Below are 103787 nucleotides of genomic sequence, written 5' to 3'. Positions count from 1 at the left end.
ATTTAAAACAAAATGTGTAGAATTGCAGGAAATTTGATTGAAAACGGCTCAATTTTCTCTCTGAAGCCAAGAGGCAGGACTTTTTAAATGTTCCTTCTCATGGCCCAAAGTCATAGTACAAAATAGCATACAAGGAGTTTCTCTCACTTCAGTTGTGTTCTGATTATGAGGGGGTTCCTGATGAAGATGCTATAACAAAAGGGGTCCCTGGCCCCAAACAGTTTGAGAACACCTGGCCTAGCCATTGGAGATAACAATTTGTTCAGAAGCTGTCTCATCATATTTTAATCTCAGACACCCTGGACACACTCCAATTTGCATACCGCCCCCAAAAGACCCACAGACGACGTAATCTCTATTGCACTCCTCACTGCCCTTTCTCACCTGGACAAAAGGAACAATTATAAAACCCATCTACACTGAACAAAAATATAAATGCAAAAAATAAAGTGTTGGTCCCATGTTTCATGAGCTGAAATAAAATATCCAATACATTTTCCATATGCACAAAAAGCTTATTGCTCTCAAATTTTGTGGACAAATTTGCAAACATCCCTGTTTGTGAGCATTTCTCATTTGCCAAGATAATCCATCCACCTGACAGGTGTGGGATATCAAGAAGCTGATTTAACAGCATGATCATTACCTTGTAGTGGGGACAATTAAGGCCTCTCAAAAAACATGCAGTTTTGTCACACAACGCAATGCCACAGATGTCTCAAGTTTTGTGAACAGAGTGCCCCATGGTGACCGTGGAGTTATGGTATGGGCAGGCATAAACTACAATTGCATTTTGTCTAAGGTAATTTGAATACACAAAAATACCGTGACGAGATCCTGAGGCCCATTATGAGGCCCATTTTTTTTAAAGGTATCTGTTACCAACATATCTGTATTCCCAGTCATGTAAAATCAATAGATTAGGGCCTAATAAAGGTATTTCAATTGATTGATTTCCTCATATGAATTGTAAAACTCAGTAAAATCAATGAAATTGTTGCATTTACATTTTTGTTCAGTTTAATAAATTAATGTGTATTCTTGAGAATAGTGCACACATCAGTCAAGGGATGGACTGACCATATAGCATTTCTGGCAAATGCCAGATGGGCTGGTCCAAGTGCCCCTGTCTAAATTGTGTGTGCGTGTTGTCCTTATTGTAACACACATTTTAAGCCATTATTTGACTTATTACACTGATTCCTTATTTAGTTATAGCCATACAAAATCAACGTAGTTCCTCATTAGAATGAATGTTGGCCATCTTGAAAATATGGTGCTTGTCTAGTCTCCTTCATCTCAAATCAAATCAATGTATTAGTCACATACACATAAACTCAGCAAAAAAAGAAACGTCCTCTCAATGTCAACTGCGTTTATTTTCAGCAAACGTAACGTGTAAATATTTGTATGAACATAAGATTCAACAACTGAGACATAAACTGAACAAGTTCCACAGACATGTGAATAACAGAAATGGAATAATGTGTCCCTGAACAAATGGGGGGGGGGGGGGTCAAAATCAAAAGTAACAGTCAGTATCGGGTGTGGCCCCCAGCTGCATTAAGTACTGCAGTGCATCTCCTCCTCATGGACTGCACCAGATTTGTCAGTTCTTGCTGTGAGATGTTACCCCACTCTTCCACCAAGGCACCTGCAAGTTCCCGGATATTTCTGGGGGGAATGGCCCTAGCCCTCACCCTCCGATCCAATAGGTCCCAGACGTGCTCAATGGGATTGAGATCCGGGCTCTTCGCTGGCCATGGCAGAACACTGACATTCCTGTCTTGCAGGAAATCACGCACAGAACGAGCGGTATGGCTGGTGGCATTGTCATGCTGGAGGGTCATGTCAGGATGAGCCTGCAGGAAGGGTACCATGAGGGAGGAGGATGTCTTCCCTGTAACGTACAGAGTTGAGATTGCCTGCAATGACAACAAGCTCAGTCCGATGATGCTGTGACACACCTGCCACAGACCATGACGGACCCTCCACCTCGATCCTGCTCCAGAGTACAGGCTTCGGTGTAACGCTCATTCCTTCGACGATAAACGCGAATCCGACCATCCCCCCGGTGAGACAAAACCGCGAATTGTCAGGGAAGAGCACTTTCTGCCGGTCCTGTCTGGTCCAGCGATGGTGGGTTTGTGCCCATAGGTGACGTTGTTGCCGGTGATGTCGGGTGAGGACCTGCCTTACAACAGGCCTACAAGCCCTCAGTCCAGCCTCTCTCAGTCTATTGCGGACAGTCTGAGCACTGATTGAGGGATTGTGCGTTCCTGGTGTAACTCGGGCAGTTGTTGTTGCCATCCTGTACCTGTCCCGCAGGTGTGATGTTCGGATGTACCGATCCTGTGCAGGTGTTGTTACACATGGTCTGCCACTGCGAGGACAATCAGCTGTCCGTCCTGTCTCCCTGAAGCGCTGTCTTAGGCATCTCATAGTACGGACATTGCAATTTATTGCCCTGGCCACATCTGCAGGCCTCATGCCTCCTTGCAGCATGCCTAAGGCACGTTCGCTCAGATGAGCAGGGTCTTTCTTTTGGTGTTTTTCAGAGTCAGTAGAAAGGCCTCTTTAGTGGTCTAAGTTTTCATAACTGTGACCTTAATTGCCTACTGTCTATAAGCTGTTAGTGTCTTAACGACGTTCCACAGGTGCATGTTCATTAATTGTTTATGGGTTATTGAATAAGAATGTGAAACAGTCTTTAAACACTTTACAATGAAGATCTATGAAGTTATTTGGATTTTTACGAATTATCTTTGAAAGACAGGTTCCTGAAAAAGGTCAGTTTCTTTTTTTTCTGAGTTTATTTAGATGTTATTGCGGGGGTAGCGAAATGCTTGTGTTCCTAGCTCCAGCAGTGCAGTAGTATGTAACAATTCACAACAATACACACAAATCTAAAAGTAAAAGAACGGAATTAAGAAATATATACTGTAAATATTAGGACGAGCAATGTCAGAGTGGAATGACTAGAATACAGTATATACATATGAAATTGCATATCTTATATTACTCATATCTATATACTGTATTTTATACCATCTATTGCATCTTGCCTATGCCACTCAGCCATCGCTCATCCATATATTTATATGTACATATTCCTATTACATCCCTTCACATTTGTGTGTATAAGGTAGTTGTTGTGGAACTGTTAGATTACTTGTTAGATATTAGTGCACTATCGGAACTAGAAGCACAAGCATTTCGCTACACTCGCATTAACATCTGCTAACCATGTGTATGTGACCAATAAAATTTGATTTGAAATGAGTAAAACGTCATCTAAAAATGATTACATTGACCAGTGTTCCATTACTAAAGTGACCAGTGATTCCATGTCTATGTACATAAGGCAGCAGCCTCCAAGGTGCAGGATTGAGTAACCGGGTGGTAGCCGGCTAGTGACAGTGACTAAGTTCAGGGCAGGGTACTGGGTGGAGGCTGGCTAGTGATGGCTATTTAACAGTCTGATGGCCTTGAAATAAAAGCTGTTTTTCAGTCTCTCGATCCCAGCTTTGATGCACCTGTACTGACCTCGCCTTCTGGATGAACGGGCCGTAGCTCGGGTGGTTGATGTCCTTGGTTATCTTTTTGGCCTTCCTGTGACATCGGGTGCTGTAGGCGTCCTGAATTGAAGTGGATTTAACAAGTGACATCAATAAGGGATCATATCTTTCACCTGCATTCACATGGTCAGTCTATGTCGGAAAGAGCAGGTGTCCTTAATGTTTTGAATATTCAGTGCATTCAGAAAGTATTCAGACCCCTTGACTTTTTCCACATTTTGTTACGTTGCAACCTTATTCTAAAATTGATTAAGTTGATTTGTTTCGTCAATCTACACACAATACCCCATAATGACAAATCAAAAACAGGTTTAGAATTTTTTGCTAATTAAAAAATAAAAAATAAAATTACATTTACATAAGTATTCAGACCCTTTACTCAAATGTACTTATTAAGCCCTTTTTACATCAGCAGATATCACAAAGTTCTACACTAAAACCCTGAACAGCAAGTACTCAGTACTTTGTTGAAGCACCTTTGGCAGCGATTACATCCTTGAGTCTTCTTGGTTATGGCGCTACAAGCTTGGCACACGTGTATTTGGGGAGTTTCTCCCATTCTTCTCTGCAGATCCTCTCAAGCTCTGTCAGGTTGGATGGGGACCGTCGCTGCACAGCTATTTTGAGGTCTCTCCTGACATATTTGAGGACATTCAGAGACTTGTCTCGAAGCCACTCCTGCTTTGTCTTGGCTGTGTACTTAGGGTCGTTGTCCTGTTGGCAGGTGAAACTTCGCCCCAGTCTGAGGACCTGAGCGCTCCGGAGCAGGTTTTCATCAAGGATCTCTCTGTACTTTGCTTCGTTCATCTTTTCCTCGATCCTGACTAGTCTCCCAGTCCCGGCAGCTGAAAAACATCCCCACAGCATGATGCTGCCACCAGGCTTCACTGTAGGGATGGTGCCAGGTTTCCTCCAGACGTGACGCCTGGCATTCAGGCCAAAAAGTTCAATCTTGGTTTCATTAGACCAGAGAACCTTGTTTCTCATCGTTTGAGAGTCCTTTAGGTGCCTTTTGGCAAACTCCAAGCGGGATGTCATGTGCCTTTTACTGATGAGTGGCTTCCATCTGGTCACTCTACCATAAAGGCCTGAATGGTGGGGTGCTGCAGAGATGATTGTCCTTCTGGAAGTTTCTCCCATCTCCACAAAGGAACTCTGGAGCTCTGTCAGAGTGACCATCGGGTTCTTGGTCACCTCCCTGACCAAGGCCCTTCTCCCCCGATTGCTCAGTTTGGCCGGGCGGCCAGCTCTAGGAAGAGTCTTGGTGGTTCCAAACTTCTTCCATTTAAGATCTGTGCCCCGACACAATCCTGTCTCAGAGCTCTACAGACAATTCCTTCGACCTCATGGCTTGATTTTTGCTCTGGCATGCAATGTCAACTGTGGGACCTTATATAGACAGGTGTGTGCCTTTCCAAATCATGTCCAATCAGTTGAATTTACCACAGGTGCTCCAATCAAGTTGTAAAAACAAAGGATAATCAATGGAAACAGGATGCACTGGAGCTCAATTTCAAGTCTCATAGCAAAGAGTCTGAATACTTAGGTAAATAAGTAAACATATGTAAACATTTGCATTAATGTCTAAACCTGTTTTCCCTTTGTTATTATGGGGTAGTGTGTGTAGATTGATGAAATAAAAAAAAGTTATACATTTTAGAGTAAGGCTGTAATGTGACAAAATGTGGAAAAAAGGGAAGGGGTCTGAATACTTTCCGAATGCAAAAATGTCTCAATGGGACTCCTTGTGTGATTTTTGGTGTCGATTATCTACGTACCATGTCATAATGGAGCACTTCCCTATACCGAACGTCCATTCTGGCTCGATGTATACCCCAAAATGCATACATGTATGACCTTAGACCCTCTACGTTGGGGCCATAGAGATGTCACTACCATTCAAATTGTTCCATGCCTTCTTTCATGTTGTATTATGAAGTTAATAACATATCAATACGTTGTTTTGAGAATATTGTTGTTTTATAATACATTTCATAAAGCCAGTTGTCCCAATTAACCGCATAAGGGTCATAACATTCATGCAGTGATTACCACAATTTATCTGTGTCTGATAGTGGTTATCATACCAAAATATAGCTCACAGATATTATCCTTGCCACCCCATAGTGGACTAATATGTGAAATCTGGCCCTCTGGCCCATGGACTACTGATCTAATTCATTATCAGATCATCATGCATGCCAGGAAGGCACCATATGCGAGAACAATGAATGCAAGGACAATATTTCAAGTATGAAAACATTTTTATTGGTAAAGCATTTCTATGACCAAAAAAATCTTAACATTTAAGAATAAAAAAATATAGCAAAATTACAATCTCAAGTCTTTTACAAGGCCATCTTTACGATTTCTCTAGCAACATATTGATTTTTTTTTTAAGGCATCTAGATGTTTACGATCCAAAATGTCATCCAAAAACACTGATTTGCAGACATTGTCTGTGGTTGTTTGGAACAAAAAATATACTCAAAATACTCAGTACCTTTCATTATTTGTTCCACAACTCTGTTTTGCTGTTCATCAATCTCATGAATATAACTGTGCTTTATTACTACACAACAGAATGATTACACGTTATAAAAACGACATTCCTGCCATATACCCTGCAACAATACAAGAGACTATGTAGATACAGTTCCGACATACCAGAATATGATTCACCCAGAACATAACGCAACACAAATGCAATTCCAAAAAGCATAGGCTACAACATTACTGCACAACGAATGACATAACTGTAGAGGCACATATACACGCATCTGTTAGGATTCACTGAAATGATTACCATATAATAATCTGCCTTATTAAAACTTGACATATTATCAGTCAATATATTCCTGACCTTGCTCATGTGGAATGGTTACTTTGGTATATCAAAGTGATTCTTTGGAAGTCTCAGTTGCCCAGTGATTTGACTGATGAATGTGCTGGCTGTATTGATTGCAAATATCATAATATAAAATCCATTCCACCAACTAGCACTGAGGCTTATACAAGTGATAGGTTCCTTCGAATTATATCAGTGAAATATAAAAATCATTTTACGTTCTCTTCCAAGTCTCACTGATAGCCCTGTAGAGAGAGGGTGAAAGGAAGCAACATTCAGTGTTAACAGACGCTTCAGTGTTTCATCATGGAATATAAAGTGCCATTGTAGAGTCATTGCTCTTTATTTGCACTTTCTCCTTTTGCCTCTGAGAAAGGATCTCTTTCCACACAGCAGTAAAGGTCAGCAGGTACGATACTCTCAATAGATCCACATCTTTGATGCGTCTTTTGGAACATTGTCATCATACTCATGACGTCATCATTGGTTTTTGAAATCAACAGACATCACTAGATTTAGCAGCGTTTGTAAGAACCTCTGTTAATGCCTTCTAAAATAACATCTTACTCGCTCCATGGCAGGATGGTAATCTTCAAAGTTTGTGCAAGTCATGTCCTCTGCTGTATTGCCTCGTTTTATAAGAGCTAATTTGTACCCATTCGACTCGGTTCACTGCTCTGTGTCACTGTGCTTGCCGTTAGATGCCTCGATCATGGCACGGAATCTGGAGTTGTCATCTGCCAGCAGGGCAGCAGGGGTGTCGAACTCCAAAATCTAGAATGAAGAAAATAAACAAGTTCTGACCAACAAGTATTTCGACCCACTAGAGAAATGTTTCCTTAGGTACACAGTATTATATCAAATATTTTGTTTAGTATATGCTGTTAACCCTTTACACTCGTACCAATATACAGGTTGAAAATGTCAGATTTGGACACTGATAAGTGCCTAAATTGGAACACAGTGGCTGTACAGTAACATACTATACATGAAGTCAGAGCTCAGGCTCTGTTCTTCACAGCGCTGTATGGGTTTTGACTGACAGCCGTTCTGAACTTGAGCACCCCGCGACAAGAAATTGACCCCATCCCTCCTGCTAACTGTGCAATTTTCACAATTTTCTTTTGTCTGAGTGAGGGAAAAGCTGTAAATTAAGAGGACTCAATGCATTTTGAAATATGAGACGTTGAGGATTACAATGAAAAATACCACTGATGTCAAACGCCTGTTTCCATATCATAAAACTCATGTAATATACAGTGTCAATGTTTATGATCACTATGTTTGATGTACAGTTACAAGATGACATGGCGTTATACCCTGGGTTGTTCTGAACAGAATGAGCCTGTTTGTTGTATTGTGATAAATTTACCACGGACCACGCATCAATGCACTTAAGACTCCATTCTAAGCCCACCAAAATGATGTTCTGCTTCTCTGAATTGCCTTGTGAAAGCCTAGCAGTGTAATATTGTATTTTATAATTTAGCTAGTCATGTTGGCAATAGAACAAGCTTTCAAATTGTGCCCACCTGTCCCAGATTGCAATATATAATGGACTGCGTAAACAACAGTAATTGTGTAAAGGCAGGAGTTTGCAGGGCTGTGTTCCAAACAAAACAACTACAAGTGTATTTGCTCTAGTTCCTCAACAGCACAGCTAGGAGAGCTCAAAAAAGCACCCTATAGTTGAATACTCTTCTGCATTGAAATTACTTAGGAACTGGGCACACTTTGGAGAAGTGTGACACCACTTGGAAACACCAGTTAGACCTCTCACTCAAATCCATGTCATTTCTTGCTCTTATGTTGCACCTGTCCCACATTTTCCAGGAATAATATCATCATGTTATTGAATGTATCCATAGTATCTTCAGATTTTGTTATTGTCAAATTAGGTGAAAAGTACAGTCAATGTAAAATGCACAAAAGCAACAGTGTAATGTTTGGGTTCATTATGTCAGGTGAACTGTTGTGTCCTCACCTTTAGTCTAATAATGTTCACACAATCTCCTAACTGTTCCTGTTTCATTGTTACCATGGTCATGCATGTGTTTTCCATATTTCTTCTGTAAGAAACATTTCAATTTAGTCCTATCCATATAGGCCAATTCCCACAAGTGTAAAGGTGTTAAATACAATGCCTTCAGGAAGTATTCATACTCCTTGTCTTATTCCACGTTTTGCTGTTTTACAGACGGAATTCAAATGTATTATTTTCTCACCTAGCTACACACAATACCCCATAATGACAAAGTGAAAACATGTTTTTAGAAATGTTGGCTAATTTATTGAAAATGAAATACAGAAATATCTAATTTACACAAGTATTCACACACCCATGAGTCAATACTTTGTACAAGCACCTTTGGCAGCAATTTCAGCTGTAAGAACTTTTCACATCTGGATTGTGCAACATTTGCCTATTATTCTTTTCAAAACTCTTCAAACTCTGTCAAATTAGTCGTTGATCATTCCTAGGCAACCATTTTCAGGTCTTGCCATAATTTAAGTCAAAATTGTAACTTGGCGATTCACGAACATTCACTGTCCTCTTGGTAAACAACTCCAGTGTAGCCTTGTGTTTTAGATTATTGTACTGCTGAAAGGTGAATTCATCTGTCTGGTGGAAAGCAGACTGAACCAGGTTTTCCTCTAGGATTTTGCCTGCGCTTAGCTCTATTCCATTTCTTTTTTATTCTGAAACTCCCCAGTCCTTAATGATTACAAGAATACCCATAACATGATCCAGCCACCATTATAATTGAAAATATGAAGAATGGTACTCAGTAATGTGTTGTATTGGATTTGCCCCAAACATAACACTTTGTATTAAGGACAAAAAGTTAATTTCTTTGCCACATGGTTCTGCAGTATTACTTTAGTGCCTTGTTGCAAACAGGATGCATGCTTTAGAATATTTTTATTCTGTCAAGGCTTCCTTTTTTTCCACTCTGTCAATTATGTTAGTATTGTGGAGTAAAGACAATGTTGTTGATCCATCCAGGTCTCTCATATCACAGCCATCTAACTGTTTTAAAGTGACCATTTGCCTCTTGGTGAAATCCCTGAGCGGTTTCCTTCTTCTCCGGCAACTGAGTTAAGAAGGACGCCTATATCTTTGTAGTGACTGGGTGTATTAATACACCATCCAAAGTGTAATGAATAACTTCACCATGGTCAAAGGGATATTCAATGTCTGGTTTTTACATTTTTACCCATCTACCAATAGATGCCCTTCTTTGTGAGGCATTGAAAAACCTTCCTTGTCTTTGTGGCTGAATCTGACTTTGAAATTCACTTCTCAACTGAGGGACCTTACAGATAGTTGTATGTGTGGGGTACAGATATAAAGTAGTCAATAAAAAAATCCTGTTAACCACTATTATTGCACACAGCGTGAGCCCATGCAACTTATTATGGGACTTGTTAAGCACATTTCTACTCCTGAACTTATTTAGGTTGGCCATAACAAAGGGGTTGAATACTTAGCCACTGGTATGATTCAATAGATACAAATGGTTACAAGTCCCTCTCAAATAAACACAGAGCTAAGAGCTGTAGAACATAGAAGAAATAGAATGATATGTCAGTCTCAAATGGCACCCTATTCCCTATAGGCCCCGGTCAAAAGCAGTGCACTACATAGGGAATAGGGTGCCATTTGAGACACATTCTATATGTCTATGGTGCAGAAGACCCACCTGTCCCTGGTCCAACACCATGACCCTGTTACAGCTCATCACAGTGTTGAGGCGATGGGCGATGATCAACGTGGTGCAGCTGCTGAATGACTCGCGGATGGTCTCCTGAATCAGCCGGTCTGTCTCTGTGTCGATGGCTGCAGTCGCCTCGTCCAACAGCAAGATCTGGCAACCAAACACATGTCACATTCAAGCACACTTTGCAGAGGTTCAATCACAAACGTTGGTAGAATAAGGAAGTAACCATATAGAAACAACATTGAATATGGATGTGTATATTACAATCTTAAGGAGTGCTATAACTATGTAGGACTAGTCCCTAAACGTCTTTTGTCGTCATCTTCAGTTGATTGAATTTCCAACTGCATTGTATAGAATCAGAGTGACATTACAACACAAGCCATGTGGTGGCAATGTTACGCCTTGGAGAAGCTGCTGCCTTCTGCCCGTCTTATGTGACTACCTCAATATTAGGATGTGAGGCACAAAAGCTTTCCTCTGTGGTAACAGAAAAGAGAAAATCAATCTAACTGCCCTTGTCTATTGTCCTGTGTGTGTGTGGTGTGGAGAGAAAGAGACGTGATGCAACGCTAGAGTGTGTGTGTGTGTGTGTGTGTGTGTGCGTGCGTATGTGTGATGTGTCTGTGTGTGTTTACCTTGCTGTGTCTCAGCAGTGCTCTTGCCACACACAGTAGTTGTCTCTCTCCCACTGAGAAGTTCTCTCCGTTCTCGGTCACCTCGGACTGGAGGGAGTGGGGCAGTTGGCTGATCTGAACATGACGCACAAAATGGAGTCAAAACACAAGCCACATATATCGTTTTCAACTGTTAAAAAATCTCTAGTGGGAAACTAATCTTGCACAGGTCTAGGATTTGTTATCAATTACTGTCAGCGCTAGTAACACTATCAGAAGGTGTACAAGGCAATGAATACATAGTATGATGTCAACACACGAGGACTACTTGACTTTTGTATACAGACATTATCAATATATTTGGGGTTAAACTGACATAGCAATGTATTGCTTACTCTATTTAAGTTAACATTTACCATCTATCCCTACTTACCATCTCCTTTATATGGGTCCTCTCAAGTGCATCCCAGATCTGGGGATCTGAGTATTGATTCCATGGGTCCAGATTGGACCTATTTGATAAGGAAAAATAAGAATAAAGAATCAATCTCCATCATTGTAAACAAGCCTAGATAACAGTACAACAAGAGTCAGGTGAAGTTACCCGTGGGGTCAGTTTGACATTTACCCCACTAATGGTTAAAGGGATACTTTGGAATTTGGGGAAATGTCCTACTTACCCAGAGTCAGACAAACTCATGTCATGGACACCATTTGTTGGTCTCTGTGTGTAGTTTGAAGGAAGTTGACAGTAGCATATTGTTAGCTTAGCGCAATTGTTGGAAGTCTATGAGTATCTACTACTCAGCTCCTCTCAAAAGCATGGAAATCAACCTAACTATTTAAAGGCTGGGTGGTTAGCACTTTGTACTCTAAGTATTCATTACAAGTATATATGAAATTATAATGTTTTTATTATAGTTATTTCTGGAACTATGTTCTCCGGACTACGCATTTCATTCATCGACGGTGGGCGCAAGCATAGGCTGTGCGCAAGTGTAAACACAGCAGGCCAGCTGAGACAGCGGCAGTTTGAACAAGTTTGCTAAATAGATATCAAGTAACCAAAGTGTGAGAAGATAAACCTCACAAAAGAAAAAGAGTAATTCAGACTGCCAATGCTCGTCCAGAGCAAATATTTTTACCTCGCAGCCGTGACTGTGAAGATTGTTGACACTGCTGGAAGTTGAGTGACAAAGTTAAAAGGCATAAAAAAAACTCCCTTGTTATTGTAATGGTGAGAGGTTAGCATGTCTTGGGGGTATGATATTTGTGCGTCTAACTTTCTCAGTCATCATTATTCACGATTTATTCTGGACTATCTGTAATCATGGTAGCATCCACATTAATGTAGAAGTGTTTAGAAACATTCTATTCTTATTTACAATAAAAGTGACTACAAAATGACAACACATTATTTACCATTAACTTCTATTGGGCACAAAATAATCAGAAACACAACCAAAACAAACAGCAAATGAAACCAACAAATTTAAAGGAATATGGGACCAAATACTAAACTATTAACTACTTTAATACAGATAAGTGAATTTGTCCCAATACTTTTGGTCCCCTAAAATGGGGGGACTATGTACAAAAAGTGCTGCAATTTCTAAAACGGTCCACCCGACATGGATGAAAATACACTCAAATTAAAGTTGACAGTGTATAATTTCAAATCCAAAGTGCTGGAGTACAGAGCCAAAACAACAAAAACATGGTCACCGTCCCAATACTTTGAGCTCACTGTATATTTTTGGAAAGTTGAAAGCTTCCAAAGTTTTGAATAGAAAAAGGTAATTCAAGACAGTTGATAGCCTTTTCAGCATCAACAGACATTATTGATAAAACTATATCTTGTTTTTTAGCGTATTGTATTGAAACATGTTATTGTATTTGTTTGTAAGGGTCGATTTTTTATAAACCTTGTTTGATTGAGTTGCCATGAATATAACGTTAGCAAGCTAGATAATACTCTGACCAAGGATGGCCGAAAGTTAATGGTTTGCTCTGATTTTTTATGACTAGGGGACTATTATGAGAAGATGGAACTGACAAGCCACAAGATGAGAAGTTTCCTGACGGATACAGCGGCCCCATCAGTGGTCATTCTACGCACGCCAGAACAAAGTGGAATGGGGTTAAGTGTGATGAGATCTTACATTATCTGATTGATTGAATAGTAGCTAGCTGCTCTCGTGATAAAATGCGATAGGCCCGTCACTTTTCTTGTGGATAGGCTGTCCATTACATCTGTGATGCCCTCCGCTCAAAGCCAAAGAAAAGCAGAGTAAAACAAAATGACTAAGAATGCTCAAAACTATGTGCTCTCCTTTTTTCATTATTCAACATTGAGTCTTTATTCAACTTGATTCAAGTACTTTCCAACTATTTATACATTTTCCACATGCTTGAGAAACAAATAGATTGACTTGACTTTATAGTGTTAGCTATGTAATGCATGACATCATGCCACTAAATCAGAACATCTATTATGTCCTTCTTCAAGTGTGTTCTCCTTTGTATATTTCAAATGATTTTCCCCATTTCCTGTTCCCTTTATTGCTCACTCTGGTTTAGATAGAAGACGTGCCTGCTGTGGACAGTCCACAAGGAACGGACTCCATGTTTGCTGGAGTAACATCACATTCAGAACCAGAATAGAGGACAAGCCTCAACTTTTGCTGGTAAGAACTCAAAATAGGCAATCAATGTTTACACTTCAGCACTTGTTTTGTCATATTAGGATGGTAATGCAATCATTGACGTGTCCAGACACATCTATTCTAACAAATGAACAGGTAGCCTAACTGCCCCTCCAGAATAGCTTTGTTGACTTGGGTAAATTGGAGGGTTTCTTTGGTGAATGGCGCTCCCTTTCAAGTGTGCTCAGAGGCACCCTTTTTGTAGTGTGGGACCTGACTATATCCACTACACTAATCTGATCAACTGCATCCAGAAGTGACCCATATGTTCTTTCTGTATGTATGGCAACATCCTTGTTTTTACATTGTATTCACTGGTTTATCAGCTCCTCTTTCCTCATTTCAGACACTCCAAGATTCAACTTGTCCACCCAAAACAATCAAAATAGTGGATTGCCTGGCCAATTATGTCAGCCTACCACACAAAGATTCTGGAATGACCTGATGGAGCGCGTCCTGAAGAGACACATGGACAAATCCAACATAGCCCCATCCCAAATACCCTTGACAACAGCGACATAGGAGTCACTCAGAGTGCAACACGTGGAAGGGAATCATTCACTGTAGACTACCACTGGACATAACAGCACCCCCATACCATTCACTGTAGACTACCACTGGATATAACAGCACCCCCATACCATTCACTGTAGACTACCACTGGATATAACAGCACCCCCATACCATTCACTGTAGACTACCACTGGACATAACAGCACCCCCATACCATTCACTGTAGACTACCACTGGATATAACAGCACCCCCATACCATTCACTGTAGACTACCACTGGATATAACAGCACCCCCATACTATTCACTGTAGACTACCACTGGACATAACAGCACCCCCATACCATTCACTGTAGACTACCACTGGACATAACAGCACCCCCATACCATTCACTGTAGACTACTACATAACAGCAGCCCCATACCATTCACTGTAGACTACCACTGGACATAACAGCACCCCCATACCATTCACTGTAGACTACCACTGGACATAACAGCACCCCCATACCATTCACTGTAGACTACCACTGGACATAACAGCACCCCCATACCATTCACTGTAGACTACCACTGGATATAACAGCACCCCCATACTATTCACTGTAGACTACTACATAACAGCACCCCCATACCATTCACTGTAGACTACCACTGGATATAACAGCACCCCCATACTATTCACTGTAGACTACTACATAACAGCACCCCCATACCATTCACTGTAGACTACCACTGGATATAACAGCACCCCCATACCATTCACTGTAGACTACTACATAACAGCACCCCCATACCATTCACTGTAGACTACCACTGGACATAACAGCACCCCCATACCATTCACTGTAGACTACCACTGGATATAACAGCACCCCCATACCATTCACTGTAGACTACCACTGGATATAACAGCACCCCCATACCATTCACTGTAGACTACCACTGGATATAACAGCACCCCCATACCATTCACTGTAGACTACCACTGGATATAACAGCACCCCCATACCATTCACTGTAGACTACCACTGGATATAACAGCACCCCCATACCATTCACTGTAGACTACCACTGGACATAACAGCACCCCCATACCATTCACTGTAGACTACCACTGGATATAACAGCACCCCCATACCATTCACTGTAGACTACCACTGGATATAACAGCACCCCCATACCATTCACTGTAGACTACCACTGGACATAACAGCACCCCCATACCATTCACTGTAGACTACCACTGGATATAACAGCACCCCCATACCATTCACTGTAGACTACCACTGGATATAACAGCACCCCCATACTATTCACTGTAGACTACCACTGGACATAACAGCACCCCCATACCATTCACTGTAGACTACCACTGGACATAACAGCACCCCCATACCATTCACTGTAGACTACTACATAACAGCAGCCCCATACCATTCACTGTAGACTACCACTGGACATAACAGCACCCCCATACCATTCACTGTAGACTACCACTGGACATAACAGCACCCCCATACCATTCACTGTAGACTACTACATAACAGCACCCCCATACCTACTTTGTACTGTCTATTTTATTGTACATTTGACCTTTTATTGATGTGCATTGTTTGAATGTCTATACTGTGTTGTAAAATACACAATGGTCTTTGCCTCTTCATTGATTGTCATTACATGGGTATACACTGTTTTGTTGGTTTCTACCAATTTACCTTAAGTATTCAAATGTTACTGACACATGGATTTGACTGCTATATTTCATAATACAAATAAGATGCTGTAGCATACTGTAATGAATCACTTCTAGCAGATAGAACCAGTACCACCCATTTTGTTCCTAAGGGCATTTATTTCAATGATTTGACAGAATTGGTTAGGCAATGTCTGGCTGTGAAGCTGAATGCAAAACTCTGTTCCCTCATCCCAGTCTCTCTCCCTTCAGTTCTCACTCAAACACCAGTCGATATGCAACCAGCCTGTATTGACTAAGAACAAATAAGTTATTATTCATGAGTCGTTAGATACAAATAATCTAATAATAAACTATTTGATTTGATCAGAGTGCAATTATGAAACAACAAATGTTACCGATAGATTATCTTCTTTATATTTTACATTTTAGTCTTTTTTTGTTGTTACTGTGTGGTGGGACAAGCAAGAATAATGTCACTTACTCGATAGACAGCTGTCCATTCAGTCCAGCAGGTATGGGCTGGTTCTTACAGTTTCATTTTGGGATATGGAAGAATGTCTCTAGAACTCCAGGATTGATAAGCGCAGAAAGTTCCTCAGGGTTTGATACAGTCTCTGGGTGCGTTGCTTTCTTCGCCGTAGATATCAAGCCCCCCAGTCCGTAAATTGGGAAGTTGATAGTAATCTATATTTTATGAAATGAGATTCTATGTATACCTTTGTTAGACTATAAATGACCAACCACATAGCTTTGTAGTAGTTAGGTCTATTTCCCTGCTTTTGAGAGGAGCTGGCTAGTAGGTACCCATAGACCTCCAACAATTGTGCTAAGCTAACGATATGCTACCTTCAACTTCCTTCAAACTGCACACAGAGACATAAAAATGGTACCCATGAGTTTGTCTGACTCTGGGTAAGGAGGAAATTACCCAATATCCAAAGGATCCCTTAAAGGTTAGGATTGGGGGAGGGGAAGCTGATCCTACATCTGTACCTAGGGGAATCTTAGGTAAATCATTAATACTGACCTGATAGTGCCAATGAAGAGAACGGGCTCCTGGGGAATGACTGACAGCTTGCTTCTCAGGTCTTCCAATCCGATCTGTGCAATGTTGATGTCGTCGATGGTGATGGAGCCCCCAGTCAGCTCCACCAGTCTGAAGAGAGCTACGCCCAGTGAGGACTTCCCTAGATAGATAGAAACAGGGGGTTGTGAGTGAACTACAATTAGTTCGGATAGATGATAACCACATCTACATGTGAAGATTACAGTTCACTGGTTAATGATTATTTTTATTTATGTGAATCTTTTTGAATGACAATCATTAAAAAACAAAAACAATTACCATCAACTAAACCCATTGTTATTACATTATTTCTGTGTAAATACCAGGTAAAGACCAGCGGAAACAAAGACAATAACATGAAACATTAACGATGTAAAACGATACATGGGAATAACAGAGGGAAGTACCTGAGCCAGTGCGACCCACAATGCCGATGGTCTCCTCTGGCAGGATGTTAAAGGAAAGTTTCTTGAGCACCAGCGGCAGGTCGTCCCGGTAACACATCTCCACGTCCTGGAAGGAGATCCGTCCCTTATCTGGCCAGCAGGGGGCAGGAGAGGAGGGTCCAGTGATCTGCCGCGGCGCCTCACCTTCCAAGGTCTGAGACAGAAAAAATTGATCCAATATGGAGTGTTAATCTCTGTATCCCCAATCCCATGAAGTAAAGACCTCTCAATAGAACTGTAATTTATAGATCTCTATAAGCTTGTTGGCACTTTGAGAGAAAACAAGTTGTTCCTCTGATATGGGGGTGTTTATGTTTTGATGGGTGTTGTGTTAAACATGTCCTGTCATGTGCTGTGATGTGTGACGGGCCACACACTGGGTTCCATCTGCTTCCTGCTGGGCCTCTCAGAGACTGGGTGTGTCCCAAACGGCACTCGACTCCCTATACTGTGGACTACTTTTAACCAAACCCTATGGGCCCCTGATCAAAAGTAGTGCACTGCATAGGGAATAGGGTTCCATTTGGGATGTACACTGTGTGTCTGGAGCCTACCATGACCAACAGCTTTGTGTTATTGGGATTGGGTTATGTGTGTGTGTGTGCATGGGTGTGCGTCATGCTTGTGGATGTGTGCGTATGTCAACCTTATCCAACAGCTTTGTGTTATTGGGATATGGACCTGTGTGTGGGTGCACCGCGCGCAGGAATGTGGATTTAGAGTGTGTGTCTGCATGTGAGTATATGTGTATGTTGCTTCATCTGTGCCTGTGTCCTGTGCCTGTGTCCTGCTGCGTTAAGTCTATAAGCCTGTGTTTGTTTGTGTCACACCATGTGTGCACTTTCGATTCAGCCACACATGGTTCAGCCAATCAGCAACCCTTCTCCCGACTGTTGGCAGCAGCCCCTGGTGTCATTAGGCCTACCTACCTTTATATAATGACTGATCCTCTCTACTGACGTGAAGCGAGCCTCAGTCTCTGACAGCAATCTCACGGTAAACTGAAACAGACCGGTCAGCTGGAGAAGAGAGAGAGAGCGAGAGAGACAGACACAGAGACATAGACAGACAGAGACAGACAGAGAGAAGTGATTAGTCAATGATTAACACCCTCACACCCTATTACAATCAACCCAGGCTCATGTCAACACTAGTGTTGGTCACTGTGTGCGGTGATACCATTTGGATGAATGAGCAGCACAAACCATAAACCTTTACGACCTATATAGACAGACATACAGTTGAAGTCGGAAGTTTACATACACTTAGATTGGAGTCATTAAAACTCGTTTTTCAACCACAAGTCTGGTTCATCCTTGGGAGCAATTTCCAAACGCCTGAAGGTACCACGTTCATCTGTACAAACAATAGTACGCAAGTATAAACACCATGGGACCACGCAGCCGTCATACCGCTCAGGAAGGAGATGAACGTAGAGATGAACGTACTTTGGTGCGAAAAGTGCAAATCAATCCCAGAACAACAGCAAAAGACCTTGTGAAGATGCTGGAGGAAACAGGTACAAAAGTATCTATATCCACAGTAAAACGAGTCCTATATCAACATAACCTGAAAGGCCGCTCAGCAAGGAAGAAGCCACTGCTCCAAAACCGCCATAAAAAAGCCAGACTACGGTTTGCAACTGCACATGGGGACAAAGATTGTACTTTTTGGAGAAATGTCCTCTGGTCTGATGAAACAAAAATAGAACTGTTTGGCCATAATGACCATCGTAATGTTTGGAGGAAAAAGGGGGATGCTTGCAAGCCGAAGAACACCATCCCAACCATGAAGCACGGGGGTGGCAGCATCATGTTGTGGGGGTGCTGTGCTGCAGGTGCACTGGTGCACTTCACAAAATAGATGGCATCATGAGTGAGGAAAAGTATGTGGATATATTGAAGCAAAATCTCAAGACATCAGTCAGGAAGTTAAAGCTTGGTGGCAAATAAATTAAAGCTGAAATAAATAATTCTCTCTACTATTATTCTGACATTTCACATTCTTAAAATAAAGTGGTGATCCTAACTGACCTAAGACAGGGAATGTTTACTAGGATTAAAATGTCAGGAATTGTGAAAAACTGAGTTTAAATATATTTGGCTAAGGTGTATGTAAACTTCCGACTTCAACTGTATACTTCTCCAATCGGCTCAATCAATTTCCATTCATAGTTCCCTGGCAGGAAGATCCTTCCCACGCCTGTAGTAATCCCACAGTGAAATTATATACAGTACCAGTCAGAAGTTCACTACTCATTCATGGGTTTCTTTATTTTAACTATTTTCTACATTGTAAAATAATATTGAAGACATCAAAACTATGACATAACACAAATGGAATCATGTAGTAACCAAAAAAGTGTTAAACAACTCAAAATATATTTAATATTTGAAATTCTTCAAAATTGCCACCCTTTGCCTTGATGACAGCTGTGCACACTCTTGGCATTCTCTCAACCAGCTTCACCTGGAATGCTTTTCCAATAGTCTTGAAGGAGTTCCCACATGTGCTGTGTACTTGTTGGCTGATTTTTCTTCAATCCGTGGTCCAACTCATCCCAAACCATCTCAGATGGGTTGAGGTCGGGTGATTGTGGAGGCCAGGTCATCTGATGCAGCACTCCATCACTCTCCTTGGTCAAATAGCCCTTACACAGCCTGGAGGTGTGTTGGGTCATTGTCCTGTTGAAAAACAAATGATAGTCCCACCAAGCGCAAACCAGATGGGATGGCGTATCACTGCAGAATGCTGTGGTAGCCATGCTGGTTAAGTGTGCCTTGACACTGACAGTGTCACCAGCAAAACACCACCACACCATCTCCTCCATGCTTCATGCTGAGAACCACACATGCAGAGATCATCTGTTCACCTACTCTGCATCTCACAAAGACACGGTGGTTGGAACCAAAAATCTCAAATTTGGACTCTGCAGACCAAAGGACAGATATCCACCAGTCCAATGTCCATTTCTCGTTTTTCTTGGCCCAGCAAGTCTCTTCTTCCTATTGGTGTTCTTTAGTAGTGGTTTCTTCGCAGCAATTCAACTACAAAGGCCTGATTCACGCAGTCTCCTCTGAACAGTTGATGTTGAGATGTGTCTGTTACTTGAACTCCGTGAAGCATTTATTTGGGCTGCAATTTCTGAGGCTGGTAACTCTAATGAACTAATCCTCTGCAGCAGATGTAACTCTGGGTCTTCCTTTCCTGTGGCGGTCCTCATGAGAGCCAGTTTCATCATAGCGTTAGATGTTTTTTGCGACTGCACTTGAAGAAACTTTCTTGAAATTTTATGAATTGACTGACCTTCATGTCTTTAAGTAATGATGGACTGTCGTTTCTCTTTGCTTATTTGAGCTGTTCTTGCCATAATATGGACTTGGTCTTTCTTCTGTATACCACCCCTTCCTTGTCACAACACAACTGATTGGCTCAAACGCATAAAGAAGGAAAGAAATTCCACAAATGAACTTTTAACAAGGCACACCTGTTAATTGAAATGCATTCCACCTCATGAAGCTGGTTGAGAGAATGCCAAGAGTGTGCAAAGCTGTCATCAAGGTAAAGGGTGGGTACTTTGAAGAATCTAAAATATAGAATATATTTTGATTTGTTTAACACTTTTTTGGTTACTACATGATTCATAGTGTTGATGTCTTTAATATTATTCTACATGGAGAAAAAAGTAAAAATAAAGAAAAACCCTGGAATGAATAGGTGTGTCAAAACTTTTGACTGGTACTGTATAGAACATAAAAAAGCCTTCATAAAAACATTCCCAGAAAGGGCAGTCAAAATAATTCACCGATAGCAAGGACACACTCTAGCAGTGCGTGTCTGTTTACATGCGTGTGTGCGTGTTTACATGCATGTGCATGAATGTGCTTTTGTGTGTGTGTACCTGCACGGCGTAGGATATAGCCAAGCCTGCGTAGGCTGGGGGGATCTGGTTGTGCATGAAAACAATGAGCAGGGCTACGGTGGTGATGAGAATGATGCTGATCAGGTCCAGTCGTACAGCCAGCCAGCGCATAGCACAGCTGAACAGATAGTGGGAAGCCTGGTTGGTGTCCAGTAAAGCCTGGTACCTGAGATACACAGAGATAAACCAATAGGAAGGGTTAGTGAAAGTTAACGGACCAATAACAGACTTTGTGGAAGGCTGCTCAGTGCCCACATTAGCTCAGCAGAAATCAAATGCTACTCAACTCAAAAGTCCAGGAAATGTTACTTAGGGAGGTTCTCTCATTATTAGTTGTGCAATTTGGGCGGCACCTAGCCTAGCGGTTAAGAGCGCTGGACCAGGAACCGAAAGGTTTCTGGTTCAAATCCCCGAGACAACTAGGTAAAAAAAAGAGTTGTACCCTTGAGCAAGGCACTTAACCCTAATTGCTCCAGTATGTCGCTCTGGATAAGAGCGTCTGCTAAATGACAAAAAAAAGTAATTTAAAATTGTAGACGTCTGGTGGGCGAAGCTGTCAAAACCAATGTCTTATCAGTGTTTGAACACACGTCCTGTGACAGATAAAGAAAGTGTCTTCCTATGAGCGCTATACAGTATATTAGTGTACTGTTCTCACCTGTGCAAGAAGTCGTCCCCTCTGCCATAAGCGTGAATGGTGGACAGCCCCTGGAGACTACTGGTGATGTGTGAGGTGAAAGGTGATTGGCTGATGTTCTCCAGACGCTTCAGCTCGCGAATCAGAACCCTAGTCAGACAAAGAGGAAGTGGAACGTCAAGTCTATTACTTAAAAACGTACCAGAGCACCACTTTAGGGATGCTAAAGAAGTCCACTCACCATTTCTCTAACCTCTATTCTGTGACCTCCAGCAAAACCTCTACTGTTCAACTCACAATGATGCCCCTGCAGTGGATAGCTGCCGTCTTACAGGCTCCTGAACAAATCTGCTATTTTTTTTTTTTTACACTCATCTTGTACATAATGTTTCCGCCATAATTTCCTATGACTGAAAAAAGCTTCTGGACATCAGAACAGCAATCACTAACATCGATTTGAATGAAGATTTCTGCTTCAACAAGTCGACAGCTCTAGACATTCTGCTTATCCCGGACCAGGCCCTGATCCCGGGACATGAAAGAGAAAGCGCCGGCGAAAAAGAGGCAAGTCACTAGTGTCGTGTCTTTGGCATCATTAAAACTGAAGACATATTTATCAAATAACTCTGTAATTATTATTACGCGATTAACCTGATTAATCATGTAACTGTAATTAACTAGGAAGTCGGGGCACCAAGGAAAATATTCAGATTACAAAGTTATAATTTTCCTAATATAACTTTCAGATATTTTAATATCTGATCAATTAGTCTTCGAATGAATGAATTATTATTTACCTCACGCCAGTCTCATTCCAAACGTTGTAAATGATTGGTTATCTGCACGAACCCAGTTTTCACTATGAGTCATCCATACATCAATTGTCTTAAAATCATTTATTTACTTACTAAGTAATTCACAGAAATGCATAACAAACAGTAGATATGGTTACAAAGAAATCATAGGGGAATGTGCCCTAGTGGGCTAAACCGGCATGGCGGCTTGTTAGACAAAAGGGGGGTCAACTGAGAAGGCACGACAGAGTTGATAATTATAACAATTGAAATGCTAAGCCTTTGCACATGAACGCTCACTCATTCGGGAACAATTGCAATCAATATATATATTTACGCTCAGTGTGTCGTTGGGATCTCAGTTGAAAAGTTTGTTTCTATTGGAGAGTCTGTCTGCCCTCTCTCTGTCTCTGTCGTGGTTAGAATGGATAGTTCAGAGTAACATTCATTCATATAGTTATAGAATAGATGTTTTCGGCGGTTGTCGGTCTTCACGTTCAATGATACCGAATTCCTAGCTGCAGACTAGTAATTAATATCAGAGACGTTCATATTCTGTCGGTATCGATAGTCTAAGAGTTTAACCACGTGGTATGGTTACAGTTCAGAAAGAGGAATGCATGGTCAAACCTTGGACCTCTCGTTATCGAGATAAGCTGGTCTCCAACCTTTAGCCATCTCGTAATTGAGGTAAGCTCGGTCTGGTGATAGAAAACCAAGGTGGGGGTAGAAAAAGGCTGTCTCATGACGCCAGGTCCTGTCTGTGTCTCTGGGGGCGTGCCAAGGACTTAGTTAAGACTCCAAAGGGAATTGGAGTTTCCTTCATTAAACAGTCCAAAATCACATTACACAATTTCACAAACAGTTCCATCCTTATTCATTCATTTTATACAACCATTTAGATGTAAGTCTCATAGCTGAGGCTATTGTATAAACATGATTATGGTAAATGTGGCGGTATTGTCTCATGAGTTTCACAAAATTGTACCAAACGGACCGGTTCGTAGCTGGATTCTGGACCGTATCTTTCATACCTTCTCCAGAACCTGAATATCGTTCGGTTCTCCAGTTCTGTGAGGTGGAAGAACTCCTTTGTTCTCTCTATACTGGGGCCATGAGGAGAGGGTCTCCTCGTAGGAATTTACAACCGGTCTTACAGAGCCTGGTGTCAGAAGTATAGAGGTCGAGGGATGGTGCTTGCAGTGTCCAAAGAGGACAATGTCATGACACTAGACTACGTTGGCGAGCAAGTAAACCGCCATTGCCGTCTGTTTTTTTTTTTGTGAACGTGCAGTCACTGGAGAACAAACTGTTCTGTTCGAGACTATCCTATTAACAGGAACTGAAAAACTGTAATATCATATGTTTCTTAGAGCCGTGGCTGAACGAGGACATGGATTTACTGTACAACTCGCTGTTTTTTTTATGCATCGTCAAGATCGGACGGCAGACTCGGTTAAGGCGAGAGGGGAAGGGGTGTGTCTCTTTGTTAACAACAGCTTGTGCGCGATCTCTAATGTTAAGGAAGTCTCAAGTTTTTGCTCGCCTGAGTTAGAATACCTCATGATAAGCTGCAGACCATACTATTTACCAAGATAGTTTTCTTGTAGCTGTCTATCACCACAAACCGATGCTGGCACTAAAACCTCACTCAACGAGCTGTATATGGCCATAAGAAAATGCACATTCAGAGGCGGTGTTTCTCGTGGTAGGTGATTTTAACAGGGAAACTGAAATCTGTTTTACCTCATTTTTACTAGCATGTCACCTGTGCAACTAGAGGCAACAAAACTCTAGATCACGTTTACTCCACACACAGAAACACATACAAGGCCCTCCCTCGCCCTCTCTTCGGCAAATAAGACTAACTCTATCCTCCTGATTCCTGCTTGCAAGCAAAAACTCAAACAGGAAGTGCCAGTGACACGCTCAATATGGAAGTGGTCCAATGAAGTGAATGCTAAGCTACAGGACTTTTTCACTAGCATACGTTCCAGCATTCATCCGATAACATTGAAGAGTTTACCACGTCAGTCACCGACTTCATTCAGAGGTGCATCGACGATGTTCCCACTCTGGGAGCATTCACTTCAATGGACCACTTTCGTATTGAGCGTGTCACTGGCACTTCCTGTTTGAGTTTTTGCTTGCAAGCAGGAATCAGGAGGATAGAGTTAGTCTTATTTGCCGAAGAGAGGGCGAGGGAGGGCCTTGTATGTGGAGTAAACGTGATCTAGAGTTTTGTTGCCTCTAGTACATACCCCAACCAGAAGCTATGGATTACAGGCAACATCCGCACTGAGCTAAAGCTGCCACTTTCAAGGACCGGGACACTAATCTGGATGCTTATAAGCAATCCTGCTACGAACTTCGACGACCCATCAAACAGCCAAAGCGTCAATACAGGACTAAGATCGAATCCTACTACGCCGGCTCGAACGTTGTCGAAACTCACACTTAGCTGATGTGAGTAAAACCTTTAAACAGGTCGAAATTCACAAGGCCGGGGGGCCAGATGGAATACCAGGACGCGTACTCAGAGCATGCCAACTTGTTTCAAGCAGACCACCATTTCTGTGCCTAAGAACTCCAAGGTAACCTGTCTAAATGACTATCACCCCGTAGCACTCACGTCTATAGTCATGAAATGCTTTGAAAGGCTGCTCATGTCTCACATCAACACCATCATCTCAGACACCCTGGACCCACTCCAATTCATATACCACCCCAACAGATTCACAAATGAAGCAATCTCTATTGTACTCCACACTGCCCTCACCACCTGGACAAAAGGAATACCGATGTGAGAATGCTATCGATGGGGCTGTAGTAGAGCGGGTCGAGAACTTTAAGTTCCTCCGTGTCTACATCACTAAGGAATTAACATGGTCCACACACACCAACAAAGTTGTGAAGAGGGCACGTCAGTGCCTCATCCGCCGCAGGAGGCTGAAAACATTTGTCAAAAAGTTCTACAGCTGCACCATTGAGAGCATCTTGACTGGCTGCATCCCCGTTTGGTACGGCAACTGCAAGGAACCCACCGCAAAGCGCTACAGAGAGTTGCGAGTACGGCACAGTACAACCCTGGGGCCGAGCTCCCTGCCATCCCGGACCACTATACCAGGCGGTGTCAGAGGAAGGCCCCAAAAACTGGCAAAGACTCCAGCCACAGAGTGTCGTCACTGCTACTGCATGGCAAGCGGCACCAAGACTGGAACCAACAGGACCCTGAATAGCTTGTACCCCCAAGCCATAAGACTGCTGAACCAGACTGCTAAATAGCTAATCAAATAGTTATCCGGACTACCTGCATTGACCCTTTTTTGCAACTCTTGCACGGACTCTACCCACACACTTGCAAGTACTTCCACTAACATCCTCACACACCCACACGCATACTGAGGCCGCACACACACACACACACACACACTGCTGCTACTGTCCATTATCTATCCTGTTGCCTAGTCACTTTACCCCTACCTACAGTATATGTACATAGCTATCTCAATTACCCCGTACCCCTGCACATTGACTCAGTACTGGTACTCCCTGTATATAGCCATGTTATTACCTGGTACTCCCTGTATATAGCCATGTTATTACCTGGTACTCCCTGTATATAGCCATGTTATTACCTGGTACTCCCTGTATATAGGCATGTTATTACCAGGTACTCCCTGTAAATATAGCCATGTTTTACCTGGTACTCCCTGTATATATAGCCATGTTATTACCTGGTACTCCCTGTATATATAGCCATGTTATTACCTGGTACTCCCTGTATATAGCCATGTTATTACCTGGTACTCCCTGTAAATATAGCCATGTTATTACCTGGTACTCCCTGTAAATATAGCCATGTTTTACCTGGTACTCCCTGTAAATATAGCCATGTTTTACCTGGTACTCCCTGTAAATATAGCCATGTTATTACCTGGTACTCCCTGTATATATAGCCATGTTATTACCTGGTACTCCCTGTATATATAGCCATGTTATTACCTGGTACTCCCTGTATATATAGCCATGTTATTACCTGGTACTCCCTGTAAATATAGCCATGTTTTACCTGGTACTCCCTGTATATAGCCATGTTATTACCTGGTACTCCCTGTATATATAGCCATGTTATTACCTGGTACTCCCTGTAAATATAGCCATGTTTTACCTGGTACTCCCTGTAAATATAGCCATGTTTTACCTGGTACTCCCTGTAAATATAGCCATGTTATTACCTGGTACTCCCTGTATATATAGCCATGTTATTACCTGGTACTCCCTGTATATATAGCCATGTTATTACCTGGTACTCCCTGTAAATATAGCCATGTTATTACCTGGTACTCCCTGTAAATATAGCCATGTTATTACCTGGTACTCCCTGTAAATATAGCCATGTTATTACCTGGTACTCCCTGTATATATAGCCATGTTATTACCTGGTACTCCCTGTATATATAGCCATGTTATTTCCTGGTACTGTGTGTATATAGCCTTGTTATTACCTGGTACTGCCTGTATATATACACATGTTATTACCTGTATATAGATGTTATTTTTACACGTTATCTTCACTTTGCATCGTTAGAAAAGGACAGGAAAGTAATCATTTCACTGTTAGTTTAAACCGGTTGTTTACGAAGCATGTGACAAATAAAATATGATGTGATTTACTCTGTGACCCCCCCAGCCAAACCTCTACTCTGTGATCCCCCCAGCCAAACCTCTACTCTGTGATCCCCCCAGCCAAACCTCCACTCTGTGATCCCCCCAGCCAAACCTCCACTCTGTGACCCCCCCCAGCCAAACCTCTACTCTGTGATCCCCCCAGCCAAACCTCTACTCTGTGATCCCCCCAGCCAAACCTCCACTCTGCAACCCCCCCCCCCCCAGCCAAACCTCCACTCTGTGATCCCCCCAGCCAAACCTCCACTCTGTGATCCCCCAGCCAAACCTCCACTCTGTGATCCCCCAGCCAAACCTCCACTCTGCGACCCCCCCCCCCCCCCGCCAAACCTCCACTCTGCGACCCCCCCCCCAGCCAAACCTCCACTCTGCGACCCCCCCCCCCAGCCAAACCTCCACTCTGCGACCCCCCCCCCCCGCCAAACCTCCACTCTGCGACCCCCCCCCCGCCAAACCTCCACTCTGCGACCCCCCCCCCAGCCAAACCTCCACTCTGCGACCCCCCCCAGCCAAACCTCCACTCTGCGACCCCCCCCAGCCAAACCTCCACTCTGCGACCCCCCCCAGCCAAACCTCCACTCTGCGACCCCCCCAGCCAAACCTCCACTCTGCGATCCTCCCAGCCAAACCTCCACTCTGTGACCCCCCCAGCCAAACCTCTACTCTGTGACCCCCCCAGCCAAACCTCCACTCTGTGACCCCCCCAGCCAAACCTCCACTCTGTGACCCCCCCAGCCAAACCTCTACTCTGTGACCCCCCCAGCCAAACCTCTACTCTGTGTCCCCCCCCCCCCCCCCCCCAGCCAAACCTCCACTCTGTGATCCCCCCAGCCAAACCTCCACTCTGTGACCCCCCCAGCCAAACCTCCACTCTGTGATCCCCCCAGCCAAACCTCTACTCTGTGATCCCCCCAGCCAAACCTCTACTCTGTGACCCCCCCAGCCAAACCTCCACTCTGTGACCCCCCCAGCCAAACCTCCACTCTGTGACCCCCCCAGCCAAACCTCCACTCTGTGTCCCCCCCCCCAGCCAAACCTCCACTCTGTGATCCCCCAGCCAAACCTCCACTCTGTGACACCCCCAGCCAAATCTCCACTCTGTGACACCCCCAGCCAAATCTCTACTCTGTGATCCCCCCAGCCAAACCTCCACTCTGTGACCCCCCCAGCCAAACCTCCACTCTGTGACCCCCCCAGCCAAACCTCCACTCTGTGACCCCCCCAGCCAAACCTCCACTCTGTGACCCCCCCAGCCAAACCTCCACTCTGTGACCCCCCCAGCCAAACCTTAGGGAGGGTTAATCATTTTAATTTCCCGTTGCAAAAATGATTTCCATTGCGTGTTCTAAGGAACCCGATTCAACTTGTGAACTCGTCACCAAACCAGACAAACTAGATCAGGACAACAACAACATGGTGAAATATCTAGGGATGGTGGTCGAGGAGAGGGTTGACAAACACTGCATTATAACTCCAATGACAGTGCAGTTATCTGACAGGTTAGTGAACTATGATATGATAAGAGGACACAGGGCAATCAGAGTGTAATTCTGCCCAGGACAGGACAACCATTTCCTGGCACAGCTCAGGCCATTCCTTGGCTCAGCTAGAATCATTTCAGATTTTTGTGTGACTTTATGAGCCACAGACCCACACTACAACGACTCTCGACTGAGTCAGCAGGGAAGTGTGAGAGAGAGGGTTTTATTGACAAAGGTGGGGTGGAGTTCTACTTTTAGGTCCATAGATAGGATAGGCTGCACATGTGAATAACAAGTATGCTCATGAATCATCCCTGGCGGGAGGGAGGGGGGGTTGGAGGGAGGGGGGGTTGGAGGGGGGGGTTGGAGGGGAAGAGGATAGGGCATTAAAGAACATGACACTCCTTGTTCTGACACTACCTACACAAACATGTTTACGCAGTTGGAACTTTCATTTCACGATGCCAACAAATGGTACCCGTCCCAAAAAGCACTTCATTCCCTATATTGTGCGGGCCCTGGTCAAAAGTAGTGCACTATAATGGGGAATGGGGTGCCTTATGAGCTTGCTTTTAATGAGGAAACTGGTTAGATGCGTCACGCTGAATAATAAATTACCCAAAGACCTAGGGAACCCTAATCCATCTCTACACTTATCTTTAAATCAAAGCACGCACGAGCACACACACACACACACACACACACACACACACACACACACACACACACACACACACACACACACACACGTATAAATCGATTGGTTGCAGCCTGACCTGGAGACACGGTTGACAATGAGGAGGAAGGCTCCCAGGGGCAGGAGGGAGATCAGGAACCAGGGGAATACGATGCCCACCATGACCAGGCAGAAGAGCACCAGGGTCATGTTCTGGAGCAGCATCTCAGCCTGCATGGCCAGACGGACGTCCACTGTGGATGGTTAGATGGATAGATAGAGAGAAAAGGACACAGAGGGAGAGAGAAAACCAAAAAATGTCAGATCACACTGTGTTGTCTGGGTGGTATGGGGACCTCAAGGCTCGGAGTATGAAGTCAAGGCAAGACACCTCACCCTCGTCCATGTCTCGGGAGAAGCGGGTGAGGATGCGTCCCAGAGGTGTCGTGTCAAAAAAGCGCATGGGGCTCAGGAGGAGGCGGTGGAACAGCTTGTCGTGGAGCACCGAGGCAGCCCGAACAGTGCACTGTCAGACAAACACAGTGGTGTTTCAACACGGAGCCAGACACAACACTGGTAAACAGATGGGTCGTCGGGACTCGGGAAAGCTCAACACCCAGGCGCAACAAATGCAAACATACAGTAGGAGTAGACAGACAATTGTTGCCAGCATTCACAGCTATGTACACATACTAGCTAACGCTCATATGACATTTTGCTAATGCTAGTTGGCCATGTTGTTGTTGATGTTGTTGTTGATGATGTGTCCCTATTAGAACTCACTGTGCTGTTAAGAGCAAGAGGAAAGTTTTGTGTCAGGCAAACTGTCAAATCCTCAGACATTAATGAATGTCTGGCAGGCTGACACAAAGGTTATGAACCCATGTCTAGGTTAACGCAGTGAGAAACATCTGGCAGAAATGACTTTTGGCAGGAGAGAACACATTCTATCTATTAATAGAATATGCAACACTCCCACATTCACGTTACAGCTAAGGGTAAAAAAAATAAAAGATTAGCCATCTTCGGGAAAAGTTTGTCACACACAATTACGTGAGGACATAAACTTTCCTGACAGCCCATTACAGAGGTTAACAAACACAGGGGACATATCCAAAGGGACAGGGACACACAGCGGCACACGCACACACACGCACAGCCATTAAAGCAGCGTGTCACAGCACTGGACAGATAAATGGATTTAGCCTGCAGGCACTTTCAATTATAGTAGTGCAACTCATGAAAACGTCTTAAAGACAAATAGAGTCAAGGTTGTACCACAACAACTTTGCACTTCTTTCTTTTGAAAAGGGCCTGAGCGTAAATCAATGAAAACCTGACTTATGGAGACTATGGTTACGTCCAGAATGGTATCCTATGGACCCTTGTTAAAAGTAGTACCCTGGAGTGAATCGGTCAGTGATGCACTCTCCTTTGACAGGCCACAGAGTGCATCAATGAATGGTCCTGACATTTCAAGACGAGAGAACAATCCACAAGAACCACTCTAAAAGACATCTGAGCAAGATGCTTACCTTGACGAACACTAGCCCCCTCATTGTCTTCAGGAAGAGAGCGGCCCCCATGGACAGCACATAAACTCTTGAGTAGTATTGAACGTGAGGGTTGAGCCTCATGCTGTCGCTTGCCAACCCCGTTTCGTTCTCCAGGATTAATGATGTATTCTGAGGGCAGATGGAGGGATACACACAAGGCATTTCTATCCAATGAAGGAAATAAATTAAACAAAGCCAGCTGAGACAGAAGACATGAAAGAAGCAGCCATTTGGGTAATGTCGCTATTCCAAACACATCCTTCAATCAGACACGGACGACAGCTTCGCAGCACATCTGCTTTTTTCCGGCTCGTCTCTTGTTTTAATTACGTTTAGAGACACCGGTACTTTTTTAATTACACGTGCTGAGATTAATGCTCTCACTTTCCCCACTACAACTCAGTGGTGCACAGAAGTGGTTTTACTTGTGGGAGACAGCCTGCTACAGTATAGACATCCCTCAGAGTAAGCAGAAGTTGTCCTATCCCACTAACACGGCATCAGACATTTCTTTAAATTCTAATAATTCTAATAAGTATTGTAGGTAGGGTAATCTGATCCTAGTTATGTGTCTGTGTGTAACTCACCCCACTGCCCTGGCGGATCCAGTAGCTCAGCCACCAGTTACTGAAGGCGATGCTGCCAGTGGTGGAGAGGAAGAGGATGACGTTGATGATGAAGGCACAAGGGCCTCCAGCCGCATTGATGTAGGCCTTGTACACATCCCAGGCCACGGCACCAGAGCCCTTCTCCTCCGCTTTCATCAGCTGGTCTGGAGAGTGAAGAAAGGGAAGGAAAGAAGGAAGGAAATAAGGAAGGAAAATAGGAAGTAAAGAAGAGAGTTAGAAAGGGAAGGAAGGAAGAAAGGAATGAAGGAAGGAAGAGAGGAAGGAAGAAACCTGTGAGTAATTTCCTCATTTCAAGCCAACTGTTTTAAATGGAACACATTAACACATTCTATTTGGCGCGATAGAGTTTCACCTCCTTTCCCTTTCTCCACCGGCGGTCTGGCAACTTTGGCAACATTCCCGGTGGTCTCAACCTTTTCATCTCCCTCTTTCTTCTCCTTATTCTTCAGGTTTGTTTTCACCAGGTTCTAGGAGAGCAAGCCAAAGAGACCTACAGCATAAGACAATCGGCCAAGTCACAACATTGCCAGTAAGTCATTTAAACAGGGATATTGGTGACAGGGTCTTTAGCAGTGTGACACCGATAAATCAAAGCCCACCTAAATAATGAAAGGCCCTGTATGCATTAACATTTCCCAGCCACCCACTTGGCTTCTCCTGCCTCATGAATTACGCAGGATGTGACGTATGATAGTGTTGTGTAAAGAGGGATGAAAAAGGTGTTTTTACATAGAGAGCTGGGCTAGCCTGGTCCCAGATCAGTTTATGCTGTCTTGCCAATGCATGACAATGACCATAGGAGTTGGAAAGGCTAGCCTGGTCCTAGATCTGTTCGCAAACAGATCTGTGATCAGGCTAGAGCTGGACATGCGCTCCGTGGTTGGCATTACCTCCTGCTGTACGCTGTTGAAGAGAGTGGCGTAGTCACGGTCTCTGCCCATAAGCTGGGAGTGGGTGCCATGCTCGGCAATCTGCCCGTCCTTCATCAGAATCACGTGGTCACACTCTGCCAGGTACTGAGAGAGGGTCAACACCAGTGAGATCTGGGATTCTCCTGATGAAGAATCCTGGGCTATAGTATGCTCCTCTATATGGCTCCCTTTCCTCAGCCTTCTCTTTTCGGGACTAATTCTTGAGTCACTCTTAACTTAGCTTTTATGCATTAATGTGAATGGAGACTTGTGTGAAAACTCAAGTTGCACTATAATCATCGACCTAGGAGGTCTACATGGGGTCTCTCTCATTTCCTTTCAGATTAGGCGTCCCAAAGATATACACGAGAGTAGTTAAGAAAGCCATTTCCCATCATTTGGCCATAGTACACAAGTCACTTATTTGCTGCAAATTCTTCTGTTTCTCACATAAATACAATTTGATCATTCAGATGATCAGAAGCTCCTCTTACCTGCAGCTGGTGTGTGACAAAGATGATGGTCTTGCCCTTGGACGCCGTGCGGATGGCATTGTGGAAGAGGTGAGAGCCCACGTGGGCGTCCACGGCACTGAGAGGGTCGTCCAGGAGCAGGATGGGCTGCTCGCTATACAAGGCACGTGCCAGGCTCACCCGCTGGCGCTGCCCGCCACTCAGGTTGGCACCCCTCTCACCTATCTGGAGTGAAAACATTGGGACAATGTTGACAAAATGTATCAAGGATCATTTCTGATTGATAGGCTTCACACAGAGGCAGCAACAGACCAGACCAGATATGTACTTACATAACACTATCATGTTCTCTCATAAAACACCACAATGCACCCCAAAGCATTCCATCTATAAATGCATGTACTACTTACTAGCTTGTTACATGGTAATTCCACTTTCTGCTATTTTGGTATAGTGTAAGGCAATTGTATTGTACAGAATGACCAGAGTTCATATTGAGAGCATCTCCAGCAGAGAGATGGAATAGCGGTCTGATACATACCTCAGTCATATCCCCATAGGGCAGCTCCGTCAGATCAGGGATTAGGCAGCAGGCAGAGACCACAGCATTATACCTAATAAGGAAACAGAGCCAAGGACATGACTTAACATGAGAGGGAAACAGTCACGGTCCAGAGAAACAAGTAAACCATGAGTTAGAAACTATGACATCCAAACGTGACTGGTCATGGACTACAGATGAAAATGAGCCGTCTACCTAAATCCAGCACTATGACACCTCTAAATGGTCTGCGTTGTTGCTTTCATTGTGTACTGTTCCATAATAATAAACACAAATCAATCAATCTTACTTGTCTTCGTCGTATTCTTTTCCGAACAGGATGTTCTCTCTCAGTGAGTCATTGAGGATCCAGGCCTGTTGAGCCACATAGGCAAAGCCGCCACTGGCCGCCACATTGCCCTCCAGCAGGGTCATCTGTTGAGCACCAGAGATAAGACTCATGTTAAAACATACTAGAGGTAAAGCTGACCTGGGCTTTCACAAGAGGGAAAACACTTGAACTGCGTTTGATTGCCCGGTACAACGGAACAGTCCCAAAAGCGCAAAAGTCAAGCTTAGTCAAACGCACCTCAAATGCTTTCCAGTCTGGTTTGTAGGGGACTCCCCCAGTAAGCTGGTTTGAAGGCCAATGATATAGAACCTCACCTGTCCCAGCAGAGCAGACAGAAGAGAGCTCTTTCCGCTCCCCACAGCTCCACAGATTCCTACCAACGCCCCCTGCAGATCAGAAGGATACCAGTGGAGTATTGGTATGGATTTGTAACTAAAACGCACTCAGTCCATTTCAAAAGGAAAGAAGTGCAAAGTTGCTGACTCCCTCAATTTGTCTACTATTTCAGTCGTTCTCTTTTTAAAGAGTTGTGCTACTATAATCAAATGTGCCTGCATGCTAAATCCATTTATCTGTCCAGTGCCTCAATGCTTTAGAACAGTGGTATTCAAACTTTCTCAGCAGGGACAATTCTTTCCACCAGAAATTTCTAGCAACCCCAAACCAAATATAAATGACAACCTTAAAATCTGTACATTTTGTGGACCCCAGGAAGAGTAGCTGCTGCCGCAAAAGCAAAAAATGTAATTCTCAGATGGAATAAAAAATATATACAGTACCAGTCAAAAGTTGACACACCTACTCATTCAATGGTTTTTCTTTTTTACTATTTTCTACATTGTAGAATAATAGTAAAGACATCAAAACTATGAAATAACACATATGGAATCATGTAGTAAGCAAAAAAGTGTTAAACTAATACATTTCAGCTTCTTCAAAGTAGCCACCCTTTGCCTTGATGACAGCTTTGCACACTCTTGGCATTCTCTCAACCAGCTTCATGAGGTTAAAAGTAAATTGTGGAATTTCTTTCCTTCTTAATGCATTTCAGGGTTGGTATACAGAAGATGGCCCTATTTGGTAAAAGACCAAGTCAATATTATGGCATGAACAGCTCAAATAAGCAAAGAGAAATGACAGTCCACTATTACTTTAAAACATGAAGGTCAGTCAATCCGGAAAATGTCAACAACTTTGAAAGTTTCTTCAAGTGCATTCGGTAAATCCATCAAGCATTATGATGAAACTGGCTCTCATGAGGACCGCCTCAGAGAAGGAAGACCCAGAGTTACCTCTGCTGCCTTCATGGCTGAATTGCTTTAAAGAAACCACTACTAAAAGGACACCAACAAGAAGAAGAGACTTGCTTGGGCCAAGAAACACAAGCAATGGACATTAGACCGGTGGAAATATGTTCTTTGGTTTGATGAGTCCAAATTGGAGATTTTTGGTTCCCACCGCCGTGACTTTGTGAAACGCAGAGAAGGTGAACGGATGATCTCCACATGTGTGGTTCCCACCGGGAAGCATGGAGGAGGAGGTGTGATGGTGTGGGGGTGCTTTGCTGGTGACACTGTCTGTGATTTATTTAGAATTCAAGGCAAACTTAACCAGCATGAATACCACAGCATTCTGCAGTGATACGCCATCCCATCTGGTTCGCGCTTAGTGGGACTATCATTTGTTTTTCAACAGGACAATGATCCAACACACCTCCAGGCTGTGTAAGGGCTATTTGACCAAGAAGGAGAGTGATGGAGTGCTGCATCAGATGACCTGGCCTCCACAATCACCCGACCTCAACCCAATTGAGATGGTTTGGGATGAGTTGGACCGCCGAGTGAAAGAAAAGCAGCCAACAAGTGCTCAGCATTTGTGAGAACTCCTTCAAGACTGTTGGAAAAGCATTCCAGGCGAAGCTGGTTGAGAGAATGCCAAGAGTGTGCAAAGCTGTCTCCAAGGCAAAGGGTGGCTACTTTGAAGAAGATAAAAAAATATATATTTAATCACTTTTCTGGTTACTACATGATTCCATGTGTGTTATTTCATAGTTTTGATGTCTTCATTGTTACTCTACAATGTAGAAAATAGTCAAATTAATAAAAAAATGTAAATAAAAAAAATAACTCTTGAATGAGTAGGTGTCCAAACTTTTGACTGGTGCTGTATACAGTTGAAGTCGGAAGTCTACATACACCTTAGCCAAATACATTTAAACTCAGTTTCACAATTCCTGACATTTAATCCTAGTAAAAATTCCCTGTCTTAGGTCAGTTAGGATCACCACTTTATTTTAAGAATGCCATCTATTATGTGAAGTGAACCAGTCCCTCCTGCAGCAAAGCACCCCCACAACATGATGCTACCACCCCCATGCTTCACGGTTGGGATGGTGTTCTTCGGCTTGCAAGCCTCCCCCTTTTTCCTCCAAACATAACGATGGTCATTATGACCAAACACTTCTATTTTTTGTTTTATCAGACCAGAGGACATTTCTCCAAAAAGTACGATCTTTGTCCCCATGTGCAGTTGCAAACCGTAGTCGGGGTTGTTTATGGCGGTTTTGGAGCAGTGGCTTCTTCCTTGCTGAGCGGCCTTTCAGGTTATGTTGATATAGGACTCGTTTTACTGTGGATATAGATACTTTTGTACCTGTTTCCTCCAGCATCTTCACAAGGTCTTTTGCTGTTGTTCTGGGACTGATTTGCACTTTTCGCATCAAAGTACGTTCATCTCTAGGAGACAGAACGCGTCTCCTTCCTGAGCGGTATGACGGCTGCATGGTCCCATGGTGTTTATACTTGCGTACTATTGTTTGTACAGATGAACGTGGTACCTTCAGGCGTTTGGAAATTGCTCCCAAGGATGAACCAGACTTGTGGAGGTCTACAATTATTTTTCTGAGGTCTTGGCTGATTTCTTTTGATTTTCCCATGATGTTAAGCAAAGAGGCACTGAGTTTGAAGGTAGGCCTTGAAATACATCCACAGGTACACCTCCAATTGACTCAAATGATGTCAATTAGCCTATCAGAAGCTTCTAAAGCCATGACATCATTTTCTGGAATTTTCCAAGCTGTGTAAAGGCACAGTCAACTTAGTGTATGATAACTTCTGACCCACTGGAATTGTGATACAGTGAATTATAAGTGAAATAATCCGTCTGCAAACAATTGTTGGAAAAATTACTTGTCATGCACTAAGTAGATTTCCTAACCGACTTGCCAAAACTATAGTTTGTTAACAAGAAATTTGTGGAGTGGTTGAAAAACTAGCTAAGTGTATGTAAACTTCCGACTTCAACTGTATATATTTTACATCAACAAATAACATTCAAGTCATTACATTTTCATATCTTATCAATATGAAAGAAACCAATAAACACATTTACTAAATACATTGACTAAATACAATTTTCAAAAAATGTTTGAATACAATAACCTGTCCTCTGACTTCTTTGTTCCAATTGTATTCATAAAAAAACAAAAATTGCCAACCCCACTGCGTTCCCCCCCAGACCATGAACACCATGGCTTTAGTGTGTGTGTGTGTATGCGGGTTTGCATGTGTGCGTGCATGCATATATTTGTCAATGTGCACAAGCATTTGTGTAGGCTTGTATGAATGTAAATCAGGGTTGTTTTGTGCATGAGTGAGTACACCTGTCTGATTGATGGTGCTTGTTTGAGCAGTTTACCTTCTTGACGCGCAGGTCGATGCGATGTAGGGTTTTGTGCAGCGGTGGGCGGATGATGGAGCTCTGGGTAGAGGAGATGGTGCTCTGGGGGCTCTCCTGTTCCATGTGGGTAAGGAGACTCTGTCCGTTGGGACCCTCGTTGTGTCCCTTACCCTCTTCTGCTGTGATATACAAGCTCAGTTTCTCCTTGCGCAGTACTCGATGCATTCCACCTCTCTTGCACTGCTTCTTGGGGACGGGGGTGGCTTTGGCGGGAGCTTTGGCCTTCTCCCAGGCCAACGTGGCGTACCGGAGCTCCACGGCGTTCATCGGGTCATCCGTTTTGGCCAACACTACCTCTCGGTCCTCCATCAAGAAGAGTCTCTGTTGACATGACATACTGTATGTGATATACTGTATGATATATGATATACTGTATGATATATGATATACTGTATGATATACTGTATGATATACTGTATGATATACTGTATGATATATGATATACTGTATGATATATGGAGAAGATGAATTAATGAACATGTCTATTTTGAAGTGTTACGCTGACAACAGTCCATCCTGACTGAACACTACAATCATTCCCAATTCTGTACAACAATCTCGTCTGTCATTAATTTACCTGAAATCGGTTGACTGCCACAGAACCCTCTGATAATGCTCGTACAGCCAAGGGCGTGACTTTGAGGGCAAAGGTCATAGAGTTGAAGACTGCAACAACGGTGAAGGCCTGAAGGGAGCAACATAGGGGGGAGTGGTCAAGTAACTTCACATTTAGTGAAATTCCACATATTTAAAAGCTACTGGGGAGCTTTCTATTGAAACAAACAACAAAAGCTACTGGTAGATATTGAAGTCACTTGACTCATGAAAAGCTAGTGACAGCTGAGGGGAGGGGTTTACCTGGGCAGCAGTGAGGTCATAACCCAGGGCCATGTGTAGAGTGAATGTGCAGACACTGGCGATCACCACGACGATGGGGGCCACGCCCACTGTGAGGCTCTGGACACAACCAGCCCTCTCCAGTATCCTCCTCTCCTCAGATCGCACCGCTGGGGGGGACAGAAAGAGAAAATGACAGAGAGCGAGAGCGAGCGACAGAGAGAGAGAGAGAGAGAGCGAGAGCGAGCGACAGAGGAGGAGGCGAGAGCGAGCGACAGAGAGAGAGCGAGCGACAGAGAGAGAGCGAGCGACAGAGAGAGAGCGAGCGACAGAGAGAGAGCGAGCGACAGAGAGAGAGCGAGAGCGAGCGACAGAGAGAGAGCGAGAGACAGAGAGAGAGCGAGAGACAGAGAGAGAGCGAGAGACAGAGAGAGAGCGAGAGACAGAGAGAGAGCGAGAGACAGAGAGAGAGCGAGAGACAGAGAGCGAGAGACAGAGAGCGAGCGACAGAGAGCGAGCGACAGAGAGAGAGCGAGCGACAGAGAGAGAGCGAGCGACAGAGAGAGAGCGAGCGACAGAGAGAGAGCGAGCGACAGAGAGAGAGCGAGAGACAGAGAGAGAGCGAGAGCGAGCGACAGAGAGAGAGCGAGAGCGAGCGACAGAGAAAGAGCGAGAGCGAGCGACAGAGAAAGAGCGAGAGCGAGCGACAGAGAAAGAGCGAGAGCGAGCGACAGAGAAAGAGCGAGAGCGAGCGACAGAGAAAGAGCGAGAGCGAGCGACAGAGAAAGAGCGAGAGCGAGCGACAGAGAAAGAGCGAGCGACAGAGAAAGAGCGAGAGCGAGCGACAGAGAAAGAGCGAGCGACAGAGAAAGAGCGAGAAAGAGCGAGAGCGAGCGACAGAGAAAGAGCGAGAAAGAGCGAGAGCGAGCGACAGAGAAAGAGCGAGAAAGAGCGAGAGCGAGCGACAGAGAAAGAGCGAGAAAGAGCGAGAGCGAGCGACAGAGAAAGAGCGAGAAAGAGCGAGAGCGAGAGAAGAGAGAGAAAGAGAGAGAGAAGAGCGAGCGACAGAGAGAAAGAGCGAGCGACAGAGAGAAAGAGCGAGAAAGAGCGAGAAAGAGCGAGCGACAGAGAGAAAGAGCGAGAAAGAGCGAGAAAGAGCGAGCGACAGAGAGAAAGAGCGAGAAAGAGCGAGCGACAGAGAGAAAGAGCGAGAAAGAGCGAGAGACAGAGAGAAAGAGCGAGAAAGAGCGAGAGCGAGCGACAGAGAGAAAGAGCGAGAAAGAGCGAGAGCGAGCGACAGAGAGAAAGAGCGAGAGCGAGCGACAGAGAGAAAGAGCGAGAGCGAGCGACAGAGAGAAAGAGTGAGCGACAGAGAGAAAGAGCGAGAGCGAGAAAGAGCGAGAAAGAGAAAGAGCGAGAAAGAGCGAGAAAGAGCGAGCGACAGAGAGAAAGAGCGAGAAAGAGCGAGAAAGAGCGAGCGACAGAGAGAAAGAGCGAGAAAGAGCGAGAAAGAGCGAGAAAGAGCGAGCGACAGAGAGAAAGAGCGAGAAAGAGCGAGCGACAGAGAGAAAGAGCGAGAAAGAGCGAGAAAGAGCGAGCGACAGAGAGAAAGAGCGAGAAAGAGCGAGAAAGAGCGAGAAAGAGCGAGAAAGAGCGAGCGACAGAGAGAAAGAGCGAGAGCGAGCGACAGAGAGAAAGAGCGAGAGCGAGCGACAGAGAGAAAGAGCGAGAGCGAGCGACAGAGAGAAAGAGCGAGAGCGAGCGACAGAGAGAAAGAGAAAGAGCGAGAGCGAGCGACAGAGAGAAAGAGAAAGAGCGAGCGACAGAGAGAAAGAGCGAGAGCGAGCGACAGAGAGAAAGAGCGAGAGCGAGCGACAGAGAGAAAGAGCGAGAGCGAGCGACAGAGAGAAAGAGCGAGAGCGAGCGACAGAGAGAAAGAGCGAGAGCGAGCGACAGAGAGAAAGAGCGAGAGCGAGCGACAGAGAGAAAGAGCGAGAGCGAGCGACAGAGAGAAAGAGAAAGAGAGAGAGCGAGCGACAGAGAGAAAGAGAAAGAGAGAGAGCGAGCGACAGAGAGAAAGAGCGAGAGCGAGCGACAGAGAGAAAGAGCGAGAGCGAGCGACAGAGAGAGCGACAGAGAGAGAGCGCGAGCGACAGAGAGAGCGCGCGAGCGACAGAGAGAGAAAGAGCGAGCGACAGAGAGAGAAAGAGCGAGCGACAGAGAGAGAAAGAGCGAGCGACAGAGAGAGAAAGAGCGAGCGACAGAGAGAGAAAGAGAGCGAGCGACAGAGAGAGAAAGAGAGCGAGCGACAGAGAGAGAAAGAGAGCGAGCGACAGAGAGAGAAAGAGAGCGAGCGACAGAGAGAGAAAGAGAGCGAGCGACAGAGAGAGAAAGAGCGAGCGACAGAGAGAGAAAGAGCGAGCGACAGAGAGAGAAAGAGCGAGCGACAGAGAGAGAAAGAGCGAGCGACAGAGAGAGAAAGAGCGAGCGACAGAGAGAGCGACAGAGAGAGCGACAGAGAGAGAGCGCGAGCGACAGAGAGAGGCGCGCGAGCGACAGAGAGAGAAAGAGCGAGCGACAGAGAGAAAGAGAAAGAGCGAGAGCGAGCGACAGAGAGAAAGAGAAAGAGCGAGCGACAGAGAGAAAGAGCGAGAGCGAGCGACAGAGAGAAAGAGCGAGAGCGAGCGACAGAGAGAAAGAGCGAGAGCGAGCGACAGAGAGAAAGAGCGAGAGCGAGCGACAGAGAGAAAGAGAAAGAGAGAGAGCGAGCGACAGAGAGAAAGAGAAAGAGAGAGAGCGAGCGACAGAGAGAAAGAGCGAGAGCGAGCGACAGAGAGAAAGAGCGAGAGCGAGCGACAGAGAGAGCGACAGAGAGAGAGCGCGAGCGACAGAGAGAGCGCGCGAGCGACAGAGAGAGAAAGAGCGAGCGACAGAGAGAGAAAGAGCGAGCGACAGAGAGAGAAAGAGCGAGCGACAGAGAGAGAAAGAGCGAGCGACAGAGAGAGAAAGAGAGCGAGCGACAGAGAGAGAAAGAGAGCGAGCGACAGAGAGAGAAAGAGAGCGAGCGACAGAGAGAGAAAGAGAGCGAGCGACAGAGAGAGAAAGAGAGCGAGCGACAGAGAGAGAAAGAGCGAGCGACAGAGAGAGAAAGAGCGAGCGACAGAGAGAGAAAGAGCGAGCGACAGAGAGAGAAAGAGCGAGCGACAGAGAGAGAAAGAGCGAGCGACAGAGAGAGCGACAGAGAGAGCGACAGAGAGAGAGCGCGAGCGACAGAGAGAGCGCGCGAGCGACAGAGAGAGAAAGAGCGAGCGACAGAGAGAGAAAGAGCGAGCGACAGAGAGAGAAAGAGCGAGCGACAGAGAGAGAAAGAGAGCGAGCGACAGAGAGAGAAAGAGAGCGAGCGACAGAGAGAGAAAGAGAGCGAGCGACAGAGAGAGAAAGAGAGCGAGCGACAGAGAGAGAAAGAGAGCGAGCGACAGAGAGAGAAAGAGAGCGAGCGACAGAGAGAGAAAGAGAGCGAGCGACAGAGAGAGAAAGAGAGCGAGCGACAGAGAGAGAAAGAGAGCGAGCGACAGAGAGAGAAAGAGAGCGAGCGACAGAGAGAGAAAGAGAGCGAGCGACAGAGAGAGAAAGAGCGAGCGACAGAGAGAGAAAGAGCGAGCGACAGAGAGAGAAAGAGCGAGGGACAGAGAGAGAAAGAGCGAGCGACAGAGAGAGAAAGAGCGAGCGACAGAGAGAGAAAGAGCGAGCGACAGAGAGAGAAAGAGCGAGCGACAGAGAGAGAAAGAGAGCGAGCGACAGAGAAAGAGAGCGAGCGACAGAGAGAGAAAGAGAGCGAGCGACAGAGAGAGAAAGAGCGAGCGACAGAGAGAGAAAGAGAGCGAGCGACAGAGAGAAAGAGAGCGAGCGACAGAGAGAAAGAGCGAGCGACAGAGAAAGAGAGCGACAGAGAAAGAGAGCGACAGAGAAAGAGAGCGAGAGAGAGCGAGAGAGAAAGAGCGAGAGTGAGAGAAAGAAAGAGCGAGAGCGAGCGACAGAGAAAGAGAGCGAGAGAGAGCGAGAGAGAGCGAGAGAGAGCGAGAGAGAGCGAGAGAGAGAGCGAGAGAAAGAGCGCGAGAGAGAGAGCGCGAGAGAGAGAAAGAGCGCGAGAGAGAGAAAGAGCGCGAGAGAGAGAAAGAGCGCGAGAGAGAGAAAGAGCGCGAGAGAGAGAGAAAGAGCGCGAGAGAGAGAGAAAGAGCGAGAGAGAGCGAGCGACAGAGAGACAGCGAGAGAGAGCGAACGAGAGAGAGCGAGCGAGCGACAGACAGCGAGAGAGACAGAGAGAGACAGAGAGAGAGAGACAGCACAGACAGAAAATAGACAATGAGCTCTTGTTGTATTACATCTGTCGAGTCTTTCAGGAAGTTAGGCCTGGCACTGTACAGTTATATTCAGCCCCAAACAACATTAGAGAGAGTCACTTACAGTCATGGCCAGAAATAAGAGAGACAAGTTGGGCCTCGCGGCCATAAATGGTATGAAATTGACTTTTAAAATTGTGGGCCATTGGCAGTTGTCCAAGTCAAGTGGCTTGTCATCCATGATTGTGTACATCTTCCAAATGCATGTGTTGGCTGCTTCACTCAACAGTCCATTCAGTGCACTCTGGCTCCAAGCCAAGGTTAATTTCTGTCTAACACAGCCAAGGTTACTACGTGCTCCAGGAAAGCTATAACATGACTGCTCTCCTCCTAAAACACATTAGATATTATTCTCCAGGGACTCACAGCAGTGTTGTTGGATTGCCTTTGTAGAAGCTGCTACATATGCCATGTAGATTCTTATCAGCAGGTAATCTAACAACACTAACTAACTCTTGATATGAAACACTCGATAGCCCTTAAGATGAATTTCCAATTAATGATCATAATAATGGGTATTATCACTATTATCCAAACAGACGACTGTTATGAGGATATGAGTCCAACCTGGCTAATTACAGTCACGGTTAAAAGCACCAAACGCTTCTTATCCACAATGTAAGGCAGAGCCTCGTGAGAAATGTCCCCCCTCCCTCTCTAATTCTTCAATCTCCTCTAAGTGGAACAACCCTCTGCAGGTCTTAGGTATCAAAGAGCATTAAACGCTTTTCAAATTAAACTTTGGGCGCAGTGATCCAATCAGGGCTTGTGTAATGTGGGAAGCCATGGAGGGAATCTGAGCCAATGGAACCTAACGGGAATGGAGTTGCCGGGTCAATTCCAGGGATGAATCTAATTTGAATTGATGATGATTGGAGGATTTGAACTAATGGATTTCAGGTAACGGGTTGAATTTCCTGGACTGACTGGAATTGAAATAGAATTGGCCTAACAGAGAAGAAAATGTAAATAAAGTCAAATAAAGGAAGTACGAATTCGAGAGGCGCATTCTCAGCTGGAAATAATCACTCTAACCCAGACGCAAAAACAGGAAGTGAGTATTATGATTTTTGCTGTGTCACTGGGCCAGTGCTGTAAAAATGATGACTGCTGAGTTACTGGCCCCCGTGCCATAAACGCGATGACTGCCGAGTCACTGGCCCCGTGCCACAAACGCGATGACTATCGAGTCACTGGCCCCGTGCCACAAACGCGATGACTGCCGAGTCACTGGCCCCGTGCCACAAACGCGATGACTGCCGAGTCACTGGCCCCGTGCCACAAACGCGATGACTGCCGAGTCACCGGCCCCGTGCCACAAACGCGATGACTGCCGAGTCACCGGCCCCGTGCCACAAACGCGATGACTGCCGAGTCACCGGCCCCGTGCCACAAACGCGATGACTGCCGAGTCACCGGCCCCGTGCCACAAACGCGATGACTGCCGAGTCACCGGCCCCGTGCCACAACCGCGATGACTGCCGAGTCACCGGCCCCGTGCCACAACCGCGATGACTGCCGAGTCACCGGCCCCGTGCCACAACCGCGATGACTGCCGAGTCACCGGCCCCGTGCCACAACCGCGATGACTGCCGAGTCACCGGCCCCGTGCCACAACCGCGATGACTGCCGAGTCACCGGCCCCGTGCCACAACCGCGATGACTGCCGAGTCACCGGCCCCGTGCCACAACCGCGATGACTGCCGAGTCACCGGCCCCGTGCCACAACCGCGATGACTGCCGAGTCACCGGCCCCGTGCCACAACCGCGATGACTGCCGAGTCACCGGCCCCGTGCCACAACCGCGATGACTGCCGAGTCACCGGCCCCGTGCCACAACCGCGATGACTGCCGAGTCACCGGCCCCGTGCCACAACATGATGACTGCCGAGTCACCGGCCCCGTGCCACAACATGATGACTGCCGAGTCACCGGCCCCGTGCCACAACCGCGATGACTGCCGAGTCACCGGCCCCGTGCCACAACCGCGATGACTGCCGAGTCACCGGCCCCGTGCCACAACCGCGATGACTGCCGAGTCACCGGCCCCGTGCCACAACATGATGACTGCCGAGTCACCGGCCCCGTGCCACAACATGATGACTGCCGAGTCACCGGCCCCGTGCCACAACATGATGACTGCCGAGTCACCGGCCCCGTGCCACAACATGATGACTGCCGAGTCACCGGCCCCGTGCCACAACATGATGACTGCCGAGTCACTGGCCCCGTGCCACAACATGATGACTGCCGAGTCACTGGCCCCGTGCCACAACATGATGACTGCCGAGTCACTGGCCCCGTGCCACAACATGATGACTGCCGAGTCACTGGCCCCGTGCCACAACATGATGACTGCCGAGTCACTGGCCCCGTGCCACAACATGATGACTGCCGAGTCACTGGCCCCGTGCCACAACATGATGACTGCCGAGTCACTGGCCCCGTGCCACAACATGATGACTGCCGAGTCACTGGCCCCGTGCCACAACATGATGACTGCCGAGTCACTGGCCCCGTGCCACAACATGATGACTGTCGAGTCACTGGCCCCGTGCAAAAAACAATGGCTGTGGCCTGGTGTTTATCCTCACCAAGTGACCTGACCAGAAAAAAAAAACAATACAAGCCCAGTGTGTGTGTGTGTGTGTGTGTGTGTGTGTGTGTGTGTGTGTTACCAAACACTCACTGTGGATGTTCTGAGCGAAAGCGTTTTCCAAGCAATACATCTTGATGAACTTGATACAGCCGAGGATCTCATTCATGAGCCTCACGCGCTGGTCAGTCACAAGCACACACTTCTTACGGAAATACGCTGTGAGACGTGAAGCCAGAATCTGTCCCGGATAGAGAGAAGCAAGAAAATAAGTAACAGAGGAGAAATGTGAGTGTCGTAACAGGGAAATGAAGGCAGACACAGTCTACATCCCTATGTTTCCCCTAGTGCACTACTTTAGAACAGAACCCCATGGGCCCTGGTTAAAAGTAGTGCACTGTATAGGGAATAAGGTACCATTTGGGACGCAGACACAGCCCTATTGCATCAGCTGTACGACAGGGTTACTGCAAGGAACAGGCTATAAACAGCTTCCACATCAAGGCAAAGGTCCCCAACAGGCAGGCTCAGACTGAAGCTAACTCAATTGAAAGACAAACAGCAGCAAAGTCGACAGGAGATTGGCAGGCTGGCAGGCGGAGAGTTTTGGGGAAGTTAAAGGGCAACTTCACCTCAATTTCATTATCTCCAGCACAATACCAGTGTCAACATGTGAAAACAGTGCATTTCTATGTTTTGTAGAAACAAATCAAGTTAAAAAAGTTTTACCCGATGACATCCTCAAAAGTTAAAACTTTATAAAAACAGTGATTTTCAAAACACAGATTTGTGGTGACCTGGGGAGCAAGAAAATACCCTCCCGAGAAATCCGTTGCAGGTTTTGAAAATCACTGTTTTTTAACCTACCCTGTGATGCCACAGAGAAGCCATTTTTAGGACCTTTTTTCTTGTCTTTTTAACCACAGATCATAGAAGCAAGCTGTTTTCACACATGTAGACACTGGTTTACTGTTGGAGATGAAGAATATGAGATTGAAAAATGGCAGAATTGCCCTTTAACTTCCCCAAAACCCTTTTAAGGGGAATTAACAGGCTGTGTTGTAAAGGATAACGGTCTGTGAAGTGAAGGACGTTCACTTTAGTTCTACAGTTATGGGGAAATATGATGCTGTTCATCACTAATACTATAAACAGGAAAGACAATTCATGAACGACTAAGTGCTGAGAATGAGATAAGTTCAAAGGAATCATACTCCAAGTAACACTGCTGTCAAAATAATGTTTACTTTCATAGTGTATTCTTTCTTCAGTAACTAAAGCTTTGTTCCTAAATAAATAAACTGTATGAAAAGGTAGCACTAAGATGCCTCTGAGTTAATGAAAGTGTAGTAACTTCCTTTAGACATCGGCTGACATTATTTCGTTAGTCGGCACTTTTTTTTTTATAAGGTGTGCATTCCTTTGTTAGGAGACATGTAGAGGACTTCCTACCATAGCAGGGTAGAAGAAGATGAAGATGGCTGATCCGACCAGTGCAGTGGGTCCCAGAAAGTAAGCAGTGTAGGACAGACCCAGAATGCCAACCAGCGGGCCCCCGGCCAGGAGACAGCCCACTGAGACTGCCTCGTATACCCGCTGGCCATCGCTAGAGCAGATGTTGATCAGCTGTAGGGAGGGACATTGACACAGAATGTTAGTGGACACAGTGAACAGACCATTTACTTCACAAGGACATAGTGAGTCAAAGAGAATGAAATTAACCCACAGAATCCTTAAATGCTGCAATGAGAATAAGCTACAATAGTAGCGCATGGACAAAGGGCTGAGACATTGGCACGACATTTTTTTTTTTTTATTGTTTCAATCAAACTAATACAATGCAGTTATTTGTTATTTGAGATACACCTACAATGTAACCACTAGAAGTGCATTTCACTTTCAGAACTGAAGGCAATGTCTGTGGGGTAGGGTTGCACATTTTGGGGAATATTCAGAGGTGGAAACTTTCCGTGGGAATTAACGGGAATATATGTGAATTAAAGTAAATATATGCAAATTAATATTAATACCATTTAAATGTAGATGTTTTTTGCATTGGATATATTTACCATATCATATAGAGACAGAAACATAAACCTTTTACCTTATCATAAGTAGACATAATTGCAAATGATTAAATCCTTCCAACAGAAATAAAAAAAACTATTTAGTAACGAATTTAACTTTAATTAAGTGAGTTGACTCTTCACATGGGATGATTTCACTGAACAACAAAAGAAAGGGAATATTGAATGATCCCCAATGATCCATTGCATCTTCCAAAAATGTTTTCAATATACATCTGTAAAATGATAGTCTAGAAACTAAAGCTTTGGTTGTCTTCCTCTCAGGCTTCCATGTCTTCTCCCTGGACCTCCTCAATGTCCCTCTCTTGAACATCACTCTGAGGCCTCATCTTCACTGTCACTTTCCAACCTTGTTGAGGATGGCTCATTGTCAGGCCCAAAAAGCCTCAAATTTGCCCGGATGGCCAACAATATTTTAACCCTTGTATTGGTCAGCCTGTTGTGTGCTTTGCTGTGTGTGTTCCCAAACAAGGACCAGTTGCGCTCTGAGGCAGCTGATGTTAGTGAGATTTGGAGGATGATGGAGGCAACAGGGGAAAGAGCCTCAGATCCACAAAGTCCCTTCCACCAGGTGGCTGATGAGATATGTTGGCATGACTGCCATATTGCATCTCCACCCCAAAGCTTCATTGTGGTGCTCTTATTCTTCTCACTTTGCTTGGTGAGGTAGATTACTGCTATAACTTGATGACCCTTCACATACCTAACCATTTCCTTGGCTCTCTTGCAGAGTGTATCCATTGTTTTCAATGTCATGATGTCCTTGAGGAGCAGATTCAATGCATGAGCAGCACACCCAATGGGTGTGATGTGAGGGTAGGACTCCTCCACTTTAGACCAAGCAGCCTTCATGTTGGCAGCATTGTCTGTCACCAGTGCAAATACCTTCTGTGGTCCAAGGTCATTGATGACTGCCTTCAGCTCATCTGCAATGTAGAGACTGGTGTGTCTGTTGACCCTTGTGTCTGTGCTCTTGTAGAATACTGGTTGAGGGGGGGAGATGATGTAGTTAATTATTCCTTGCCCACGAACATTTGACCACCCATCAGAGATGATTGCAATACAGTCTGCTTTCTCTATGATTTGCTTGAACTCTGTTGAACTCTGCATCCAGCAAATGAGTAGATAAAGCATGTCTGGTTGGAAGGGTGTATGCTGGGCGAAGAACATTCAGAAATCCCACAGGGGACCAGTACGGAGAAAAATGTATGAAATGTATGAAAAAATGTATGCATTCACTACTGTAAGTCGCTCTGGATAAGAGCGTCTGCTAAATGACTAAAAATGTAAATCTCTTCCAATACACATTGCCTGTGAGCATCAGAGGTGAACCAGTTGCATACACAGCTCGAGCAAGGCATTCATCAGCATTTCTCTGACTATGTTCCTCCACTGAGTCAAAGAACACTTCTGATTCCAGGAGGACCATGAGCTGTTGATATCGATAAGGTGTCTGATTCATCATTTTCAACTTGAATAGAAGTAGAGGGACCTTTGTCAGAGGTTGCTTGTTGTGAGGGAACTTTATGCACTTGGCCAGATGATTCTGCATCTTTGTAGCATTCTTCACATTGGATTTGGGACAGTATTTGCAAACGTACACCGCTTTTCCTTCTACATTAGCTGCAATGAAATGTCTCCACACGTGGCATTTTCCTGTAAAGATGAGAAAAATAAATTGTAAAAAATAAAATACAATTCCATCTACAGATAAATAGTTCAGCAGTTAAATTAAACACCTCCTTTGTAAGAAATGTTTTCAAATGAAACATGTATGGAAACAGGTGAATTAACACTCAGTTAGCAGGCTCAAGCAAGCTAAAACCCACATGGTAGCAAAAACTAACTAGCAGAAATTGTTAAGTCAGAAATGATTTAAATCACACTTTGCTGTAGGCTACCATTTACTAGTTAACAAAAAAATCATGTATGTCATATAAAATATATTCACCCCACCCAGTATTGTAATCAAAACTTACCAGAAAGCATGTAGTCCTTGGCTCAGACAGTGTAGTAGTGTGGGCTCAAAAGCATCTCAGTGTGCAAGATCTTGAGAATCAGCTGTACATGTGATGGAAGAGTGCACTGCACATGTGATGGAAGAATGCACTGCACATGTGATGGAAGAATGCACTGTGCATGCAGAGGGTTGCAATTCCATTGAATTGGATATATACTGCTCAAAAAAATAAAAGGGAACACTTAAACAACACAATGTAACTCCAAGTCAATCACACTTTTGTGAAATCAAACTGTCCACTTAGGAAGCAACACTGATTGACAATAAATTTCACATGCTGTTGTGCAAATGGAATAGACAACAGGTGGAAATTATAGGCAATTAGAAAGCAGGTTCACACTGAGCACATGTGACAGACGTGACAGAGTCTGGAGACGCCGTGGAGAACGTTCTGCTGCCTGCAACATCCTCCAGCATGACCAGTTTGGCGGTGGGTCAGTCATGGTGTGGGGTGGCATTTCTTTGGAGGGGCCGCACAGCCCTTGTGCACGCCAGAGGTAGCTCGCCAGAAGTGAGCACCCCATGTGCTCGCCAGAGGTAGCCTGACTGCCATTAGGTACCGAGATGAGATCCTCAGACCCCTTGTGAGACCATATGCTGGTGCGGTTGGCCCTGGGTTCCTCCTAATGCAAGACAATGCTAGACCTCATGTGGCTGGAGTGTGTCAGCAGTTCCTGCAAGAGGAAGGCATTGATGCTATGGACTGGCCCGCCCGTTCCCCAGACCTGAATCCAATTGAGCACATCTGGGACACCATGTCTCGCTCCATCCAACAACGCTACGCTGCACCACAGACTGTCCATGAGTTGGCGTATGCTTTAGTCCAGGTCTGGGAGGAGATCCCTCAGGAGACCATCCGCCACCTCATCAGGAGCATGCCCAGGCTTTGTAGGGAGGTCATACAGGCACGTGGAGGCCACACACACTACTGAACCTCATTTTGACTTGATTTAAGGACATTACATCAAAGTTGGATCAGCCTGTAGTGTGGTTTTCCACTTTAATTTTTTGAGTGTGACTCCAAATCCAGACCTCCATGGGTTGATAAATTGGATTTCCATTGATTATTTTTGTGTGATTTTGTTGTCAGCACATTCAACTATGTAAAGAAAAAAGTATTTAATAAGATTATTTCATTCATTCAGATCTAGGATGTGTTATTTTAGTGTTCCCTTTATTTTTAGGAGCAGTTTAACCAAAATGTAGTTTAACCAAAATATGCCACAAGATCTAGAATTGCCTTATGCGTATCACACAAAAAAAGGTTCACTGTTATAAGGTAACTTTTTTGATAAATTTAAGCAAAATTCCCCAAATTCCCAGGCTTAACTTCCCATGGAAAATTTCCGGAAATTTACCGAAAAGTTCTGACCCTTCGCAAACCTACTGTGGGGTAAGGGATTGATTTGGTCCACCATCACACAAACACCCTAGCCTGTTTGCAGATCTGTTTCGGACCAGGCATGACAATGACCATAGGAGTTGGCTATACTGCACAAACAGATCTGGGACCAGGCTAACAAACACTCACCTCTCCAGCACTAATGTCTTTGGTGCTGCGCAGGCGGAGGATCTTGTGGAAGGCGAATGTGAGCGCTGCACCCCGGAGGCGAGCGGCGGTGCGGTAGTTGACGGCCCACATGAGCGCCAGCGACCAGGAACGCATCAGCTCCATCAGGAAGATCCCTGCCACTAGGGAGAGGCCGTAGGGCAGCCAGGCCTCCGCACTCTGAGAATACTCCAGCAGGGCACGCACCAGGAGAGCCTGGGAATGGGAATGAGGTGGGAAAGGGAGAGGTAAGAAAGGAAGCGTAGAAGAGCGAGAGGCAGGAGGAGAGGAATGAAGTGTATGCAGAAAGAGGAACATTCCGATCCAGAGTAGAGATATACAATAAGGTAATTGAGGAAGACAGAGTGAACTGGAGACTTTGGAAGGACAATGGGAAAGATAGGCACCATATAATGTCATCATTTAAGACTGTGCCTATCTTTCCCTTTCATTTGGGATTGAGGCATACGGATCTACACTGGATCTACAGTGCATTCGGAAAGTAATCAGACCTCGATGACTTTATCGACATTTTGTTACAACCTTATTCTAAAATGGATTAAATAAAAATAATTAAAAATCAATCTACACACAATACCCCATAATGACAAAGCGAATAATGTTATTTTGAAAGTGTATTAAAATGTATTAAAAAATAAAAACAGAAATACCTTATTTGCATAAGTATTCAGACCCTTTGCTCTGAGACTCGAAATTAAGCTCAGGTGCATCCTGTTCCCATTGATCATCTTTGAGATGTTTCGACAACTTGATTGGAGTCCACCTATTGTAAATTCAATTGATTGGACATGATTTGGAAAGGCACACACCTGTCTATATAAGGTCCCACAGTTGAAATTGCATTTCAGAGCAAAAACGAAGTCGTGAGGTCAAAGAGCTCTGAGACAGGATTGTGTCAAGGAACAGATCTGGGAAAGGGTACCAAAGAATGTCTGCAGCATTGAAGGACCCCAACAACACAGCGACCTCCATGAGAAACAAGATTCTCTGGTCTGATGCAACCAAGATTGAACCATTTGGCCTGAATGCCAAGCGTCACGTCTGGAGGAAACATGGCACCGTCCCAACTGTGAAGCATGGTGGTGGCAGCATCATGCTGTGGGGATGTTTTTCAGCGGCAGGGAGACTAGTCAGGTTTGAAGGAAAGATGAACAGAGCAAAGCACAGAGATCCTTCATGAAAACCTGCTTCAGAGTGCTCAGGACCTCAGACTGGGGAGGAAGTTCACCTTCCAACAGGACAACGACCCTAAGCACACATCCAAGACAGCGCAGAAGTGTCCGAATGTCCTTGAGTGACCCAGCCAGAGATGGACTAGAACCCGATCTAACATCTCTGGAGAAACCTGAAAATAGCTGTGCAGCGACGTTTCCTATCCAACCTGACAGAGTTTGAGAGGATCTGCAGAGAAGAATGGGAGAAATAATGGTGTGCCAAGCTTGTAGCATCATACCCAAGAAGACTCGAGGCTGTAATCCCTGCCAAAGGTGCTTCAACAAAGTACTGAGTAAAGGGTCTAAATAAATTTGAATACAAAATAAGGGTCTAAATAAATTTGAATAGAAAAATAAGTTTTATTTTAGAATAAGACTGTAACGTAAAAAATGTGGAAAAAGTCAAGGGGTCTGAATACTTTCGAATGCACCTTACATCATAACTGACTGGGGTCATGAACTCATCTCAACATTAGACCACTCAAGGTCTGAAAATGTGCAGGCGTCCAAAATCGTAATTACAGTAAGATTATCAGTGCTACTATAGTTCAATCTTTGCCAAATAAATCTGTACAGTAGGCCTACATAGCACCCAGGCAGGAATGTGAGACAAATGATGCATTGTGTAACTTGTAATTACAGTTAATAATTAGTAAAATGAGGAAAGCTGCTAGCATGTACAGTAGCATGCCACACATAGACCTAGCATGACATCCATATAAACAGCCAGAGGTGTTGGAAATAATACAGCCACTCAATATCTCATTTGAGGAACTCCGAATTTAATTGCCTTTCATCTTAAATTGTGTTTAATATGGCTGCAATAAGCGCCCGCATTGTGGTGCAATATCAGCACAAATGTGTACTAATTTGGGGTATTTTAGGTAGGAGGGGGAAATGAAGTCCGAAGTGTGGCAGTTGGAAAAGAACAGCCTATTTCTGGGACAAAGTGTAACCGTGGTACCAATGGCTAATCTGGAGGATTAATATGGGTTTCACCATCTAAAGCCTTCTAATCTTCTGGTATGTTTTCATTTCAATTTTCGGACCAGCGTGAAATTGGATGAAGTGCTTTTTTAAGCAGTTAGAGCTAGGGTGCGTCCCGAATGGCAATCTATTCCCTGTAGAGCAGCGGTCCCCACCACCGGGCCGCACGGAAAGGATAAATCATTATTTTTTTTTAATCGGTAATATAAAATAATAATTATATACAATGATGGGCTATTTGTGCAGTAATTACGTTGAACTTGGTGCAGTCTGTTGGTCCTTTTCTCACCACTCTAATATCTCTGTCACGCCCACAACAGTTTACAGATTTTGAATGAGTAATGCGCACGCTGCGAGTTCATCACGGTCTGCGTGAGCTGGGTTGCCCGCCAACTTTCTACTAGCTAGCTACATTAGCTGACATGAATATAAACAAATAAACGTCGCTGGAGAGTGTTTGAGTTACGAGAGCTGCTGCAGAGATTTCTTTCAGAAAAAAAGTCACCACTGGCAGCACATTTCATAGACGAGGAATGGGTCGCGAAACTCGCTTACCTGTGCGACATGTTCAACCTGCTCAACAAACTCAATCTGTCACTTCAGGGGAGAATGACAACTGTCATTAAGTTGGCAGATAAAGTGGCTGCATTCAAAGCCAAACTGGAACTGTGGGGATGGCGAGTGGACAGGGGCATATTTGACATGTTCCAAACATTAGCAGGGATTTTGGGAGACTTGAGACTGGGCCGTCTTTCTCCCAGCTGGTGCAAGGTCACCTAGCTTCGCTGTCAACGGAGCTCCAGCGTTACTTCCCAACCGCCAAAGACCCACGAAGTGTTAAGGAATGGATCCTCGACCCATTTGTGAATGTCCCAGGTGAATTGTCCATGTCCGTGCAGGAAGAAGATCAACTCCTTGAGGTTGCAAATGACGGTGGCCTAAGTATGTTTGAGAATTTCATCTCTGCCGACCTTCCGGATTAAAATCATGGCTGAATATCCTGAGATAGCCACAAAAGCACTGAAAGCGTTGCTTCCATTTCCAACATCCTAATCTCTGCGCAACGGGGTTTTCCGCAATGACGGCAACAAAAACGAAATTACGGAGTAGACTGGACATAAGGAACATGTCACTGTCTCCCATCACCCCCAGATGGGACTGTCTTGTTGCCGGGAAACAAGTTCAGGACTCCCATTGATTCAGCGTCATGGTGAGTTGCAATGTTTTTATTATATGGTTATTAGAGAAAAATATGCACTTTATGTTTTTATAATATCACAGACCTACTTAAACTAAAATGTTATGAAAAAGCAGCTATGCTAAACTTGTAGGCCTAATCGATATCCCACAGCCGGTCCTGGAAAATATTGTCTATATGAGAACGGTCCATGGTGTAATGGGGACCGCTGCTGTAACATGCACTACTTTTGACCAGAGTCCTACAGGCCCTGGTCAAAAGTAGAGCACTTCATAGGGAATGGGACTTTATGTGTGAACACATCCCCAGTCTCTGAGCCAGTATGCAGGCAGATTGAGGGCTGCAGCAGAAGACAAAGAAAGTAGGGGGGGTTTGGAGTGTACTTACAGGCCCAACAAAGCCAGTGACCATGGTGATGAGGAGAGAGAAGATAGCAACCAGCATGCGGGTCTGGCAGAACCTCCAGAAGACGCGAGACAGTGATGCCCCGTCTTTCCCCTTCTGTTTCAGCTCATCATGCCACAGGTTCTCCAGTCTGACCATGGGGGGGAAGAGAGAGAGCGAGAGAGAGAGAGAGAGCGAGAGGAGTTAAGATGGACAGATGAAACTTGAGACCATGGCAATAGGATCTGATTAGCCTTCACCTAGTTCTAACCTTTTCCTATTGAAGGGATGGCAAAAACACCTGGGCCTCATTTATAACTGTTGCCTAAATTTTACACTAAATAATTAGCCATTTCTGCAAAGATTGTGCACACACAAAAATATTGCAATTTATAAACTTGGCGCACGCCATACATTTTATTTAACTAGGCAAGACGGTCCCATCTAGGGGTGATGCATGCTTCTGATAGAAATCAGACATTGTAAAACTGCGTGCGCGTGAAAGAGCATCATAACGCCGCCTGAAAAACGCCCATCATTCACCTTTTATGGTGACAATAACACCCTTATTTGCTGTATACATTGGAAGTATTGGAATTAGGCCAAGACAGTATCTAAAGGAAATAGCAACGGCCATCTTGATCAAGTGTCTCTGGAGGTGCAGCATGTTCTTTTGCAGCAGTGACATTTGCCGTCTGACCATTTTTGAAAGAGAAAAACTATTGCAAATTGTTGTGGACCTGTAAACCGATCGTTTGAATTCAATACCATTGTGCATTTACCTTTTCCCAAACCTAAATACGCTGCACTGCCCGCGAATTCTGAAACATTCTGATGAAAACACTTTTTTGGGGGGTCGTTTTTTGTTGTTGTTGAATTGAACCTTCATTTTACTAGGCAAGTCAGTTAAGAACACATTCTTATTTACAATGACGGCCTACAGTAGGCCTACTTAGTGGTAGCCTAAACATGTCAATGCAGAAGATCAACTGTCTGTTCACCTGTATGTTATAAACAGCGCTTCATTTCAGATCTATAGAGCAATAACAGCCTTATAATTATAATCTAATAGGCCCAATTAAATGAGAGGTGCGCATGGTAATTTGTTGTATGGCTACTTCGGGAATCTAATTCATCATGGCCAGAATAGGTGAGGAACTTATTTTGCAATGGTTATGATTATTGTACTATGTTTAGAAATTAAATATTATAAATTAAATGCTCAGTAGCCCAATCTTTTGGCTACCATCGCTAAATGAGATCTCAGTGATGTTCAATGAAGGATCTCAAAGGAGCATAGGGTGTTTAAGGGGTGTGAATGTGTGTTGTGTGTGAACGTGTCTCAGTCACCAGATCTTAATCCAATTGAACACTCATGGGAGATTCCGGAGCAGCACCTGAGACAGGGTTTTCCACCACAATCAACAAAACACCAAATGATGGAATTTCTCGTGGAAGAATTGTCACGTCCTTCAAATAGAGTTCCAGATACATAGAATCTCTACCAAGGCACATTGAAACTGTTTTGGCGGCTTATGGTAGCCCAACGCCCTATGAAGAGACAAGGTTGGGGTTTCCTTTATTTTGGCAGTTACCGTGCATTCGGAAAGTATTTAGACCTCTTAACTTTTTCCACATTTTGTTACATTACAGCTTCTAAATCATTTTTCCCCCTCATCAATCTACATACAATACCCCATAATGACAAAGCAAAAATATGTTTTTAGAAACCCTAAAAAAAGTCTTCCCTGTGGCTCAGTTGGTAGAGCATGGTGTTTGCAACGCCAGGGTTGTGGGTTCGATTCCCACGGGGGGCCAGTAGGAAAAAAATTATAAAAAATGTATGAAATGTATGCATTCACTACTGTAAGAGCGTCTGCTAAATGACTAAAATGTCAAAAATGATTTACATAAGTATTCAGACCCTTTACTCAGTTGAAGCACCTTTGGTAGCGATTACATCCTTGGGTATGACATTACAAAAGCTTGGCACACCTGTATTTTTGGAGTTTCTCCCATTGTTCTCCGCAGATTCTGTCAGGTTGGATGGGGAGCGTCAGAGTGACCATCGGGTTCTTGGTCACCTCCCTGACCAAGGCCCTTCTTCCCCGATTGCTCAGTTTGGCCAAGCGGCTAGCTCTAGGAAAAGTATTGGTGGTTCCAAGCTTCTTCCATTTAAGAATGATGGCCACTGTGTTTTTGGGGACCTTCAATGCTGCAGACATTTTTTGGTACCCTTCCCCAGATCTGTACCTCAACACAATCCTGTCTCGGAGCTCTATGGACAATTCCTTCGACCTCATGGCTTGGTTTTTGCTCTGACATGCACTGCAATCAAGTTGTAGAAACATCAAGGATGATCAATGGAAACAGGATGCCCATGAGCTTAATTTCGAATCGCATAGCAAAGGGTCTGAATACGTATATAAAAAAAACATTTTTTTTATACAACTGCAAAAAAATTCTCGACCTGTTTTCACTTTGTCATTATGGGGTATTGTGTGTAGATTGATCAGGATATATATTTTTTTAAATCCATTTTAGAATAAGGCTGTAACGTAACAAAATGTGGAAAAAGTCAAGGGATCTGAACACTTTCCCAATGCACTATCTGTACATCTTTCCAAATTAGTATGCAATCTGCAGACAGATGAAGGTGATAGATCAGCTAATATTAAGTTGATGGTGATGGAAATTAGCATTTTGACGACCAAATTATTATCTTGGAAAAATGCATAATTCATACCAGTATTTTACACTAAATAGACTAATTTAACATTGTGGGTCAGATTAATCACAGCAACGGCCAACGAGCCCAATGGAGATGAGAATGGATGGCACGGAGCATTACGCACAAGCATGTTAAATATGTGGTAATGCACTCTTTTACCGGTGTGTAAATTCCCCATAAAGAGAGAAAAATGCCTTGTCTTAATGTATCATTCCTAATGGCTGGAAAAAGAGAAGGATAGAGCAGGTGCCACATCTAATTGATGTGTTAATGAGTTTATTAAAAACGTTACAGAGATACAAAGTGCACTAACCCATGCACATTCTCCCGTGGGCAGATAATTAAAACTTTAATTCACATTTACCTCCGAGCTGAGTGAGAAATTACAATTAACACTATAGCTACACTAAGCCGTCTATGCAGAGAGAGGTTTGCAGGAAATGAAACATTCAAAGCTTAGTGTAAATATATAATCATTGGAGTTTTTGGTTTGAATTGATATCAATGGTCAAAACACCAAGCAGTTTGACTTAGAGAGAAGCCTTTCAAGCCTGTAAAAGCCTGTATACAAGCAAAATAAATCCCGTCCAAATAAATCTATAAAACACCTTTCACTTGTCTTAATAAAACTGAAAGTAATAAAATAAAAAAAGTCGGTGCTGCAAAATGTAGGCCTAATAGCAACACTTTGTACTGGCTAGCCTTAGAAAAAAACGTGCCTAAGAAAACAAATGTGGTGACTGAATGCAGCTAGGGGCTAGTCTTTCATGAATAGCACCTTCTTTTGGCACTCAAGTGTCAAGTCTCCCAGGGGGCTCTCTGGCTCCTCTCCCATCCCTCTCTTTGGTAGTTGCGTTATGTAACTGTTCTAGCCATGTAAACACAAAGTTAAACCCTCCACTCTACCTCTTTTTCTCAGACGTGGCACAAGCATATCATTGTGTCTGTTTTCTGGGCCACGTTTGGACCCAGGCCAGGGACATACTGCGAGCTCTTCTCATGCCTCTCTCCCCTGTAGTCCCCTATAGCATGTTATAAGCCTAGCTGACAGGAATTTCTGCTTTTGATTCAAATGTGGAAGTCGTTTAAGATTTGAGTCACAAATGATCCACCATTTAATATGTCCTTCTTGTGTTCATTCATTCATTCATGAATGACAGATTCACCTCCATAAGGGTGAGGACACAAGACTCAAAGGATTGCTTGAGATGCTGTTTAGGCAGCCGCACTGAGGCGGGGACGAGGGATAATGACATAACTGTTCTCTCTGTAGGCAAGACTGAGCGAGGCTAGTCCTGGCTAACTCTCTAACACACTAATCTCTAATCCTAGGCTATTAATACCACCCTCCCTAACCGCCATCTCTCTCCTGGAAGTGACAAGGTGTTCATCAAATCTGGCAATCAACCTCTGTGGAGGGTGACTCTGGGAAATCCCACAAACGGCAAATGTGGAGGTCCACTGAGATAACCTTGAGAAACCTTGGCTGCACTACTGTTTTCTGGTTTAACTCGCACAGGGGCAGGAAAAGTGATTCATCAAATATTTGTTGAAGGGGAAAACATTGGGTTTCTGATAAGATACAAAATAAGAACCCTGTTGAACCTATGGAGACTCAATGGGCCATAGGGTGCTTGGGGACTGATGTTTGACAAGAGCCTCACCTCTGACAGTTGAATTCAGAGGCCTCGTGGCAGGATAGGCCCCATACGTCATCTATGGAGAGGCTGGATGTCTTGTGGGCCCTCCGTGCGAGTGGGGTGAGCCAGTGCAGAGTCATGAAGGAGAAGAGGCCAGCATTGTCGACTGGGTGCTGGTGCCTGCGAGAAAGACAGGAGCAGAAAAGAACAGACTGAATGAAAATCTAGGCATCATCTGGGTGCTTGGTGGAGAGATAGAGCGAGAGAGAGAACACGCTGGCCCCTGAGAGAAGAGAAAAGAGCCCCTGAGCCTTCACTTTGACCGGGGAAAGATGAATCATGAACCACCGTTGTTTGAACAGCAGTTTGCAGGCACTTCATAGAAATCTTGGGGAGCTGTGAAAAAAGTTCAGGGACAGTTTATCAGTCAGTGTGCGTTCAAACACAGAGCCCTCTGTTAGCGGGGGATAAGTCAATTCCCTTATCATGGCCTCCTGCTGCTCGCTTGAAACAGGAAGACTATAGTTGAGTCCCAAATGGCACCCTATTCCCTTCATAGTGCACTTATTTTGACCAGGGCCTATAGTACTGCACTATGAAGGGAATTGAGTGCCATTTGGGATGCAGCCATGTACCCTATACACTCACAACTCAGCAGGGCACACTGTCTCATGTTAACATTGCAGGATCTTTGACGATTAGTAAAGGCCCTAAAACAGCGGTTCCCAAACTAGGGGTCGCAACCCCATGTGGGGTTGCCTGATATGAAAATGGGGTCGCGGGAGAATTTCCAAAATCCTGAAAAATATATACAAAAATAAATATATTATAATATCGTCTTTGTATCTCAGAATCATTGTAAAAATCGAAATGAAAATTATTCAAATCTAAAAGATAAAATTCACCCAGAGAGCTCCCTTAGATCATGGGAAAAGGCCTCACTTGACTGTTGCACTTGAATCATTCCCACGGTGAATGGCTAGGCCTGTTACGCTATGAAACCACACACTATTGCAGAGAATGTGTGAATGTGTCTCCCTCTGCCATATGGACACATTGTATGACACACCGAAAGCAACTGGTGGCAAGAGAGCGGGGCACAGAACTCTGAGATACTGTATACTGCAGCAGGTAACTTCGATTGTAAACTACCACATCCACTGAGCGAACGCCTGTTTGCAAAGCTATGTGGAGATATGATATCAGAGCATGACAACGTTCTATTTCACACTGAGGCTTTGTGGTTATCAAGGGGGAGTGTTGGAAAGATTTTTTTGCTTTCAGAGAGGAACTGTTGTGTCTCCTTGCCTACGTAACAGACATATTTGGGAAACTGAACGCAAGCATGCAGGGGAAATACAAAAACATTCTACAGACAAGTGACCGAATCAGTGGAAATAATTCTTATTGGACAGAGATTTTCAAAAGTGAACCATGCCCCCTTCCCTTGGCTGTGCATGTTTCCTTTCAATAAACAGCATCAATAAGCGTCCCACACAAGGGACGACTGCTCACCTCCAATGCTTGGAAGAGCACTTTGATACCTACTTCCCAATCCGTTTGACTGTGATTCTGGCTCAGTTGCGATGCCGGTGAGTGAAATTTAAACGAATGCATTCATGGGTCACTACAGAGGAGTTTTGGTTACTGACTCAAAGGGAATAGCCTGCTGTCTCCCTCTGAGCATTAAGGTTGCGTTCAAAACAACTGGGAACTTGCCCGGGTTAGGGAGGGTTTGGCCGGCCGCAATGTCCTTGTCCCATCGCGCTCTGGCGACTCCTTGTGGCGGGCCGGGTGCGGCTGGCTTCCGGGTTAAGCGAGCAGTGTGTCAAGAAGCAGTGCGGCTTGGCGGGGTCGTGTTTCGGAGGACACATGGCTCTCGACCTTCGCCTCTCCCGGGTCCGTATGGGAGTTGCAGCGATGGGACAAGACTAACTACCAATTGGATATTACGAAATTGGGGGAGAAAAAGGGGTAAAAGTACCCAAAAAATATATCTATATTTTATGAGATGGTGAGTTAAGACAGTCAGACGCTAGAATGTTTTTCAATTGACTGTCATAGCCCCAAATAAAAAAAAAGAAACATTGTCTGTTACATAATTTTTTCACATGGTGGAGGTCGCAAGAATTTTCAGATATCAAAATGGGGTCGTGGGCCCAAAAAGTTTGGGAACCCCTGGCCTAAAAAGAGTGTGCTTACTTGTGCGTTATCCTGAAGGGCTTCAGTATCTGCAGGCTGTGACGATAGCGGCCAGCCCTCTGCCTGGGACTGGTCCACGGCACCACCTCCCTCTGGCCTTCCTCTTCATCGGGGTCGGGTAAGGTTGGGGTTGCGGGGGAGGTCAGGGGCAAGCCCTCCACCCGGCCAACTGCCTCCAGAGCATCAGGGAACATGGCTGACCTTCTGTAGAGGGGAAAATGCAAACACAAAAGTTAGTTGATATGTAAACCTGTTCGAACTGGCCCTTTCTGTGAGAATCCTGGGTTAGAGTTAGTTTGAGTGCAGTGATTTCAAGCACTTGAGTTGAAAAAAGTCATCATAGCAAATAATGGGCCATTTTCAATTCATTAATTTCAGTTCACTCTTTGAATTAAATCAAATCTTGGTGGGAACCCTTTCTATCCATCTATTGTCTAACCACCTCTCTTCTAAACCCCATTAGAGAAGTCTATTTGTTTTGCTGACTCACCTGTGGAGACCTGGTATGACTGAAAAGCACCTTGCTCATGTTACAATATTGCTTCCGGCCCACTCCATGTTGTAAACTAGGCTTGAACCAGAGACCCTCTGAACACATCAACAACAGGCTTCCGTGAATCATCGTTACCTATGGCTCCATAAAAGCTGCGGCCCTTGCAGGGCAAGAGAAACAACTACTTCAGGGTCTCAGGCGGAGTGACGTCACCGATTTGAACGCTATCTAGCGAGCCATTTCACACCAGTTACACTCAGGTTGTGTCCCCCACAGCCACCAATATGAAGTGCTTATCTATTTAAAGACGGCCCAAGGGCTTGGGAAACATTGAGAGGAGGGAGGATATTTGAGCCGCTTGTGTGTTCGAACAGCGTCAGTGATCCTTCTATGGCAAAGCTCCACGATAAGGTCACTCAGAGTACGTATGTTGCAGATCGACCTTGGCCAGGGAAAGGGCAGAAATGTGGACTGAGACGAAAGGTTTATTTAAGAACGTATTTATTGACACAGACATGCTGCCAATAAAGTTTAGCAAGGAAAAGCGGCCATAGGTCTACTACACCCAATGGGTCAGACACACACAGTAAAGTAGCATGTTGTAAGAGTCAGTTACAGTTCTATGTACGTCAGACAGATCGTATCGATATATGCGCTGAGAAGTAGCACTGGAAGAGTCAGTGTCTGTAGCATGAGAACTGCAGAGAAGTGAGGCGTTTAACTTGACATACGCGAGAAAGATCACACTGATTTTTTCCCCCTTCCAACCTTTATCACGTGGCCCCTTCATCATGTGAAGTTTGTCACCAGACTGATAACTTTGCAGAACCAGCAGCTGTAGGAGAGACCGGGCCTAAATAATTACTAAACAGGCACCGTCAAGGAAACAGCCCCTGGACTGCCCAAACGTGTTGATCAGGTTTATATCGGTTATACAATTCCCTAATGTCAAAGTCCTGACTCATTCTGCTGCCGAGCTAACTATAGGATGGGTTAGTGCATGAACCCAATAGTCCACTAAAAACATGAACTCAGCGAACGATAAAAGGACAACAAAACAAATATATAGAATGATGCCAAAGCAGGTTAATATTAACCCAAGTTCTATTGTAGACTGTACTTTTAATTGACCCACGTTAAAAGGATGTGACCAGAGCATAAGTAAACAAAACATTTTTGTTAACCCTACATTCGAACTGCCCTGTTTGCTGGCAATGTCAAGTCCAAATAAATGAGAGGTCATTCAGTACAAAATCAATTTTGTCTGGAAAACATTATGCATTGATGTAATTAGAAAATGGTATATCATTTGTAACAACCACAATCACCAACATCCTTCACAATCATCATCTCCAGTGAAACATTGTAAAAAGTTGTCAACATCTACATTATTCTGTGTAAGAAACTTACATGTGCAAGTCTGCCCCTCAGTTGTCCCCCAGCGGTGCAGCTCTCAAATCTAATGTTTATGAATATTGGTTGAGGTATGGTCATTGGGTTTGATACCACTTTCGAAGGTTGCATCTAATTTTCTCTTAATAAAATACATAGGCAACACTTCTATAACATCAACTTTAAAATAATTAAAAGCCATGTCCCACAGAATGTTTCTTGCTAGTTGTGTTACCACTTTTTCCGGACCTGTCTGATGAGTTCTCAACTCAGCTTTTCTTCCACTCTGTGCATACGGAATTCCCGAGATCCACTTGACGTCATCGCTGCTCAACCAACCGTAGCCTTGCTTGCATCGTCGCCGTAGCAACGTGAATGGTGACTACAAGAAAGCCACGTGGTGATCTCCAGCAGGGCGCGCGAACAGCTTACGTTTCTCTGTCTATATTTGGCTATGGAGAGAAGGTAAACAGCAGTCCAGCCAAGGAGCCGAGTTGTGTGCTCATTGACGGTTAGTTGTGTTGGGTGCATGTGATTTCCAAGGAAGAACATTGACAGAATAATCGTCTAGATAACATGGTGACTTTAAGCATGCCTGCATTGCGTCATGAATGGATGCAAGCTCCCTAAATAAAATAAGGAATATTGAGCTCTGTTGTTAAGATGCACTGATTCCTTATGAAAAACACGTGGTTGAGAGGCCTATGTAATTTCTTGTCGTCCGGCGTCGGTGTCAAAATCAATCTATTTTGCACAATGTATTTCAATAAACTATTGAAAGGAACTTTGAAAAATAATTTGGTGGGTGCTTATGTTTGTCCAATTTCACACATGTAAAAGTGTGTATTGCATGTGTAAATTGGAAATGTGTTTCTTTACATATTCCAACTCTCCCGAGGAATCACAGCTGGGGTCTGCAATTATTAATGGTGACCATGGAGCAATTAGGACAGATTTTTCACCTTGTCAGCTCGGGGATCCGCGCTAGCGACCATTCAGTTACTAGGTTCTAACCACTAGGCTACCTGCCACCCTGTGTTTGTGTGTATAGGAACTGGTGCCGAGGGTAGTCATTAGCATTCTTACAGCTGGTGTAATGGCCAGGCAGTAGCTCTTAGTAGGGATGTCTGCACAGGCTTTGTTTAGCCAGCTGACGGGGGAGTGGGTGGGGGAGACAAAGTTATATATTTTGCAACTGAATAGTCAGTCGGCCCCTGGCAAGATGGGATGAAAAAGATAATGTTTCCGGTAGATGTACGAATAGCAATAAATAATCAAGCTTTGAAGACTCAACTTGAGAGGTTGAGAAAGTTGAAATACCCATAGGGCCCACTGCACTAATTTATTATTAACACCTCAGATACAAAGATTGTCTAATCAAGTAATTATGGCCAACATCCTTTCTATTTAGGATCCACTGTTATCTAATAGAAAAATACTTGATGACATGGCTGCTTCTTGTAGAGATCCCCAGGGTGGCCAATGGACGAATCATCTCACCCCTGAATTAGTCAGTGACCCCTGTTGGCACGTCAAACTCTTCTGCATTGTAAGTGCTGCTTAACCTTGGCCAGTGACGTTATCCACTCCGAACTAACACGCTTGTAAAAGCCACTTGAGGACAAGAGAAACTGTGTTGTTACAGTATGAACATTTTAAAGAAACCATAACTCTTTACAGTGTCCTCTATGGGTTTTGAGAGGCAGCGCAGTTGTTTCTTTGTCCAACCCAGCCCATGCAGTGCAAACACTGAAGTTAAAGGTAGACTGCACTTCCTGATTTGGCCTCGTTTTGAAGATTTTAGATGTTTTTGCTGAGGTCTTAGTTGTGCAATTTTACATCTAGCTGAGGTGTTTGGTGCAGTATTTCTCAAGTAAAAAAAAAAATGTGCATGAAAAATATCAGTGCACTGCATACAGCCTATAAAGTCGGGAAAGTCTGTCTGCGTGCTCAGGACTGAATTCTGATTACAATAACATGTCTCTTTCACCCCAGGTGCCAAACTAACCCTGATTCAGATCACCATCCTTCCCATGCTAGATTACAGAGACATAATTTATAGATCGGCAGATAAGGGTGCTCTCAAGCGGCTAGATGTTCTTTACCATTCGGCCATCAGATTTGCCACGAATGCTCCTTATAGGACACATCACTGCACTCTATACTCCTCTGTACACTGGTCATCTCTGTATACCTGTTGCAAGACCCACTAGTTCATGCTTATTACATTTTATTAAACCCTCTTAGGCCTCACTCTCCCCTAGCTGAGATCTACTGCAGCCCTCATCCTCCACATGCAACACCCGTTCTGCCAGTCACATTTTGTTAAAGGTCCCCAAAGCACACACATCCCTGGGTCGCTCGTCTTTTCAATTCGCTGCAGCTAGCGACTGGAACGAGCTGCAACAAACACTCAATCTGGACAGTTTTATCTCAATCTCTTCATTCAAAGACTCAATCATGGACACTCTTACTGACAGTTGAGGCTGCTTTGCGTGATGTATTGTTGTCTCTACCTTCTTGCCCTTTGTGCCCAATAATGTTAGTACCATGTTTTGTGCTGCTACCATGTGTTGCTGCCACGCTGTGTTGTCATGTGTTGCTGCCTTAGGTCTCTATGTGGTGTTGTCTCTTGTCGTGATGTCCTGTATTTATATACACTACTGTTCAAAAGTTTAGGGTCACTTAGAAATGTCCTTGTTTTTTAAAGAAAAGCACATTTTTTGTCCATTTAAAGAAATACAGTGTAGACATTGTTAATGTTGTAAAATGACTATTGTAGCTGGAAACAGCGATTTTTAATGGAATATCTACATAGGCGTACAGAGGCCCATTATCAGCAACCATCACTCCTGTGTTCCAATGGCACGTCGTGTTAGCTAATCCTTTTAAAAGGCTAATTGATCATTAGAAAACCCTTTTGCAATTATGTTAGCACAGCTGAAAACTGTTGTTCTGATTAAAGAAGCAGTAAAACTGTCCTTCTTTAGACTAGAGCATCAGCATTTGTGGATTTCGATTGCAGGCTCAAAATGGCCAGAAACAAATCACTTTCTTCTGAAACTCGTCAGTCTATTCTTGTTCTTAGCTTCCACAACGTGCCATTGGAACACAGGAGTGATGGTTGCTGAAATTGGGCCTCTGTACGCCTATGTAGATATTCCATAAATTATTATTATTATTATTTATTTTTTAAATCAGCCACTTCCAGCTATAATAGTCATTTACAACATTAACAATGTCTACACTGTATTTCTGATCAATTTGCTGTTATTTTAATGAACAATTATTTTTCTAAGTGACTCCAAACTTTTGAACAGTAGTGTATATATTTTTGTATAATTTTTTTTTATCCCAGCCCACATCCCCGCAGGAGGCCTTTTGCCTTTTGGTGGGTTGTCATTGTAAATAAGGATTTGTTCTTAATGGACTTGCCTAGTTAAATAAAGGTTAAATAAAAAAAATACAACTTAATCATCTGTAAGCTGTTATCACTGCCCAAAATCACTTGCTAGCTAGCTAAGTTCCAACTCTGTGTTTGTCAATGACGCTAGCAAGTAGTAGCTAGCAGGCACATTGAGCCAGGCCACACAATCAGCTTATTAGGTCACTGGCGAGTGGCTGTGTGTGTGCTTCAATGCAATTTTTTTTTTTTTACAAATATTACCAGAGTGTTCATCTGTCCGGCAGTTTTTCATATGGAATCATGTTACAAAACAGGTCGCGGTGGACAAGATGCTTGTGAATGGGTTTTGGAATTTTGACAGGTTGCAGTTGGGATACAAGTGCGCCCTGATCATCTCAATCCTCACTTTACCCCAAAAAGTGGCAGACACAATAAAACACACTAGCAAGTGGCCACACCATAAAGGGCTTATGGCCAAGGGTCATTTCAACATTACATTGGCGACTTGTTATCTTACGTAAACAAGTCGTGAGGCGCTGTGTAATGGGCAGGTCTGTCTCACTGTCTGGAGATTCTGGCTGCTATGGTTGAAAACAGTGCACACAACTGATAGAGTGCAATCAGCACAGCAGGTTCTCTCATGTTAGTGGGCACTGGGCAAGATCGCCACACACAACCCTCCTGTAAGTCGTGACAAACTCATTTGCAAAACTCAGTTTGGAACGAGACTGACTTTTTGACCAAAATTATCCTATTTAGACACTATACATCTTTGACTCATATCGATGCCACAGAGGCCATTTTAAACCATACAAGTTGGTTCTAAGTGACAGTTGACCTTTAACACTGTTGGATAGGTGAAAATCAAGGGTTTACTATATAGGTTAACTTTCTATCTCCAATCCAGTCATGACCAATCATTGGATAGGTACCATTAAGGAAGTGAGAAAGGGCTGAAGGAAGGATTGTTATAGTATTGGAACAGGACCCAGAGTCTCGCTCTCCATTTCTTTGATAATTTGTATTCAGCCCAATGCCATCATCTTAATACAGTGATGCCATCTCATGGATTGGTTTCTCTGTACCACCGGCAGCCAGCAGAAAGCAATACATACACCGGCCCAGAAAATCATTGGAGTCGTCTCACTTTACTGAACTGGGAAATTTGCTGAATGCCTGAGATCAATGAACTGGATCCAGTGTCCTCTATCCATTTCCTGGGTGATTCCTGATCTGTGGCGACCGATGGCTGAGTTTGGAGAAAAAGTTCCATTGCACATATAGAACTTTGTTGCTATGGTGAAGAAACTGTGAGAAACTTTTTTGATTGAGGGAGCGCTGGGTCAAAGATGGAATAGTTAAAGAGATGATTCACTCAATAGTTTGGCAGATGATTCAATAAATCAGAAGTGGTCTAAAGTCAAATGAAGGCCATGCTGATCTTTAGTGTGAGTAATGCTCTATGCATTGGAAGAGATCTGCAGACTTCAGGCAAATTAATGGGAAATATAAAGCACCGACTGGATTTGGAGTGTATCCCTTTAAGACGAGCTTTGTCCGTCCACAGCTCAGGAGCAGTGTCAGGCTGGAGCAAATGAAGGCCTCATGCTGCTCTGGTGCACTTCACACGAGGAATAAATCATTTAATTCTCCTGCAAGACAGAGCAGGCGAGCTACACCAGCAATTTGACAGCATGCTCAGTGGTGGCCTTCAGAATGGTGTCGACTTCCAATCAGCAACTCTAAGCTGATTATCTCAATGCTAGAAATTCATAAAGTCAGAGATCCAAGCCTGGCAACCCATGTCATAATTGGGCCCTTACATGACCTGAATAATAACCAATGTAAATTTGACAACCCAAATAACAATGAATGTAAATGTTACGGCTGGATGAGTTACAATCCTATTAGCTTGCTATTGGGATTTTTCTTCTTTACCAGGAGGCGCTGAAATCCCTGGGCAATCTTTGGGGAGCATGGCTTACAACTTTATCAATCAGGCCTAATAATAATACATCTAATCTATACAGCACTTTCATTACTCTTCTCAAATGTCTGAGGATTTCTTTTTAATATTACATACAATAAAAACAACAAATATTTAGAATCAAGGCAGGTAAAATAGCAATAGTGGGTTTGGTGCAAATACGTATTCGATTGGGACTAGGAAAAACATAGAAGTGAGTTTTAATCCATTCATGGCCAGGATCGGGGTCATGTGGTTTGACTTCTTGGTCCTGGTCAGGACTCTGGGCAGCACTGTTAGTTGGATTAGTTGGAGCCTCTGTAGTGATTTGGCTGGGAGGCCCCCAAACAGCGCATTGCTGTAGTCAATCTGAGAGAAGATGAAGGCGTGGATTAGTTTCTCTGCATCTGGCTGGGAGAGTGATGGTATGACGCGGGCAATGCTTTTTCGATTGACTTTTTTTTTGTGGGGGGGGGGGGGGGGGGGGGCATTGAGGGACAGAGAAGGATCAAACTTGACTCCTAGGTTAGAGATGACAGGGATAGCCTGGCCACTGATTGTAGGGCAGTTTCCTGCATTGGTGACCAGTTTGGGTGTCCCAATAAGCCCCAATCTTGCTACTGTTCAAATGGAGAAAGTTCTCTTTCATCCATGTCCTCTAGGCAGTTGCTGAGATTTGCTAGGGCAGATGTGGTGTCCGGTTTGGTGTTAATGTAAACCTGGGGATCGTTAGCGGAGCAGTGCAAGTTGATGTTATAATCGGAGGATTTGGCCGAGAAGGAGCATGTCAATTCAAAACAGGATAGGCCCCAGCACTGACCCCTGTGGGACACTGCATGTGACTGCAGACTCCTCCATTCTGGACTCTCCAATAGTGATCTATTGCTTCCAATTGGAGAGGTAGGAGAACCAGTTCAGAGCTGTTCCAGATACAGCAGTGTGCTCTCTGTGATGCCACAGGAGACAATAAGGGGTCAGTCATGTGTTCAGTGGGAGCTCCCGGGCCTAAGGCTGTCACTGTTGATTTTGTCTTAGCTTATCTCTCAGACTCTACAGCAAAGGATAAAAACCCATTTGAAACGGACTGGGCCGATGCAGATTAAATAGGAATTACACGAAGAACACTTAAATGTATTTACCAGTTTTCATAGGGGTAGTCTTATAATGAAGGGTGATTGATATCCGACTCAATCATTTTGGTAATGACGACCATAGTAAACTCAGCATGATAACTGATACAGTATGTGTTTGTTTTTTTACTGTGGTTGTTTTTTACTGAAGTCATAGGAACAATATTAGAATGTTTTACACACCATATTCAAAACATCTAAGTGACTTTCAAATTATTTGGATATGTGCGAAAATTATAATATCGGTCCCGACTTGAATGGGATTTGTGCAACAAATGCTAAAATGTAAGCGTGTGGAATCAGTACCAGGGAAAATAAAACAAAGCATGGATTGCTGTCATACAGTACCTTGTCCATAGACCGAGAACAGGGTAAGTAACCCAATGTGTCAATTTTGTAATTTGGGTGAACTATCCCTTTAAACTTATTTCAATGCATTGACTGTCAATAGTCCCTGTGCCCAAGAACGCCAAGGTAACCTGTCTAAATGAATATTGCCACTTAGCACTCATCTGTAGCCATGAAATGCTTTGAAAGACAGGTCATGGCTCACATCAACACCATAATCCCAGACACCCTGGACTCACTCCAATTCCCATACTGCCCCAATAGAGCCACAGATGACGCAATCTCTATTGCACTCCACACTGCTCTTTCCCATCTGGACAAGAGGAACACCTATGTGAAAATGCTGTTAATTGACTACAGCTCAGTGTTCAACTCCATAGTGCCCTCCAAGTTCATCACTAAGCTAAGGACCCAGGTACTGAACACCTCCCTCTGAAACTGGATCCTGGACTTTTGACGTGCCGCCTCCAGGTGATGAGGATAGGTAACAGCACATCCGCCATGTTGAACCTCAACACGGGGGCCCCCCAGTACTCCCTGTTCACCAATGACTGCGTGGCCGTGCTGACGACATGACGGTGGTAGGCCTGATCACTGATGACAATGAGACAGGTCAATTTGGTAATGTGGTGTCAGGACAACAACCTCTCCATCAACGTCAGCAAGACAAAGGAGCTGATCATGGACTACAGGAAATGGAGGGCTGAGCATGCCCGCATTCACATCAACAGGGCTGTAGTGGAGCGGGTCGAGAGCTTCAAGTTCCTCGTGTCCACATCGCTAAGGATCTATCATGGTCCACACACACCAACACAGTCATGAAGTGGCACGACAACACCTCTTCCCCCTCAGGAGGCTGAAAAGATTTGGCATGGCCCCTCAGATCCTCAAAAGTTCTACAGCTGCATCATTGAGAGCATCTTGACTGATCAAGCTGCATCACCACTTGGTATGGCAAATGCTTGGCATCCTACCATAAGGCGCTACAGAGGGTAGGGCGTACGGCCCAGTACATCACTAGGGCCAAGCTCCCTGCCATCCAGGACCTCTATACCAGGTGGTGTCAGAGGAAGGCCCTAAAAATTGTCAAAGACTTCAGCCACCCAAATCATAGGCTACCACATGGCAAGCGGTAACGATGTACCAAGTCTGGAACCAACAGAACCCTGAACAGCTTCTATCCCCATGCCATAAGACTGCTATAGTTAGTTAAATGGTTAACAAATAGCTGCCCGCATAGACTTTTTGCTCATCACATGCACTATTGATACTGTTTTAACTCTCCTGTTGCCTAGTCACACTGTTCCTGGTTAAATGTACATATTTACCTCATACACCTACACATGGACTCGGTACTGGTACCCCGTGTATACAGCCAAGTTATCATTACTCATTGTATATTTATTATTACTTTTATTATTACGTGTTATTGCTTTCCTATTATTTCTGAATGATCTTTCTCTCTGCATTGTTGGGAAGGTCCCCGTAAGTAAGCATTACAACCTGTTGTTACGAAGCAAGTGACAAATAAAATTTGATTTTAGTCTCTCCGGATAAGAACGTCTGTAAATGACTAAAATGTATAATTAGCACAATCATGTTGTATGACCATATAAAGTAAACTAGGGGTGTTCTACAGTGTGGCTTTCTGCAGATCACTGTCTGAAAGTATGAGAAATGCAACACCCTCTTTATAATTTATTTCACCCTCAGAATCACTCAGGAAATCACAATTCACTCAGGCAATTCATTTTTTAGAAATGTCCATCTACAATTTTGGTTTGGAGCTTGTTTGTGAGAGAAAGACAATATGGCTCAGCTTTCAGAGAAAACCGTCTCCCGAAAAGGAGCATCTAAAATCTGATGGGGAAATAATTGTACAAACACAAATATGACAAATCCTTTCAAAGAAGAAAAATTACACCTGTACAAACAATCAGTTTCCTCTTCTTTCTGCAAAAGGTCATGCAATCGAATGGGCGTGAAGAGCAGGTATCGTTCATTAGGTGCAGTGCTACATTATGCCATCTCTCTGGCATCAGGGGCTCGAACCATCAGGCTGGCATTTCAACTCAAACATCTTAAAAGCAGATCAGGATGGCCATTACACTGTTTAATGGGCCAGAAAAAATAACACCTTTCTCCCTGGGAGTTAAATATGGACTACCCTGTCAGCACACACTGTGATAGGATTTCAGACAGATTCTCACTCCATGGGTACATCTCAATAGTCTAAGTAGCTTCCTCTACCAACTCCTTTCCTTCAATAGGACATTCTACCTATTCTATGTTTTCAGTTCAGTGCAGATTAAAAAAAAGCCACTTTAGACAATTCACCTGCACCCTTTCCCCAAGCTTGTAGCCTACACTCTATTCTGTGCCAGCTAAGCGGCCAAAAACCTGTCAGTCATTCAAAGTCTGGAGGTGTTAATGATTATTTAACTGAATATAAATAATTAAAGGAAATCTTTGTACAAAGCACAGCTTGGCTCCTCTCTCCCACTAATATCCTCAAAGAAAGAGAAATCTCTTTAGTTCAAGCTTTAATATTCAATAGTCTGCCATTTCTAAGATGCCATTCCAAGTGCCCACAGGGCAAGAGTTCCTGGAGCGGTGCTTCCTGTGCTGTCTCAGCACTGGCTCTTGGGGAACACTGAGTTTAAAGCCCCTTTCTACCCATACATAAATGAATGAGCTCAGTTCAGGGTTTATTGAGACATGAGTCCGCGTGAGCTGCTCCCTAATGCTGTGGCCAGCATCACATTAGCTGTGGAATCCATTATACCGTTATGTAGCTGCGTTTCTGGCCCATAGGGGGAGCTATTGACTCACCAACTCATATTAAGGAGGACTTGTGAGGGCTTTTCAATGGGTTATTGGAATTCAATATTGTATAGCACTTAACTTTGTGTTCAGTAGAGTCACTGGCAGCTTCCGTCTCCACGTTATGTTTAGTAGAGTCACTGGCAGCTTCCGTTTCCACTTTGTGTTTAGTAGAGTCACTGGCAGCTTCCGTTTCCACTTTGTCTTTAGTAGAGTCACTGGCAGCTTCCGTTTCCACTTTGTGTTCCAGTAGAGTCACTGGCAGCTTCCGTTTCCACTTTGTGTTTAGTAGTCACTGGCAGCTTCCGTTTCCATTTTGTGTTCAGTAGGGTCTAGGACTGTTACGGTGACCATATTACCGCCACACCGGCAGATGCACGAGTCATGACCGCAGTCAAATTCCACGTAACCGTTTAGTCACAGTAATTAGACTTCTCCAAGCTCTGATGCTGCTGATGGTCATTAGTAGCCTACCAGACTTGATAACTGCCTGGTACTCAGCACTCTATTGTCCCTCTAATCACTGACATCAATGCAAACCTAATCAGAAATCAATTCAAACACTAAATGAGAGCCCATTAGCTCATGTTGCGCAACAATTCTATAGGCTATAAAATCGCATGAGAAAACAGAGTTTTGATGGGCTCTTAAAAAGAGGAGCATCCCATCAGCTTTCTATAGACTATGCCTATTATATTTATTTCTCAACTTTCCTAATATTAAGCACATTGCTTGACTTTACAACAGGAGAATAGCCTACTGGGCTAGCATGAAAATTAACCACAGGGTTATTTAAGTGCATAGGTATTTAGAGACAGGTGCATGATAATGGCCCATTCTAAATCAAAACTCATTTCACATATATTATTGAGTATATGTAAAGACAAGATTAAATCAAGAAAAGGTTGATGGGTGACAATATAAACCTATCACTTGTGAATGATGCCCAGCTGGTCTGCAGTAAGGCAAGAAACGGCGTATGCCTTTTTTTGCAAATTTTTCAAATCATAGGCCCACACCTCATAGGCCTATATGTTTTGTTAAGGTTTGTATCACAACTAAAGTGGCCAAATAACTTCTTAAAATTAAGAACATTAATCCGCTTTACAACTGTGTAGAGCCTAACTGGCATACATAGGTGACGAGTGAGTTTCAAGTTTGGAGAAATAATTTTCACCCAAAAAAATGCACCTTTATAATAAAAGCATTACATGCATAATCACATTTGTGGTCACTTTTGAGAATGGTGTTTTCCTGCTAATTGTTTCATTTTGGAACATTTGCGCTTATATCCTACTGCCGCGTGCACATTGCTGTGCTTATAAAGTGAATTATTAGCCTAATAGTTTATCAACATTTTAAGCTAAACGTTCTCATCTGTTGCATCAGCCTCATTGCTTTTAAAAGGTTTTTTGATGCAGTGGTTGTATTCATTTGGAATCTATCACATCCCACAACTGTCCCAGACTATGTTTGGAATATTTATTTCTCACACAGAAGGACAAGTTGATCATAGAATAGGTCAACCTTTGTACTATGGGGGATAGTAGATTGATGGGGGATAGTAGATTCATATAGGCTAGTGCTTTTGCTGTTCGTTGTTCTTGTTGGCTGAGGAAAAGTAAATGTGGACAGTTCTTCTAACATCTTCAATATGTGCCTTGGAATTCAATAAGGACTGCGTCCCCTATCAATCAATTGTATTTATAAGGCCCTTTTTACATCAGCCGATGCAAAGTGCTATACAGAAACCCAGCCTCAAACCCCAAGCAATGTAGATGTACAGTGAAGGAAAAAAGTATTTGATCCCCTGCTGATTTTTTTGCCCACTGACAAAGAAATGATCAGTCTATAATTTTAATGGAAAGTTTATTTGAACAGTGAGAGACAGAATAACAAAAGAAATCCAGAAAAACGCATGTCAGAAATGTTATAAATTGATTTGCATTTTAATGAGGGAAATAAGTATTTAACCCCCTCTCAATCAGAAAGATTTCTGGCTCCCAGGTGTCTTTTATACAGGTAACGAGCTGCGATTAGGAGCACACTCTTAAAGGGAGTGCTCCTAATCTCAGTTTGTTACCTGTAAAAAAGACACCTGTCCACAGAAGCAATCAATCAATCAGATTCCAAACTCTCCACCATGGCCAAGACCAAAAAGCTCTCCAAGGATGTCAGGGACAAGATTGTAGACCTACAAAAGGCTGGAATGGGCTACAAGACCATTGCCAAGCAGCTTGGTGAGAAGGTGACACCAGTTGGTGTGATTATTCGCAAATGGAAGAAACACAAAAGAACTGTCAATCTCCCTCGGCCTGGGGCTCCATGCAAGATCTCACCTCGTGGAGTTGCAATGATCATGAGAACGGTGAGAAATCAGCCCAGAACTACACGGGAGGATCTTGTCAATGATCTCAAGGCAGCTGGGACCATAGTCACCAAGAAAACAATTGGTAACACACTACGCCGTGAAGGACTGAAATCCTGCAGCGCCCGCAAGGTCCCCCTGCTCAAGAAAGCACATATACATGCCCGTCTGAAGTTTGCCAATGAACATTGAATGATTCAGAGGACAACTGGGTGAAAGTGTTGTGGTCAGATGAGACCAAAATGGAGCTCTTTGGCGTCAACTCAACTCGCCGTGTTTGGAGGAGGAAGAATGCTGCCTATGACCCCAAGAACACCATCCCCACCGTCAAACATGGAGGTGGAAACATTATGCTTTGGGGGTGTTTTTCTGCTAAGGGGACAGGACAACTTCACCGCATCAAAGGGATGAGGGACGGGGCCATGTACCGTCAAATCTTGGGTGAGAACCTCCTTCCCTAAGCCAGGGCATTGAAAATGGGTCGTGGATGGGTATTCCAGCATGACAATGACCCAAAACACACGGCCAAGGCAACAAAGGAGTGGCTCAAGAAGAAGCACATTAAGGTCCTGGAGTGGCCTAGCCAGTCTCCAGACCTTAATCCCATAGAAAATCTGTGGAGGGAGCTGAAGGTTTGAGTTGCCAAACGTCAGCCTCAAAACCTTAATGACTTGGAGAAGATCTGCAAAGAGGAGTGGGACAAAATCCCTCCTGAGATGTGTGCAAACCTGGTGGCCAACTACAAGAAACGTCTGACCTCTGTGACAAAGTGCTATACAGAAACCCAGCCTCAAACCCCAAGCAATGTAGATGTACAGTGAAGGAAAAAAGTCTGACCTCTGTGACAGAAACTTTCTGTCCAAAAATGACGCAGAAAAATTAATCCATGCTTTTGTTACTTCTAGGCTGGACTACTGCAATGCTCTACTTTCCGGCTACCCGGATAAAGCACTAAACAATCTTCAGTTAGTGCTAAATACGGCTGCTAGAATCCTGACTAGAACCAAAAAATTTGATCATATTACTCCAGTGCTAGCCTCCCTACACTGGCTTCCTGTTAAGGCAAGGGCTGATTTCAAGGTTTTACTGCTAACCTACAAAGCATTACATGGGCTTGCTCCTACCCATCTTTCCGATTTGGTCCTGCCGTACATACCTACACATACGCTACGGTCACAAGACGCAGGCCTCCTAATTGTCCCTAGAATTTCTAAGCAAACGGCTGGAGGTAGGGCTTTCTCCTATAGAGCTCCATTTTTATGGAATGGTCTGCCTACCCATGTGAGAGACGCAGACTCAGTCTCAACCTTTAAGTCTTTACTGAAGACTTATCTCTTCAGTAGGTCCTATGATTAAGTATAGTCTGGCCCAGGAGTGTGAAGGTGAACGGAAAGGCTGGAGTAACGAACCGCCCTTGCTGTCTCTGCCTTGCCGGTTCCCCTCTTTCCACTGGGATTCTCTGCCTCTAACCCTATTACAGGGGCTGAGTCACTGGCTTACTGGTGTTCTTCCATGCCGTCCATGGGAGGGGTGCGTCACTTGAGTGGGTTGAGTCACTGACGTGGTCTTCCTGTCTGGGTTGGCGCCCCCCCCCCCCCCCCCTTGGGTTGTGCCATGGCGGAGATTTTGTGGGCTATACTCGGCCTCGTCTTAGGACGGTAAGTTGGTGGTTGGAGACATCCCTCTAGTGGTGTGGGGGCTGTGCTTTGGCAAAGTGGGTGGGGTTATATCCTGCCTGTTTGGCCCTGTCTGGGGGTATCATCGGATGGGGCCACAGTGTCTTCTGATCCCTCCTGTCTCAGCCTCCAGTATTTATGCTGCAGTAGTTTATGTGTCGGGGGGCTAGGGTCTGTCTGTTACATCTGGAGTATTTCTCTTGTCTTATCCGGTGTCCTGTGTGAATTTAAATATGCTCTCTCTAATTCTCTCTTTCTCTCTTTCTGTCTTTCTCTCGGAGGACCTGAGCCCTAGGACCATGCCTCAGGACTACCTGGCATGATGACTCCTTGCTGTCCCCAGTCCACCTAGCCGTGCTGCTGCTCCAGTTTCAAATGTTCTGCCTGCGGCTATGGAATCCTGACCTGTTCACCGGACGTGCTTGTTGCACCCTCGACAACTACGATGATTATTATTATTTGACCATGCTGGTCATTTATGAACATTTTAACATCTTGACCATGTTCTGTTATAATATCCACCCGGCACAGTTGGCTTTTTATAGCCAATCATTCAGAGTTAGAGACAGCAGGTGCGGTAGAGAGAGAGTCGAAGACAGCAGGTCCGGGACAAGGTAGCACGTCCGGTGAACAGGTCAGGTTTCCATAGCCGCAGGCAGAACATTTGAAACTGGAGCAGCAGCACGGCCAGGTGGACTGCCATGGAATTCTAAGCAAATCTAGTGTGCTAAATGAACTAGTGTAGCCCACAGCCATATGGCATAGCCAGATCAGGGCCTGATGTAAGGATGAGTATGCTATTCTGTTCTTCTGAAATAAGTCTAAAAAAACAAACAAAGAAAATGTAGTCTGTCTAAAATAAATAATGAATTTATTGTGATGTGTAGGCTATATTAAATGGATTTATTAGACTTAAAATTGAGGTTTTCCAAAGGTCTGCATCAGTGGCTTGTAGGCTGTGTGTGGAAGCCAGGAGATGCTACAGTAAAAGTGTTTATGTTAATTAACCGTCAATTACCGTGAGACCGACAGTTATTTGCTTGACAATCACCGGCTGACTAAATGTCATGACCGCCACAGCCCTAGTAGGGTCCGTCTCCACTTTGTATTCAGTAGGGCCACTGGCAGCTTCCGTCTCCACTTTGTATTCAGTAGGGCCACTGGCAGCTTCCGTCTCCACTTTGTATTCAGTAGGGCCACTGGCAGCTTACGTCTCCGAGTTGTTTCCTATACAGATGGATTTTGTTAGGGGTCACGGGGAAGGATGGAGCCATGCTCTTTAAAAAGTGGTCCTACTTTTCAGAAGTACCATCACTTTCACACCCATATACACACGTAGGCCCATAAGCTGCAACCAAAGATATGCAAACACATGCAACAAGCGCCCAGCAGCTTCTCACCTGTGTAGTCAATGGAGACCATGTTTATAATTAACTGGATCTCGATGGCGTCAGGAAGTGATTTAAAGACTGCAGTAATTACAATTCTCTCAAGCACCATGATACCACCCAAAATAACCTTGCTATCGTCTCAAATCCAATTACTCATTTTTTTACACATGATTTGAATGTCTTAAAAGAGATTTAAACTCTTCACTTCTGGGTATTCATAGTTCGACACTACTGCCCTTCCTACTTACAGCCTCAGATACAGGCTCTCCACTGGTGCCCTTCCTACTTACAGCCTCTGAGATACAGGCTCTCCACTTGTGCCCTTCCTACTTACAGCCTCTGAGATACAGGCTCTCCACTTGTGCCCTTCCTACTTACAGCCTCTGAGATACAGGCTCTCCACTTGTGCCCTTCCCACTTACAGCCTCTGAGATACAGGCTCTCCACTTGTGCCCTTCCTACTTACAGCCTCTGAGATACAGGCTCTCCACTTGTGCCCTTCCTACTTACAGCCTCTGAGATACAGGCTCTCCACTTGTGCCCTTCCTACTTACAGCCTCTGAGATACAGGCTCTCCACTTGTGCCCTTCCTACTTACAGCCTCTGAGATACAGGCTCTCCACTTGTGCCCTTCCCACTTACAGCCTTTGAGATGCAGGCTCCTATATTTCATCCAAACAACGTGGGCAGATGCTCAAGGACATCCTCCGAACATCTTCTGTAGATTCATCTTCCAAATAGGGGAAATGTGCGCATCGGCTTTCGCTGGCACGGTGAATCACACCCTTGAATAGCTTTCGCTTGAATTTTGAATCCACCTTGGATTGAATTAATGAGGAACTCTCCCCAGTGCGGCGATGGGAAGACAACACCAAATGGAAAAAATCCACCAGGGACTGCGGGCCGATTTAATTAGGCTGTGTTTACATCCTTTGTGTGACGCACTGAAAACTTCACATGCCAAAAAACTCTCAAGTCTGAAGAACAGATGAATTATGAATGACTCCCATCTAACTCTACAGAGGCATCAAGTCTATGGGGAGATTGGACTTGACAGAAAGAACACAGCAACTTCAGTGAGGATAGAAACTGGCAGTATGTTCATTGGTGCCTGTAGGAGACTAGAGTGAAGACTCATGCTGTGAAGTGCACTCTCATTTGTCAAATGGGTCTGGCCTGGTATGACAGAGATAAGTGTTTGAAAGGGGGGTCAACGTTATGTTCCCTGGGCCTTCTGGTGGGTCTATGAGAGAATCTGACTCAAAGTATCTAACACGGTGTCTGAATGCCAAACATGAACCATTCCAAGCATGGAAATAACTGTGCATTTAACCAACCTGAAAAGGGAACGTGTTGAAGCAGTTGAGTGTGCGGGGCCCAACTTCATTACTAGAACCACCATGCTCTTGGTTGTCAGACAAAACCTAAGAATTAGAAGAGGACTATATACAGTGCATTCGGAAAAACTTGGCTGTAGAATAAGGCTGTAATGTAACAAAATGTGGAAAAAGTCAAGGTCTGAATACCTTGACTTTTTCCACATTATGTTACATTACAGCCTAATTCTAAAATGTATTCAATTATTATTTTTCCTCATCAAATCTACACACAATACCCCATAATGACAGTGTAAACAAGTTTTTAGAAATGTTTGCAAATCTATGACAAATAAACAAATACCTTATTTACATAAGTATTCAGTGCCTTTGCTATGAGACTCGGAATTGAGCTCAGGTGCATCCTGTTTCCATTGATCATCCTTGAAAACGGGCAGTCCAGCCAAACTGAGCAATTGGTAGAGTGGCCAGATGGTAGCCACTCCTCAGTAAAAGGCACATGACAGCCGGCTTGGAGTTTGCCTAAAGGCACCAAAAGACTCTCAGACCATGAGAAACAAGATTCTCTGGTCTGATTGAACTCTTTGGCCTGAATGCCAAGCGTCACGTCTGGAGGAAACTTGGCACTATCCCTACGGTGAAGCATGGCGGTGGCAGCATCATGCTGTGGGGATGTTTTTCAGCGTCAGGGATTGGGAGACTAGTCAGGATCGAGGGAAAGATGAACGGAGCAAAGTACAGAGAGATCCTTGATGAAAACCAGCTCTGGAGCGCTCATGACTTCAGACTGGGGCGAAGGTTCACCTTCCAACAGGACAACAACCTTAAGCACACAGCCAAGACAGCGCAGGAGTGGCTTCGGGACAAGTCTCTCAATGTCCTTGAGTGGCCCAGCCAGAGCCTGGACTTGAACCCGATGAAACATCTCTGGAGAGACCTGAAAATAGCTGTGCAGCGATGTTCCCCATCCAACCTGACAGAGCTTGAGAGGATCTGCAGAGAAGAATGGGAGAAACTCCCCAAATACTGGTGTGCCAAGATTGTAGCGTCATACCCAAGAAGACTCGAGGCTGTAATCGTTGCCAAGGGTGCTTCAACAAAGTACTGAGTAAAGGGTCTGAATACTTATGGAAATGTGATGTTTTTGTGACATTTGCAAAAATGTTTTGCTTTGTCATTATGGGGTAGTTTGTGCAGATTGATGAGGGAAAAAAACGATTTAATCGATTTTAGAACGAGGCTGTAACGTAACAAAACGTGGAAAAAAATCAAGGTTTCCGAATGCATTGCAGATCCATATACAATACAGTACACACATCTCCACTCAGCTCCATGGTTCTGCCGTGTGTGTTCTCTCCACTCCACTCTCTTCCCCTTTGGACCCCATGTTAATAACACATGCCAAGGCAAATTCACGTATAGAAGGGAGCCTTGCAGGGGGAAAACCAACTCAATACTTATCATTAATTCAGGAAGGACGGATGGTGTTCTGACAAGCGCGTGGACTTAATGTTTCATACACAAGGCGTTAGGAGATGGCAGAGTCTGATGAAAGCAAATCATGTGTAATAAACCTTCGGTTTCCCCGAGCAACAAGGAAAGAAATTGCCCAACGGAGGCTCATTAGGAACGCTCCAGCAGGCTTTTGGGAATGACCTCCGGTCCTGGCAGCCAGGATTCAACCTGGAAGGAGGGGAAACTGGAGGGGAGACCAACATCTGTTCTGTTGTAAAACAGCCTTATATACACACACACAGTACATGTACGCATGGTCACCCAGACAGATGCACACACACACACGCCTCTATAATTAGATAATGATGCTTCATTAAGATGAGCCCCAACAGCGTGTTTCAGCTTTGCTTTTGCCCAGGCACAAGAGCACAGGTAATAATGTTATTGTGATGGTTCTAAATGGCCTTAGGTAAGGTTTAATGACATGCCTTGGGCAGCGCTAAGAGATAACAAAACCAGCATCACAAAAGGTCTCAGGCATCTCTCCGGGCATGGCTGGGCAGGAGCAGTGTGTGTAAGAGCGAGAGATAGTGAGAGAGTGTGAGTGTACCTATCAGAGGCTCCCCATGTGGCTGGGGACCATCCTTGACTGGATTAGCAGTTTGCTCCCACTCATGCTACATACAGCATCTACACACATCATATACAAGCAGCATACCTAAGTGCCAGCGAGCATAACTGTATTCAATACAACTCTATTCTCAATTCTTCAGATTGCTTTGATTTTTTATTTAAAAATATCATCCAAGCATTTACAGAGTAGGAAAACAAATCAATCTATGCAACTGTTAAAGGGAAACTTCAGGGTTTTGGCAATGAGGCCCTTTATCTACAGCCCCAGAGTCAGATGAACTTGTGGACACCATTTTTATGTCTCTGCGTGCAGTTTGAAGGTATTGTTTAACTGACGCTAGCACAATGACTGGAACTCTATGGGTATCTGCTAGCATTCATTGCCTAAACCCAGAAGTATCCCTTCAACAGCCTTTACAGAAAATGAAGAAATATATTCATTTTTACTCATAGAATTGTACAAACAAGGAAAGAAAAGAGAGTGTGAGAGGCCAGAGGGGTTGGAGGTTGACAGTGTTCAGCAGACCCTGATATCCTCCCTGGGTAGTAGTCCTGGCTGAGTGACAGCAGAGTTAACCAATTAGAGGTTCTGAGAACGGTCCGACCCGCCCATGTGACGGACAGTCTGAGTTCTATGTTGTTACTTCTGTGTCTTCATAATACAGTCAAGAGTTCTATGCCAGTGTTTCTCAACCTTATTTGTGACAGGGACCAGCAAACTGTTTACATTATAACTAGCACTTAAGAACTGATTAAATCAAGATCAGTAAACCATCACAGGGACAAGTGAGCAACAGCCAAGAAACCAGTGCAGGTCCCCATAAAACAATATCCTCATAAGACCGTCAGATCTCTATGCTGTTTCTCCTGTGATATCCGCTGTGGCTCTGTAATGTTCTATTTGGACTTGATTCCCTCAAAACCACAGAACTTCCAGCGTTTCTCCAGGCTGGCGCCCACCCCTGTCAGCTCCTGTCTGAAGGTACAGGGCAGCCGACCCAGTAGAGCCCCCACCTGTCCTGTGTTTATCTGAAACACACATATACACACTATAAATACACAGATTTGATACATACACAGGCACACATCCACAGATACAATCACAATACAAACATAACACACAGAATTGATACACACTCCTACAGACTCAAAGAGCCCCACATCTCAGAAAAACTGATCTGAGTGACAAACACAAACAGTAACACAATAATCATCACAAACCCACACCTACATATGCAATCACATCATATTTGCATATAGCATCACTTTCAAAAGGTGAGATTACACAAAACAATGACAGCACGAAGCACTATCATTGTATACAGAGAAAAAACAGAGAAAAAAGGAATGAGTCAGTGTGTTGATGAGTGCAGAGAGGTTGTAATGAGCTGGTGGTGAGAGTGGTCAAACAATATATAAGAGGGCCTCCTCATGGAGGTAGCAGTAAGAGTAGACATGTCTGAGGGCCTCCTCATGGAGGTAGTAGTAAGAGTAGACATGTCTGAGGGCCTCCTCATGGAGGTAGCAGTAAGAGTAGACATGTCTGAGGGCCTCCTCATGGAGGTAGCAGTAAGAGTAGTCATGTCTGAGGGCCTCCTCATGGAGGTAGTAGTAAGAGTAGACATGTCTGAGGGCCTCCTCATGGAGGTAGTAGTAAGAGTAGACATGTCTGAGGGCCTCCTCATGGAGGTAGCAGTAAGAGTAGTCATGTCTGAGGGCCTCCTCATGGAGGTAGTAGTAAGAGTAGACATGTCTGAGGGCCTCCTCATGGAGGTAGCAGTAAGAGTAGACATGTCTGAGGGCCTCCTCATTGAGGTAGCAGTAAGAGTAGACATGTCTGAGGGCCTCCTCATGGAGGTAGTAGTAAGAGTAGACATGTCTGAGGGCCTCCTCATGGAGGTAGTAGTAAGAGTAGACATGTCTGAGGGCCTCCTCATGGAGGTAGCAGTAAGAGTACACATGTCTGAGGGCCTCCTCATGGAGGTAGTAGTAAGAGTAGACATGTCTGAGGGCCTCCTCATGGAGGTAGCAGTAAGAGTGGCCATATAGTATATCTGAAGGCCTCCTTGCGGAGGTGTCAGTGAGCGTAGTGGTCATATGTGGAGGAGAGAAAAGAACAGAATCAATCTGACAGTCGAGAGCAGAGGAGTGCTGAGAACCCAGAAAGGCCCCTGAGGAGCCCGACATGTGGAGACGGGTGTTTTAGCGAAGTGTCAGAATAAATAAAACCGCTCTGCTTCGTCAGTGAGAGACAGGAAGGATCCAGATGTAACAGGTCTCAGTGTCCAGGGAAATCACACTGAGACACAACCACAAGAGCACTGGGAGATAGAGATATTCTATATTCATGTCTATAGTACTGTAGCACTGGGAGATAAAGAGATATCCTATATTCATGTCTATTGTACTGTAGCACTGGGAGATAAAGAGATATCCTATATTCATGTCTATAGTACTGTAGCACTGGGAGATAGAGATATATCCTATAGAGATATTCTATATTCATGTATATAGTACTGTAGCTAAGGGAGATAGAGAGCTATCCCATATTCATGGCTATGGTAGCTACACCATGTGGAGAGTGGGACCTGAGCCTCAGCATCATGAGGGCCCTGCCTGCACCAGGGGGATCACATTAGATGAGCAGGATCTGGCTGCATGAGGAAACTCTTGCTGCACGATGGGGCTCTTGTCACAAGGGGATGATTCAAATTGCATTAGGGGGAGGCTGCTTGCACCAGGGGGCTCCAACTGCATTGTGGGGCCCTGGCATACATCGGGCCCATATGTCAGCGCAGTAGGGATGCTTAGTCCATGTTTGTGCTGGTTGTGTGGTGCCAGGACGGCTCTATTGCTGAACTGGCTGTGTTGTGTGTGTGTTGTGACGGCCCTGAATTTGTCTGAACCGTCTGTACTTCTCCTGCAGACGTTGTGTTTCCCTTTAACTCCCTATTAATTAGCCAGCATCAGCTGTGAAAAAAAAGGGTTGTGACAGTGGAACGAATGAGGAAGTGTTCAACCCTTGTTTCCCGAAGCTCCTCTACTCCGTTTGTTTCGTTGTATTTATAAAGTGTGCTTTGTAGCCGCGTCTCAGAATAACCAGGATCCACTCATTTCTTCCTTTGAACTACTCATCTCAGTTGGTCTCCGCTGTTTCTCTGTGGACTTCGGTGGAGATCTGTTGATGGATTTGACTGGATTGACTGACTACAACTTTTTCCAGCCCGTATTTCATTTGTTTTACACCGTGTTGTGTCTGTCCTTTGTATTGGTGTAGACTTGACAGACCAGATGGGACTCATTCCCTCACAAACAAAAAGGAGAAATCAATATTTTCTCTGTTAGGTACGACCTACCTGGCACCCCTACAAACAATAACCTCAAGTCAAAACCATTACAGTGTGTGTGTGTGTGTGTGTGTGTGTGTGTGTGTGTGCCAGCAGTACCTTGGTGTCCAGCTGCTGTAGGTAAGAGAAGATGTATTCGATGCTGGCTCCAAATGGGTGGACATGGAGGAACGTAGAGATGATCCCTGAGGAAGGACAGAGACATCAATACAGCTGTCAATCAAACTGGAATACCATATTAACATGTAGTTTAATTCTCTATAACTACAACCCTACAATCATATGTACAAACATCTCAATTCAGTCTGAGTGTTGATTTACCCATCTATCCAAAATGAAAGCCCGCTAGAAGCTCACATTCAAGAGACCACTAGTCAACTCATGCTGTCTGACTGATGAAATGTATCTGGACTCTTCAAGTGTGTCTGACTTCCCCAAAGCACTCTCAGCTCTATGGAATACTCTTGTGTTTGAACAGTCCAGATTAAGATAAGTGTTTAATGAGGACTTTGACACTGCTTCTACATTAAAGCTTCTCTGATCAGAGCACCATGGGGCTTCACACACACACACACACACACACACACACACACACACACACACACACACACACACACACACACACACACACACACACACACACACACACACACACACACCACCAGCATGTTTTTTTCTCTCATCAATTTCAACGATAACATCTGTTATCAGATCATCCCCTACTGATTATCCTGAACCCCTGTGTAATAATATATTATAGTACACTGAGGAGCCAACTCAGAAAACACAGGAGAAAGCAAAGTCCAATTTATATCCCCATATGCATCAGAGTCTGGTCTTCCTCAGGCATTTTACTGCTTGTTTCTAGCGTTAAGCATGGCAGAGTTATGCGTCGTGACCCCTAGGTTGGAACCCCTGCTCTAGAGGGGGACATGACACAGCGGGTACTAAGTCTAACCTACAGCTAACATATAGCTAACTCTACCTGCTCTAGAGGGGGACATGACACAGCGGGTACTAAGTCTAACCTACAGCTAACATATAGCTAAGCTACAGCTAACATATAGCTAACTCTACCTGCTCTAGAGGGGGACATGACACAGCAGGTACTAAGTCTAACCTACAGCTAACATATAGCTAACTCTACCTGCTCTAGAGGGGGACATGACACAGCGGGTACTAAGTCTAACCTACAGCTAACATATAGCTAACTCTACCTGCTCTAGAGGGGGACATGACACAGCGGGTACTAAGTCTAACCTACAGCTAACATATAGCTAACTCTACCTGCTCTAGAGGGGGACATGACACAGCGGGTACTAAGTCTAACCTACAGCTAACATATAGCTAACTCTACCTGCTCTAGAGGGGGACATGACACAGCGGGTACTAAGTCTAACCTACAGCTAACATATAGCTAACTCTACCTGCTCTAGAGGGGGACATGACACAGCGGGTACTAAGTCTAACCTACAGCTAACATATAGCTAACTCTACCTGCTCTAGAGGGGGACATGACACAGCGGGTACTAAGTCTAACCTACAGCTAACATATAGCTAACTCTACCTGCTCTAGAGGGGGACATGACACAGCGGGTACTAAGTCTAACCTACAGCTAACATATAGCTAACTCTACCTGCTCTAGAGGGGGACATGACACAGCGGGTACTAAGTCTAACCTACAGCTAACATATAGCTAACTCTACCTGCTCTAGAGGGGGACATGACACAGCGGGTACTAAGTCTAACCTACAGCTAACATATAGCTAACTCTACCTGCTCTAGAGGGGGACATGACACAGCGGGTACTAAGTCTAACCTACAGCTAACATATAGCTAACTCTACCTGCTCTAGAGGGGGACATGACACAGCGGGTACTAAGTCTAACCTACAGCTAACATATAGCTAACTCTACCTGCTCTAGAGGGGGACATGACACAGCGGGTACTAAGTCTAACCTACAGCTAACATATAGCTAACTCTACCTGCTCTAGAGGGGGACATGACACAGCGGGTACTAAGTCTAACCTACAGCTAACATATAGCTAACTCTACCTGCTCTAGAGGGGGACATGACACAGCGGGTACTAAGTCTAACCTACAGCTAACATATAGCTAACTCTACCTGCTCTAGAGGGGGACATGACACAGCGGGTACTAAGTCTAACCTACAGCTAACATATAGCTAACTCTACCTGCTCTAGAGGGGGACATGACGCAGCGGGTACTAAATCTAACCTACAGCAAACATATAGCTAACTCTACCTGCTCTAGAGGGGGACATGACGCAGCGGGTACTAAATCTAACCTACAGCAAACATATAGCTAACTCTACCTGCTCTAGAGGGGGATAAAGCAGTTGAAGATGCAGACCTTTCTTTCTTCATGAGTTCACTTAGGAGCCAATGTCCCCTTTTCCCTGTGGTGCTACCTTCAATTCATCTTCAAACAAAACGTCATGTAGAGCGATTCTGGCAGAGAGAACACCCAGAATCCTCACCAGCCGTCGCTGCTGAGCGGTCAGAGTGGGCCGGCATGGAGGGAGGGAGCGGAACGCCCCATTGGCTACACAACTACCTCTGAGCCAATCGGATGATCATTCTGGCATGACACCACTGTGGGACAGGACAGGTAACTCCCACTAACACACAATAGTGTGCATCTTGCCATCTGGCATAGGCCTACACGTAACTCCACAACTTCTTTCCCTTGTAACTCCACAAGACCTCAATTTCAGAAAATCTTTTTGATCCAGGACCAACCATTCCCTGTGAAAGTACGCTCCACTGAAATGGAGAATGTGCCAGAAGGCTGTGGTGATTAGAAACAGTAGAGGTGCTGAAGGCCTCAGTCAACCAGCCAATTAAAACGTGTGAACCCGCCCAGAGAACTGGGAATATACTAGGGAGGAAAACCAGGCTTTCCACAAATAACCTGCTTAATGATTGAGGTTGATGAAAGTTTCTCTAAAAATAACCTGTTTAATTAGCAAAAATTGTACCAACAATCAGAGCCTCTCTGCCAGAGTGGACAGCGCAAGGGGGATGTTCTCCGTACGAAGCCCTGCGTGTTGTACGTATCAATACACAGGGCTTCTCCCTCAGAGTTGACAGGACTTGGGGGAATCTTCTCCTGTACTAATGTTAGGGTAACATAACGTCATACTACTGTTATAAGCCTAGTAACGTTATAGTTATGTTAGGTGAATGTACCCACTAGCTGGGCCTCTCAGAGTGGACTGGACTGGGGGGACCTACTCCTCTATAGTTAGGTTAACACAACATTGTTATAATGTTGAAGTAAGGTTATTGTCATTTTAGGTGAACTTACCAACTAGCAAGGCCTCTCTCTCAGAGTAAACAGGACTGGAGGGAATCTTCTCTGGGGGCAGACTCTCCTTCTCCTGACTGCAGGAAACCACTTCTAACGCTGTCGCCTCCTACAGGACAGAGGAGGAGGAGAAAACAGACTGGTAGATGATGCCCGCCTGCCCACACACACAAGCAATCAAGTGCTCAGCAGCCATGATGACGCACCACACAACAACAGACAGATGCTGTGGAAGAAGAGGGGAGTCAAAGGCAGGGAGATCAATCAGAGAGGAGATGGTAATAGTTCTACCAGAGGAGGGAGAGAGAGAGAGAGAGAGAGAGAGAGAGCGAGAGAGAGAGAGATGGGAGTGTTAGCGATGCTAATGATGAAGCTGTTGTTTACTGTGGGCCTCTGACAGGCTGGAGGGAGGGAGGGTCGGGTATGTGTGTGGGCGCTAGGGTTGCCAACTGTCCCGTATTAGCCGGGATGTCCCTTATATTGGGCTAAATTGGTTTGTCCCATACAGGACCTCCCTTGTCCTGTATATTCATCCAATCACAGTACAGTGTCAACGCGCCAATTCCTGCAAAGTAATTTCTGTTGTTGTTCGGTCGGTTTGAAATATGGATAAACCTGCTAAAAAGAAAAGACTGTGCAGCTACAACAAACAATGAGAAGCAAAAAATACATGGGTTAAGCCCGTCAGTGGTGACTCGACGAAAGCTGTACTTTATGCCGTTGGGAATTCTCAATTGGCCATGGAGGGGAGAATGACCTAACTCAGCATGCATCCACAGAAATGCACAAGAAGGCCACGCTAGCTAAAGGTGCTACTGTTGCAATATCGTCGCATTCTTCGTGACGTCTACTGCGGAAAATGACAACATCGCGGCAAGTGAAGCCTCTTTTCCTCTTTTGCATTTGAAATGTTTTTTTTTTTTATTAATTAAAATTTTTTTGCTGTAAAGGTTCAAATTGTGATTTCTTTGATCATTTATTTTGAGGTTTATTCACATAAGTTTACATAATGATACAGTTTTAGTAAAGCTACAGACAAAATGGAATAAAAATGTTTTGCCTTTCCAATTGAAAAATAATATGAATATACACTGTCCCTTATTTGGTAGTGAGAAAGTTGTCACCCCTAGTGGGCGCTGACCTATCTGTCACAGTCGTGGTGGCCTTTCTTACTGGGCTTGGCCTCACTATTTTATTCTGTGTGTGTGATGAGACAAGCCCTTGATTTCCTAACCCAGTTGTGTCGGGTTGATTAATCATGCGACAAATAAAGTCCTCCTGCACTGGATTGGTCTGTAATGATCTGTCATGTCACTGGAAGAGGAGAGAGAGAGGAACAGAGAAACAGATAAGGGAGAAGGAGAGGGATGGAGAGGGATGGAGAGGGTCTCTTTTCCACTTACATTGACTTGATCAGCACTCTCCTCGCTCCCTCTGTCATCTCGCGGTGATGTCTCCAGCTAGAGTCAATTATAAAAATGAGAAAAGCCGTCACGTCTAACATTCACATTGTTATTTAAACAGACATGCGTGTGGGGCGGCAGGTAGCCCAGCGGTTAAGAGCGTTGGGCCAGTAACCGAAAGGTCGCTGGTTCGAATCTCTGAGACGACAAGGTGCTCTGTCATGTCACTGGAAGAGAGTGAGGAACAGAGAAAGAGATATGGGGAATAGAGAGGGATGGAGAGGGTCACATCTCTTTTCCACTTACATTGACTTGATCAGCACTCTCCTCGCTCCCTCTGTCATCTCGCGGTGATGTCTCCAGCTAGAGTCAATTATAAAAATGAGAAAAGCCGTCATGTCACACACTCACGCAAACAGACGCACACACACATACAAACACACTTTCTCCTCAGGCAAGACCACTATATAACACTGTGAAGGAGAGGTCAACATCACATATACAAGCCCTGAATAGTTTGAGGGGGTATGTTGTAATGTGCAGTCAGATATAGAATCAGATCAGATCGAGCAAAGACATACAGTACTTATTAATATGTGTTCTTTCCATGAGTAAGAACCAAACATAATTGGATGTCGAAATGTCCTCTGTTCATAACTGGTATTCACACAGTGAGTGGTGTGTATCTCCGTTTTCTATTAAAATGGTTGACATCCTGATTCAGTGGTCCTAGTTAAAGCCTGATTCAGTGGTCCTAGATGAAGCCTGATTCAGTGGTCCTAGATGAAGCCTGACTCAGTGGTCCTAGTTAAAGCCTGACTCAGTGGTCCTAGTTAAAGCCTGACTCAGTGGTCCTAGATGAAGCCTGACTCAGTGGTCCTAGATGAAGCCTGACTCAGTGGTCCTAGATGAAGCCTGACTCAGTGGTCCTAGTTAAAGCCTGACTCAGTGGTCCTAGATGAAGCCTGACTCAGTGGTCCTAGATGAAGCCTGATTCAGTGGTCCTAGATGAAGCCTGACTCAGTGGTCCTAGATGAAGTCTGAATCAGTGGTCCTAGATGAAGTCTGATTCAGTGGTCCTAGATGAAGCCTGACTCAGTGGTCCTAGTTAAAGCCTGACTCAGTGGTCCTAGTTAAAGCCTGACTCAGTGGTCCTAGATGAAGCCTGACTCAGTGGTCCTAGATGAAGCCTGACTCAGTGGTCCTAGATGAAGCCTGACTCAGTGGTCCTAGATGAAGCCTGACTCAGTGGTCCTAGATGAAGCCTGACTCAGTGGTCCTAGATGAAGCCTGACTCAGTGGTCCTAGATGAAGCCTGACTCAGTGGTCCTAGATGAAGCCTGACTCAGTGGTCCTAGATGAAGCCTGATTCAGTGGTCCTAGATGAAGCCTGACTCAGTGGTCCTAGATGAAGCCTGACTCAGTGGTCCTAGATGAAGCCTGAATCAGTGGTCCTAGATGAAGCCTGACTCAGTGGTCCTAGATGAAGCCTGACTCAGTGGTCCTAGATTAAGCCTGAATCAGTGGTCCTAGATGAAGCCTGACTCAGTGGTCCTAGATGAAGCCTGACTCAGTGGTCCTAGATGAAGCCTGACTCAGTGGTCCTAGATGAAGCCTGACTCAGTGGTCCTAGATGAAGCCTGAATCAGTGGTCCTAGATGAAGCCTGAATCAGTGGTCCTAGATGAAGCCTGACTCAGTGGTCCTAGATGAAGCCTGAATCAGTGGTCCTAGATGAAGGGACAGTTGTTGGTACAGTAACCGAAAAAGCTTTAATACATAATGCTTGGTGACAGCTTGGACAGTGAATGGGGCTCTGGGGTTAACTGATGATGGCATGCAGAAATCTGCCGAACATGGCAAGCTGGCAGCACACACAATCATTCCACAATGGCCACAAATCTAGCAACGCTTTCCTCAAATAGATCTCTATATTCTGTTAATGAGTCTCAAGTGATACATCTCTGTGTGTATAGTATACATATTTACCATGGATCACTGGAAGGGGTTCATCTCTACGTGTATACATGTTTTAATGACCATATTTACCATGGATCACTGGAAGGGGTTCATCTCTACATGTATACATGTTTTAATTACCATATTACCCATGGATCACTGGAAGGGGTTCATCTCTACGTGTATACATGTTTTAATGACCATGGATCACTGGAAGGGGTTCATCTCTACGTGTATACATGTTTTAATTACCATATTACCCATGGATCACTGGAAGGGGTTCATCTCTACATGTATACATGTTTTAATTACCATATTTACCATGGATCACTGGAAGGGGTTTATCTCTACGCGTATACATGTTTTAATGACCATATTACCCATGGATCACTGGAAGGGGTTCATCTCTACATGTATACATGTTTTAATTACCATATTACCCATGGATCACTGGAAGGGGTTCATCTCTACATGTATACATGTTTTAATGACCATATTTACCATGAATCACTGGAAGGGGTTTATCTCTACGTGTATACATGTTTTAATTACCATATTACCCATGGATCACTGGAAGGGGTTCATCTCTACATGTATACATGTTTTAATTACCCTATTTACCATGAATCACTGGAAGGGGTTTATCTCTACGCGTATACATGTTTTAATTACCATATTTACCATGGATCACTGAAGGGGTTTATCTCTACGTGTATACATGTTTTAATTACCATATTACCCATGGATCACTGGAAGGGGTTTATCTCTACGTGTATACATGTTTTAATTACCATGGATCACTGGAAGGGGTTTATCTCTACGTGTATACATGTTTTAATTACCATATTTACCATGGATCACTGGAAGGGGTTCATCTCTACGTGTATACATGTTTTAATTACCATCTTACCCATGGATCACTGGAAGGGGTTCATCTCTACATGTATACATGTTTTAATTACCATATTACCCATGGATCACTGGAAGGGGTTTATCTCTACATGTATACATGTTTTAATGACCATATTACCCATGGATCACTGGAAGGGGACACATTTCAGTGCCTAGCAGCATTCTAATGTACAGTGTCACTATTAAACCAGATATTGACAAACCTGTCACTCTCTTTGATTTGAATTAATATATATTACCCAGCCAGCAGGTCCAGAATGACTAATTAACCAAACTCAATGAAACAACTAGCCAAGCGGCTACGGGAAGCAGAGAAGAGAAAATGTGTCTCGATTGGAAAAGAAGCAATCAAATATGGACCACGCACCATTTGACTCTCTCATATCAGTATTATCTTTATCCAATTAAGTAGCTGATTGAACAGGAATCTCATGCTCTTGTCAACCCTCCCACTGGAATCCTGCTCAGCCAACGCTACCCCATGAGCAACACAAGCATTAACACAAAATAACACCTGCGGGTAGATTTTGGCATTGGCGGGCAGGATGTATATTTCACCAGGCACGTTGGTAGGTGGTCAGGGCTTCACGGTGACCTTTACGAGCATGTCACTCGCATTTGTGAATAAAAATAGTCAAGTATGATCACATTTATAGTAAAATAAATGCTGCAGTTGCCGTTTTGATTCATAGTTGCTAAATGAATCGCCCAAAGTCAAATAATTACAAATCCTGCATTGCCTATTCCATGTCGCACTGCAACACTGCCTGACTGGGGGCTGTGCGCAAGTGAAGAGCTGAGTGAAAGATCCATTTTTAGAAGCGATGCGCACAAGCATAAAAGTTGGTCTAATTTACTTGAAACTAAAGCGAGGTTTTGTCCTTGGCTATTTACATTGTTTTGTTCACAAGTTAGGTTGTTTTTCAATATTTGACATTCAACTGCTAGGGAAGAAAAGACAACACTTCTACTAGTCAAGACACAATCTTACAGGCACAAACACGAGCGACTCGAGCTGTACTACCACCGTCACCTCAACTTGTCTCATCTATGATATTTTGGTTAAAACAAAAAATGGAATTATTCAATATACCACATTAGTTCTTACTAGTATAATTTGTTTTAGAAACAAAGTATACGCATCCATATATTTTTTGTTGTTGCAATATTTTGGCTGGTAGATTTTTTTTATCTACCTGCCACAATGGATGGTGGACCACAAAGAAAATATTATGCCCTGATTAGAGCTCTATAGGGGACAAGATAGATTCACCTGCTAACGATATACAACTAATGTAAAGTGCACCTTCAAGCACGTAGGCTATCTAGATACAAGTAACTGCCAAAATAAAGGAAACGCTAACATAAAGTGTCTTAATAGGGCATTGTGCCACCACAGGCCGCCAGAACAGCTTCAATGTGCCTTGGTATAGACTCTACAAGTCTCTGGAACTCTATTGGAAGAATGTGACACCAATCTTCCACGAGAAATTCCATAATTTGGGTTTTTATTGATGGTGGGGGCAAAAGCTGTCTCATGCGCTCCTCCAGAATCTCCCATAAGTGTTCAATTGGGTTAAGATCTGGTGAGACACACACACACACACCCTTTAAAGCTTTGAGATCCCTTTTTGGGGTGGCAGGTAGCCTAATGGTTAGAGCATTGGGCCAGTAACCGAAAGGTTGATAGATCGAATCCCGAGCTGACAAGGTAAAAATCTGTCGTTCTGCCCCTGAACAAGGCAGTTAACTCACTGTTCCTAGGCCCTCATTGTAAATAAGAATTTGTTCAAAACTGACTTGCCTAGGTAAATAAAGGTTAAATAAAATAAAAACAATAATAATAATTTCAAAGCCACTAAGATTGCTTCTTCTAGCCATGGTAGCCAAAATAATGGGCAACTGGGTATTTTTATACATGGTTAATTAACTCAGAAAACCACACCTGTATGGAAGCCCCTGCTTTAAATATACTTCGTATCCCTCATTTACTCACGTGTTTTCTTTATTTTGGCAGTTACAGTTGAAGTCGGAAGTTTACACACTTAGGTTGGACTCATTTTTCGACCACTCCACAAATTTCTTGTTGACAAACTATAGTTTTGGCAAGTCGGTTAGGACATCTACTTTGTGCATGACACAAGTAATTTTTCCAACAATTGTTTACAGACAGATTATTTCACTTATATTTCACTGTATCACAATTCCAGTGGGTCATAAGTTTACATACACTTAGTTGAAATCAAATCAAAGTGAAATGCTTACAGTGAAATGCTTACTTACAGGCTCTAACCAATAGTGCAAAAAAGGTATTAGGTGAACAATAGGTAGGTAAAGAAATAAAACAACAGTAAAAAGACAGTAGCGAGGCTATAAAAGTGCAGGTATGTTTCAAGACAACAATCTGGTGGTGTGCTAATCGATCTACTACCTCAATATACTACCTCAATCAGCCAGTTCGTCAGGCTGATTGAGGTAGTATGTACATGTAGATATGGTTAAAGTGACTATGTATATATGATGAACAGAGAGTAGCAGTAGCGTAAAAGAGGGGTTGGCGGGTGGGACACAATGCAGATAGCCTGGTTAGCCAATGTGCGGGAGCACTGGTTGGTCGGCCCAATTGAGGTAGTTTGTACATGAATGTATAGTTAAAGTGACTATGCATATATGATACACAGAGAGTAGCAGCAGCGTAAAAAGAGGGGTTGGGGGGGCACACAATGCAAATAGTCCGGGTAGCCATTTGATTACCTGGTTCAGGAGTCTTATGGCTTTGGGGTAAAAACTGTTGAGAAGCCTTTTTGTCCTAGACTTGGCACTCCGGTACCGCTTGCCATGCGGTAGTAGAGAGAACAGTCTATGACTGGGGTGGATGGGGTCTTGGACAATTTTTAGGGCCTTCCTCTGACACCGCCTGGTGTAGAGGTCCTGGATGGCAGGCAGCTTAGCCCCAGTGATGTACTGGGCCGTACGCACTACCCTCTGTAGTGCCTTGCGGTCAGAGGCCGAGCAATTGCCGTACCAGGCAGTGATGAAACCAGTCAGGATGCTCTAGATGTTGCAGCTGTAGAACCTTTTGATGATGTCAGGACCCATGCCAAATCTTTTTAGTTTCCTGAAGGGGAATAGGCTTTGTCGTGCCCTCTTCACGACTGTCTTGGTGTGTTTGGACCATTCTAGTTTGTTGTTGATGTGGACACCGAGGAACTTGAAGCTCTCAACCTGCTCCACTACAGCCCCGTCGATGAGAATGGGGGCGTGCTAGGTCCTCCTTTTCCTGTAGTCCACAATTATCTCCTTAGTCTTGGTTACGTTGAGGGATAGGTTGTTATTCTGGCACCACCCGGCCAGGTCTCTGACCTCCTCCCTATAGGCTGTCTCGTCGTTGTCGGTGATCAGGCCTACCACTGTTGTGTCATCTGCAAACGTAATGATGGTGTTGGAGTTGTGCCTGGTCATGCAGTCGTGGGTGAACAGGGAGTACAGGAGGGGACTGAGCACGCACCCCTGGGGAGCTCCAGTGTTGAGGATCAGCATGGCAGATGTGTTGCTACCTACCCTCACCACCTGGGGGCGGTTGACTGTGCCTTTAAACAGCTTGGAAAATTCCAGAAAATGATGTCATGGCTTTAGAAGCTTCTGATAGGCTAATTGACATCATTTGAGTCATTTGGAGGTGTACCTGTGGATGTATTTCAAGGCCTACCTTCAAATTCACTGCCTCTTTGCTTGACATCATGGAAAAATCAAAAGAAATCAGCCAAGACCAAAATTGTAGACCTCCACAAGTTTGGTTCATCCTTGGAAGCAATTTCCAAATGCCTGAAGGTACCACGTTCATCTGTACAAACAATAGTATGCAAGTATAAACACCATGGGACCACGCAGCCGTCATACCACTCAGGAAGAAGACGCATTCTGTCTCCTAGAGATGAACGTACTTTGGTGCGAAAAGTGAAAACCAATCCCAGAAAAACAGCAAAGGACCTTGTGAAGATGCTCAAGGAAACGGGTACAAAAGTATCTATATCCACAGAAAAACAAGTCCTATATCGACATAACCTGAAAGGCCGCTCAGCGAGGAAGAAGCCACTGCTCCAAAACCGCCATAAAAAGCCAGACTATGGTTTGCAACTGCACACGGGGAAAAACATTGTACTTTTTGGAGAAATGTCCTGTGGTCTGATGAAACAAAAATAGAACTGTTTGGCCATAATGACCATCGTAACGTTTGGAGGAAAAAGGGGGATGCTTGCAAGCCGAAGAACACCATCCCAACCGTGAAGCACGGGGGTGGCGGCAGCATGTTGTGGGGGTGCTTTGCTGCAGGAGGGACTGGTGCACTTCACAAAATAGATGACATCATGAGGGAGGAAAATTATGTGGATATATTGAAGCAACATCTCAAGACATCAGTCAGGAAGTTAAAGCTTGGTCGCAAATGGGTCTTCCAAATGGACAATGACCCCAAGCATACTTCCAAAGTTGTGGCAAAATGGCTTAAGGACAACAAAGTCAAGGTATTGGAGTGGCCATCACAAAGCCCTGACCTCAATCCCATAGAAAATTTGTGGGCAGAACTTAAAAAGCCTGTATGAGCAAGGAGGCCTACAAACCTTACTCAGTTACACCAGCTCTGTCATGAGGAATGGGCCAAAATTCACCCAACTTATTGTGGGAAGCTTGTGGAAGCCTACCCGAAACAATTTAAAGGCAATGCTTCCAAATACTAATTGAGTGTATGTGAACTTCTGACCCACTGGGAATGTGATGAAAGAAATAAAAGCTGAAATAAATAATTCTCTACTATTATTCTGACATTTTATATTCTTAAAATAAAGTGGTGATCCTAACTGATCTAAGACAGGGAATATTTACTAGGATTAAATGTCAGGAATTGTGAAAAACTGAGTTTAAATGTATTTGGCTAAGGTGTATGTAAACTTCCGACTTCAACTGTAAATTTATAAAGATGTTTTAGCCTGTGCGGTGGCACAGTGCCATAAACAGTATGGTGACACATGGTAAATGTAATATGATGTGTCAGTTTACACAGGCTGGTTTAGTTTAAAGAAGCTAGCCAGATAAAGAGGTGGTGAATCTAGTAGATAGTTTGAAGAGTCTAGTTTGATGTAAAGATGATTGAGCCGTCTTTCTCTATATACAGTGCATTCGGAAAGTATTCTGACTAGAGATATACCGATATTTTCCTTGACAAAAAAAGAAAACTATCATTTTACCGGCCTTTTAAGCATTCTAGTACAGTCAGACAGTTGAATCACAGACCAAAAAGTTATTGTTGGCATTTACATATGTCCCCATTACCAGTAAAACATAATCAAAACCTATTTATTTCACTTACTTGCTGTGCTGTTTAATTGTCCATTTGTTCAGTCTCAACCAGGATTTCATCATACATGTCAAGCAGTGAAGTTTCAGCTCTGTCTGTCCATGGCCTCTCTTCCTCGGTGCACACTGTCACTGTGTCCGTTTCCATCTTGTCTAGCTGTCTAACATTTCACGTAAACCCTGTTTCTTGTCTGCATCGAAGTAGTGGTCCTTGTACCTATCATCGAGCATGGTGGCGACACAATAGAGGCTCAGAGAGAATGCCACCGAATCGTTTGTTCACAGCTTCTGGTAGAGTACTTTTCCAAGTTAACCTGACGGTCTGTGTTGGCATTTTGGTTGATCAGGTGTTTCAATGCCATGACAGGGTATCACGTCTGCTGCAGACACAGTTGAGCTTATTTCTCCAGTCAGTTGTTTGAATGGAGCTAGGAGTGTTTATGTTTCCAAGTTTCAAACGTGTTCTCAAATGCCATTGAAATGGCAGCAGCAGTATGAGAACCAGCACATTCTTGAGCATGCAATACGGCTTTCCTCAGTACGAAATCTTCGTTGACCCACTGTGCTGTCAGACTCAATGCTCATGGGGCTGACATCGCTGGTCCAAATGTCAGTCGTGAAGCGAATAGCGGTGATGCTCATGGATGTGAGTTTCAACAATACTGTGTTACTCCGGTAGGGCAACATCTGAAAAATAGCACCTACTTGGTAGTGTGTACCGGTGCTCGAACAATCGGTGAAAGCTAACATCATCCACGACAGAGAACAGTTGATTGTCAAGGGCAATGAATTCCATTATCTTGGCGTTAATGGATTTCGCCTTTGAGTTGTCTCGCTGAAATGTTCTTAATCTTTCAAATGACTGCTCGACTTGACTGCTCGATCCACACAGCAGACATTGTGGGCTAGGTTAGGAATGCTGTGTTGCACGTGTAGCGCTATTTTTTTGGTGGTGTCATTATGTAATCTACCTACGTTATACAGGTATGCACATCAACTTTGACATCGATTTTGCGCATCGGCGTTAAACTAGACATTGGGCCGATGCCGATGTTGGCATTTTTAGCTAATATCGGCCGATTCCAATATATCGTGCATCCCTAATGCATCCCTAATTCAGTCTACCATATGGTAATTCCATTTCAAACCACAGGCACCTTTCAAATTAGCCAAGCTGTAAAGTGTTCTTTAAAGCTTGCACTATGAGAGTGTTAGGGCCTGTAAAGGGCATGTGTTGTGTGTGTTACTGACCTGTGGGGGGGGGGGGGGTGTGTGTGTGTGTGTGTTACTGACCTGTGGTGTGTGTGTTACTGACCTGTGGTGTGTGTGATACTGACCTGTGGTGTGCGTGTGTTACTGACCTGTGGTGTGTGTGTGTGTGTGTGTGTGTGTGTGTGTGTGTTACTGACCTGTGGTGTGTGTGTTACTGACCTGTGGTGTGTGTGATACTGACCTGTGGTGTGCGTGTGTTACTGACCTGTGGTGTGTGTGTGTGTTACTGACCTGTGGTGTGCGTGTTTTCTTCAGACTCTCCAGTCCTTCCTTGAGGCTCTGTACTTGGATCTCCAGCTGCTGTTTGTCCTCCACACTCTTCTCCAACTCTGCCTCCCTCTGTTTCATTTCTTCACACATCTTCAGCAGTTGCTGCAAACACAAAGGACATACAGTGAGCCACATACAGTAAGCTAACTAACCTTTAAAGGGATACTTCAAGGATACCATAAAAATAATATCCATGACTTCATCTGACTCTGGGGAAGTAGATAAAGGGCCTCATTGCTAAAATCACAAAGTATCCCTTTAAGCTTCTGATACAGAGGCGGCAAAGTTAGCTACAGATATTATTTTTCGTGACAGCCAATTGGTAGTTAGAGTCTTGTCCCATCGCTGCAACTCCCGTACGGACTAGGGAGAGGTGAATGTCGAGAGCCATGCGTCCTCTGAAAAACGACCCCGCCAAGCAGCACTGCTTCTTGACACACTGCTTGCTTAACCCGGAAGCCAGCCGCACCAATGTGCCGGAGGAAACACCGTACAGCTGGCAACCGAAGTCAGTGTGCATGCGCCTGGCCCTCCACAAGGAGTCGCTGAAGCGCGATGGGACAAGGACATCCCGGCTGGTCAAACCCTCCCCTAACCCGGACAACATTGGGACAATTGTGCGCCGCCTCAGGGGTCTCCCAGTCGTGGCCGGCTGCAACACAGCTTGGGATTGAACTCAGGTCTGTAGTGACGTCTCTAGCACTGCGATGCAGTGTCTTAGACCGTTAAGCCACTCGGGAGGCAACTACAGATTTGAACTAATCTTTAGAGAGAAGACAGATAGCCTCAAATGCTAACTAACGCTTAGCTTCTACCACAGACATGGCAAAGTTAGCCACAGATGCTAACTAACGCTTAGCTTCTACCACAGACATGGCAAAGTTAGCCACAGATGCTAACTAACGCTTAGCTTCTACCACAGACATGGCAAAGTTAGCCACAGATGCTAACTAACGCTTCAGCGTCTGCTACAGAGAGGGGCCTAAAATGAACTTTTTGGTCCACCAGCCACTGTGGCAGGGAGATACAAAAACCTATCAGCTACTCAGATTTTTTACAAGCCAAAATATTTTTTGGCCTGCAAAAATTACACCAACAAAACACAAAAAAAACAGATAAGCATGCTTTGTAATGTTTTTAAAACAAATGTATTACTAGTAAGAGCTAATGTGGTATATTGAATAATTACATTTTGTGAGACCTTTTTTACCAAAATGTTCCCCTGCCCCTTAGAGGTGGAATAGGCTATATAGGATTTGTAGTTCTTTGTAGTTCTTGTGTGCAATTAATTTACCAGCGGAAATACTTTGTAAACAGCTACTGCAGCATTTATTTTACTATAAATGTGATCATACTGGACTATTTTTATTCACAAATGAGAGTGAAATGCCTCCACGGTGGAGCCCTGACCACCTGCCAACGTGGTTGGTGAAATAGACATCTTACCTGCCAATGCCAAAATCTACCGTCATTTGGCAGGTGTTTATTTCAGGGCCTGGAGAGGGGCACAGTTAGCTACAGATGATACCTAACCCAAGGCACAGTTAGCGACAGATGATACCTAACCCAGGCACAGTTAGCTACAGATGATACCTAACCCAAGGCACAGTTAGCTACAGATGATACCTTACCCAAGGCACAGTTAGCTACAGATGATACCTTACCCAAGGCACAGTTAGCTACAGATGATACCTTACCCAAGGCACAGTTAGCTACAGATGATACCTAACCCAAGGCACAGTTAGCTACAGATGATACCTAACCCAAGGCACAGTTAGCGACAGATGATACCTAACCCAAGGCACAGTTAGCTACAGATGATACCTAACCCAAGGCACAGTTAGCTACAGATGATACCTTACCCAAGGCACAGTTAGCGACAGATGATACCTAACCCAAGGCACAGTTAGCTACAGATGATACCTAACCCAAGGTACAGTTAGCTACAGATGATACCTAACCCAAGGCACAGTTAGCTACAGATGATACCTAACCCAAGGCACAGTTAGCTACAGATGATACCTAACCCAAGGCACAGTTAGCGACAGATGATACCTAACCCAAGGCACAGTTAGCTACAGATGATACCTAACCCAAGGCACAGTTAGCTACAGATGATACCTAACCCAAGGCACAGTTAGCTACAGATGATACCTAACCCAAGGCACAGTTAGCGACAGATGATACCTAACCCAAGGTACAGTTAGCGACAGATGATACCTAACCCAAGGTACAGTTAGCTACAGATGATACCTAACCCAAGGTACAGTTAGCTACAGATGATACCTAACCCAAGGCACAGTTAGCTACAGATGATACCTAACCCAAGGCACAGTTAGCTACAGATGATACCTAACCCAAGGTACAGTTAGCTACAGATGATACCTAACCCAAGGCACAGTTAGCTACAGATGATACCTAACCCAAGGCACAGTTAGCTACAGATGATACCTAACCCAAGGCACAGTTAGCTACAGATGATACCTAACCCAAGGCACAGTTAGCTACAGATGATACCTAACCCAAGGCACAGTTAGCTACAGATGATACCTAACCCAAGGTACAGTTAGCTACAGATGATACCTAACCCAAGGCACAGTTAGCTACAGATGATACCTAACCCAGGCACAGTTAGCTACAGATGCAAGCTAATCCTTAAGACCGAGAAGACACCGCTACAGATTCTTGCTTACTACAGGCATATGACTCATGCTAGTTATTAACCCCTTATCCATCAGCTCCATAGAGGAAACCATGTTAGCCAGCGGTGCTTTCCCTTATGTTTCAGGATTTGCCATCGAGTAAGGAACTTTTAGCTTATAGCTTCTCTATGTAGGTCAGAACCATGTAGAAGCTGAAAAGTCCTTTCTCCTTATCCATTCCACCTTAAAAAAAACTATATCACAGTCTCAGTTGGGTTTAGGCTGAAATACACAAGTATTACATGACTCAGAAGTGGAAGAAATTCACAGAACCTGGGCAGACTCAAATCACCTGCTGATAAAATGTTATGGTAATTTGCCAGAGCCTGCCTGATATCACAATTTAGCACAGAGCAATATGAAGTACTCCATTTTCATCTCTTCCTCCTCATTTCTATCCATTCATTTAATATTTTCATGGTAATGTTGAAACTTGCATGTTGGAAATGTAATTACCATTTGTCTATTCATATGAGCATGACCGTTGACTACTTGAGGATATTTGATGACCCAGCAGGTGATGGAAGCAACATATTTCCTGCCTGATGGTTGTTTAACCAACAGTTTGTTTTCTCTGAGGGGGATATTTGATTAGAAAACCCCTCCAGCTGGTATTAGTTTGTGTACAGCGTCTAGGTCAGCAGACTGATCAGATTCTAGAATGACTCTCTTCCTGTCAAGTCTTTCTATTGTTCTTTATATCTCTCTATCCATCCTACTCTCAGAGTGCACCCCTCTTGCTCTCGCTCTCTATGCCTCCCTCTAGCCCTACTCCTCTTTCTCCCTCTTTCTCAGTGTTGTGTGTGTGTGCGTATGTGTGTGTGAGATTGGGAGGGCAGTTCTCTATCCACCTCTATTAAAAGTAACTTTTCCTCAATACGACTGGTCACCCCAGGAAGCCAAACCAATGGATTATGAGTCTCACCAGCCAGAATCTGCAGGGGTTTAATATCTGTATGGAACCAGGAAATGAAAAATTCCTGTGGAATTGATTAAAATAAATCCAAAGTAGGGACTGCTGCAAGAAGTTAACACAAGTGGGTATGTCTGGTAGAAGTAGTACCTTCTGCATTCCCTGTAGTGCCTGTTGTAGAAAGGTTAGTTGTTGCTGCCTGATGGTGTCCTCTTCACTGTGTTGTGGAGGTGTGTGTTCTTGGTTTTTGCCCTGCTCCTGCTTCAGCAGCTCCACCTCGTTCCTGTAGGCGTCCAGCTGACAGCGCAGAGAGTCATTCTCTTCCTTTAGGGCCTCCACCTGGGCCACAGGGCCTACACACACACACACACACACACACACACACACACACACACACACGTGTGATGAGAAATATTAATGAAATCCTAACCTGTCCTATTGGACAGACAG

At 44.4% G+C, this 103787-nt stretch overlaps 2 protein-coding genes across 7 annotated transcripts in view; both read right to left on the bottom strand.

Moving 5' to 3' along the window:
- Nucleotides 1–5823: 5823 nt before the first annotated feature.
- On the bottom strand, nt 5824–63641 carry wu:fb13g09 (ATP-binding cassette sub-family C member 5). Of its 2 annotated transcripts, none has more exons than XM_014199096.3 (29): nt 63362–63641; nt 61459–61662; nt 59281–59436; nt 54889–55036; nt 51064–51297; nt 46878–47051; nt 45519–45666; nt 38451–38599; nt 38170–38277; nt 37551–37913; nt 34169–34240; nt 33813–33937; nt 33503–33575; nt 32983–33186; nt 32468–32593; nt 31930–32044; nt 31536–31720; nt 30928–31077; nt 29789–29918; nt 29493–29646; nt 21774–21902; nt 21095–21281; nt 18123–18212; nt 17155–17347; nt 16709–16868; nt 11199–11277; nt 10787–10900; nt 10131–10295; nt 5824–7200 (listed from the first exon to the last, which is right to left on the bottom strand). In XM_014199096.3, exons 2-29 carry the CDS (start codon nt 61650–61652, stop codon nt 7096–7098), a joined length of 4230 nt encoding a protein of 1409 aa, XP_014054571.1. In that variant the 5' UTR covers nt 61653–61662; nt 63362–63641; the 3' UTR covers nt 5824–7095. The 2 variants fall into 2 exon arrangements, with proteins under 2 accessions (XP_014054571.1, XP_014054572.1); XM_014199097.3 differs by lacking the exon at nt 63362–63641 and adding an exon at nt 61949–62240.
- An 18367-nt stretch (nt 63642–82008) lies between these two features.
- LOC106604462 (ecto-NOX disulfide-thiol exchanger 2) overlaps nt 82009–103787 on the bottom strand; it is a 312275-nt gene continuing 290496 nt past the window's right edge. For all 5 annotated transcript variants that reach the window (XM_014199102.3, XM_014199101.3, XM_014199098.3 and 2 more), the window contains 7 exons: nt 103488–103690; nt 99684–99824; nt 90265–90321; nt 89959–90015; nt 88556–88664; nt 85323–85408; nt 82009–82905 (listed from right to left, as the gene is read on the bottom strand). In XM_014199102.3, coding sequence (XP_014054577.1) covers nt 82774–82905; nt 85323–85408; nt 88556–88664; nt 89959–90015; nt 90265–90321; nt 99684–99824; nt 103488–103690 — 785 coding nt within the window. In that variant the 3' untranslated portion in view covers nt 82009–82773. The remainder of the gene's footprint in view (nt 82906–85322; nt 85409–88555; nt 88665–89958; nt 90016–90264; nt 90322–99683; nt 99825–103487; nt 103691–103787) is intronic.

This window comes from Salmo salar, chromosome 05, assembly GCF_965601325.2.
Source record: "Salmo salar chromosome 05, fSalSal1, whole genome shotgun sequence".
Lineage (NCBI taxonomy): Eukaryota > Metazoa > Chordata > Actinopteri > Salmoniformes > Salmonidae > Salmo > Salmo salar.
This window is presented reverse-complemented; position numbering and strand designations above follow the sequence as displayed.

Bases quoted from the DNA above. Each gene is read 5' to 3' on its own strand.
- wu:fb13g09 (XM_014199096.3), bottom strand. From the start codon at position 61,652: ATGTTCCCTGATGCTCTGGAGGCAGTTGGCCGGGTGGAGGGCTTGCCC. The intron at 29,919-30,927 runs GTAAGCATCTTG...TTTGTCTGACAG, and splicing joins GGGGGCTAGTGTTCGTCAAG to TGCACTGTTCGGGCTGCCTC. The intron at 29,647-29,788 runs GTGAGGTGTCTT...AACCATCCACAG, and splicing joins CTCCCGAGACATGGACGAGG to TGGACGTCCGTCTGGCCATG.